The sequence below is a fragment of the Ambystoma mexicanum genome, chromosome 2p, assembly GCF_040938575.1.
Source record: "Ambystoma mexicanum isolate Mex_15411 chromosome 2p, UKY_AmexF1_1, whole genome shotgun sequence".
Lineage (NCBI taxonomy): Eukaryota > Metazoa > Chordata > Amphibia > Caudata > Ambystomatidae > Ambystoma > Ambystoma mexicanum.
In genome coordinates this window covers 887,337,183-887,480,710 of record NC_090923.1, presented here as the reverse complement: position 1 = coordinate 887,480,710, position 143,528 = coordinate 887,337,183, and positions in this window count along the sequence as shown.

Below are 143,528 nucleotides of genomic sequence, written 5' to 3'. Positions count from 1 at the left end.
TGTGCAGGAAGTTTTACATGTGATTGGCCCTGTGCGAGCGGGGTACGTGTATTTCGGGGGTGTGCGGGAAGATACACACGTGATTGGCCCTGTGCGAGCGGGATACGTGTATTTCTGGGGTGCGCGGGAAGTTTTACACGCGATTGGCCCTGTGCGAGCGGGGTACATGTATTTCGGGGGTGCGCGGGAAGTCTCACACGCGATTGGCCCTGTGCGAGAGGGGTATGTGTATTTCGGGGGTGCGCAGGAAGTTTCACACGCGATTGGCCCTGTGTGAGCGGGATACGTGTATTACGGGGATGTGCAGGAAGTTACACATGCGATTGGCCCTGTGCGAGCGGGGTACGTGTATTTCTGGCGTGCCGGGAAGTTTTACACGCAATTTGCCCTGTGCGAGCGGGGTGTGTGTATTTCGGGGGCGCGCGGGAAGTTACACATGCGATTGGCCCTGTGCGAGCGGGGTACGTGTATTTCTGGGGTGCACGGGTAGTTTTACACGCGATTGGCCCTGTGCAAGCGGGGTACATGTATTTCGGGGGTGCGCGGGAAGTTTCACACGCGATTGGCCCTGTGCGAGCGAGGTATGTGTATTTCGGGGGTGCGTGGGAAGTTTCACACGCCATTGGCCCTGTGCGAGAGGGGTACGTGTATTACAGGGGTGCACCGGAAGTTACACACGCGATTGTCCCTGTGCGAGCGGGGTATGTGTATTTCTGGGGTGCGCGGGAAGTTTTATACATGATTGGCCTTGTGCGAGCGGGGTACGTGTATTTCGGGGGTGTGCGGTAAGTTTCACACGCGATTGGCCCTGTGCGAGCGGGGTACGTGTATTTCGGGGGTGCGCGGGAAGTAAGACACGCGATTGGCCCTGTGCGAGCGGGCTACGTGTATTTCGGGGGTGTGCAGGAAGTTTTACACGCGATTGGCCCTGTGCAAGCGGGGTACGTGTTTTTCGGGGATACGCGGGAAGTTTCACACTCGATTGGCCCTGTGCGAGCGGGGTACGTGTATTTTGGGGGTGCGCCAGAAGTTAAATACGCGATTGGCCCTTTGCGAGCGGGGTACGTGTATTTCTGGGGTGCGCTGGAAGTTTTACACGTGATTGGCCTTGTGCGAACGGGGTATGTGTATTTCGGGGGTGCGCGGGAAGTTGCAAACGCGATTGGCCCTGTGCGAGCGGGGTACATGTATTTCTGGGGTGCGCGGGACGTTTTACACGCGATTGGCCCTGTGCGAGCGGGGTACGTGTATTTCGAGTGTGTGCGGGAAGATACACATGCGATTGGCCCTGTGCGAGCGGGGTACGTGTATTTCTGGGGTGCGCGGGAGTTTTTACACGCGATTGGCCCTGTGCGAGCGGGGTACATGTATTTCGGGGGCGCGCGGGAAGTTTCACACGCGATTGGCCCTGTGCGAGCGGGGTATGTGTATTTCGGGGGTGCGTGGGAAGTTTCAAACGCGATTGGCCCTGTGCGAGCGGGGTATGTGTATTTCGGGGGTGCGCGGGAAGTTTCACATGCGATTGGCCCTGTGCGAGCGGGATACGTGTATTACGGGGGTGCGTGGGAAGTTACACATGGGATTGGCCCTGTGCGAGCAGGGTACGTGTATTTCTGGGGTGCGCGGGAGGTTTTACACGCGATTGGCCTTGTGCGAGCGGGGTACATGTATTTCGGGGGTGCGCAGGAAGTTTCACACGCGATTGGCCCTGTGCGAGCGAGGTATTTGTATTTCGGGGGTGCGTGGGAAGTTTCACATGCGATTGGCCCTGTGCGAGAGGGGTACGTGTATTTCTGGGGTGCGCGGGAAGTTTTATACGTGATTGGCCTTGTGCGAGCGGGGTACGTGTATTTCGGGGTGTGCGGTAAGTTTCACATGCGATTGGCCCTGTGCGAGCGGGGTACATGTATTTTAGGGGTGCACGGGAAGTAAGAGACGTGATTGGCCTTGTGCGAGCGGGGTACGTATATTTCGGGGGTGTGCGGGAAGTTTTACACGCGATTGGCCCTGTGCAATCGGGGTACGTGTATTTCGGGGATACACGGGAAGTTTCACACGCGATTGCCCTGTGCGAGCTGGGTACGTGTACTTCAGGGGTGCGTGGGAAGTTTCACAAGCAAATTGGCCCTGTGCGAGCAGGGTACGTGTATTTTGGGGGTGCGCGGGAAGTCACATATGCGATTGGCCCTGTGCGAGCGGGGTACGTGTATTTCTGGGGTGCGCGGGAAGTTTTACACGTGATTGGCCTTGTGCGAGCAGGGTACGTGTATTTCTGGGGTGCGCGGGAAGTTTTACACGTGATTGGCCCTGTGCGAGCGGGGTACGTGTATTTCTGGGGTGCGCGGGAAGTTTTACAGGTGATTGGCCCTGTGCGAGCGGGGTACATGTATTTCGGGGGTGCGTGGGAAGTTTCACACGCGATTGGCCCTGTGCGAGCGGGGTATGTGTATTTCGGTGGTGCGTGGGAAGTTTCACACGCGATTGGCCCTGTGTGAGCGGGGTACGTGTATTACGGGGGTGCGTGAGAAGTTACACACGCGATTGGCCCTGTGCTTGCGGGGTACGTGTATTTCTGGGGTGCGCGAAAATTTTATACGCGATTGGCATTGTGCAAGCGGGTTACGTGTATTTCGGGGGTGTGCGGGAAATTTCACACACAATTGGCCTTGTGCGAGCGGGGGATGTGTATTTCGGGGGTGCGCGGGAAGTTTCACACGCGATTGGCCCTGTGCGAGCGGAATACGTGTATTACGGGGGTGCGCGGGAAGTTACACACGCGATTGGCCCTGTGCGAGCAGGGTACATGTATTTCTGGGGTGCGCGGGAAGTTTTACATGCGATTGGCCCTGTGCGAGCGGGGTACGTGTATTTCGGGGGTGTGCGGGAAGATACACACGCGATTGGCCCTGTGTGAGCGGGATACGTGTATTTCTGGGGTGCGCAGGAAGTTTTACACGCGATTGGCCCTGTGCGAGCGGGGTACATGTATTTCTGGGGTGCGCGGGAAGTTTTACATGCGATTGCCCCTGTGCGAGCGGGGTATGTGTATTTCAGAGGTGCGTGGGAAGTTTCACACGCGATTGGCCCTGTGCGAGCGGGATATGTGTATTTCAGGGGTGCGCAGGAAGTTTCACACGCGATTGGCCCTATGTGAGCGGGATACGTGTATTACAGGGATGCGCAGGAAGTTACACACGCGATTGGCCTTGTGCGAGCGGGGTACGTGTATTTCTGGGGTGCGCGGGAAGTTTTAACACGCAATTGGCCCTGTGCGAGCGGGGTGTGTGTATTTCGGGGGCGCGCGGGAAGTTACACATGCGATTGGCCCTGTGCGAGCGGGGTACGTGTATTTCTGGGGTGCACGGGAAGTTTCACACGCGATTGGCCCTGTGTGAGCGGGGTACGTGTATTACGGGGGTGCGCGAGAAGTTACACACGCGATTGGCCCTGTGCTGGCGGGGTATGTGTATTTCTGGGGTGCGCGTGAATTTTATACGCGATTAGCCTTGTGCGAGCGGGTTACGTGTATTTCGGGGGTGTGCGGGAAATTTCACACGCGATTGGCCTTGTGCGAGCGGAATACGTGTGTTACGGGGGTGCGCGGGAAGTTTCACACACGATTGGCCCTGTGCGAGCGGAATACGTGTGTTACGGGGGTGCGCGGGAAGTTACACACGCGATTGGCCCTGTGCGAGCGGGGTACATGTATTTCTGGGGTGCGCGGGAAGTTTTACATGCGATTGGCCCTGTGCGAGCGGGGTACGTGTATTTCGGGGGTGTGCGGGAAGATACACACGCGATTGGCCCTGTGTGAGCGGGATACGTGTATTTCTGGGGTGCGCGGGAAGTTTTACACGCGATTGGCCCTGTGCGAGCGGGCTACAAGTATTTCGGCGGTGCGCAGGAAGTTTCACACGCGATTGGCCCTGTGCGAGCGGGATACGTGTATTACGGGGATGCGCAGGAAGTTACACACGCGATTGGCCTTGTGCGAGCGGGGTACGTGTATTTCTGGGGTGCGCGGGAAGTTTTAACACGCAATTGGCCCTGTGCGAGCAGGGTGTGTGTATTTCGGGGGCGCGCGGGAAGTTACACATGCGATTGGCCCTGTGCGAGCGGGGTACGTGTATTTCGGGGGTGTGCGGGAAGTTTCACACGCGATTGGCCCTGTGCGAGCGAGGTATGTGTATTCCGGGGGTGCGTGGGAAGTTTCACATGCCATTGGCCCTGTGCGAGAGGGGTACGTGTATTACAGGGGTGCACAGGAAGTTACACACGCGATGGGCCCTGTGCGAGCGGGGTACGTGTATTTCAGGGGTGCGCGGGAAGTTTTATACGTGATTGGCCTTATGCGAGCGGGGTACGTGTATTTCGGGGGGGGGTGCGGTAAGTTTCACACACGATTGGCCCTGTGCGAGCGGGGTATGTGTATTTCGGGGGTGCGCGGGAAGTAAGACACGCGATTGGCCCTGTGCGAGCGGGGTATGTGTATTTCGGGGGTGTGCGGGAAGTTTTACAAGCGATTGGCCCTGTGCAAGCGGGGTATGTGTATTTCGGGGATACGCGGGAAGTTTCACACGCGATTGGCCCTGTGCGAGCGGGGTACATGTATTTCGGGGGTGCATGGGAAGTTTCACAAGCAAATTGGCCCTGTGCGAGCGTGGTACGTGTATTTTGGGGGTGCGCGGGAAGTTACATACACGATTGGCCCTTTGCGAGCGGGGTACGTGTATTTCTGGGGTGCGCTGGAAGTTTTACACGTGATTGGCCTTGTGCGAGCGGGGTACGTGCATTTGGGGGGTGCGCGGGAAGTTACACACGCGATTGGCCCTGTGCGAGCGGGGTACATGTATTTCTGGGGTGCGCGGGAAGATACACACGCGATTGGCCCTGTGCGAGTGGAGTACGTGTATTTATGGGGTGCGCGGGAAGTTTTACACGCGATTGGCCCTGTGCGAGCGGGGTACATGTATTTCGGGGGTGCGCAGGAAGTTTCACACGCGATTGGCCCTATGCGAGCGGGGTATGTGTATTTCGGGGATCGTGGGAAGTTTCACACGCGATTGGCCCTGTGCGAGCGGGGTATGTGTATTTCGGGGGTGCGCGGGAAGTTTCACACGCGATTGGCCCTGTGCGAGCGGGATACGTGTATTACCGGGGTGCGCGGGAAGTTACACACGCGATTGGCCCTGTGCGAGCGGGGTACATGTATTTCTGGGGTGCGTGGGAGGTTTTACACGCAATTGGCCCTGTGCGAGCGGGGTACGAGTATTTCTGGGGTGCGCGGGAAGTTTTACACGCAATTGGCCCTGTGCGAGCGGGGTACATGTATTTCGGGGGTGCGCAGGAAGTTTCACACTCGATTGGCCCTGTGCGAGCGAGGTATGTGTATTTCGGGGGTGCGTGGGAACTTTCACACGCGATTGGCCCTGTGCGAGAGGGGTACGTGTATTACAGGGGTGCACAGGAAGTTACACACACGATTGGCCCTGTGCGAGCGGGGTTTGTGTTTTTCTGGGGTGCGCGGGAAGTTTTTTACGTGATTGGCCTTGTGCGTGCGGGGTACGTGTATTTCGGGGGTGTGCGGTAAGTTTCACACGCGATTGGCCTTGTGCGAGCGGGGTACGTGTATTTTGGGGGTGCACAGGAAGTAAGACACGCGATTGGCCCTGTGCGAGCGGGGTACGTGTATTTTGGGGGTGCACAGGAAGTAAGACACGCGATTGGCCCTGTTCAAGCGGGATACGTGTATTTCGGGGATACGCGGGAAGTTTCACACTTGATTGGCCCTGTGCGAGCGGGGTACGTGTATTTTGGGGGTGCGCCGGAAGTTAAATACGCGATTGGCCCTTTGCGAGCGGGGTACGTGTTTTTCTGGGGTGCGCTGGAAGTTTTACACGTGATTGGCCTTGTGCGAACGGGGTACGTGTATTTCGGGGGTGCGCGGGAAGTTTCACACGCGATTGGCCCTGTGCGAGCGGGGTACATGTATTACGGGGCTGCGCGGGAAATTACACACACGATTGGCCCTGTGCGAGCTGGGTACATGTATTTCTGGGGTGTGAAGGAAGTTTTACATGTGATTGGCCCTGTGCGAGGGGGGTACGTGTATTTCGGGGGTGTGCGGGAAGATACACACGCGATTGGCCCTGTGCGAGCGGGATACGTGTATTTCGGGTGTTCGTGGGAAGTTTTACACGCGATCCGCCATGTGCGAGCGGGTACGTGTTTTTCAGGGTGCGCGGGAAGTTTCACACGCGATTGGCCCTGTGCGAGCGGGGTACGTGTATTACGGGGGTGGGCGAGAAGTTACACACGCGATTGGTCCTGTGCGAGCGGGGTATGTGTATTTCGGGGGTGTGCGGGAAATTTCACACACAATTGGCCTTGTGCGAGCGGGGGATGTGTATTTCCGGGGTGCGCGGGAAGTTTCACACGCGATTGGCCCTGTGCGAGCGGAATACGTGTATTACGGGGGTGCGCGGGAAGTTACACACGCGATTGGCCCTGTGCGAGCAGGGTACATGTATTTCTGGGGTGCGCGGGAAGTTTTACATGCGATTGGCCCTGTGCGAGCGGGGTACGTGTATTTCGGGGGTGTGCGGGAAGATACACACGCGATTGGCCCTGTGTGAGCGGGATACGTGTATTTCTGGGGTGCGCAGGAAGTTTTACACGCGATTGGCCCTGTGCGAGCGGGGTACATGTATTTCTGGGGTGCGCGGGAAGTTTTACATGCGATTGCCCCTGTGCGAGCGGGGTATGTGTATTTCAGAGGTGCGTGGGAAGTTTCACACGCGATTGGCCCTGTGCGAGCGGGGTATGTGTATTTCAGGGGTGCGCAGGAAGTTTCACACGCGATTGGCCCTATGTGAGCGGGATACGTGTATTACAGGGATGCGCAGGAAGTTACACACGCGATTGGCCTTGTGCGAGCGGGGTACGTGTATTTCTGGGGTGCGCGGGAAGTTTTAACACGCAATTGGCCCTGTGCGAGCGGGGTGTGTGTATTTCGGGGGCGCGCGGGAAGTTACACATGCGATTGGCCCTGTGCGAGCGGGGTACGTGTATTTCTGGGGTGCACGGGAAGTTTCACACGCGATTGGCCCTGTGTGAGCGGGGTACGTGTATTACGGGGGTGCGCGAGAAGTTACACACGCGATTGGCCCTGTGCTGGCGGGGTATGTGTATTTCTGGGGTGCGCGTGAATTTTATATGCGATTAGCCTTGTGCGAGCGGGTTACGTGTATTTCGGGGGTGTGCGGGAAATTTCACACGCGATTGACCTTGTGCGAGCGGGGGATGTGTATTTCGGGGGTGCGCGGGTAGTTTCACACACGATTGGCCCTGTGCGAGCGGAATACGTGTGTTACGGGGGTGCGCGGGAAGTTACACACGCGATTGGCCCTGTGCGAGCGGGGTACATGTATTTCTGGGGTGCGCGGGAAGTTTTACATGCGATTGGCCCTGTGCGAGCGGGGTACGTGTATTTCGGGGGTGTGCGGGAAGATACACACGCGATTGGCCCTGTGTGAGCGGGATACGTGTATTTCTGGGGTGCGCGGGAAGTTTTACACGCGATTGGCCCTGTGCGAGCGGGCTACAAGTATTTCGGCGGTGCGCAGGAAGTTTCACACGCGATTGGCCCTGTGCGAGCGGGATACGTGTATTACGGGGATGCGCAGGAAGTTACACACGCGATTGGCCTTGTGCGAGCGGGGTACGTGTATTTCTGGGGTGCGCGGGAAGTTTTAACACGCAATTGGCCCTGTGCGAGCAGGGTGTGTGTATTTCGGGGGCGCGCGGGAAGTTACACATGCGATTGGCCCTGTGCGAGCGGGGTACGTGTATTTCGGGGGTGTGCGGGAAGTTTTCACACGCGATTGGCCCTGTGCGAGCGAGGTATGTGTATTCCGGGGGTGCGTGGGATGTTTCACATGCCATTGGCCCTGTGCGAGAGGGGTACGTGTATTACAGGGGTGCACAGGAAGTTACACACGCGATGGGCCCTGTGCGAGCGGGGTACGTGTATTTCAGGGGTGCGCGGGAAGTTTTATACGTGATTGGCCTTATGCGAGCGGGGTACGTGTATTTCGGGGGGGGGTGCGGTAAGTTTCACACACGATTGGCCCTGTGCGAGCGGGGTATGTGTATTTCGGGGGTGCGCGGGAAGTAAGACACGCGATTGGCCCTGTGCGAGCGGGGTATGTGTATTTCGGGGGTGTGCGGGAAGTTTTACAAGCGATTGGCCCTGTGCAAGCGGGGTATGTGTATTTCGGGGATACGCGGGAAGTTTCACACGCGATTGGCCCTGTGCGAGCGGGGTACATGTATTTCGGGGGTGCATGGGAAGTTTCACAAGCAAATTGGCCCTGTGCGAGCGTGGTACGTGTATTTTGGGGGTGCGCGGGAAGTTACATACACGATTGGCCCTTTGCGAGCGGGGTACGTGTATTTCTGGGGTGCGCTTGAAGTTTTACACGTGATTGGCCTTGTGCGAGCGGGGTACGTGCATTTGGGGGGTGCGCGGGAAGTTACACACGCGATTGGCCCTGTGCGAGCGGGGTACATGTATTTCTGGGGTGCGCGGGAAGATACACACGCGATTGGCCCTGTGCGAGTGGAGTACGTGTATTTATGGGGTGCGCGGGAAGTTTTACACGTGATTGGCCCTGTGCGAGCGGGGTACATGTATTTCGGGGGTGCGCAGGAAGTTTCACACGCGATTGGCCCTATGCGAGCGGGGTATGTGTATTTCGGGGGTGCGTGGGAAGTTTCACACGCGATTGGCCCTGTGCGAGCGGGGTATGTGTATTTCGGGGGTGCGCGGGAAGTTTCACACGCGATTGGCCCTGTGCGAGCGGGATACGTGTATTACCGGGGTGCGCGGGAAGTTACACACGCGATTGGCCCTGTGCGAGCGGGGTACATGTATTTCTGGGGTGCGTGGGAGGTTTTACACGCAATTGGCCCTGTGCGAGCGGGGTACGAGTATTTCTGGGGTGCGCGGGAAGTTTTACACGCAATTGGCCCTGTGCGAGCGGGGTACATGTATTTCGGGGGTGCGCAGGAAGTTTCACACTCGATTGGCCCTGTGCGAGCGAGGTATGTGTATTTCGGGGGTGCGTGGGAACTTTCACACGCGATTGGCCCTGTGCGAGAGGGGTACGTGTATTACAGGGGTGCACAGGAAGTTACACACACGATTGGCCCTGTGCGAGCGGGGTTTGTGTTTTACTGGGGTGCGCGGGAAGTTTTTTACGTGATTGGCCTTGTGCGTGCGGGGTACGTGTATTTCGGGGGTGTGCGGTAAGTTTCACACGCGATTGGCCTTGTGCGAGCGGGGTACGTGTATTTTGGGGGTGCACAGGAAGTAAGACACGCGATTGGCCCTGTGCGAGCGGGGTACGTGTATTTTGGGGGTGCACAGGAAGTAAGACACGCGATTGGCCCTGTTCAAGCGGGATACGTGTATTTCGGGGATACGCGGGAAGTTTCACACTTCATTGGCCCTGTGCGAGCGGGGTACGTGTATTTTGGGGGTGCGCCGGAAGTTAAATACGCGATTGGCCCTTTGCGAGCGGGGTACGTGTTTTTCTGGGGTGCGCTGGAAGTTTTACACGTGATTGGCCTTGTGCGAACGGGGTACGTGTATTTCGGGGGTGCGCGGGAAGTTTCACACGCGATTGGCCCTGTGCGAGCGGGGTACATGTATTACGGGGCTGCGCGGGAAATTACACACACGATTGGCCCTGTGCGAGCTGGGTACATGTATTTCTGGGGTGTGAAGGAAGTTTTACATGTGATTGGCCCTGTGCGAGGGGGGTACGTGTATTTCGGGGGTGTGCGGGAAGATACACACGCGATTGGCCCTGTGCGAGCGGGATACGTGTATTTCGGGTGTTCGTGGGAAGTTTTACACGCGATCCGCCATGTGCGAGCGGGTACGTGTTTTTCAGGGTGCGCGGGAAGTTTCACACGCGATTGGCCCTGTGCGAGCGGGGTACGTGTATTACGGGGGTGGGCGAGAAGTTACACACGCGATTGGTCCTGTGCGAGCGGGGTATGTGTATTTCTGGGGTGCCGGGAAGTTTTAAACGCAATTGGCCCTGTGCGAGCGGGGTGTGTGTATTTCGGGGGCGCACGGGAAGTTACACATGCGAGTGGCCCTGTGCGAGCGGGGTACGTGTATTTCTGGGGTGCACGGGAAGTTTATACGCGATTGGCCTTGTGCAAGCGGGGTACGTGTATTTCGGGGGTGTGCAGGAAATTTCACACGCAATTGGCCTTGTGCGAGCGGGGGATGAGTATTTCGGGGGTGCGCGGGAAGTTTCACACGCGATTGGCCCTGTGCGAGCCTAAAACGTGTATTACGGCGGTGCGCAGGAAGTTACACACGCAATTGGCCCTGTGCGAGCGGAGTACGTGTATTTCGGGGGTGTGCGGGAAGTTTCACACGCGATTGGCCTTGTGCGAGCGGGGTATGTGTATTTCGGGGGTGCGCGGGAAGTTTCACACGCGATTGGCCCTGTGCGAGCGGGGTACGTGTATTACGGGGGTGCGCGGGAAATTACACACGCGATTGGCCCTGTGCGAGCGGGGTACATGTATTTCTGGGGTGTGCAGGAAGTTTTACATGTGATTGGCCCTGTGCGAGCGGGGTACGTGTATTTCGGGGGTGTGCGGGAAGATACACACGTGATTGGCCCTGTGCGAGCGGGATACGTGTATTTCTGGGGTGCGCGGGAAGTTTTACACGCGATTGGCCCTGTGCGAGCGGGGTACATGTATTTCGGGGGTGCGCGGGAAGTCTCACACGCGATTGGCCCTGTGCGAGAGGGGTATGTGTATTTCGGGGGTGCGCAGGAAGTTTCACACGCGATTGGCCCTGTGTGAGCGGGCTACAAGTATTTCGGCGGTGCGCAGGAAGTTTCACACGCGATTGGCCCTGTGCGAGCGGGATACGTGTATTACGGGGATGCGCAGGAAGTTACACACGCGATTGGCCTTGTGCGAGCGGGGTACGTGTATTTCTGGGGTGCGCGGGAAGTCTCACACGCGATTGGCCCTGTGCGAGAGGGGTATGTGTATTTCGGGGGTGCGCAGGAAGTTTCACACGCGATTGGCCCTGTGCGAGCGGGCTACAAGTATTTCGGCGGTGCGCAGGAAGTTTCACACGCGATTGGCCCTGTGCGAGCGGGATACGTGTATTACGGGGATGCGCAGGAAGTTACACACGCGATTGGCCTTGTGCGAGCGGTTGTACGTGTATTTCTGGGGTGCGCGGGAAGTTTTAACACGCAATTGGCCCTGTGCGAGCAGGGTGTGTGTATTTCGGGGGCGCGCGGGAAGTTACACATGCGATTGGCCCTGTGCGAGCGGGGTACGTGTATTTCGGGGGTGTGCGGGAAGTTTCACACGCGATTGGCCCTGTGCGAGCGAGGTATGTGTATTCCGGGGGTGCGTGGGAAGTTTCACATGCCATTGGCCCTGTGCGAGAGGGGTACGTGTATTACAGGGGTGCACAGGAAGTTACACACGCGATGGGCCCTGTGCGAGCGGGGTACGTGTATTTCAGGGGTGCGCGGGAAGTTTTATACGTGATTGGCCTTATGCGAGCGGGGTACGTGTATTTCGGGGGGGGGTGCGGTAAGTTTCACACACGATTGGCCCTGTGCGAGCGGGGTATGTGTATTTCGGGGGTGCGCGGGAAGTAAGACACGCGATTGGCCCTGTGCGAGCGGGGTATGTGTATTTCGGGGGTGTGCGGGAAGTTTTACAAGCGATTGGCCCTGTGCAAGCGGGGTATGTGTATTTCGGGGATACGCGGGAAGTTTCACACGCGATTGGCCCTGTGCGAGCGGGGTACATGTATTTCGGGGGTGCATGGGAAGTTTCACAAGCAAATTGGCCCTGTGCGAGCGTGGTACGTGTATTTTGGGGGTGCGCGGGAAGTTACATACACGATTGGCCCTTTGCGAGCGGGGTACGTGTATTTCTGGGGTGCGCTGGAAGTTTTACACGTGATTGGCCTTGTGCGAGCGGGGTACGTGCATTTGGGGGGTGCGCGGGAAGTTACACACGCGATTGGCCCTGTGCGAGCGGGGTACATGTATTTCTGGGGTGCGCGGGAAGATACACACGCGATTGGCCCTGTGCGAGTGGAGTACGTGTATTTATGGGGTGCGCGGGAAGTTTTACACGTGATTGGCCCTGTGCGAGCGGGGTACATGTATTTCGGGGGTGCGCAGGAAGTTTCACACGCGATTGGCCCTATGCGAGCGGGGTATGTGTATTTCGGGGGTGCGTGGGAAGTTTCACACGCGATTGGCCCTGTGCGAGCGGGGTATGTGTATTTCGGGGGTGCGCGGGAAGTTTCACACGCGATTGGCCCTGTGCGAGCGGGATACGTGTATTACCGGGGTGCGCGGGAAGTTACACACGCGATTGGCCCTGTGCGAGCGGGGTACATGTATTTCTGGGGTGCGTGGGAGGTTTTACACGCAATTGGCCCTGTGCGAGCGGGGTACGAGTATTTCTGGGGTGCGCGGGAAGTTTTACACGCAATTGGCCCTGTGCGAGCGGGGTACATGTATTTCGGGGGTGCGCAGGAAGTTTCACACTCGATTGGCCCTGTGCGAGCGAGGTATGTGTATTTCGGGGGTGCGTGGGAACTTTCACACGCGATTGGCCCTGTGCGAGAGGGGTACGTGTATTACAGGGGTGCACAGGAAGTTACACACACGATTGGCCCTGTGCGAGCGGGGTTTGTGTTTTTCTGGGGTGCGCGGGAAGTTTTTTACGTGATTGGCCTTGTGCGTGCGGGGTACGTGTATTTCGGGGGTGTGCGGTAAGTTTCACACGCGATTGGCCTTGTGCGAGCGGGGTACGTGTATTTTGGGGGTGCACAGGAAGTAAGACACGCGATTGGCCCTGTGCGAGCGGGGTACGTGTATTTTGGGGGTGCACAGGAAGTAAGACACGCGATTGGCCCTGTTCAAGCGGGATACGTGTATTTCGGGGATACGCGGGAAGTTTCACACTTCATTGGCCCTGTGCGAGCGGGGTACGTGTATTTTGGGGGTGCGCCGGAAGTTAAATACGCGATTGGCCCTTTGCGAGCGGGGTACGTGTTTTTCTGGGGTGCGCTGGAAGTTTTACACGTGATTGGCCTTGTGCGAACGGGGTACGTGTATTTCGGGGGTGCGCGGGAAGTTTCACACGCGATTGGCCCTGTGCGAGCGGGGTACATGTATTACGGGGCTGCGCGGGAAATTACACACACGATTGGCCCTGTGCGAGCTGGGTACATGTATTTCTGGGGTGTGAAGGAAGTTTTACATGTGATTGGCCCTGTGCGAGGGGGGTACGTGTATTTCGGGGGTGTGCGGGAAGATACACACGCGATTGGCCCTGTGCGAGCGGGATACGTGTATTTCGGGTGTTCGTGGGAAGTTTTACACGCGATCCGCCATGTGCGAGCGGGTACGTGTTTTTCAGGGTGCGCGGGAAGTTTCACACGCGATTGGCCCTGTGCGAGCGGGGTACGTGTATTACGGGGGTGGGCGAGAAGTTACACACGCGATTGGTCCTGTGCGAGCGGGGTATGTGTATTTCTGGGGTGCCGGGAAGTTTTAAACGCAATTGGCCCTGTGCGAGCGGGGTGTGTGTATTTCGGGGGCGCGCGGGAAGTTACACATGCGAGTGGCCCTGTGCGAGCGGGGTACGTGTATTTCTGGGGTGCACGGGAAGTTTATACGCGATTGGCCTTGTGCAAGCGGGGTACGTGTATTTCGGGGGTGTGCAGGAAATTTCACACGCAATTGGCCTTGTGCGAGCGGGGGATGAGTATTTCGGGGGTGCGCGGGAAGTTTCACACGCGATTGGCCCTGTGCGAGCCTAAAACGTGTATTACGGCGGTGCGCAGGAAGTTACACACGCAATTGGCCCTGTGCGAGCGGAGTACGTGTATTTCGGGGGTGTGCGGGAAGTTTCACACGCGATTGGCCTTGTGCGAGCGGGGTATGTGTATTTCGGGGGTGCGCGGGAAGTTTCACACGCGATTGGCCCTGTGCGAGCGGGGTACGTGTATTACGGGGGTGCGCGGGAAATTACACACGCGATTGGCCCTGTGCGAGCGGGGTACATGTATTTCTGGGGTGTGCAGGAAGTTTTACATGTGATTGGCCCTGTGCGAGCGGGGTACGTGTATTTCGGGGGTGTGCGGGAAGATACACACGTGATTGGCCCTGTGCGAGCGGGATACGTGTATTTCTGGGGTGCGCGGGAAGTTTTACACGCGATTGGCCCTGTGCGAGCGGGGTACATGTATTTCGGGGGTGCGCGGGAAGTCTCACACGCGATTGGCCCTGTGCGAGAGGGGTATGTGTATTTCGGGGGTGCGCAGGAAGTTTCACACGCGATTGGCCCTGTGTGAGCGGGATACGTGTATTACGGGGGTGTGCAGGAAGTTACACATGCGATTGGCCCTGTGCGAGCGGGGTACGTGTATTTCTGGCGTGCCGGGAAGTTTTACACGCAATTTGCCCTGTGCGAGCGGGGTGTGTGTATTTCGGGGGCGCGCGGGAAGTTACACATGCGATTGGCCCTGTGCAAGCGGGGTACGTGTATTTCTGTGGTGCACGGGTAGTTTTACACGCGATTGGCCCTGTGCAAGCGGGGTACATGTATTTCGGGGGTGCGCGGGAAGTTTCACACGCGATTGGCCCTGTGCGAGCGAGGTATGTGTATTTCGGGGGTGCGTGGGAAGTTTCACACGCCATTGGCCCTGTGCGAGAGGGGTACGTGTATTACAGGGGTGCACCGGAAGTTACACACGCGATTGTCCCTGTGCGAGCGGGGTATGTGTATTTCTGGGGTGCGCGGGAAGTTTTATACATGATTGGCCTTGTGCGAGCGGGGTACGTGTATTTCGGGGGTGTGCGGTAAGTTTCACACGCGATTGGCCCTGTGCGAGCGGGGTACGTGTATTTCGGGGGTGCGCGGGAAGTAAGACACACGATTGGCCCTGTGCGAGCGGGCTACGTGTATTTCGGGGGTGTGCAGGAAGTTTTACACGCGATTGGCCCTGTGCAAGCGGGGTACGTGTTTTTCGGGGATACGCGGGAAGTTTCACACTCGATTGGCCCTGTGCGAGCGGGGTACGTGTATTTTGGGGGTGCGCCAGAAGTTAAATACGCGATTGGCCCTTTGCGAGCGGGGTACGTGTATTTCTGTGGTGCGCTGGAAGTTTTACACGTGATTGGCCTTGTGCGAACGGGGTATGTGTATTTCGGGGGTGCGCGGGAAGTTGCAAACGCGATTGGCCCTGTGCGAGCGGGGTACATGTATTTCTGGGGTGCGCGGGACGTTTTACACGCGATTGGCCCTGTGCGAGCGGGGTACGTGTATTTCGAGTGTGTGCGGGAAGATACACATGCGATTGGCCCTGTGCGAGCGGGGTACGTGTATTTCTGGGGTGCGCGGGAGGTTTTACACGCGATTGGCCCTGTGCGAGCGGGGTACATGTATTTCGGGGGCGCGCGGGAAGTTTCACACGCGATTGGCCCTGTGCGAGCGGGGTATGTGTATTTCGGGGGGGCGTGGGAAGTTTCAAACGCGATTGGCCCTGTGCGAGCGGGGTATGTGTATTTCGGGGGTGCGCGGGAAGTTTCACACGCGATTGGCCCTGTGCGAGCGGGATACGTGTATTACGGGGGTGCGTGGGAAGTTACACATGCGATTGGCCCTGTGCGAGCAGGGTACGTGTATTTCTGGGGTGCGCGGGAGGTTTTACACGCGATTGGCCTTGTGCGAGCGGGGTACATGTATTTCGGGGGTGCGCAGGAAGTTTCACGCGCGATTGGCCCTGTGCGAGCGAGGTATTTGTATTTCGGGGGTGCGTGGGAAGTTTCACATGCGATTGGCCCTGTGCGAGAGGGGTACGTGTATTTCTGGGGTGCGCGGGAAGTTTTATACGTGATTGGCCTTGTGCGAGCGGGGTACGTATATTTCGGGGGTGTGCGGGAAGTTTTACACGCGATTGGCCCTGTGCAATCGGGGTACGTGTATTTCGGGGATACACGGGAAGTTTCACACGCGATTGCCCTGTGCGAGCTGGGTACGTGTACTTCAGGGGTGCGTGGGAAGTTTCACAAGCAAATTGGCCCTGTGCGAGCAGGGTACGTGTATTTTGGGGGTGCGCGGGAAGTCACATATGCGATTGGCCCTGTGCGAGCGGGGTACGTGTATTTCTAGGGTGCGCGGGAAGTTTTACACGTGATTGGCCTTGTGTGAGCAGGGTACTTGTATTTCTGGGGTGCGCGGGAAGTTTTACACGTGATTGGCCCTGTGCGAGCGGGGTACGTGTATTTCTGGGGTGCGCGGGAAGTTTTACAGGTGATTGGCCCTGTGCGAGCGGGGTACATGTATTTCGGGGGTGCGTGGGAAGTTTCACACGCGATTGGCCCTGTGCGAGCGGGGTATGTGTATTTCGGTGGTGCGTGGGAAGTTTCACACGCGATTGGCCCTGTGTGAGTGGGGTACGTGTATTACGGGGGTGCGTGAGAAGTTACACACGCGATTGGCCCTGTGCTTGCGGGGTACGTGTATTTCTGGGGTGCGCGGGAATTTTATACGCGATTGGCCTTGTGCGAGCGGGTTACGTGTATTTCGGGGGTGTGCGGGAAATTTCACACACGATTGGCCCTGTGCGAGCGGAATACGTGTATTACGGGGGTGCGCGGGAAGTTACACATGCGATTGGCCCTGTGCGAGCGGGGTACATGTATTTCTGGGGTGCGTGGGAGGTTTTACACGCGATTGGCCCTGTGCGAGAGGGGTACGTGTATTACAGGGGTGCACAGGAAGTTACACACACGATTGGCCCTGTGCGAGCGGGGTACGTGTATTTCTGGGGTGCGCTGGAAGTTTTACACGTGATTGGCCTTGTGCGAGCGGGGTACGTGCATTTGGGGGGTGCGCGGGAAGTTACACACGCGATTGGCCCTGTGCGAGCGGGGTACATGTATTTCTGTGGTGCGCGGGAAGATACACACGCGATTGGCCCTGTGCGAGTGGAGTACGTGTATTTATGGGGTGCGCGGGAAGTTTTACACGCGATTGGCCCTGTGCGAGCGGGGTACATGTATTTCGGGGGTGCGCGGGAAGTTTCACACGCGATTGGCCCTATGCGAGCGGGGTATGTGTATTTCGGGGGTGCGTGGGAAGTTTCACACGCGATTGGCCCTGTGCGAGCGGGGTATGTGTATTTCGGGGGTGCGCGGGAAGTTTCACACGCGATTGGCCCTGTGCGAGCGGGATACGTGTATTACCGGGGTGCGCGGGAAGTTACACACGCGATTGGCCCTGTGCGAGCGGGGTACATGTATTTCTGGGGTGCGTGGGAGGTTTTACACGCAATTGGCCCTGTGCGAGCGGGGTACGAGTATTTCTGGGGTGCGCGGGAAGTTTTACACGCAATTGGCCCTGTGCGAGCGGGGTACATGTATTTCGGGGGTGCGCAGGAAGTTTCACACTCGATTGGCCCTGTGCGAGCGAGGTATGTGTATTTCGGGGGTGCGTGGGAACTTTCACACGCGATTGGCCCTGTGCGAGAGGGGTACGTGTATTACAGGGGTGCACAGGAAGTTACACACACGATTGGCCCTGTGCGAGCGGGGTTCGTGTTTTTCTGGGGTGCGCGGGAAGTTTTTTACGTGATTGGCCTTGTGCGTGCGGGGTACGTGTATTTCGGGGGTGTGCGGTAAGTTTCACACGCGATTGGCCTTGTGCGAGCGGGGTACGTGTATTTTGGGGGTGCACAGGAAGTAAGACACGCGATTGGCCCTGTGCGAGCGGGGTACGTGTATTTTGGGGGAGCACAGGAAGTAAGACACGCGATTGGCCCTGTTCAAGCGGGATACGTGTATTTCGGGGATACGCGGGAAGTTTCACACTTGATTGGCCCTGTGCGAGCGGGGTACGTGTATTTTGGGGGTGCGCCGGAAGTTAAATACGCGATTGGCCCTTTGCGAGCGGGGTACGTGTTTTTCTGGGGTGCGCTGGAAGTTTTACACGTGATTGGCCTTGTGCGAACGGGGTACGTGTATTTCGGGGGTGCGCGGGAAGTTTCACACGCGATTGGTCCTGTGCGAGCGGGGTACATGTATTACGGGGCTGCGCGGGAAATTACACACACGATTGGCCCTGTGCGAGCTGGGTACATGTATTTCTGGGGTGTGAAGGAAATTTTACATGTGATTGGCCCTGTGCGAGGGGGGTACGTGTATTTCGGGGGTGTGCGGGAAGATACACACGCGATTGGCCCTGTGCGAGCGGGATACGTGTATTTCGGGTGTTCGTGGGAAGTTTTACACGCGATCCGCCATGTGCGAGCGGGTACGTGTTTTTCAGGGTGCGCGGGAAGTTTCACACGCGATTGGCCCTGTGCGAGCGGGGTACGTGTATTACGGGGGTGGGCGAGAAGTTACACACGCGATTGGTCCTGTGCGAGCGGGGTATGTGTATTTCTGGGGTGCCGGGAAGTTTTAAACGCAATTGGCCCTGTGCGAGCGGGGTGTGTGTATTTCGGGGGCGCGCGGGAAGTTACACATGCGAGTGGCCCTGTGCGAGCGGGGTACGTGTATTTCTGGGGTGCACGGGAAGTTTATACGCGATTGGCCTTGTGCAAGCGGGGTACGTGTATTTCGGGGGTGTGCAGGAAATTTCACACGCAATTGGCCTTGTGCGAGCGGGGGATGAGTATTTCGGGGGTGCGCGGGAAGTTTCACACGCGATTGGCCCTGTGCGAGCCTAAAACGTGTATTACGGCGGTGCGCAGGAAGTTACACACGCAATTGGCCCTGTGCGAGCGGAGTACGTGTATTTCGGGGGTGTGCGGGAAGTTTCACACGCGATTGGCCTTGTGCGAGCGGGGTATGTGTATTTCGGGGGTGCGCGGGAAGTTCCACACGCGATTGGCCCTGTGCGAGCGGGGTACGTGTATTACGGGGGTGCGCGGGAAATTACACACGCGATTGGCCCTGTGCGAGCGGGGTACATGTATTTCTGGGGTGTGCAGGAAGTTTTACATGTGATTGGCCCTGTGCGAGCGGGGTACGTGTATTTCGGGGGTGTGCGGGAAGATACACACGTGATTGGCCCTGTGCGAGCGGGATACGTGTATTTCTGGGGTGCGCGGGAAGTTTTACATGCGATTGGCCCTGTGCGAGCGGGGTACATGTATTTCGGGGGTGCGCGGGAAGTCTCACACGCGATTGGCCCTGTGCGAGCGGGGTATGTGTATTTCGGGGGTGCGCAGGAAGTTTCACACGCGATTGGCCCTGTGTGAGCGGGATACGTGTATTACGGGGGTGCGCAGGAAGTTACACACGCGATTGGCCCTGTGCGAGCGGGGTACGTGTATTTCTGAGGTGGCGGGAAGTTTTACACGCAATTGGCCCTCTGCGAGCGGGGTGTGTGTATTTCGGTGGGCGCGCGGGAAGTTACACATGCGATTGGCCCTGTGCAAGCGGGGTACGTGTATTTCTGGGGTGCACGGGAAGTTTATACGTGAATGGCCTTGTGCGAGCGGGGTACGTGTATTTCGGGGGTGTGCGGGAAATTTCATACGCGATTGGCCTTGTGCGAGCGGGGGATGTGTATTTCGGGGGTGCGCGGGAAGTTTCACACGCGATTGGCCCTGTACGAGTGGAGTACATGTATTTCGGGGGTGTGCAGGAAGTTTCACACGCGATTGGTCTTGTGCGAGCGGGGTATGTGTTTTTCAGGGTGCGCGGGAAGTTTCACACGCGATTGGTCCTGTGCGAGCGTGGTACGTGTATTACGGGGGTGCGCGAGAAGTTACACACGCTTGGCCCTGTGCGAGCGGGGTATGTGTATTTCTGGGGTGCCGGGAAGTTTTACACGCAATTGGCCCGAGCGGGGTGTGTGTATTTCGGGGGCGCGCAGGAAGTTACACATACGATTGGCCCTGTGCGAGCGGGGTACGTGTATTTCTGGGGTGCGCGGGAAGTTTTACACGGGATTGGCCCTGTGCGAGCGGGGTACATGTATTTCGAGGGTGCGCGGGAAGTCTCACACGCGATTGGCCCTGTGCGAGCGGGGTACATGTATTTCGGGGGTGCGCGGGAAGTCTCACACGCGATTGGCCCTGTGCGAGCGGGGTATGTATATTTCGGGGGTGCGCAGGAAGTTTCACACGCGATTGGCCCTGTGTGAGCGGGATACATGTATTTCGGGGTGCGCGGGAAGTTACACAGGCGATTGGCCCTGTGCGAGCGGGGTACGTGTATTTCTGGCGTGCCGGGAAGTTTTACACGCAATTGGCCCTGTGCGAGTGGGGTGTGTGTATTTCGGGGGTGCGCGGGAAGTTAAACATGTGATTGGCCCTGTGCGAGCGGGGTACGTGTATTTCTGGGGTGCACGGGAAGTTTTACACGCGATTGGCCCTGTGCAAGCGGGGTACATGTATTTCGGGGGTGCGCGGGAAGTTTCACACGCGATTGGCCCTGTGCGAGCGAGGTATGTGTATTTCGGGGGTGCGTGGGAAGTTTCACACGCCATTGGCCCTGTGCGAGAGGGGTACGTGTATTACAGGGGTGCACCGGAAGTTACACACGCGATTGTCCCTGTGCGAGCGGGGTACGTGTATTTCTGGGGTGCGTGGGAAGTTTTATACATGATTGGCCTTGTGCGAGCGGGGTACGTGTATTTCGGGGGTGTGCGGTAAGTTTCACACGCGATTGGCCCTGTGCGAGCGGGGTACGTGTATTTCGGGGGTGTGCGGGAAGTTTTATACGCGATTGGCCCTGTGCAAGCGGGGTATGTGTATTTCGGGGATACGCGGGAAGTTTCACACTCGATTGGCCCTGTGCGAGCGGGGTACGTGTATTTTGGGGGTGCGCCGTAAGTTAAATACGCGATTGGCCCTTTGCGAGCGGGGTACGTGTATTTCTGGGGTGCGCTGGAAGTTTTACACGTGATTGGCCTTGTGCGAGCGGGGTATGTGTATTTCGGGGGTGCGCAGGAAGTTTCACACGCGATTGGCCCTGTGTGAGCGGGATACGTGTATTACGGGGGTGCGCAGGAAGTTACACACGCGATTGGCCCTGTGCGAGCGGGGTACGTGTATTTCTGAGGTGGCGGGAAGTTTTACACGCAATTGGCCCTGTGCGAGCGGGGTGTGTGTATTTCGGGGGCGCGCGGGAAGTTACACATGCGATTGGCCCTGTGCGAGCGGGGTACGTGTATTTCTGCGGTGCACGGGAAGTTTATACGTGATTGGCCTTGTGCAAGCGGGGTACGTGTATTTCGGGGGTGTGCGGGAAATTTCACACGCGATTGGCCTTGTGCGAGCGGGGGATGTGTATTTCGGGGGTGCGCAGGAAGTTTCACACGCGATTGGCCCTGTGCGAGTGGAATACGTGTATTACGGGGGTGCGCGGGAAGTTACACATGCAATTGGCCCTGTGCGAGCGGAGTACATGTATTTCGGGGGTGTGCAGGAAGTTTCACACGCGATTGGTCTTGTGCGAGCGGGGTATGTGTATTTCGGGGGTGCGCGGGAAGTTTCACACGCGATTGGTCCTGTGCGAGCGGGGTACGTGTATTACGGGGGTGCGCGGGAAATTACACACGCGATTGGCCCTGTGCGAGCGGGGTACATGTATTTCTGGGGTGTGCAGGAAGTTTTACATGTGATTGGCCCTGTGCGAGCGGGGTACGTATATTTCGGGGGTGTGCGGGAAGATACACACGCGATTGGCACTGTGCGAGCGGGATACGTGTATTTCGGGTGTGCGTGGGAAGTTTTACACGCGAACCGCCAGGTGCGAGCGGGTACGTGTTTTTCAGGGTGCGCGGGAAGTTTCACACGCGATTGGCCCTGTGCGAGCGGGGCACGTGTATTACGGGGGTGCGCGAGAAGTTACACACGCGATTGGCCCTGTGCGAGCGGGGTATGTGTATTTCTGGGGTGCCGGGAAGTTTTACACGCAATTGGCCCTGTGCGAGCGGGGTGTGTGTATTTCGGGGGCGCGCAGGAAGTTACACATACGATTGGCCCTGTGCGAGCGGGGTACGTGTATTTCTGGGGTGCGCGGGAAGTTTTACACGGGATTGGCCCTGTGCGAGCGGGGTACATGTATTTCGGGGGTGCACGGGAAGTCTCACACGCGATTGGCCCTGTGCGAGCGGGGTACATGTATTTCGGGGGTGCGCGGGAAGTCTCACACGCGATTGGCCCTGTGCGAGCGGGGTATGTGTATTTCGGGGGTGCGCAGGAAGTTTCACACGCGATTGGCCCTGTGTGAGCGGGATACATGTATTTCAGGGTGCGCGGGAAGTTATACAGGCGATTGGCCCTGTGCGAGTGGGGTACGTGTATTTCTGGCGTGCCGGGAAGTTTTACACGCAATTGGCCCTGTGCGAGTGGGGTGTGTGTATTTCGGGGGTGCGCGGGAAGTTAAACATGCGATTGGCCCTGTGCGAGCGGGGTACGTGTATTTCTGGGGTGCACGGGAAGTTTTACACGCGATTGGCCCTGTGCAAGCGGGGTACATGTATTTCGGGGGTGCGCGGGAAGTTTCACACGCGATTGGCCCTGTGCGAGCGAGGTATGTGTATTTCGGGGGTGCGTGGGAAGTTTCACACGCCATTGGCCCTGTGCGAGAGGGGTACGTGTATTACAGGGGTGCACCGGAAGTTACACACGCGATTGTCCCTGTGCGAGCGGGGTACGTGTATTTCTGGGGTACGCGGGAAGTTTTATACATGATTGGCCTTGTGCGAGCGGGGTACGTGTATTTCGGGGGTGTGCGGTAAGTTTCACACGCGATTGGCCCTGTGCGAGCGGGGTACGTGTATTTCGGGGGTGCGCGGGAAGTAAGACACGCGATTGGCCCTGTGCGAGCGGGCTACGTGTATTTCGGTGGTGTGCGGGAAGTTTTACACGCGATTGGCCCTGTGCAAGCGGGGTACGTGTATTTCGGGGATACGCGGGAAGTTTCACACTCGATTGGCCCTGTGCGAGCGGGGTACGTGTATTTTGGGGGTGCGCCGTAAGTTAAATACGCGATTGGCCCTTTGCTAGCGGGGTACGTGTATTTCTGGGGTGCGCTGGAAGTTTTACACGTGATTGGCCTTGTGCGAACGGGGTACGTGTATTTCGTGGGTGTGCGGGAAGATACACACGCGATTGGCCCTGTGCGAGCGGGATACGTGTATTTCTGGGGTGCGCGGGAAGTTTTACACGCGATTGGCCCTGTGTGAGCGGGGTATATGTATTTCGGGGGTGCACGGGAAGTTTCACACGCGATTGGCCCTGTGTGAGCGGGATACGTGTATTACGGGGGTGCGCAGGAAGTTACACACGCGATTGGCCCTGTGCGAGCGGGGTACGTGTATTTCTGCGGTGGCGGGAAGTTTTACACGCAATTGGCCCTGTGCGAGCGGGGTGTGTGTATTTCAGAGGCGCGCGGGAAGTTACACATGCGATTGGCCCTGTGCGAGCGGGGTACGTGTATTTCTGCGGTGGCGGGAAGTTTTACACGCAATTGGCCCTGTGCGAGTGGGGTACGTGTATTTTAGGGGTGCGCTGGAAGATACAAACGCGATTGGCCCTGTGCGAGTGGGGTACATGTATTTCTGGGGTGCGCGGGAAGTTTTACAGGCGATTGGCCCTTTGCGAGCGGGGTACATGTATTTCGGGGGTGCGTGGGAAGTTTCACACGCGATTGGCCCTGTGCGAGCGGGGTATGTGTATTTCGGGGGTGCGCGGGAAGTTACACACGCGATTGGCCCTGTGTGAGCGGGGTACGTGGATTACGGGGGTGCGCGGGAAGTTACACACGCGATTGGCCCTGTGCGAGCGGGGTACGTGTATTTCTGGGGTGTGCGGGAATTTTATACGCGATTGGCCTTGTGCGAGCGGGGTACGTGTATTTCGGGGGTGTGCGGGAAATTTCACACACGATTGGCCTTGTGCGAGCGGGGAATGTATATTTCGGGGGTGCGCAGGAAGTTTCACACGCGATTGGCCCTGTGCGAGCGGAATACGTGTATTACGGAGGTGCGCGGGAAGTTACACACGCAATTGGCCCTGTACGAGCGGAGTACATGTATTTCGGGGGTGTGCGGGAAGTTTCACACGCGATTGGCCTTGTGCGAGCGGGGTATGTGTATTTCGGGGGTGCGTGGGAAATTACACACGCAATTGGCCCTGCGCGAGCGGGGTACATGTATTTCTGGGGTGTGCAGGAAGTTTTACATGTGATTAGCCCTGTGCGAGCGGGGTACGTGTATTTCGGGGGTGTGCGGGAAGGTACACACGCGATTGGCCCTGTGCGAGCGGGATACGTGTATTTCTGGGGTGCGCGGGAAGTTTTACACGCGATTGGCCCTGTGCGAGCGGGGTACATGTATTTCGGGGGTGTGCGGGAAGTCTCACACGCGATTGGCCCTGTGCGAGCGGGGTATGTGTATTTCGGGGGTGCGCAGGAAGTTTCACACGCGATTGGCCCTGTGTGAGCGGGATATGTGTATTACGGGGGTGCGCAGGAAGTTACACACGCGATTGGCCCTGTGCGAGCGGGTTATGTGTATTTCGGGGGTGCGCAGGAAGTTTCACACGCGATTTTGGTATGTGTATTTCTGAGGTGGCGGGAAGTTTTACACGCAATTGGCCCTGTGCGAGCGGGGTGTGTGTATTTCGGGTGCGCGCGGGAAGTTACACATGCGATTGGCCCTGTGCGAGCGGGGTACGTGTATTTCTGGGGTGCACGGGAAGTTTATACGTGATTGGCCTTGTGCGAGCGGGGTACGTGTATTTCGGGGGTGTGCGGGAAGTTTCACACGCGATTGGCCTTGTGCGAGCGGGGGATGTGTATTTCGGGGGTGCGCGGGAAGTTTCACACGCGATTGGCCCTGTGCGAGTGGAATACGTGTATTATGGGGGTGCGCGGGAAGTTACACATGCAATTGGCCCTGTGCGAGCGGAGTACATGTATTTCGGGGGTGTGCAGGAAGTTTCACATGCGATTGGCCTTGTGCGATCGGGGTATGTGTATTTCGGGGGTGCGCGGGAAGTTTCACACGCGATTGGTCCTGTGCGAGCGGGGTACGTGTATTACGGGGGTGCGCGGGAAATTACACACGCGATTGGCCCTGTGCGAGCGGGGTACATGTATTTCTGGGGTGTGCAGGAAGTTTTACATGTGATTGGCCCTGTGCGAGCGGGGTACGTATATTTCGGGGGTGTGCGGGAAGATACACACGCGATTGGCCCTGTGCGAGTGGGATACGTGTATTTCGGGTGTGCGTGGGAAGTTTTACACGCGAACCGCCATGTGCGAGCGGGTACGTGTTTTTCAGGGTGCGCGGGAAGTTTCACACGCGATTGGCCGTGTGCGAGCGGGGTACGTGTATTACGGGGGTGCGCGAGAAGTTACACACGCAATTGGCCCTGTGCGAGCGGGGTGTGTGTATTTCGGGGGCACGCAGGAAGTTACACATACGATTGGCCCTGTGCGAGCGGGGTACGTGTATTTCTGGGGTGCACGGGAAGTTTTACACGGGATTGGCCCTGTGCGAGCGGGGTACATGTATTTCGGGGTGCGTGGGAAGTCTCACACGCGATTGGCCCTGTGCGAGCGGGGTACATGTATTTCGGGGGTGCGCGGGAAGTCTCACACGCGATTGGCCCTGTGCGAGCGGGGTATGTGTATTTCGGGGGTGCGCAGGAAGTTTCACACGCGATTGGCCCTGTGTGAGCGGGATACATGTATTTCGGGGTGCGCGGGAAGTTACACAGGCGATTGGCCCTGTGCGAGCGGGGTACGTGTATTTCTGGCGTGCCGGAAAGTTTTACACGCAATTGGCCCTGTGCGAGTGGGGTGTGTGTATTTCGGGGGTGCGCGGGAAGTTACACATGCGATTGGCCCTGTGCGAGCAGGGTACGTGTATTTCTGGGGTGCACGGGAAGTTTTACACGCGATTGGCCCTGTGCGAGCGGGCTACGTGTATTTCGGGGGTGTGCGGGAAGTTTTACACGCGATTGGCCCTGTGCAAGCGGGGTACGTGTATTTCGGGGATACGCGGGAAGTTTCACACTTGATTGGCCCTGTGCGAGCGGGGTACGTGTATTTTGGGGGTGCGCCGGAAGTTAAATACGGGATTGGCCCTTTGCGAGCGGGGTACGTGTTTTTCTGGGGTGCGCTGGAAGTTTTACACGTGATTGGCCTTGTGCGAACGGGGTACGTGTATTTCGGGGGTGCGCGGGAAGTTTCACACGCGATTGGCCCTGTGCGAGGGGGGTACGTGTATTTCGGGGGTGTGCGGGAAGATACACACGCGATTGGCCCTGTGCGAGCGGGATACGTGTATTTCGGGTGTTCGTGGGAAGTTTTACACGCGATCCGCCATGTGCGAGCGGGTACGTGTTTTTCAGGGTGCGCGGGAAGTTTCACACGCGATTGGCCCTGTGCGAGCGGGGTACGTGTATTACGGGGGTGGGCGAGAAGTTACACACGCGATTGGTCCTGTGCGAGCGGGGTATGTGTATTTCTGGGGTGCCGGGAAGTTTTAAACGCAATTGGCCCTGTGCGAGCGGGGTGTGTGTATTTCGGGGGCGCGCGGGAAGTTACACATGCGAGTGGCCCTGTGCGAGCGGGGTACGTGTATTTCTGGGGTGCACGGGAAGTTTATACGCGATTGGCCTTGTGCAAGCGGGGTACGTGTATTTCGGGGGTGTGCAGGAAATTTCACACGCAATTGGCCTTGTGCGAGCGGGGGATGAGTATTTCGGGGGTGCGCGGGAAGTTTCACACGCGATTGGCCCTGTGCGAGCCTAAAACGTGTATTACGGCGGTGCGCAGGAAGTTACACACGCAATTGGCCCTGTGCGAGCGGAGTACGTGTATTTCGGGGGTGTGCGGGAAGTTTCACACGCGATTGGCCTTGTGCGAGCGGGGTATGTGTATTTCGGGGGTGCGCGGGAAGTTTCACACGCGATTTGCCCTGTGCGAGCGGGGTACGTGTATTACGGGGGTGCGCGGGAAATTACACACGCGATTGGCCCTGTGCGAGCGGGGTACATGTATTTCTGGGGTGTGCAGGAAGTTTTACATGTGATTGGCCCTGTGCGAGCGGGGTACGTGTATTTCGGGGGTGTGCGGGAAGATACACACGTGATTGGCCCTGTGCGAGCGGGATACGTGTATTTCTGGGGTGCGCGGGAAGTTTTACACGCGATTGGCCCTGTGCGAGCGGGGTACATGTATTTCGGGGGTGCGCGGGAAGTCTCACACGCGATTGGCCCTGTGCGAGAGGGGTATGTGTATTTCGGGGGTGCGCAGGAAGTTTCACACGCGATTGGCCCTGTGTGAGCGGGATACGTGTATTACGGGGATGTGCAGGAAGTTACACATGCGATTGGCCCTGTGCGAGCGGGGTACGTGTATTTCTGGCGTGCCGGGAAGTTTTACACGCAATTTGCCCTGTGCGAGCGGGGTGTGTGTATTTCGGGGGCGCGCGGGAAGTTACACATGCGATTGGCCCTGTGCGAGCGGGGTACGTGTATTTCTGGGGTGCACGGGTAGTTTTACACGCGATTGGCCCTGTGCAAGCGGGGTACATGTATTTCGGGGGTGCGCGGGAAGTTTCACACGCGATTGGCCCTGTGCGAGCGAGGTATGTGTATTTCGGGGGTGCGTGGGAAGTTTCACACGCCATTGGCCCTGTGCGAGAGGGGTACGTGTATTACAGGGGTGCACCGGAAGTTACACACGCGATTGTCCCTGTGCGAGCGGGGTATGTGTATTTCTGGGGTGCGCGGGAAGTTTTATACATGATTGGCCTTGTGCGAGCGGGGTACGTGTATTTCGGGGGTGTGCGGTAAGTTTCACACGCGATTGGCCCTGTGCGAGCGGGGTACGTGTATTTCGGGGGTGCGCGGGAAGTAAGACACGCGATTGGCCCTGTGCGAGCGGGCTACGTGTATTTCGGGGGTGTGCAGGAAGTTTTACACGCGATTGGCCCTGTGCAAGCGGGGTACGTGTTTTTCGGGGATACGCGGGAAGTTTCACACTCGATTGGCCCTGTGCGAGCGGGGTACGTGTATTTTGGGGGTGCGCCAGAAGTTAAATACGCGATTGGCCCTTTGCGAGCGGGGTACGTGTATTTCTGGGGTGCGCTGGAAGTTTTACACGTGATTGGCCTTGTGCGAACGGGGTATGTGTATTTCGGGGGTGCGCGGGAAGTTGCAAACGCGATTGGCCCTGTGCGAGCGGGGTACATGTATTTCTGGGGTGCGCGGGACGTTTTACACGCGATTGGCCCTGTGCGAGCGGGGTACGTGTATTTCGAGTGTGTGCGGGAAGATACACATGCGATTGGCCCTGTGCGAGCGGGGTACGTGTATTTCTGGGGTGCGCGGGAGTTTTTACACGCGATTGGCCCTGTGCGAGCGGGGTACATGTATTTCGGGGGCGCGCGGGAAGTTTCACACGCGATTGGCCCTGTGCGAGCGGGGTATGTGTATTTCGGGGGTGCGTGGGAAGTTTCAAACGCGATTGGCCCTGTGCGAGCGGGGTATGTGTATTTCGGGGGTGCGCGGGAAGTTTCACATGCGATTGGCCCTGTGCGAGTGGGATACGTGTATTACGGGGGTGCGTGGGAAGTTACACATGCGATTGGCCCTGTGCGAGCAGGGTACGTGTATTTCTGGGGTGCGCGGGAGGTTTTACACGCGATTGGCCTTGTGCGAGCGGGGTACATGTATTTCGGGGGTGCGCAGGAAGTTTCACACGCGATTGGCCCTGTGCGAGCGAGGTATTTGTATTTCGGGGGTGCGTGGGAAGTTTCACATGCGATTGGCCCTGTGCGAGAGGGGTACGTGTATTTCTGGGGTGCGCGGGAAGTTTTATACGTGATTGGCCTTGTGCGAGCGGGGTACGTGTATTTCGGGGTGTGCGGTAAGTTTCACATGCGATTGGCCCTGTGCGAGCGGGGTACATGTATTTTAGGGGTGCACGGGAAGTAAGAGACGTGATTGGCCTTGTGCGAGCGGGGTACGTATATTTCGGGGGTGTGCGGGAAGTTTTACACGCGATTGGCCCTGTGCAATCGGGGTACGTGTATTTCGGGGATACACGGGAAGTTTCACACGCGATTGCCCTGTGCGAGCTGGGTACGTGTACTTCAGGGGTGCGTGGGAAGTTTCACAAGCAAATTGGCCCTGTGCGAGCAGGGTACGTGTATTTTGGGGGTGCGCGGGAAGTCACATATGCGATTGGCCCTGTGCGAGCGGGGTACGTGTATTTCTGGGGTGCGCGGGAAGTTTTACACGTGATTGGCCTTGTGCGAGCAGGGTACGTGTATTTCTGGGGTGCGCGGGAAGTTTTACACGTGATTGGCCCTGTGCGAGCGGGGTACGTGTATTTCTGGGGTGCGCGGGAAGTTTTACAGGTGATTGGCCCTGTGCGAGCGGGGTACATGTATTTCGGGGGTGCGTGGGAAGTTTCACACGCGATTGGCCCTGTGCGAGCGGGGTATGTGTATTTCGGTGGTGCGTGGGAAGTTTCACACGCGATTGGCCCTGTGTGAGCGGGGTACGTGTATTACGGGGGTGCGTGAGAAGTTACACACGCGATTGGCCCTGTGCTTGCGGGGTACGTGTATTTCTGGGGTGCGCGAAAATTTTATACGCGATTGGCATTGTGCAAGCGGGTTACGTGTATTTCGGGGGTGTGCGGGAAATTTCACACACAATTGGCCTTGTGCGAGCGGGGGATGTGTATTTCGGGGGTGCGCGGGAAGTTTCACACGCGATTGGCCCTGTGCGAGCGGAATACGTGTATTACGGGGGTGCGCGGGAAGTTACACACGCGATTGGCCCTGTGCGAGCAGGGTACATGTATTTCTGGGGTGCGCGGGAAGTTTTACATGCGATTGGCCCTGTGCGAGCGGGGTACGTGTATTTCGGGGGTGTGCGGGAAGATACACACGCGATTGGCCCTGTGTGAGCGGGATACGTGTATTTCTGGGGTGCGCAGGAAGTTTTACACGCGATTGGCCCTGTGCGAGCGGGGTACATGTATTTCTGGGGTGCGCGGGAAGTTTTACATGCGATTGCCCCTGTGCGAGCGGGGTATGTGTATTTCAGAGGTGCGTGGGAAGTTTCACACGCGATTGGCCCTGTGCGAGCGGGATATGTGTATTTCAGGGGTGCGCAGGAAGTTTCACACGCGATTGGCCCTATGTGAGCGGGATACGTGTATTACAGGGATGCGCAGGAAGTTACACACGCGATTGGCCTTGTGCGAGCGGGGTACGTGTATTTCTGGGGTGCGCGGGAAGTTTTAACACGCAATTGGCCCTGTGCGAGCGGGGTGTGTGTATTTCGGGGGCGCGCGGGAAGTTACACATGCGATTGGCCCTGTGCGAGCGGGGTACGTGTATTTCTGGGGTGCACGGGAAGTTTCACACGCGATTGGCCCTGTGTGAGCGGGGTACGTGTATTACGGGGGTGCGCGAGAAGTTACACACGCGATTGGCCCTGTGCTGGCGGGGTATGTGTATTTCTGGGGTGCGCGTGAATTTTATACGCGATTAGCCTTGTGCGAGCGGGTTACGTGTATTTCGGGGGTGTGCGGGAAATTTCACACGCGATTGGCCTTGTGCGAGCGGAATACGTGTGTTACGGGGGTGCGCGGGAAGTTTCACACACGATTGGCCCTGTGCGAGCGGAATACGTGTGTTACGGGGGTGCGCGGGAAGTTACACACGCGATTGGCCCTGTGCGAGCGGGGTACATGTATTTCTGGGGTGCGCGGGAAGTTTTACATGCGATTGGCCCTGTGCGAGCGGGGTACGTGTATTTCGGGGGTGTGCGGGAAGATACACACGCGATTGGCCCTGTGTGAGCGGGATACGTGTATTTCTGGGGTGCGCGGGAAGTTTTACACGCGATTGGCCCTGTGCGAGCGGGCTACAAGTATTTCGGCGGTGCGCAGGAAGTTTCACACGCGATTGGCCCTGTGCGAGCGGGATACGTGTATTACGGGGATGCGCAGGAAGTTACACACGCGATTGGCCTTGTGCGAGCGGGGTACGTGTATTTCTGGGGTGCGCGGGAAGTTTTAACACGCAATTGGCCCTGTGCGAGCAGGGTGTGTGTATTTCGGGGGCGCGCGGGAAGTTACACATGCGATTGGCCCTGTGCGAGCGGGGTACGTGTATTTCGGGGGTGTGCGGGAAGTTTCACACGCGATTGGCCCTGTGCGAGCGAGGTATGTGTATTCCGGGGGTGCGTGGGAAGTTTCACATGCCATTGGCCCTGTGCGAGAGGGGTACGTGTATTACAGGGGTGCACAGGAAGTTACACACGCGATGGGCCCTGTGCGAGCGGGGTACGTGTATTTCAGGGGTGCGCGGGAAGTTTTATACGTGATTGGCCTTATGCGAGCGGGGTACGTGTATTTCGGGGGGGGGTGCGGTAAGTTTCACACACGATTGGCCCTGTGCGAGCGGGGTATGTGTATTTCGGGGGTGCGCGGGAAGTAAGACACGCGATTGGCCCTGTGCGAGCGGGGTATGTGTATTTCGGGGGTGTGCGGGAAGTTTTACAAGCGATTGGCCCTGTGCAAGCGGGGTATGTGTATTTCGGGGATACGCGGGAAGTTTCACACGCGATTGGCCCTGTGCGAGCGGGGTACATGTATTTCGGGGGTGCATGGGAAGTTTCACAAGCAAATTGGCCCTGTGCGAGCGTGGTACGTGTATTTTGGGGGTGCGCGGGAAGTTACATACACGATTGGCCCTTTGCGAGCGGGGTACGTGTATTTCTGGGGTGCGCTGGAAGTTTTACACGTGATTGGCCTTGTGCGAGCGGGGTACGTGCATTTGGGGGGTGCGCGGGAAGTTACACACGCGATTGGCCCTGTGCGAGCGGGGTACATGTATTTCTGGGGTGCGCGGGAAGATACACACGCGATTGGCCCTGTGCGAGTGGAGTACGTGTATTTATGGGGTGCGCGGGAAGTTTTACACGCGATTGGCCCTGTGCGAGCGGGGTACATGTATTTCGGGGGTGCGCAGGAAGTTTCACACGCGATTGGCCCTATGCGAGCGGGGTATGTGTATTTCGGGGATCGTGGGAAGTTTCACACGCGATTGGCCCTGTGCGAGCGGGGTATGTGTATTTCGGGGGTGCGCGGGAAGTTTCACACGCGATTGGCCCTGTGCGAGCGGGATACGTGTATTACCGGGGTGCGCGGGAAGTTACACACGCGATTGGCCCTGTGCGAGCGGGGTACATGTATTTCTGGGGTGCGTGGGAGGTTTTACACGCAATTGGCCCTGTGCGAGCGGGGTACGAGTATTTCTGGGGTGCGCGGGAAGTTTTACACGCAATTGGCCCTGTGCGAGCGGGGTACATGTATTTCGGGGGTGCGCAGGAAGTTTCACACTCGATTGGCCCTGTGCGAGCGAGGTATGTGTATTTCGGGGGTGCGTGGGAACTTTCACACGCGATTGGCCCTGTGCGAGAGGGGTACGTGTATTACAGGGGTGCACAGGAAGTTACACACACGATTGGCCCTGTGCGAGCGGGGTTTGTGTTTTTCTGGGGTGCGCGGGAAGTTTTTTACGTGATTGGCCTTGTGCGTGCGGGGTACGTGTATTTCGGGGGTGTGCGGTAAGTTTCACACGCGATTGGCCTTGTGCGAGCGGGGTACGTGTATTTTGGGGGTGCACAGGAAGTAAGACACGCGATTGGCCCTGTGCGAGCGGGGTACGTGTATTTTGGGGGTGCACAGGAAGTAAGACACGCGATTGGCCCTGTTCAAGCGGGATACGTGTATTTCGGGGATACGCGGGAAGTTTCACACTTGATTGGCCCTGTGCGAGCGGGGTACGTGTATTTTGGGGGTGCGCCGGAAGTTAAATACGCGATTGGCCCTTTGCGAGCGGGGTACGTGTTTTTCTGGGGTGCGCTGGAAGTTTTACACGTGATTGGCCTTGTGCGAACGGGGTACGTGTATTTCGGGGGTGCGCGGGAAGTTTCACACGCGATTGGCCCTGTGCGAGCGGGGTACATGTATTACGGGGCTGCGCGGGAAATTACACACACGATTGGCCCTGTGCGAGCTGGGTACATGTATTTCTGGGGTGTGAAGGAAGTTTTACATGTGATTGGCCCTGTGCGAGGGGGGTACGTGTATTTCGGGGGTGTGCGGGAAGATACACACGCGATTGGCCCTGTGCGAGCGGGATACGTGTATTTCGGGTGTTCGTGGGAAGTTTTACACGCGATCCGCCATGTGCGAGCGGGTACGTGTTTTTCAGGGTGCGCGGGAAGTTTCACACGCGATTGGCCCTGTGCGAGCGGGGTACGTGTATTACGGGGGTGGGCGAGAAGTTACACACGCGATTGGTCCTGTGCGAGTGGGGTATGTGTATTTCGGGGGTGTGCGGGAAATTTCACACACAATTGGCCTTGTGCGAGCGGGGGATGTGTATTTCCGGGGTGCGCGGGAAGTTTCACACGCGATTGGCCCTGTGCGAGCGGAATACGTGTATTACGGGGGTGCGCGGGAAGTTACACACGCGATTGGCCCTGTGCGAGCAGGGTACATGTATTTCTGGGGTGCGCGGGAAGTTTTACATGCGATTGGCCCTGTGCGAGCGGGGTACGTGTATTTCGGGGGTGTGCGGGAAGATACACACGCGATTGGCCCTGTGTGAGCGGGATACGTGTATTTCTGGGGTGCGCAGGAAGTTTTACACGCGATTGGCCCTGTGCGAGCGGGGTACATGTATTTCTGGGGTGCGCTGGAAGTTTTACATGCGATTGCCCCTGTGCGAGCGGGGTATGTGTATTTCAGAGGTGCGTGGGAAGTTTCACACGCGATTGGCCCTGTGCGAGCGGGGTATGTGTATTTCAGGGGTGCGCAGGAAGTTTCACACGCGATTGGCCCTATGTGAGCGGGATACGTGTATTACAGGGATGCGCAGGAAGTTACACACGCGATTGGCCTTGTGCGAGCGGGGTACGTGTATTTCTGGGGTGCGCGGGAAGTTTTAACACGCAATTGGCCCTGTGCGAGCGGGGTGTGTGTATTTCGGGGGCGCGCGGGAAGTTACACATGCGATTGGCCCTGTGCGAGCGGGGTACGTGTATTTCTGGGGTGCACGGGAAGTTTCACACGCGATTGGCCCTGTGTGAGCGGGGTACGTGTATTACGGGGGTGCGCGAGAAGTTACACACGCGATTGGCCCTGTGCTGGCGGGGTATGTGTATTTCTGGGGTGCGCGTGAATTTTATATGCGATTAGCCTTGTGCGAGCGGGTTACGTGTATTTCGGGGGTGTGCGGGAAATTTCACACGCGATTGACCTTGTGCGAGCGGGGGATGTGTATTTCGGGGGTGCGCGGGTAGTTTCACACACGATTGGCCCTGTGCGAGCGGAATACGTGTGTTACGGGGGTGCGCGGGAAGTTACACACGCGATTGGCCCTGTGCGAGCGGGGTACATGTATTTCTGGGGTGCGCGGGAAGTTTTACATGCGATTGGCCCTGTGCGAGCGGGGTACGTGTATTTCGGGGGTGTGCGGGAAGATACACACGCGATTGGCCCTGTGTGAGCGGGATACGTGTATTTCTGGGGTGCGCGGGAAGTTTTACACGCGATTGGCCCTGTGCGAGCGGGCTACAAGTATTTCGGCGGTGCGCAGGAAGTTTCACACGCGATTGGCCCTGTGCGAGCGGGATACGTGTATTACGGGGATGCGCAGGAAGTTACACACGCGATTGGCCTTGTGCGAGCGGGGTACGTGTATTTCTGGGGTGCGCGGGAAGTTTTAACACGCAATTGGCCCTGTGCGAGCAGGGTGTGTGTATTTCGGGGGCGCGCGGGAAGTTACACATGCGATTGGCCCTGTGCGAGCGGGGTACGTGTATTTCGGGGGTGTGCGGGAAGTTTTCACACGCGATTGGCCCTGTGCGAGCGAGGTATGTGTATTCCGGGGGTGCGTGGGATGTTTCACATGCCATTGGCCCTGTGCGAGAGGGGTACGTGTATTACAGGGGTGCACAGGAAGTTACACACGCGATGGGCCCTGTGCGAGCGGGGTACGTGTATTTCAGGGGTGCGCGGGAAGTTTTATACGTGATTGGCCTTATGCGAGCGGGGTACGTGTATTTCGGGGGGGGGTGCGGTAAGTTTCACACACGATTGGCCCTGTGCGAGCGGGGTATGTGTATTTCGGGGGTGCGCGGGAAGTAAGACACGCGATTGGCCCTGTGCGAGCGGGGTATGTGTATTTCGGGGGTGTGCGGGAAGTTTTACAAGCGATTGGCCCTGTGCAAGCGGGGTATGTGTATTTCGGGGATACGCGGGAAGTTTCACACGCGATTGGCCCTGTGCGAGCGGGGTACATGTATTTCGGGGGTGCATGGGAAGTTTCACAAGCAAATTGGCCCTGTGCGAGCGTGGTACGTGTATTTTGGGGGTGCGCGGGAAGTTACATACACGATTGGCCCTTTGCGAGCGGGGTACGTGTATTTCTGGGGTGCGCTTGAAGTTTTACACGTGATTGGCCTTGTGCGAGCGGGGTACGTGCATTTGGGGGGTGCGCGGGAAGTTACACACGCGATTGGCCCTGTGCGAGCGGGGTACATGTATTTCTGGGGTGCGCGGGAAGATACACACGCGATTGGCCCTGTGCGAGTGGAGTACGTGTATTTATGGGGTGCGTGGGAAGTTTTACACGTGATTGGCCCTGTGCGAGCGGGGTACATGTATTTCGGGGGTGCGCAGGAAGTTTCACACGCGATTGGCCCTATGCGAGCGGGGTATGTGTATTTCGGGGGTGCGTGGGAAGTTTCACACGCGATTGGCCCTGTGCGAGCGGGGTATGTGTATTTCGGGGGTGCGCGGGAAGTTTCACACGCGATTGGCCCTGTGCGAGCGGGATACGTGTATTACCGGGGTGCGCGGGAAGTTACACACGCGATTGGCCCTGTGCGAGCGGGGTACATGTATTTCTGGGGTGCGTGGGAGGTTTTACACGCAATTGGCCCTGTGCGAGCGGGGTACGAGTATTTCTGGGGTGCGCGGGAAGTTTTACACGCAATTGGCCCTGTGCGAGCGGGGTACATGTATTTCGGGGGTGCGCAGGAAGTTTCACACTCGATTGGCCCTGTGCGAGCGAGGTATGTGTATTTCGGGGGTGCGTGGGAACTTTCACACGCGATTGGCCCTGTGCGAGAGGGGTACGTGTATTACAGGGGTGCACAGGAAGTTACACACACGATTGGCCCTGTGCGAGCGGGGTTTGTGTTTTACTGGGGTGCGCGGGAAGTTTTTTACGTGATTGGCCTTGTGCGTGCGGGGTACGTGTATTTCGGGGGTGTGCGGTAAGTTTCACACGCGATTGGCCTTGTGCGAGCGGGGTACGTGTATTTTGGGGGTGCACAGGAAGTAAGACACGCGATTGGCCCTGTGCGAGCGGGGTACGTGTATTTTGGGGGTGCACAGGAAGTAAGACACGCGATTGGCCCTGTTCAAGCGGGATACGTGTATTTCGGGGATACGCGGGAAGTTTCACACTTCATTGGCCCTGTGCGAGCGGGGTACGTGTATTTTGGGGGTGCGCCGGAAGTTAAATACGCGATTGGCCCTTTGCGAGCGGGGTACGTGTTTTTCTGGGGTGCGCTGGAAGTTTTACACGTGATTGGCCTTGTGCGAACGGGGTACGTGTATTTCGGGGGTGCGCGGGAAGTTTCACACGCGATTGGCCCTGTGCGAGCGGGGTACATGTATTACGGGGCTGCGCGGGAAATTACACACACGATTGGCCCTGTGCGAGCTGGGTACATGTATTTCTGGGGTGTGAAGGAAGTTTTACATGTGATTGGCCCTGTGCGAGGGGGGTACGTGTATTTCGGGGGTGTGCGGGAAGATACACACGCGATTGGCCCTGTGCGAGCGGGATACGTGTATTTCGGGTGTTCGTGGGAAGTTTTACACGCGATCCGCCATGTGCGAGCGGGTACGTGTTTTTCAGGGTGCGCGGGAAGTTTCACACGCGATTGGCCCTGTGCGAGCGGGGTACGTGTATTACGGGGGTGGGCGAGAAGTTACACACGCGATTGGTCCTGTGCGAGCGGGGTATGTGTATTTCTGGGGTGCCGGGAAGTTTTAAACGCAATTGGCCCTGTGCGAGCGGGGTGTGTGTATTTCGGGGGCGCGCGGGAAGTTACACATGCGAGTGGCCCTGTGCGAGCGGGGTACGTGTATTTCTGGGGTGCACGGGAAGTTTATACGCGATTGGCCTTGTGCAAGCGGGGTACGTGTATTTCGGGGGTGTGCAGGAAATTTCACACGCAATTGGCCTTGTGCGAGCGGGGGATGAGTATTTCGGGGGTGCGCGGGAAGTTTCACACGCGATTGGCCCTGTGCGAGCCTAAAACGTGTATTACGGCGGTGCGCAGGAAGTTACACACGCAATTGGCCCTGTGCGAGCGGAGTACGTGTATTTCGGGGGTGTGCGGGAAGTTTCACACGCGATTGGCCTTGTGCGAGCGGGGTATGTGTATTTCGGGGGTGCGCGGGAAGTTTCACACGCGATTGGCCCTGTGCGAGCGGGGTACGTGTATTACGGGGGTGCGCGGGAAATTACACACGCGATTGGCCCTGTGCGAGCGGGGTACATGTATTTCTGGGGTGTGCAGGAAGTTTTACATGTGATTGGCCCTGTGCGAGCGGGGTACGTGTATTTCGGGGGTGTGCGGGAAGATACACACGTGATTGGCCCTGTGCGAGCGGGATACGTGTATTTCTGGGGTGCGCGGGAAGTTTTACACGCGATTGGCCCTGTGCGAGCGGGGTACATGTATTTCGGGGGTGCGCGGGAAGTCTCACACGCGATTGGCCCTGTGCGAGAGGGGTATGTGTATTTCGGGGGTGCGCAGGAAGTTTCACACGCGATTGGCCCTGTGTGAGCGGGCTACAAGTATTTCGGCGGTGCGCAGGAAGTTTCACACGCGATTGGCCCTGTGCGAGCGGGATACGTGTATTACGGGGATGCGCAGGAAGTTACACACGCGATTGGCCTTGTGCGAGCGGGGTACGTGTATTTCTGGGGTGCGCGGGAAGTCTCACACGCGATTGGCCCTGTGCGAGAGGGGTATGTGTATTTCGGGGGTGCGCAGGAAGTTTCACACGCGATTGGCCCTGTGCGAGCGGGCTACAAGTATTTCGGCGGTGCGCAGGAAGTTTCACACGCGATTGGCCCTGTGCGAGCGGGATACGTGTATTACGGGGATGCGCAGGAAGTTACACACGCGATTGGCCTTGTGCGAGCGGGGTACGTGTATTTCTGGGGTGCGCGGGAAGTTTTAACACGCAATTGGCCCTGTGCGAGCAGGGTGTGTGTATTTCGGGGGCGCGCGGGAAGTTACACATGCGATTGGCCCTGTGCGAGCGGGGTACGTGTATTTCGGGGGTGTGCGGGAAGTTTCACACGCGATTGGCCCTGTGCGAGCGAGGTATGTGTATTCCGGGGGTGCGTGGGAAGTTTCACATGCCATTGGCCCTGTGCGAGAGGGGTACGTGTATTACAGGGGTGCACAGGAAGTTACACACGCGATGGGCCCTGTGCGAGCGGGGTACGTGTATTTCAGGGGTGCGCGGGAAGTTTTATACGTGATTGGCCTTATGCGAGCGGGGTACGTGTATTTCGGGGGGGGGTGCGGTAAGTTTCACACACGATTGGCCCTGTGCGAGCGGGGTATGTGTATTTCGGGGGTGCGCGGGAAGTAAGACACGCGATTGGCCCTGTGCGAGCGGGGTATGTGTATTTCGGGGGTGTGCGGGAAGTTTTACAAGCGATTGGCCCTGTGCAAGCGGGGTATGTGTATTTCGGGGATACGCGGGAAGTTTCACACGCGATTGGCCCTGTGCGAGCGGGGTACATGTATTTCGGGGGTGCATGGGAAGTTTCACAAGCAAATTGGCCCTGTGCGAGCGTGGTACGTGTATTTTGGGGGTGCGCGGGAAGTTACATACACGATTGGCCCTTTGCGAGCGGGGTACGTGTATTTCTGGGGTGCGCTGGAAGTTTTACACGTGATTGGCCTTGTGCGAGCGGGGTACGTGCATTTGGGGGGTGCGCGGGAAGTTACACACGCGATTGGCCCTGTGCGAGCGGGGTACATGTATTTCTGGGGTGCGCGGGAAGATACACACGCGATTGGCCCTGTGCGAGTGGAGTACGTGTATTTATGGGGTGCGCGGGAAGTTTTACACGTGATTGGCCCTGTGCGAGCGGGGTACATGTATTTCGGGGGTGCGCAGGAAGTTTCACACGCGATTGGCCCTATGCGAGCGGGGTATGTGTATTTCGGGGGTGCGTGGGAAGTTTCACACGCGATTGGCCCTGTGCGAGCGGGGTATGTGTATTTCGGGGGTGCGCGGGAAGTTTCACACGCGATTGGCCCTGTGCGAGCGGGATACGTGTATTACCGGGGTGCGCGGGAAGTTACACACGCGATTGGCCCTGTGCGAGCGGGGTACATGTATTTCTGGGGTGCGTGGGAGGTTTTACACGCAATTGGCCCTGTGCGAGCGGGGTACGAGTATTTCTGGGGTGCGCGGGAAGTTTTACACGCAATTGGCCCTGTGCGAGCGGGGTACATGTATTTCGGGGGTGCGCAGGAAGTTTCACACTCGATTGGCCCTGTGCGAGCGAGGTATGTGTATTTCGGGGGTGCGTGGGAACTTTCACACGCGATTGGCCCTGTGCGAGAGGGGTACGTGTATTACAGGGGTGCACAGGAAGTTACACACACGATTGGCCCTGTGCGAGCGGGGTTTGTGTTTTTCTGGGGTGCGCGGGAAGTTTTTTACGTGATTGGCCTTGTGCGTGCGGGGTACGTGTATTTCGGGGGTGTGCGGTAAGTTTCACACGCGATTGGCCTTGTGCGAGCGGGGTACGTGTATTTTGGGGGTGCACAGGAAGTAAGACACGCGATTGGCCCTGTGCGAGCGGGGTACGTGTATTTTGGGGGTGCACAGGAAGTAAGACACGCGATTGGCCCTGTTCAAGCGGGATACGTGTATTTCGGGGATACGCGGGAAGTTTCACACTTCATTGGCCCTGTGCGAGCGGGGTACGTGTATTTTGGGGGTGCGCCGGAAGTTAAATACGCGATTGGCCCTTTGCGAGCGGGGTACGTGTTTTTCTGGGGTGCGCTGGAAGTTTTACACGTGATTGGCCTTGTGCGAACGGGGTACGTGTATTTCGGGGGTGCGCGGGAAGTTTCACACGCGATTGGCCCTGTGCGAGCGGGGTACATGTATTACGGGGCTGCGCGGGAAATTACACACACGATTGGCCCTGTGCGAGCTGGGTACATGTATTTCTGGGGTGTGAAGGAAGTTTTACATGTGATTGGCCCTGTGCGAGGGGGGTACGTGTATTTCGGGGGTGTGCGGGAAGATACACACGCGATTGGCCCTGTGCGAGCGGGATACGTGTATTTCGGGTGTTCGTGGGAAGTTTTACACGCGATCCGCCATGTGCGAGCGGGTACGTGTTTTTCAGGGTGCGCGGGAAGTTTCACACGCGATTGGCCCTGTGCGAGCGGGGTACGTGTATTACGGGGGTGGGCGAGAAGTTACACACGCGATTGGTCCTGTGCGAGCGGGGTATGTGTATTTCTGGGGTGCCGGGAAGTTTTAAACGCAATTGGCCCTGTGCGAGCGGGGTGTGTGTATTTCGGGGGCGCGCGGGAAGTTACACATGCGAGTGGCCCTGTGCGAGCGGGGTACGTGTATTTCTGGGGTGCACGGGAAGTTTATACGCGATTGGCCTTGTGCAAGCGGGGTACGTGTATTTCGGGGGTGTGCAGGAAATTTCACACGCAATTGGCCTTGTGCGAGCGGGGGATGAGTATTTCGGGGGTGCGCGGGAAGTTTCACACGCGATTGGCCCTGTGCGAGCCTAAAACGTGTATTACGGCGGTGCGCAGGAAGTTACACACGCAATTGGCCCTGTGCGAGCGGAGTACGTGTATTTCGGGGGTGTGCGGGAAGTTTCACACGCGATTGGCCTTGTGCGAGCGGGGTATGTGTATTTCGGGGGTGCGCGGGAAGTTTCACACGCGATTGGCCCTGTGCGAGCGGGGTACGTGTATTACGGGGGTGCGCGGGAAATTACACACGCGATTGGCCCTGTGCGAGCGGGGTACATGTATTTCTGGGGTGTGCAGGAAGTTTTACATGTGATTGGCCCTGTGCGAGCGGGGTACGTGTATTTCGGGGGTGTGCGGGAAGATACACACGTGATTGGCCCTGTGCGAGCGGGATACGTGTATTTCTGGGGTGCGCGGGAAGTTTTACACGCGATTGGCCCTGTGCGAGCGGGGTACATGTATTTCGGGGGTGCGCGGGAAGTCTCACACGCGATTGGCCCTGTGCGAGAGGGGTATGTGTATTTCGGGGGTGCGCAGGAAGTTTCACACGCGATTGGCCCTGTGTGAGCGGGATACGTGTATTACGGGGGTGTGCAGGAAGTTACACATGCGATTGGCCCTGTGCGAGCGGGGTACGTGTATTTCTGGCGTGCCGGGAAGTTTTACACGCAATTTGCCCTGTGCGAGCGGGGTGTGTGTATTTCGGGGGCGCGCGGGAAGTTACACATGCGATTGGCCCTGTGCAAGCGGGGTACGTGTATTTCTGTGGTGCACGGGTAGTTTTACACGCGATTGGCCCTGTGCAAGCGGGGTACATGTATTTCGGGGGTGCGCGGGAAGTTTCACACGCGATTGGCCCTGTGCGAGCGAGGTATGTGTATTTCGGGGGTGCGTGGGAAGTTTCACACGCCATTGGCCCTGTGCGAGAGGGGTACGTGTATTACAGGGGTGCACCGGAAGTTACACACGCGATTGTCCCTGTGCGAGCGGGGTATGTGTATTTCTGGGGTGCGCGGGAAGTTTTATACATGATTGGCCTTGTGCGAGCGGGGTACGTGTATTTCGGGGGTGTGCGGTAAGTTTCACACGCGATTGGCCCTGTGCGAGCGGGGTACGTGTATTTCGGGGGTGCGCGGGAAGTAAGACACACGATTGGCCCTGTGCGAGCGGGCTACGTGTATTTCGGGGGTGTGCAGGAAGTTTTACACGCGATTGGCCCTGTGCAAGCGGGGTACGTGTTTTTCGGGGATACGCGGGAAGTTTCACACTCGATTGGCCCTGTGCGAGCGGGGTACGTGTATTTTGGGGGTGCGCCAGAAGTTAAATACGCGATTGGCCCTTTGCGAGCGGGGTACGTGTATTTCTGTGGTGCGCTGGAAGTTTTACACGTGATTGGCCTTGTGCGAACGGGGTATGTGTATTTCGGGGGTGCGCGGGAAGTTGCAAACGCGATTGGCCCTGTGCGAGCGGGGTACATGTATTTCTGGGGTGCGCGGGACGTTTTACACGCGATTGGCCCTGTGCGAGCGGGGTACGTGTATTTCGAGTGTGTGCGGGAAGATACACATGCGATTGGCCCTGTGCGAGCGGGGTACGTGTATTTCTGGGGTGCGCGGGAGGTTTTACACGCGATTGGCCCTGTGCGAGCGGGGTACATGTATTTCGGGGGCGCGCGGGAAGTTTCACACGCGATTGGCCCTGTGCGAGCGGGGTATGTGTATTTCGGGGGGGCGTGGGAAGTTTCAAACGCGATTGGCCCTGTGCGAGCGGGGTATGTGTATTTCGGGGGTGCGCGGGAAGTTTCACACGCGATTGGCCCTGTGCGAGCGGGATACGTGTATTACGGGGGTGCGTGGGAAGTTACACATGCGATTGGCCCTGTGCGAGCAGGGTACGTGTATTTCTGGGGTGCGCGGGAGGTTTTACACGCGATTGGCCTTGTGCGAGCGGGGTACATGTATTTCGGGGGTGCGCAGGAAGTTTCACACGCGATTGGCCCTGTGCGAGCGAGGTATTTGTATTTCGGGGGTGCGTGGGAAGTTTCACATGCGATTGGCCCTGTGCGAGAGGGGTACGTGTATTTCTGGGGTGCGCGGGAAGTTTTATACGTGATTGGCCTTGTGCGAGCGGGGTACGTATATTTCGGGGGTGTGCGGGAAGTTTTACACGCGATTGGCCCTGTGCAATCGGGGTACGTGTATTTCGGGGATACACGGGAAGTTTCACACGCGATTGCCCTGTGCGAGCTGGGTACGTGTACTTCAGGGGTGCGTGGGAAGTTTCACAAGCAAATTGGCCCTGTGCGAGCAGGGTACGTGTATTTTGGGGGTGCGCGGGAAGTCACATATGCGATTGGCCCTGTGCGAGCGGGGTACGTGTATTTCTAGGGTGCGCGGGAAGTTTTACACGTGATTGGCCTTGTGCGAGCAGGGTACTTGTATTTCTGGGGTGCGCGGGAAGTTTTACACGTGATTGGCCCTGTGCGAGCGGGGTACGTGTATTTCTGGGGTGCGCGGGAAGTTTTACAGGTGATTGGCCCTGTGCGAGCGGGGTACATGTATTTCGGGGGTGCGTGGGAAGTTTCACACGCGATTGGCCCTGTGCGAGCGGGGTATGTGTATTTCGGTGGTGCGTGGGAAGTTTCACACGCGATTGGCCCTGTGTGAGTGGGGTACGTGTATTACGGGGGTGCGTGAGAAGTTACACACGCGATTGGCCCTGTGCTTGCGGGGTACGTGTATTTCTGGGGTGCGCGGGAATTTTATACGCGATTGGCCTTGTGCGAGCGGGTTACGTGTATTTCGGGGGTGTGCGGGAAATTTCACACACGATTGGCCCTGTGCGAGCGGAATACGTGTATTACGGGGGTGCGCGGGAAGTTACACACGCGATTGGCCCTGTGCGAGCGGGGTACATGTATTTCTGGGGTGCGTGGGAGGTTTTACACGCGATTGGCCCTGTGCGAGAGGGGTACGTGTATTACAGGGGTGCACAGGAAGTTACACACACGATTGGCCCTGTGCGAGCGGGGTACGTGTATTTCTGGGGTGCGCTGGAAGTTTTACACGTGATTGGCCTTGTGCGAGCGGGGTACGTGCATTTGGGGGGTGCGCGGGAAGTTACACACGCGATTGGCCCTGTGCGAGCGGGGTACATGTATTTCTGTGGTGCGCGGGAAGATACACACGCGATTGGCCCTGTGCGAGTGGAGTACGTGTATTTATGGGGTGCGCGGGAAGTTTTACACGCGATTGGCCCTGTGCGAGCGGGGTACATGTATTTCGGGGGTGCGCGGGAAGTTTCACACGCGATTGGCCCTATGCGAGCGGGGTATGTGTATTTCGGGGGTGCGTGGGAAGTTTCACACGCGATTGGCCCTGTGCGAGCGGGGTATGTGTATTTCGGGGGTGCGCGGGAAGTTTCACACGCGATTGGCCCTGTGCGAGCGGGATACGTGTATTACCGGGGTGCGCGGGAAGTTACACACGCGATTGGCCCTGTGCGAGCGGGGTACATGTATTTCTGGGGTGCGTGGGAGGTTTTACACGCAATTGGCCCTGTGCGAGCGGGGTACGAGTATTTCTGGGGTGCGCGGGAAGTTTTACACGCAATTGGCCCTGTGCGAGCGGGGTACATGTATTTCGGGGGTGCGCAGGAAGTTTCACACTCGATTGGCCCTGTGCGAGCGAGGTATGTGTATTTCGGGGGTGCGTGGGAACTTTCACACGCGATTGGCCCTGTGCGAGAGGGGTACGTGTATTACAGGGGTGCACAGGAAGTTACACACACGATTGGCCCTGTGCGAGCGGGGTTCGTGTTTTTCTGGGGTGCGCGGGAAGTTTTTTACGTGATTGGCCTTGTGCGTGCGGGGTACGTGTATTTCGGGGGTGTGCGGTAAGTTTCACACGCGATTGGCCTTGTGCGAGCGGGGTACGTGTATTTTGGGGGTGCACAGGAAGTAAGACACGCGATTGGCCCTGTGCGAGCGGGGTACGTGTATTTTGGGGGAGCACAGGAAGTAAGACACGCGATTGGCCCTGTTCAAGCGGGATACGTGTATTTCGGGGATACGCGGGAAGTTTCACACTTGATTGGCCCTGTGCGAGCGGGGTACGTGTATTTTGGGGGTGCGCCGGAAGTTAAATACGCGATTGGCCCTTTGCGAGCGGGGTACGTGTTTTTCTGGGGTGCGCTGGAAGTTTTACACGTGATTGGCCTTGTGCGAACGGGGTACGTGTATTTCGGGGGTGCGCGGGAAGTTTCACACGCGATTGGTCCTGTGCGAGCGGGGTACATGTATTACGGGGCTGCGCGGGAAATTACACACACGATTGGCCCTGTGCGAGCTGGGTACATGTATTTCTGGGGTGTGAAGGAAATTTTACATGTGATTGGCCCTGTGCGAGGGGGGTACGTGTATTTCGGGGGTGTGCGGGAAGATACACACGCGATTGGCCCTGTGCGAGCGGGATACGTGTATTTCGGGTGTTCGTGGGAAGTTTTACACGCGATCCGCCATGTGCGAGCGGGTACGTGTTTTTCAGGGTGCGCGGGAAGTTTCACACGCGATTGGCCCTGTGCGAGCGGGGTACGTGTATTACGGGGGTGGGCGAGAAGTTACACACGCGATTGGTCCTGTGCGAGCGGGGTATGTGTATTTCTGGGGTGCCGGGAAGTTTTAAACGCAATTGGCCCTGTGCGAGCGGGGTGTGTGTATTTCGGGGGCGCGCGGGAAGTTACACATGCGAGTGGCCCTGTGCGAGCGGGGTACGTGTATTTCTGGGGTGCACGGGAAGTTTATACGCGATTGGCCTTGTGCAAGCGGGGTACGTGTATTTCGGGGGTGTGCAGGAAATTTCACACGCAATTGGCCTTGTGCGAGCGGGGGATGAGTATTTCGGGGGTGCGCGGGAAGTTTCACACGCGATTGGCCCTGTGCGAGCCTAAAACGTGTATTACGGCGGTGCGCAGGAAGTTACACACGCAATTGGCCCTGTGCGAGCGGAGTACGTGTATTTCGGGGGTGTGCGGGAAGTTTCACACGCGATTGGCCTTGTGCGAGCGGGGTATGTGTATTTCGGGGGTGCGCGGGAAGTTCCACACGCGATTGGCCCTGTGCGAGCGGGGTACGTGTATTACGGGGGTGCGCGGGAAATTACACACGCGATTGGCCCTGTGCGAGCGGGGTACATGTATTTCTGGGGTGTGCAGGAAGTTTTACATGTGATTGGCCCTGTGCGAGCGGGGTACGTGTATTTCGGGGGTGTGCGGGAAGATACACACGTGATTGGCCCTGTGCGAGCGGGATACGTGTATTTCTGGGGTGCGCGGGAAGTTTTACACGCGATTGGCCCTGTGCGAGCGGGGTACATGTATTTCGGGGGTGCGCGGGAAGTCTCACACGCGATTGGCCCTGTGCGAGAGGGGTATGTGTATTTCGGGGGTGCGCAGGAAGTTTCACACGCGATTGGCCCTGTGTGAGCGGGATACGTGTATTACGGGGGTGTGCAGGAAGTTACACATGCGATTGGCCCTGTGCGAGCGGGGTACGTGTATTTCTGGCGTGCCGGGAAGTTTTACACGCAATTTGCCCTGTGCGAGCGGGGTGTGTGTATTTCGGGGGCGCGCGGGAAGTTACACATGCGATTGGCCCTGTGCGAGCGGGGTACGTGTATTTCTGTGGTGCACGGGTAGTTTTACACGCGATTGGCACTGTGCAAGCGGGGTACATGTATTTCGGGGGTGCGCGGGAAGTTTCACACGCGATTGGCCCTGTGCGAGCGAGGTATGTGTATTTCGGGGGTGCGTGGGAAGTTTCACACGCCATTGGCCCTGTGCGAGAGGGGTACGTGTATTACAGGGGTGCACCGGAAGTTACACACGCGATTGTCCCTGTGCGAGCGGGGTATGTGTATTTCTGGGGTGCGCGGGAAGTTTTATACATGATTGGCCTTGTGCGAGCGGGGTACGTGTATTTCGGGGGTGTGCGGTAAGTTTCACACGCGATTGGCCCTGTGCGAGCGGGGTACGTGTATTTCGGGGGTGCGCGGGAAGTAAGACACGCGATTGGCCCTGTGCGAGCGGGCTACGTGTATTTCGGGGGTGTGCAGGAAGTTTTACACGCGATTGGCCCTGTGCAAGCGGGGTACGTGTTTTTCGGGGATACGCGGGAAGTTTCACACTCGATTGGCCCTGTGCGAGCGGGGTACGTGTATTTTGGGGGTGCGCCAGAAGTTAAATACGCGATTGGCCCTTTGCGAGCGGGGTACGTGTATTTCTGGGGTGCGCTGGAAGTTTTACACGTGATTGGCCTTGTGCGAACGGGGTATGTGTATTTCGGGGGTGCGCGGGAAGTTGCAAACGCGATTGGCCCTGTGCGAGCGGGGTACATGTATTTCTGGGGTGCGCGGGACGTTTTTTACACGCGATTGGCCCTGTGCGAGCGGGGTACGTGTATTTCGAGTGTGTGCGGGAAGATACACATGCGATTGGCCCTGTGCGAGCGGGGTACGTGTATTTCTGGGGTGCGCGGGAGGTTTTACACGCGATTGGCCCTGTGCGAGCGGGGTACATGTATTTCGGGGGCGCGCGGGAAGTTTCACACGCGATTGGCCCTGTGCGAGCGGGGTATGTGTATTTCGGGGGTGCGTGGGAAGTTTCAAACGCGATTGGCCCTGTGCGAGCGGGGTATGTGTATTTCGGGGGTGCGCGGGAAGTTTCACACGCGATTGGCCCTGTGCGAGCGGGATACGTGTATTACGGGGGTGCGTGGGAAGTTACACATGCGATTGGCCCTGTGCGAGCAGGGTACGTGTATTTCTGGGGTGCGCGGGAGGTTTTACACGCGATTGGCCTTGTGCGAGCGGGGTACATGTATTTCGGGGGTGCGCAGGAAGTTTCACACGCGATTGGCCCTGTGCGAGCGAGGTATTTGTATTTCGGGGGTGCGTGGGAAGTTTCACATGCGATTGGCCCTGTGCGAGAGGGGTACGTGTATTTCTGGGGTGCGCGGGAAGTTTTATACGTGATTGGCCTTGTGCGAGCGGGGTACGTGTATTTCGGGGTGTGCGGTAAGTTTCACATGCGATTGGCCCTGTGCGAGCGGGGTACATGTATTTTAGGGGTGCACGGGAAGTAAGAGACGTGATTGGCCTTGTGCGAGCGGGGTACGTATATTTCGGGGGTGTGCGGGAAGTTTTACACGCGATTGGCCCTGTGCAATCGGGGTACGTGTATTTCGGGGATACACGGGAAGTTTCACACGCGATTGCCCTGTGCGAGCTGGGTACGTGTACTTCAGGGGTGCGTGGGAAGTTTCACAAGCAAATTGGCCCTGTGCGAGCAGGGTACGTGTATTTTGGGGGTGCGCGGGAAGTCACATATGCGATTGGCCCTGTGCGAGCGGGGTACGTGTATTTCTAGGGTGCGCGGGAAGTTTTACACGTGATTGGCCTTGTGCGAGCAGGGTACGTGTATTTCTGGGGTGCGCGGGAAGTTTTACACGTGATTGGCCCTGTGCGAGCGGGGTACGTGTATTTCTGGGGTGCGCGGGAAGTTTTACAGGTGATTGGCCCTGTGCGAGCGGGGTACATGTATTTCGGGGGTGCGTGGGAAGTTTCACACGCGATTGGCCCTGTGCCAGCGGGGTATGTGTATTTCGGTGGTGCGTGGGAAGTTTCACACGCGATTGGCCCTGTGTGAGTGGGGTACGTGTATTACGGGGGTGCGTGAGAAGTTACACACGCGATTGGCCCTGTGCTTGCGGGGTACGTGTATTTCGGGGGTGTGCGGGAAGATACACACGCGATTGGCCCTGTGTGAGCGGGATACGTGTATTTCTGGGGTGCGCGGGAAGTTTTACACGCGATTGGCCCTGTGCGAGCGGGCTACATGTATTTCGGGGGTGCGCAGGAAGTTTCACACGCGATTGGCCCTGTGCGAGCGGGGTATGTGTATTTCGGAGGTGCGTGGGAAGTTTCACACGCGATTGGCCCTGTGCGAGCGGGGTATGTGTATTTCAGGGGTGCGCAGGAAGTTTCACAAGCGATTGGCCCTATGTGAGCGGGATACGTGTATTACGGGGATGCGCAGGAAGTTACACACGCGATTGGCCTTGTGCGAGCGGGGTACGTGTATTTCTAGGGTGCGCGGGAAGTTTTAACACGCAATTGGCCCTGTGCGAGCAGGGTGTGTGTATTTCGGGGGCGTGCGGGAAGTTACACATGCGATTGGCCCTGTGCGAGCGGGGTACGTGTATTTCGGGGGTGTGCGGGAAGTTTCACACGCGATTGGCCCTGTGCGAGCGAGGTATGTGTATTCCGGGGGTGCGTGGGAAGTTTCACATGCCATTGGCCCTGTGCGAGAGGGGTACGTGTATTACAGGGGTGCACAGGAAGTTACACACGCGATGGGCCCTGTGCGAGCGGGGTACGTGTATTTCAGGGGTGCGCGGGAAGTTTTATACGTGATTGGCCTTATGCGAGCGGGGTACGTGTATTTCGGGGGGGTGCGGTAAGTTTCACACACGATTGGCCCTGTGCGAGCGGGGTATGTGTATTTCGGGGGTGCGCGGGAAGTAAGACACGCGATTGGCCCTGTGCGAGCGGGGTATGTGTATTTCGGGGGTGTGCGGGAAGTTTTACAGGCGATTGGCCCTGTGCAAGCGGGGTATGTGTATTTCGGGGATACGCGGGAAGTTTCACACGCGATTGGCCCTGTGCGAGCGGGGTACATGTATTTCGGGGGTGCATGGGAAGTTTCACAAGCAAATTGGCCCTGTGCGAGCGTGGTACGTGTATTTTGGGGGTGCGCGGGAAGTTACATACGCGATTGGCCCTTTGCGAGCGGGGTACGTGTATTTCTGGGGTGCGCTGGAAGTTTTACACGTGATTGGCCTTGTGCGAGCGGGGTACGTGCATTTGGGGGGTGCGCGGGAAGTTACACACGCGATTGGCCCTGTGCGAGCGGGGTACATGTATTTCTGGGGTGCGCGGGAAGATACACACGCGATTGGCCCTGTGCGAGTGGAGTACGTGTATTTATGGGGTGCGCGGGAAGTTTTACACGCGATTGGCCCTGTGCGAGCGGGGTACATGTATTTCGGGGGTGCGCGGGAAGTTTCACACGCGATTGGCCCTATGCGAGCGGGGTACGTGTATTACCGGGGTGCGCGGGAAGTTACACACACGATTGGCCCTGTGCGAGCGGGGTACATGTATTTCTGGGGTGCGTGGGAGGTTTTACACGCAATTGGCCCTGTGCGAGCGGGGTATGAGTATTTCTGGGGTGCGCGGGAAGTTTTACACGCAATTGGCCCTGTGCGAGCGGGGTACATGTATTTCAGGGGTGCGCAGGAAGTTTCACACTCGATTGGCCCTGTGCGAGCGAGGTATGTGTATTTCGGGGGTGCGTGGGAACTTTCACACGCGATTGGCCCGGTGCGAGAGGGGTACGTGTATTACAGGGGTGCACAGGAAGTTACACACACGATTGGCCCTGTGCGAGCGGGGTACGTGTTTTTCTGGGGTGCGCGGGAAGTTTTTTACGTGATTGGCCTTGTGCGTGCGGGGTACGTGTATTTCGGGGGTGTGCGGTAAGTTTCACACGCGATTGGCCCTGTGCGAGCGGGGTACGTGTATTTTGGGGGTGCACAGGAAGTAAGACACGCGATTGGCCCTGTGCGAGCGGGGTACGTGTATTTCGGGGGTGTGCGGGAAGTTTTACACATGCGATTGGCCCTCTGCGAGCGGGGTACGTGCATTTCTGGGGTGCTCAGGAAGTTTTACACGCGATTGGCCCTGTGCGAGCGGGGTACAAGTATTTCGGGGGTGCGCGGGAAGTTTCACACACGATTGGCCCTGTGCGAGCAGGGTATGTGTATTTCGGGGGTGCGTGGGAAGTTTCACACGCGATTGGCCCTGTGCGAGCGGGGTACGTGTATTACGGGGTGCGCGGGAATTTTATACACGATTGGCCTTGTGCGAGCGGGGTACTTGTATTTCGGGGGTGTGCGGAAAATTTCACACGCGATTGGCCTTGTGCGAGCGGGGATGTGTATTTCGGGGGTGCGCGGGAAGTTTTACAGGCGATTGGCCCTGTGCGAGCGGGGTACATGTATTTCGGGGGTGCGTGGGAAGTTTCACACGCGATTAGCCCTGTGCGAGCGGGGTATGTGTATTTCGGTGGTGCGTGGGAAGTTTCACACGCGATTGGCCCTGTGTGAGCGGGGTACGTGTATTACGGGGGTGCGCGAGAAGTTACACACGCGATTGGCCCTGTGCGCGCGGGGTACGTGTATTTCTGGGGTGCGCGGGAATTTTATACGCGATTGGCCTTGTGCGAGCTGGGTACGTGTATTTTGGGGGTGTGCGGGAAATTTCACACGCGATTGGCCTTGTGCGAGCGGGGGATGTGTATTTCGGGGGTGCGCGGGAAGTTTCACACGCGTTTGGCCCTGTGCGAGCGGAATACGTGTATTACGGGGGTGCGCGGGAAGTTACACACGCGATTGGCCCTGTGCGAGCGGGGTACATGTATTTCTGGGGTGCGCGGGAAGTTTCACACGCGATTGGCCCTGTGTGAGCGGGGTACGTGTATTACGGGGGTGCGCGAGAAGTTACACACGCGATTGGCCCTGTGCTGGCGGGGTATGTGTATTTCTGGGGTGCGCGTGAATTTTATACGCGATTAGCCTTGTGCGAGCGGGTTACGTGTATTTCGGGGGTGTGCCGGAAATTTCACACGCGATTGGCCTTGTGCGAGCGGGGGATGTGTATTTCGGGGGTGCGCGGGAAGTTTCACACACGATTGGCCCTGTGCGAGCGGAATACGTGTGTTACGGGGGTGCGCGGGAAGTTACACACGCGATTGGCCCTGTGCGAGCGGGGTACATGTATTTCTGGGGTGCGCGGGAAGTTTTACATGCGATTGGCCCTGTGCGAGCGGGGTACGTGTATTTCGGGGGTGTGCGGGAAGATACACACGCGATTGGCCCTGTGTGAGCGGGATACGTGTATTTCTGGGGTGCGCGGGAAGTTTTACACGCGATTGGCCCTGTGCGAGCGGGCTACATGTATTTCGGGGGTGCGCAGGAAGTTTCACACGCGATTGGCCCTGTGCGAGCGGGGTATGTGTATTTCGGAGGTGTGTGGGAAGTTTCACACGCGATTGGCCCTGTGCGAGCCGGGTATGTGTATTTCAGGGGTGCGCAGGAAGTTTCACAAGCGATTGGCCCTATGTGAGCGGGATACGTGTATTACGGGGATGCGCAGGAAGTTACACACGCGATTGGCCTTGTGCGAGCGGGGTACGTGTATTTCTAGGGTGCGCGGGAAGTTTTAACACGCAATTGGCCCTGTGCGAGCAGGGTGTGTGTATTTCGGGGGCGCGCGGGAAGTTACACATGCGATTGGCCCTGTGCGAGCGGGGTACGTGTATTTCGGGGGTGTGCGGGAAGTTTCACACGCGATTGGCCCTGTGCGAGCGAGGTATGTGTATTCCGGGGGTGCGTGGGAAGTTTCACATGCCATTGGCCCTGTGCGAGAGGGGTACGTGTATTACAGGGGTGCACAGGAAGTTACACACGCGATGGGCCCTGTGCGAGCGGGGTACGTGTATTTCAGGGGTGCGCGGGAAGTTTTATACGTGATTGGCCTTATGCGAGCGGGGTACGTGTATTTCGGGGGGGTGCGGTAAGTTTCACACACGATTGGCCCTGTGCGAGCGGGGTATGTGTATTTCGGGGGTGCGCGGGAAGTAAGACACGCGATTGGCCCTGTGCGAGCGGGGTATGTGTATTTCGGGGGTGTGCGGGAAGTTTTACAGGCGATTGGCCCTGTGCAAGCGGGGTATGTGTATTTCGGGGATACGCGGGAAGTTTCACACGCGATTGGCCCTGTGCGAGCGGGGTACATGTATTTCGGGGGTGCATGGGAAGTTTCACAAGCAAATTGGCCCTGTGCGAGCGTGGTACGTGTATTTTGGGGGTGCGCGGGAAGTTACATACGCGATTGGCCCTTTGCGAGCGGGGTACGTGTATTTCTGGGGTGCGCTGGAAGTTTTACACGTGATTGGCCTTGTGCGAGCGGGGTACGTGCATTTGGGGGGTGCGCGGGAAGTTACACACGCGATTGGCCCTGTGCGAGCGGGGTACATGTATTTCTGGGGTGCGCGGGAAGATACACACGCGATTGGCCCTGTGCGAGTGGAGTACGTGTATTTATGGGGTGCGCGGGAAGTTTTACACGCGATTGGCCCTGTGCGAGCGGGGTACATGTATTTCGGGGGTGCGCGGGAAGTTTCACACGCGATTGGCCCTATGCGAGCGGGGTATGTGTATTTCTGGGGTGCGTGGGAAGTTTCACACGCGATTGGCCCTGTGCGAGCGGGGTATGTGTATTTCGGGGGTGCGCGGGAAGTTTCACACGCGATTGGCCTTGTGCGAGCGGGATACGTGTATTACCGGGGTGCGCGGGTAGTTACACACACGATTGGCCCTGTGCGAGCGGGGTACATGTATTTCTGGGGTGCGTGGGAGGTTTTACACGCAATTGGCCCTGTGCGAGCGGGGTATGAGTATTTCTGGGGTGCGCGGGAAGTTTTACACGCAATTGGCCCTGTGCGAGCGGGGTACATGTATTTCAGGGGTGCGCAGGAAGTTTCACACTCGATTGGCCCTGTGCGAGCGAGGTATGTGTATTTCGGGGGTGCGTGGGAACTTTCACACGCGATTGGCCCTGTGCGAGAGGGGTACGTGTATTACAGGGGTGCACAGGAAGTTACACACACGATTGGCCCTGTGCGAGCGGGGTACGTGTTTTTCTGGGGTGCGCGGGAAGTTTTTTACGTGATTGGCCTTCTGCGTGCGGGGTACGTGTATTTCGGGGGTGTGCGGTAAGTTTCACACGCGATTGGCCCTGTGCGAGCGGGGTACGTGTATTTTGGGGGTGCACAGGAAGTAAGACACGCGATTGGCCCTGTGCGAGCGGGGTACGTGTATTTCGGGGGTGTGCGGGAAGTTTTACACGCGATTGGCCCTGTTCAAGCGGGATACGTGTATTTCGGGGATACACGGGAAGTTTCACACACTATTGACCCTGTGCGAGCGGGGTACGTGTATTTCGGGGGTGTGTGGGAAGTTTCACAAGCAAATTGGCCCTGTGCGAGCGGGGTACGTGTATTTTGGGCGTGCGCGGGAAGTTACATACGCGATTGGCCCTTTGCGAGCGGGGTACGTGTATTTCTGGGGTGCGCGGGAAGTTTTACACGTGATTGGCCTTGTGCGAGCAGGGTACGTGTATTTTGCGGGTGCGCAGGAAGTTTCACACGCGATTGGCCCTGTGCGAGCGGGGTATGTGTATTTCGGGGGTGCGTGGGAAGTTACACACGCGAATGGCCCTGTGCTAGCGGGGTACATGTATTTCGGGTGTGCGTGGGAAGTTTTACATGCGATCCGCCATGTGCGAGCGGGTACGTGTTTTTCGGTGTGCGCGGGAAGTTTCACACGCGATTGGCCCTGTGCGAGCGGGTACGTGTATTACGGGGGTGCGCGAGAAGTTACACACGCGATTGGCCCTCTGCGAGCGGGGTACATGTATTTCTGGGGTGCGCAGGAAGTTTTACACGCGATTGGCCCTGTGCGAGCGGGGTACCAGTATTTCGGGGGTGCACGTGAAGATACACACGCGATTGGCCCTGTGCGAGCGGGGTACGTGCATTTCTGGGGTGCTCAGGAAGTTTTACACGCGATTGGCCCTGTGCGAGCGGGGTACAAGTATTTCGGGGGTGCGCGGGAAGTTTCACACACGATTGGCCCTGTGCGAGCAGGGTATGTGTATTTCGGGGGTGCGTGGGAAGTTTCACACGCGATTGGCCCTGTGCGAGCGGGGTACGTGTATTACGGGGTGCGCGGGAATTTTATACACGATTGGCCTTGTGCGAGCGGGGTACTTGTATTTCGGGGGTGTGCGGAAAATTTCACACGCGATTGGCCTTGTGCGAGCGGGGATGTGTATTTCGGGGGTGCGCGGGAAGTTTTACAGGCGATTGGCCCTGTGCAAGCGGGGTACATGTATTTCGGGGGTGCGTGGGAAGTTTCACACGCGATTAGCCCTGTGCGAGCGGGGTATGTGTATTTCGGTGGTGCGTGGGAAGTTTCACACGCGATTGGCCCTGTGTGAGCGGGGTACGTGTATTACGGGGGTGCGCGAGAAGTTACACACGCGATTGGCCCTGTGCGAGCGGGGTACGTGTATTTCTGGGGTGCGCGGGAATTTTATACGCGATTGGCCTTGTGCGAGCTGGGTACGTGTATTTTGGGGGTGTGCGGGAAATTTCACACGCGATTGGCCTTGTGCGAGCGGGGGATGTGTATTTCGGGGGTGCGCGGGAAGTTTCACACGCGTTTGGCCCTGTGCGAGCGGAATACGTGTAATACGGGGGTGCGCGGGAAGTTACACACGCGATTGGCCCCGTGTGAGCGGGGTAGATGTATTTCTGGGGTGCGCAGGAAGCTTTACATGCGATTGGCCCTGTGCGAGCGGGGTACGTGTATTTCGGGGGTGCGTGGGAAGATACGCACGCGATTGGCCCTGTGCGAGCGGGATACGTGTATTTCTGGGGTGCGTGGGAAGTTTTACACGCGATTGGCCCTGTGCGAGCGGGGTACATGTATTTCGGGGGTGCGCAGGAAGTTTCACACGCGATTGGCCCTGTGCGAGCGGGGTATGTGTATTTCGGGGGTGCGCAGGAAGTTTCACACGCGATTGGCCCTGTGTGAGCGGGATACGTGTATTACGTGGATGCGCAGGAAGTTACACACGCGATTGGCCTTGTGCGAGCGGGGTACGTCTATTTCTGGGGTGCGCGGGAAGTTTTAACACGCAATTGGCCCTGTGCGAGCGGGGTGTGTGTATTTCGGGGGCGCGCGGGAAGTTACACATGCGATTGGCCCTGTGCGAGCGGGGTACGTGTATTTCTGGGGTGCACGGGAAGTTTTGCACACGATTGGCCCTGTTCGAGCGGGGTACATGTATTTCGGGGGTGCGCGGGAAGTTTCACACGCGATTGGCCCTGTGCGAGCGAGGTATGTGTATTTTTGGGGTGCGTGGGAAGTTTCACACGCCATTGGCCCTGTGCAAGAGGGGTACGTGTATTACAGGGGTGCGCAGGAAGTTTTATACGTGATTGGCCTTGTGCGAGCGGGGTACGTGTATTTCAGGGGTGTGCGGTAAGTTTCACACGTGATTGGCCCTGTGCGAGCGGAGTACGTGTATTTCGGGGGTGCGCGGGATGTAAGACACGCGATTGGCCCTGTGCGAGCGGGGTACGTGTATTTCGGGGGTGTGCGGGAAGTTTTACACGCGATTGGCCCTGTGCAAGCGGGGTACGTGTATTTTGGGGGTGCGTGGGAAGTTACACACGCGATTGGCCCTGTGCGAGCGGGGTACATGTATTTCTGGTGTGCGCGGGAAGTTTTATACGTGATTGGCCTTGTGCGAGCGGGGTACGTGTATTTCAGGGGTGTGCAGTAAGTTTCACACGCGATTGGCCCTGTGCGAGCGGAGTACGTGTATTTCGGGGGTGCACGGGAAGTAAGACACGCGATTGGCCCTGTGCAAGCGGGGTACGTGTATTTCGGGGGTGTGCAGGAAGTTTTACACGCGATTGGCCCTGTGCAAGCGGGGTACGTGTATTTCGGGGATACGTGGGAAGTTTCACACGCGATTGGCCCTGTGCGAGCGGGGTACGTGTATTTCGGGGGTGCGTGGGAAGTTTCACAAGCAAATTGGCCCTGTGCGAGCGGGGTATGTGTATTTTGGGGGTGCGCAGGAAGTTACATACGCGATTGGCCCTTTGCGAGCGGGGTACGTGTATTTCTGGGGTGCACTGGAAGTTTTACACGTGATTGGCCTTGTGAAAGCGGGGTATGTGTATTTCGGGGATGCGCGGGAAGTTACACACGCGATTGGCCCTGTGCGAGCGGGGTACATGTATTTCTGGGGTGCGCGGGAAGTTTTACACGCGATTGGCCCTGTGCGAGCGGGGTACTTGTATTTTGGGGGTGCGCGGGAAGATACACAGGCGATTGGCCCTGTGCGAGCGGAGTACGTGTATTTCTGGGGTACGCGGGAAGTTTTACACGCGATTGGCCCTGTGCGAGCGGGGTACATGTATTTCGGGGGTGCGCGGGAAGTTTGACACACGATTGGCCCTGTGCAAGAGGGGTATGTGTATTTCGGGGGTGCGTGGGAAGTTTCACACGCGATTGGCCCTGTGCGAGCGGGGTATGTGTATTTCGGGGGTGCGCAGGAAGTTTCACACGCAATTGGCCCTTTGCGAGCGGGATACGTGTATTACGGGGGTGCGCGGGAAGTTACACACGCGATTGGCCCTGTGCGAGCGGGGTACGTGTATTTCTGGGGTGCGTGGGAGGTTTTACACGCGATTGGCCCTGTGCGAGCGGGGTACAAGTATTTCGGGGGTGCGCAGGAAGTTTCACACGCGATTGGCCCTGTGCGAGCGAGGTTTGTGTATTTCCGGGGTGCGTGGGAACTTTCACACGCGATTGGCCCTGTGCGAGAGGGGTACGTGTATTACAGGGGTGCACAGGAATTTACACACACGATTGGCCCTGTGCGAGCGGGGTACGTGTATTTCTGGGGTGCGCGGGAAGTTTTATACGTGATTGGCCTTGTGCGAGCGGGGTATGTGTATTTCGGGGGTGTGCAGTAAGTTTCACACGCGATTGGCCCTGTGCGAGCGGGGTACATGTATTTTGGGGGTGCACAGGAAGTAAGACACGCGATTGGCCCTGTGCGAGTGGGGTACGTGTATTTCTGGGGTGCGCGGGAAGTTTTACACGCGATTGGCCCTGTGCGAGCGGGCTACATGTATTTCGGCGGTGCGCAGGAAGTTTCACACGCGATTGGCCCTGTGCGAGCGGGGTATGTGTATTTCGGAGGTGCGTGGGAAGTTTCACACGCGATTGGCCCTGTGCGAGCGGGGTATGTGTATTTCAGGGGTGCGCAGGAAGTTTCACAAGCGATTGGCCCTATGTGAGCGGGATACCTGTATTACGGGGATGCGCAGGAAGTTACACACGCGATTGGCCTTGTGCGAGCGGGGTACGTGTATTTCTGGGGTGCGCGGGAAGTTTTAACACGCAATTGGCCCTGTGCGAGCAGGGTGTGTGTATTTCGGGGGCGCGCGGGAAGTTACACATGCGATTGGCCCTGTGCGAGCGGGGTACGTGTATTTCGGGGGTGTGCGGGAAGTTTCACACGCGATTGGCCCTGTGCGAGCGAGGTATGTGTATTCCGGGGGTGCGTGGGAAGTTTCACATGCCATTGGCCCTGTGCGAGAGGGGTACGTGTATTACAGGGGTGCACAGGAAGTTACACACGCGATGGGCCCTGTGCGAGCGGGGTACGTGTATTTCAGGGGTGCGCGGGAAGTTTTATACGTGATTGGCCTTATGCGAGCGGGGTACGTGTATTTCGGGGGGGGTGCGGTAAGTTTCACACACGATTGGCCCTGTGCGAGCGGGGTATGTGTATTTCGGGGGTGCGCGGGAAGTAAGACACGCGATTGGCCCTGTGCGAGCGGGGTATGTGTATTTCGGGGGTGTGCGGGAAGTTTTACAAGCGATTGGCCCTGTGCAAGCGGGGTATGTGTATTTCGGGGATACGCGGGAAGTTTCACACGCGATTGGCCCTGTGCGAGCGGGGTACATGTATTTCGGGGGTGCATGGGAAGTTTCACAACCAATTGGCCCTGTGCGAGCGTGGTACGTGTATTTTGGGGGTGCGCGGGAAGTTACATACGCGATTGGCCCTTTGCGAGCGGGGTACGTGTATTTCTGGGGTGCGCTGGAAGTTTTACACGTGATTGGCCTTGTGCGAGCGGGGTACGTGCATTTGGGGGGTGCGCGGGAAGTTACACACGCGATTGGCCCTGTGCGAGCGGGGTACATGTATTTCTGGGGTGCGCGGGAAGATACACACGCGATTGGCCCTGTGCGAGTGGAGTACGTGTATTTATGGGGTGCGCGGGAAGTTTTACACGCGATTGGCCCTGTGCGAGCGGGGTACATGTATTTCGGGGGTGCGCGGGAAGTTTCACACGCGATTGGCCCTATGCGAGCGGGGTATGTGTATTTCGGGGGTGCGTGGGAAGTTTCACACGCGATTGGCCCTGTGCGAGTGGGGTATGTGTATTTCGGGGGTGCGCGGGAAGTTTCACACGCGATTGGCCCTGTGCGAGCGGGATACGTGTATTACCGGGGTGCGCGGGAAGTTACACACGCGATTGGCCCTGTGCGAGCGGGGTACATGTATTTCTGGGGTGCGTGGGAGGTTTTACACGCAATTGGCCCTGTGCGAACGGGGTACGAGTATTTCTGGGGTGCGCGGGAAGTTTTACACGCAATTGGCCCTGTGCGAGCGGGATACATGTATTTCGGGGGTGCGCAGGAAGTTTCACACTCGATTGGCCCTGTGCGAGCGAGGTATGTGTATTTCGGGGGTGCGTGGGAACTTTCACACGCGATTGGCCCTGTGCGAGAGGGGTACGTGTATTACAGGGGTGCACAGGAAGTTACACACACGATTGGCCCTGTGCGAGCGGGGTTTGTGTTTTTCTGGGGTGCGCAGGAAGTTTTTTACGTGATTGGCCTTGTGCGTGCGGGGTACGTGTATTTCGGGGGTGTGCGGTAAGTTTCACACGCGATTGGCCTTGTGCGAGCGGGGTACGTGTATTTTGGGGGTGCACAGGAAGTAAGACACGCGATTGGCCCTGTGCGAGCGGGGTACGTGTATTTTGGGGGTGCACAGGAAGTAAGACACGCGATTGGCCCTGTTCAAGCGGGATACGTGTATTTCGGGGATACGCGGGAAGTTTCACACTTGATTGGCCCTGTGCGAGCGGGGTACGTGTATTTTGGGGGTGCGCCGGAAGTTAAATACGCGATTGGCCCTTTGCGAGCGGGGTACGTGTTTTTCTGGGGTGCGCTGGAAGTTTTACACGTGATTGGCCTTGTGCGAACGGGTACGTGTATTTCGGGGGTGCGCGGGAAGTTTCACACGCGATTGGCCCTGTGCGAGCGGGGTACGTGTATTACGGGGCTGCGCGGGAAATTACACACACGATTGGCCCTGTGCGAGCTGGGTACATGTATTTCTGGGGTGTGAAGGAAGTTTTACATGTGATTGGCCCTGTGCGAGGGGGGTACGTGTATTTCGGGGGTGTGCGGGAAGATACACACGCGATTGGCCCTGTGCGAGCGGGATACGTGTATTTCGGGTGTTCGTGGGAAGTTTTACACGCGATCCGCCATGTGCGGGCGGGTACGTGTTTTTCAGGGTGCGCGGGAAGTTTCACACGCGATTGGCCCTGTGCGAGCGGGGTACGTGTATTACGGGGGTGGGCGAGAAGTTACACACGCGATTGGTCCTGTGCGAGCGGGGTATGTGTATTTCTGGGGTGCCGGGAAGTTTTAAACGCAATTGGCCCTGTGCGAGCGGGGTGTGTGTATTTCGGGGGCGCGCGGGAAGTTACACATGCGAGTGGCCCTGTGCGAGCGGGGTACGTGTATTTCTGGGGTGCACGGGAAGTTTATACGCGATTGGCCTTGTGCAAGCGGGGTACGTGTATTTCGGGGGTGTGCAGGAAATTTCACACGCAATTGGCCTTGTGCGAGCGGGGGATGAGTATTTCGGGGGTGCGCGGGAAGTTTCACACGCGATTGGCCCTGTGCGAGCCTAAAACGTGTATTACGGCGGTGCGCAGGAAGTTACACACGCAATTGGCCCTGTGCGAGCGGAGTACGTGTATTTCGGGGGTGTGCGGGAAGTTTCACACGCGATTGGCCTTGTGCGAGCGGGGTATGTGTATTTCGGGGGTGCGCGGGAAGTTCCACACGCGATTGGCCCTGTGCGAGCGGGGTACGTGTATTACGGGGGTGCGCGGGAAATTACACACGCGATTGGCCCTGTGCGAGCGGGGTACATGTATTTCTGGGGTGTGCAGGAAGTTTTACATGTGATTGGCCCTGTGCGAGCGGGGTACGTGTATTTCGGGGGTGTGCGGGAAGATACACACGTGATTGGCCCTGTGCGAGCGGGATACGTGTATTTCTGGGGTGCGCGGGAAGTTTTACACGCGATTGGCCCTGTGCGAGCGGGGTACATGTATTTCGGGGGTGCGCGGGAAGTCTCACACGCGATTGGCCCTGTGCGAGAGGGGTATGTGTATTTCGGGGGTGCGCAGGAAGTTTCACACGCGATTGGCCCTGTGTGAGCGGGATACGTGTATTACGGGGGTGTGCAGGAAGTTACACATGCGATTGGCCCTGTGCGAGCGGGGTACGTGTATTTCTGGCGTGCCGGGAAGTTTTACACGCAATTTGCCCTGTGCGAGCGGGGTGTGTGTATTTCGGGGGCGCGCGGGAAGTTACACATGCGATTGGCCCTGTGCGAGCGGGGTACGTGTATTTCTGTGGTGCACGGGTAGTTTTACACGCGATTGGCCCTGTGCAAGCGGGGTACATGTATTTCGGGGGTGCGCGGGAAGTTTCACACGCGATTGGCCCTGTGCGAGCGAGGTATGTGTATTTCGGGGGTGCGTGGGAAGTTTCACACGCCATTGGCCCTGTGCGAGAGGGGTACGTGTATTACAGGGGTGCACCGGAAGTTACACACGCGATTGTCCCTGTGCGAGCGGGGTATGTGTATTTCTGGGGTGCGCGGGAAGTTTTATACATGATTGGCCTTGTGCGAGCGGGGTACGTGTATTTCGGGGGTGTGCGGTAAGTTTCACACGCGATTGGCCCTGTGCAAGCGGGGTACGTGTTTTTCGGGGATACGCGGGAAGTTTCACACTCGATTGGCCCTGTGCGAGCGGGGTACGTGTATTTTGGGGGTGCGCCAGAAGTTAAATACGCGATTGGCCCTTTGCGAGCGGGGTACGTGTATTTCTGGGGTGCGCTGGAAGTTTTACACGTGATTGGCCTTGTGCGAACGGGGTATGTGTATTTCGGGGGTGCGCGGGAAGTTGCAAACGCGATTGGCCCTGTGCGAGCGGGGTACATGTATTTCTGGGGTGCGCGGGACGTTTTACACGCGATTGGCCCTGTGCGAGCGGGGTACGTGTATTTCGAGTGTGTGCGGGAAGATACACATGCGATTGGCCCTGTGCGAGCGGGGTACGTGTATTTCTGGGGTGCGCGGGAGGTTTTACACGCGATTGGCCCTGTGCGAGCGGGGTACATGTATTTCGGGGGCGCGCGGGAAGTTTCACACGCGATTGGCCCTGTGCGAGCGGGGTATGTGTATTTCGGGGGTGCGTGGGAAGTTTCAAACGCGATTGGCCCTGTGCGAGCGGGGTATGTGTATTTCGGGGGTGCGCGGGAAGTTTCACACGCGATTGGCCCTGTGCGAGCGGGATACGTGTATTACGGGGGTGCGTGGGAAGTTACACATGCGATTGGCCCTGTGCGAGCAGGGTACGTGTATTTCTGGGGTGCGCGGGAGGTTTTACACGCGATTGGCCTTGTGCGAGCGGGGTACATGTATTTCGGGGGTGCGCAGGAAGTTTCACACGCGATTGGCCCTGTGCGAGCGAGGTATTTGTATTTCGGGGGTGCGTGGGAAGTTTCACATGCGATTGGCCCTGTGCGAGAGGGGTACGTGTATTTCTGGGGTGCGCGGGAAGTTTTATATGTGATTGGCCTTGTGCGAGCGGGGTACGTGTATTTCGGGGTGTGCGGTAAGTTTCACATGCGATTGGCCCTGTGCGAGCGGGGTACATGTATTTTAGGGGTGCACGGGAAGTAAGAGACGTGATTGGCCTTGTGCGAGCGGGGTACGTATATTTCGGGGGTGTGCGGGAAGTTTTACACGCGATTGGCCCTGTGCAATCGGGGTACGTGTATTTCGGGGATACACGGGAAGTTTCACACGCGATTGCCCTGTGCGAGCTGGGTACGTGTACTTCAGGGGTGCGTGGGAAGTTTCACAAGCAAATTGGCCCTGTGCGAGCAGGGTACGTGTATTTTGGGGGTGCGCGGGAAGTCACATATGCGATTGGCCCTGTGCGAGCGGGGTACGTGTATTTCTAGGGTGCGCGGGAAGTTTTACACGTGATTGGCCTTGTGCGAGCAGGGTACGTGTATTTCTGGGGTGCGCGGGAAGTTTTACACGTGATTGGCCCTGTGCGAGCGGGGTACGTGTATTTCTGGGGTGCGCGGGAAGTTTTACAGGTGATTGGCCCTGTGCGAGCGGGGTACATGTATTTCGGGGGTGCGTGGGAAGTTTCACACGCGATTGGCCCTGTGCCAGCGGGGTATGTGTATTTCGGTGGTGCGTGGGAAGTTTCACACGCGATTGGCCCTGTGTGAGTGGGGTACGTGTATTACGGGGGTGCGTGAGAAGTTACACACGCGATTGGCCCTGTGCTTGCGGGGTACGTGTATTTCTGGGGTGCGCGGGAATTTTATACGCGATTGGCCTTGTGCGAGCGGGTTACGTGTATTTCGGGGGTGTGCGGGAAATTTCACACACGATTGGCCCTGTGCGAGCGGAATACGTGTATTACGGGGGTGCGCGGGAAGTTACACACGCGATTGGCCCTGTGCGAGCGGGGTACATGTATTTCTGGGGTGCGTGGGAGGTTTTACACGCAATTGGCCCTGTGCGAGCGGGGTACGAGTATTTCTGGGGTGCGCGGGAAGTTTTACACGCAATTGGCCCTGTGCGAGCGGGGTACATGTATTTCGGGGGTGCGCAGGAAGTTTCACACTCGATTGGCCCTGTGCGAGCGAGGTATGTGTATTTCGGGGGTGCGTGGGAACTTTCACACACGATTGGCCCTGTGCGAGAGGGGTACGTGTATTACAGGGGTGCACAGGAAGTTACACACACGATTGGCCCTGTGCGAGCGGGGTACGTGTTTTTCTTGGGTGCGCGGGAAGTTTTTTACGTGATTGGCCTTGTGCGTGCGGGGTACGTGTATTTCGGGGGTGTGCGGTAAGTTTCACACGCGATTGGCCCTGTGCGAGCGGGGTACGTGTATTTTGGGGGTGCACAGGAAGTAAGACACGCGATTGGCCCTGTGCGAGCGGGGTACGTGTATTTCGGGGGTGTGCGGGAAGTTTTACACGCGATTGGCCCTGTTCAAGCGGGATACGTGTATTTCGGGGATACACGGGAAGTTTCACACACTATTGACCCTGTGCGAGCGGGGTACGTGTATTTCGGGGGTGTGTGGGAAGTTTCACAAGCAAATTGGCCCTGTGCGAGCGAGGTATTTGTATTTCGGGGGTGCGTGGGAAGTTTCACATGCGATTGGCCCTGTGCGAGAGGGGTACGTGTATTTCTGGGGTGCGCGGGAAGTTTTATACGTGATTGGCCTTGTGCGAGCGGGGTACGTGTATTTCGGGGTGTGCGGTAAGTTTCACATGCGTTTGGCCCTGTGCGAGCGGGGTACATGTATTTTAGGGGTGCACGGGAAGTAAGAGACGTGATTGGCCTTGTGCGAGCGGGGTACGTATATTTCGGGGGTGTGCGGGAAGTTTTACACGCGATTGGCCCTGTGCAATCGGGGTACGTGTATTTCGGGGATACACGGGAAGTTTCACACGCGATTGCCCTGTGCGAGCTGGGTACGTGTACTTCAGGGGTGCGTGGGAAGTTTCACAAGCAAATTGGCCCTGTGCGAGCAGGGTACGTGTATTTTGGGGGTGCGCGGGAAGTCACATATGCGATTGGCCCTGTGCGAGCGGGGTACGTGTATTTCTGGGGTGCGCGGGAAGTTTTACACGTGATTGGCCTTGTGCGAGCAGGGTACGTGTATTTCTGGGGTGCGCGGGAAGTTTTACAAGCGATTGGCCCTGTGCGAGCGGGGTACGTGTATTTCGGGGGTGCGCGGGAAAATATACACGCGATTGGCCCTGTGCGAGCGGGGTACGTGTATTTCTGGGGTGCGCGGGAAGTTTTACAGGTGATTGGCCCTGTGCGAGCGGGGTACATGTATTTCGGGGGTGCGTGGGAAGTTTCACACGCGATTGGCCCTGTGCGAGCGGGGTATGTGTATTTCGGTGGTGCGTGGGAAGTTTCACACGCGATTGGCCCTGTGTGAGCGAGGTACGTGTATTACGGGGGTGCGTGAGAAGTTACACACGCGATTGGCCCTGTGCTTGCGGGGTACGTGTATTTCTGGGGTGCGCGGGAATTTTATACGCGATTGGCCTTGTGCGAGCGGGTTACGTGTATTTCGGGGGTGTGCGGGAAATTTCACACACGATTGGCCTTGTGCGAGCGGGGGATGTGTATTTCGGGGGTGCGCGGGAAGTTTCACACGCGATTGGCCCTGTGCGAGCGGAATACGTGTATTACGGGGGTGCGTGGGAGGTTACACACGCGATTGGCCCTGTGCGAGCGGGGTACATGTATTTCTGGGGTGCGCGGGAAGTTTTACATGCGATTGGCCCTGTGCGAGCGGGGTACGTGTATTTCGGGGGTGTGCGGGAAGATACACACGCGATTGGCCCTGTGTGAGCGGGATACGTGTATTTCTGGGGTGCGCAGGAAGTTTTACACGCGATTGGCCCTGTGCGAGCGGGGTACATGTATTTCTGGGGTGCGCGGGAAGTTTTACATGCGATTGGCCCTGTGCGAGCGGGGTATGTGTATTTCAGAGGTGCGTGGGAAGTTTCACACGCGATTGGCCCTGTGCGAGCGGGGTATGTGTATTTCAGGGGTGCGCAGGAAGTTTCACACGCGATTGGCCCTATGTGAGCGGGATACGTGTATTACAGGGATGCGCAGGAAGTTACACACGCGATTGGCCTTGTGCGAGCGGGGTACGTGTATTTCTGGGGTGCGCGGGAAGTTTTAACACGCAATTGGCCCTGTGCGAGCGGGGTGTGTGTATTTCGGGGGCGCGCGGGAAGTTACACATGCGATTGGCCCTGTGCGAGCGGGGTACGTGTATTTCTGGGGTGCACGGGAAGTTTCACACGCGATTGGCCCTGTGTGAGCGGGGTACGTGTATTACGGGGGTGCGCGAGAAGTTACACACGCGATTGGCCCTGTGCTGGCGGGGTATGTGTATTTCTGGGGTGCGCGTGAATTTTATACGCGATTAGCCTTGTGCGAGCGGGTTACGTGTATTTCGGGGGTGTGCGGGAAATTTCACACGCGATTGGCCTTGTGCGAGCGGGGGATGTGTATTTCGGGGGTGCGCGGGAAGTTTCACACACGATTGGCCCTGTGCGAGCGGAATACGTGTGTTACGGGGGTGCGCGGGAAGTTACACACGCGATTGGCCCTGTGCGAGCGGGGTACATGTATTTCTGGGGTGCGCGGGAAGTTTTACATGCGATTGGCCCTGTGCGAGCGGGGTACGTGTATTTCGGGGGTGTGCGGGAAGATACACACGCGATTGGCCCTGTGTGAGCGGGATACGTGTATTTCTGGGGTGCGCGGGAAGTTTTACACGCGATTGGCCCTGTGCGAGCGGGCTACATGTATTTCGGGGGTGCGCAGGAAGTTTCACACGCGATTGGCCCTGTGCGAGCGGGGTATGTGTATTTCGGAGGTGCGTGGGAAGTTTCACACGCGATTGGCCCTGTGCGAGCGGGGTATGTGTATTTCAGGGGTGCGCAGGAAGTTTCACAAGCGATTGGCCCTATGTGAGCGGGATACGTGTATTACGGGGATGCGCAGGAAGTTACACACGCGATTGGCCTTGTGCGAGCGGGGTACGTGTATTTCTAGGGTGCGCGGGAAGTTTTAACACGCAATTGGCCCTGTGCGAGCAGGGTGTGTGTATTTCGGGGGCGCGCGGGAAGTTACACATGCGATTGGCCCTGTGCGAGCGGGGTACGTGTATTTCGGGGGTGTGCGGGAAGTTTCACACGCGATTGGCCCTGTGCGAGCGAGGTATGTGTATTCCGGGGGTGCGTGGGAAGTTTCACATGCCATTGGCCCTGTGCGAGAGGGGTACGTGTATTACAGGGGTGCACAGGAAGTTACACACGCGATGGGCCCTGTGCGAGCGGGGTACGTGTATTTCAGGGGTGCGCGGGAAGTTTTATACGTGATTGGCCTTATGCGAGCGGGGTACGTGTATTTCGGGGGGGTGCGGTAAGTTTCACACACGATTGGCCCTGTGCGAGCGGGGTATGTGTATTTCGGGGGTGCGCGGGAAGTAAGACACGCGATTGGCCCTGTGCGAGCGGGGTATGTGTATTTCGGGGGTGTGCGGGAAGTTTTACAGGCGATTGGCCCTGTGCAAGCGGGGTATGTGTATTTCGGGGATACGCGGGAAGTTTCACACGCGATTGGCCCTGTGCGAGCGGGGTACATGTATTTCGGGGGTGCATGGGAAGTTTTACACGTGATTGGCCTTGTGCGAGCGGGGTACGTGCATTTGGGGGGTGCGCGGGAAGTTACACACGCGATTGGCCCTGTGCGAGCGGGGTACATGTATTTCTGGGGTGCGCGGGAAGATACACACGCGATTGGCCCTGTGCGAGTGGAGTACGTGTATTTATGGGGTGCGCGGGAAGTTTTACACGCGATTGGCCCTGTGCGAGCGGGGTACATGTATTTCGGGGGTGCGCGGGAAGTTTCACACGCGATTGGCCCTATGCGAGCGGGGTACGTGTATTACCGGGGTGCGCGGGAAGTTACACACACGATTGGCCCTGTGCGAGCGGGGTACATGTATTTCTGGGGTGCGTGGGAGGTTTTACACGCAATTGGCCCTGTGCGAGCGGGGTATGAGTATTTCTGGGGTGCGCGGGAAGTTTTACACGCAATTGGCCCTGTGCGAGCGGGGTACATGTATTTCAGGGGTGCGCAGGAAGTTTCACACTCGATTGGCCCTGTGCGAGCGAGGTATGTGTATTTCGGGGGTGCGTGGGAACTTTCACACGCGATTGGCCCTGTGCGAGAGGGGTACGTGTATTACAGGGGTGCACAGGAAGTTACACACACGATTGGCCCTGTGCGAGCGGGGTACGTGTTTTTCTGGGGTGCGCGGGAAGTTTTTTACGTGATTGGCCTTGTGCGTGCGGGGTACGTGTATTTCGGGGGTGTGCGGTAAGTTTCACACGCGATTGGCCCTGTGCGAGCGGGGTACGTGTATTTTGGGGGTGCACAGGAAGTAAGACACGCGATTGGCCCTGTGCGAGCGGGGTACGTGTATTTCGGGGGTGTGCGGGAAGTTTTACACATGCGATTGGCCCTCTGCGAGCGGGGTACGTGCATTTCTGGGGTGCTCAGGAAGTTTTACACGCGATTGGCCCTGTGCGAGCGGGGTACAAGTATTTCGGGGGTGCGCGGGAAGTTTCACACACGATTGGCCCTGTGCGAGCAGGGTATGTGTATTTCGGGGGTGCGTGGGAAGTTTCACACGCGATTGGCCCTGTGCGAGCGGGGTACGTGTATTACGGGGTGCGCGGGAATTTTATACACGATTGGCCTTGTGCGAGCGGGGTACTTGTATTTCGGGGGTGTGCGGAAAATTTCACACGCGATTGGCCTTGTGCGAGCGGGGATGTGTATTTCGGGGGTGCGCGGGAAGTTTTACAGGCGATTGGCCCTATGCGAGCGGGGTACATGTATTTCGGGGGTGCGTGGGAAGTTTCACACGCGATTAGCCCTGTGCGAGCGGGGTATGTGTATTTCGGTGGTGCGTGGGAAGTTTCACACGCGATTGGCCCTGTGTGAGCGGGGTACGTGTATTACGGGGGTGCGCGAGAAGTTACACACGCGATTGGCCCTGTGCGCGCGGGGTACGTGTATTTCTGGGGTGCGCGGGAATTTTATACGCGATTGGCCTTGTGCGAGCTGGGTACGTGTATTTTGGGGGTGTGCGGGAAATTTCACACGCGATTGGCCTTGTGCGAGCGGGGGATGTGTATTTCGGGGGTGCGCGGGAAGTTTCACACGCGTTTGGCCCTGTGCGAGCGGAATACGTGTATTACGGGGGTGCGCGGGAAGTTTCACACGCGATTGGCCCTGTGCGAGCGAGGTATGTGTATTTTTGGGGTGCGTGGGAAGTTTCACACGCCATTGGCCCTGTGCAAGAGGGGTACGTGTATTACAGGGGTGCGCAGGAAGTTTTATACGTGATTGGCCTTGTGCGAGCGGGGTACGTGTATTTCAGGGGTGTGCGGTAAGTTTCACACGTGATTGGCCCTGTGCGAGCGGAGTACGTGTATTTCGGGGGTGCGCGGGATGTAAGACACGCGATTGGCCCTGTGCGAGCGGGGTACGTGTATTTCGGGGGTGTGCGGGAAGTTTTACACGCGATTGGCCCTGTGCAAGCGGGGTACGTGTATTTTGGGGGTGCGTGGGAAGTTACACACGCGATTGGCCCTGTGCGAGCGGGGTACATGTATTTCTGGTGTGCGCGGGAAGTTTTATACGTGATTGGCCTTGTGCGAGCGGGGTACGTGTATTTCAGGGGTGTGCAGTAAGTTTCACACGCGATTGGCCCTGTGCGAGCGGAGTACGTGTATTTCTGGGGTGTGCAGGAAGTTTTACACGCGATTGGCCCTGTGCAAGCGGGGTACGTGTATTTCGGGGATACGTGGGAAGTTTCACACGCGATTGGCCCTGTGCGAGCGGGGTACGTGTATTTCGGGGGTGCGTGGGAAGTTTCACAAGCAAATTGGCCCTGTGCGAGCGGGGTATGTGTATTTTGGGGGTGCGCAGGAAGTTACATACGCGATTGGCCCTTTGCGAGCGGGGTACGTGTATTTCTGGGGTGCACTGGAAGTTTTACACGTGATTGGCCTTGTGAAAGCGGGGTATGTGTATTTCGGGGATGCGCGGGAAGTTACACACGCGATTGGCCCTGTGCGAGCGGGGTACATGTATTTCTGGGGTGCGCGGGAAGTTTTACACGCGATTGGCCCTGTGCGAGCGGGGTACTTGTATTTCGGGGGTGCGCGGGAAGATACACAGGCGATTGGCCCTGTGCGAGCGGAGTACGTGTATTTCTGGGGTACGCGGGAAGTTTTACACGCGATTGGCCCTGTGCGAGCGGGGTACATGTATTTCGGGGGTGCGCGGGAAGTTTGACACACGATTGGCCCTGTGCAAGAGGGGTATGTGTATTTCGGGGGTGCGTGGGAAGTTTCACACGCGATTGGCCCTGTGCGAGCGGGGTATGTGTATTTCGGGGGTGCGCAGGAAGTTTCACACGCAATTGGCCCTTTGCGAGCGGGATACGTGTATTACGGGGGTGCGCGGGAAGTTACACACGCGATTGGCCCTGTGCGAGCGGGGTACGTGTATTTCTGGGGTGCGTGGGAGGTTTTACACGCGATTGGCCCTGTGCGAGCGGGGTACAAGTATTTCGGGGGTGCGCAGGAAGTTTCACACGCGATTGGCCCTGTGCGAGCGAGGTTTGTGTATTTCCGGGGTGCGTGGGAACTTTCACACGCGATTGGCCCTGTGCGAGAGGGGTACGTGTATTACAGGGGTGCACAGGAATTTACACACACGATTGGCCCTGTGCGAGCGGGGTACGTGTATTTCTGGGGTGCGCGGGAAGTTTTATACGTGATTGGCCTTGTGCGAGCGGGGTATGTGTATTTCGGGGGTGTGCAGTAAGTTTCACACGCGATTGGCCCTGTGCGAGCAGGGTACATGTATTTTGGGGGTGCACAGGAAGTAAGACACGCGATTGGCCCTGTGCGAGTGGGGTACGTGTATTTCTGGGGTGCGCGGGAAGTTTTACACGCGATTGGCCCTGTGCGAGCGGGCTACATGTATTTCGGCGGTGCGCAGGAAGTTTCACACGCGATTGGCCCTGTGCGAGCGGGGTATGTGTATTTCGGAGGTGCGTGGGAAGTTTCACACGCGATTGGCCCTGTGCGAGCGGGGTATGTGTATTTCAGGGGTGCGCAGGAAGTTTCACAAGCGATTGGCCCTATGTGAGCGGGATACCTGTATTACGGGGATGCGCAGGAAGTTACACACGCGATTGGCCTTGTGCGAGCGGGGTACGTGTATTTCTGGGGTGCGCGGGAAGTTTTAACACGCAATTGGCCCTGTGCGAGCAGGGTGTGTGTATTTCGGGGGCGCGCGGGAAGTTACACATGCGATTGGCCCTGTGCGAGCGGGGTACGTGTATTTCGGGGGTGTGCGGGAAGTTTCACACGCGATTGGCCCTGTGCGAGCGAGGTATGTGTATTCCGGGGGTGCGTGGGAAGTTTCACATGCCATTGGCCCTGTGCGAGAGGGGTACGTGTATTACAGGGGTGCACAGGAAGTTACACACGCGATGGGCCCTGTGCGAGCGGGGTACGTGTATTTCAGGGGTGCGCGGGAAGTTTTATACGTGATTGGCCTTATGCGAGCGGGGTACGTGTATTTCGGGGGGGGTGCGGTAAGTTTCACACACGATTGGCCCTGTGCGAGCGGGGTATGTGTATTTCGGGGGTGCGCGGGAAGTAAGACACGCGATTGGCCCTGTGCGAGCGGGGTATGTGTATTTCGGGGGTGTGCGGGAAGTTTTACAAGCGATTGGCCCTGTGCAAGCGGGGTATGTGTATTTCGGGGATACGCGGGAAGTTTCACACGCGATTGGCCCTGTGCGAGCGGGGTACATGTATTTCGGGGGTGCATGGGAAGTTTCACAACCAATTGGCCCTGTGCGAGCGTGGTACGTGTATTTTGGGGGTGCGCGGGAAGTTACATACGCGATTGGCCCTTTGCGAGCGGGGTACGTGTATTTCTGGGGTGCGCTGGAAGTTTTACACGTGATTGGCCTTGTGCGAGCGGGGTACGTGCATTTGGGGGGTGCGCGGGAAGTTACACACGCGATTGGCCCTGTGCGAGCGGGATACATGTATTTCTGGGGTGCGCGGGAAGATACACACGCGATTGGCCCTGTGCGAGTGGAGTACGTGTATTTATGGGGTGCGCGGGAAGTTTTACACGCGATTGGCCCTGTGCGAGCGGGGTACATGTATTTCGGGGGTGCGCGGGAAGTTTCACACGCGATTGGCCCTATGCGAGCGGGGTATGTGTATTTCGGGGGTGCGTGGGAAGTTTCACACGCGATTGGCCCTGTGCGAGTGGGGTATGTGTATTTCGGGGGTGCGCGGGAAGTTTCACACGCGATTGGCCCTGTGCGAGCGGGATACGTGTATTACCGGGGTGCGCGGGAAGTTACACACGCGATTGGCCCTGTGCGAGCGGGGTACATGTATTTCTGGGGTGCGTGGGAGGTTTTACACGCAATTGGCCCTGTGCGAGCGGGGTACGAGTATTTCTGGGGTGCGCGGGAAGTTTTACACGCAATTGGCCCTGTGCGAGCGGGATACATGTATTTCGGGGGTGCGCAGGAAGTTTCACACTCGATTGGCCCTGTGCGAGCGAGGTATGTGTATTTCGGGGGTGCGTGGGAACTTTCACACGCGATTGGCCCTGTGCGAGAGGGGTACGTGTATTACAGGGGTGCACAGGAAGTTACACACACGATTGGCCCTGTGCGAGCGGGGTTTGTGTTTTTCTGGGGTGCGCGGGAAGTTTTTTACGTGATTGGCCTTGTGCGTGCGGGGTACGTGTATTTCGGGGGTGTGCGGTAAGTTTCACACGCGATTGGCCTTGTGCGAGCGGGGTACGTGTATTTTGGGGGTGCACAGGAAGTAAGACACGCGATTGGCCCTGTGCGAGCGGGGTACGTGTATTTTGGGGGTGCACAGGAAGTAAGACACGCGATTGGCCCTGTTCAAGCGGGATACGTGTATTTCGGGGATACGCGGGAAGTTTCACACTTGATTGGCCCTGTGCGAGCGGGGTACGTGTATTTTGGGGGTGCGCCGGAAGTTAAATACGCGATTGGCCCTTTGCGAGCGGGGTACGTGTTTTTCTGGGGTGCGCTGGAAGTTTTACACGTGATTGGCCTTGTGCGAACGGGTACGTGTATTTCGGGGGTGCGCGGGAAGTTTCACACGCGATTGGCCCTGTGCGAGCGGGGTACGTGTATTACGGGGCTGCGCGGGAAATTACACACACGATTGGCCCTGTGCGAGCTGGGTACATGTATTTCTGGGGTGTGAAGGAAGTTTTACATGTGATTGGCCCTGTGCGAGGGGGGTACGTGTATTTCGGGGGTGTGCGGGAAGATACACACGCGATTGGCCCTGTGCGAGCGGGATACGTGTATTTCGGGTGTTCGTGGGAAGTTTTACACGCGATCCGCCATGTGCGGGCGGGTACGTGTTTTTCAGGGTGCGCGGGAAGTTTCACACGCGATTGGCCCTGTGCGAGCGGGGTACGTGTATTACGGGGGTGGGCGAGAAGTTACACACGCGATTGGTCCTGTGCGAGCGGGGTATGTGTATTTCTGGGGTGCCGGGAAGTTTTAAACGCAATTGGCCCTGTGCGAGCGGGGTGTGTGTATTTCGGGGGCGCGCGGGAAGTTACACATGCGAGTGGCCCTGTGCGAGCGGGGTACGTGTATTTCTGGGGTGCACGGGAAGTTTATACGCGATTGGCCTTGTGCAAGCGGGGTACGTGTATTTCGGGGGTGTGCAGGAAATTTCACACGCAATTGGCCTTGTGCGAGCGGGGGATGAGTATTTCGGGGGTGCGCGGGAAGTTTCACACGCGATTGGCCCTGTGCGAGCCTAAAACGTGTATTACGGCGGTGCGCAGGAAGTTACACACGCAATTGGCCCTGTGCGAGCGGAGTACGTGTATTTCGGGGGTGTGCGGGAAGTTTCACACGCGATTGGCCTTGTGCGAGCGGGGTATGTGTATTTCGGGGGTGCGTGGGAAGTTCCACACGCGATTGGCCCTGTGCGAGCGGGGTACGTGTATTACGGGGGTGCGCGGGAAATTACACACGCGATTGGCCCTGTGCGAGCGGGGTACATGTATTTCTGGGGTGTGCAGGAAGTTTTACATGTGATTGGCCCTGTGCGAGCGGGGTACGTGTATTTCGGGGGTGTGCGGGAAGATACACACGTGATTGGCCCTGTGCGAGCGGGATACGTGTATTTCTGGGGTGCGCGGGAAGTTTTACACGCGATTGGCCCTGTGCGAGCGGGGTACATGTATTTCGGGGGTGCGCGGGAAGTCTCACACGCGATTGGCCCTGTGCGAGAGGGGTATGTGTATTTCGGGGGTGCGCAGGAAGTTTCACACGCGATTGGCCCTGTGTGAGCGGGATACGTGTATTACGGGGGTGTGCAGGAAGTTACACATGCGATTGGCCCTGTGCGAGCGGGGTACGTGTATTTCTGGCGTGCCGGGAAGTTTTACACGCAATTTGCCCTGTGCGAGCGGGGTGTGTGTATTTCGGGGGCGCGCGGGAAGTTACACATGCGATTGGCCCTGTGCGAGCGGGGTACGTGTATTTCTGTGGTGCACGGGTAGTTTTACACGCGATTGGCACTGTGCAAGCGGGGTACATGTATTTCGGGGGTGCGCGGGAAGTTTCACACGCGATTGGCCCTGTGCGAGCGAGGTATGTGTATTTCGGGGGTGCGTGGGAAGTTTCACACGCCATTGGCCCTGTGCGAGAGGGGTACGTGTATTACAGGGGTGCACCGGAAGTTACACACGCGATTGTCCCTGTGCGAGCGGGGTATGTGTATTTCTGGGGTGCGCGGGAAGTTTTATACATGATTGGCCTTGTGCGAGCGGGGTACGTGTATTTCGGGGGTGTGCGGTAAGTTTCACACGCGATTGGCCCTGTGCGAGCGGGGTACGTGTATTTCGGGGGTGCGCGGGAAGTAAGACACGCGATTGGCCCTGTGCGAGCGGGCTACGTGTATTTCGGGGGTGTGCAGGAAGTTTTACACGCGATTGGCCCTGTGCAAGCGGGGTACGTGTTTTTCGGGGATACGCGGGAAGTTTCACACTCGATTGGCCCTGTGCGAGCGGGGTACGTGTATTTTGGGGGTGCGCCAGAAGTTAAATACGCGATTGGCCCTTTGCGAGCGGGGTACGTGTATTTCTGGGGTGCGCTGGAAGTTTTACACGTGATTGGCCTTGTGCGAACGGGGTATGTGTATTTCGGGGGTGCGCGGGAAGTTGCAAACGCGATTGGCCCTGTGCGAGCGGGGTACATGTATTTCTGGGGTGCGTGGGACGTTTTACACGCGATTGGCCCTGTGCGAGCGGGGTACGTGTATTTCGAGTGTGTGCGGGAAGATACACATGCGATTGGCCCTGTGCGAGCGGGGTACGTGTATTTCTGGGGTGCGCGGGAGGTTTTACACGCGATTGGCCCTGTGCGAGCGGGGTACATGTATTTCGGGGGCGCGCGGGAAGTTTCACACGCGATTGGCCCTGTGCGAGCGGGGTATGTGTATTTCGGGGGTGCGTGGGAAGTTTCAAACGCGATTGGCCCTGTGCGAGCGGGGTATGTGTATTTCGGGGGTGCGCGGGAAGTGTCACACGCGATTGGCCCTGTGCGAGCGGGATACGTGTATTACGGGGGTGCGTGGGAAGTTACACATGCGATTGGCCCTGTGCGAGCAGGGTACGTGTATTTCTGGGGTGCGCGGGAGGTTTTACACGCGATTGGCCTTGTGCGAGCGGGGTACATGTATTTCGGGGGTGCGCAGGAAGTTTCACACGCGATTGGCCCTGTGCGAGCGAGGTATTTGTATTTCGGGGGTGCGTGGGAAGTTTCACATGCGATTGGCCCTGTGCGAGAGGGGTACGTGTATTTCTGGGGTGCGCGGGAAGTTTTATACGTGATTGGCCTTGTGCGAGCGGGGTACGTGTATTTCGGGGTGTGCGGTAAGTTTCACATGCGATTGGCCCTGTGCGAGCGGGGTACATGTATTTTAGGGGTGCACGGGAAGTAAGAGACGTGATTGGCCTTGTGCGAGCGGGGTACGTATATTTCGGGGGTGTGCGGGAAGTTTTACACGCGATTGGCCCTGTGCGAGCGGGGTACATGTATTTCGGGGGTGCGCGGGAAGTTTGACACACGATTGGCCCTGTGCAAGAGGGGTATGTGTATTTCGGGGGTGCGTGGGAAGTTTCACACGCGATTGGCCCTGTGCGAGCGGGGTATGTGTATTTCGGGGGTGCGCAGGAAGTTTCACACGCAATTGGCCCTTTGCGAGCGGGATACGTGTATTACGGGGGTGCGCGGGAAGTTACACACGCGATTGGCCCTGTGCGAGCGGGGTACGTGTATTTCTGGGGTGCGTGGGAGGTTTTACACGCGATTGGCCCTGTGCGAGCGGGGTACAAGTATTTCGGGGGTGCGCAGGAAGTTTCACACGCGATTGGCCCTGTGCGAGCGAGGTTTGTGTATTTCCGGGGTGCGTGGGAACTTTCACACGCGATTGGCCCTGTGCGAGAGGGGTACGTGTATTACAGGGGTGCACAGGAATTTACACACACGATTGGCCCTGTGCGAGCGGGGTACGTGTATTTCTGGGGTGCGCGGGAAGTTTTATACGTGATTGGCCTTGTGCGAGCGGGGTATGTGTATTTCGGGGGTGTGCAGTAAGTTTCACACGCGATTGGCCCTGTGCGAGCGGGGTACATGTATTTTGGGGGTGCACAGGAAGTAAGACACGCGATTGGCCCTGTGCGAGTGGGGTACGTGTATTTCTGGGGTGCGCGGGAAGTTTTACACGCGATTGGCCCTGTGCGAGCGGGCTACATGTATTTCGGCGGTGCGCAGGAAGTTTCACACGCGATTGGCCCTGTGCGAGCGGGGTATGTGTATTTCGGAGGTGCGTGGGAAGTTTCACACGCGATTGGCCCTGTGCGAGCGGGGTATGTGTATTTCAGGGGTGCGCAGGAAGTTTCACAAGCGATTGGCCCTATGTGAGCGGGATACCTGTATTACGGGGATGCGCAGGAAGTTACACACGCGATTGGCCTTGTGCGAGCGGGGTACGTGTATTTCTGGGGTGCGCGGGAAGTTTTAACACGCAATTGGCCCTGTGCGAGCAGGGTGTGTGTATTTCGGGGGCGCGCGGGAAGTTACACATGCGATTGGCCCTGTGCGAGCGGGGTACGTGTATTTCGGGGGTGTGCGGGAAGTTTCACACGCGATTGGCCCTGTGCGAGCGAGGTATGTGTATTCCGGGGGTGCGTGGGAAGTTTCACATGCCATTGGCCCTGTGCGAGAGGGGTACGTGTATTACAGGGGTGCACAGGAAGTTACACACGCGATGGGCCCTGTGCGAGCGGGGTACGTGTATTTCAGGGGTGCGCGGGAAGTTTTATACGTGATTGGCCTTATGCGAGCGGGGTACGTGTATTTCGGGGGGGGTGCGGTAAGTTTCACACACGATTGGCCCTGTGCGAGCGGGGTATGTGTATTTCGGGGGTGCGCGGGAAGTAAGACACGCGATTGGCCCTGTGCGAGCGGGGTATGTGTATTTCGGGGGTGTGCGGGAAGTTTTACAAGCGATTGGCCCTGTGCAAGCGGGGTATGTGTATTTCGGGGATACGCGGGAAGTTTCACACGCGATTGGCCCTGTGCGAGCGGGGTACATGTATTTCGGGGGTGCATGGGAAGTTTCACAACCAATTGGCCCTGTGCGAGCGTGGTACGTGTATTTTGGGGGTGCGCGGGAAGTTACATACGCGATTGGCCCTTTGCGAGCGGGGTACGTGTATTTCTGGGGTGCGCTGGAAGTTTTACACGTGATTGGCCTTGTGCGAGCGGGGTACGTGCATTTGGGGGGTGCGCGGGAAGTTACACACGCGATTGGCCCTGTGCGAGCGGGATACATGTATTTCTGGGGTGCGCGGGAAGATACACACGCGATTGGCCCTGTGCGAGTGGAGTACGTGTATTTATGGGGTGCGCGGGAAGTTTTACACGCGATTGGCCCTGTGCGAGCGGGGTACATGTATTTCGGGGGTGCGCGGGAAGTTTCACACGCGATTGGCCCTATGCGAGCGGGGTATGTGTATTTCGGGGGTGCGTGGGAAGTTTCACACGCGATTGGCCCTGTGCGAGTGGGGTATGTGTATTTCGGGGGTGCGCGGGAAGTTTCACACGCGATTGGCCCTGTGCGAGCGGGATACGTGTATTACCGGGGTGCGCGGGAAGTTACACACGCGATTGGCCCTGTGCGAGCGGGGTACATGTATTTCTGGGGTGCGTGGGAGGTTTTACACGCAATTGGCCCTGTGCGAGCGGGGTACGAGTATTTCTGGGGTGCGCGGGAAGTTTTACACGCAATTGGCCCTGTGCGAGCGGGATACATGTATTTCGGGGGTGCGCAGGAAGTTTCACACTCGATTGGCCCTGTGCGAGCGAGGTATGTGTATTTCGGGGGTGCGTGGGAACTTTCACACGCGATTGGCCCTGTGCGAGAGGGGTACGTGTATTACAGGGGTGCACAGGAAGTTACACACACGATTGGCCCTGTGCGAGCGGGGTTTGTGTTTTTCTGGGGTGCGCGGGAAGTTTTTTACGTGATTGGCCTTGTGCGTGCGGGGTACGTGTATTTCGGGGGTGTGCGGTAAGTTTCACACGCGATTGGCCTTGTGCGAGCGGGGTACGTGTATTTTGGGGGTGCACAGGAAGTAAGACACGCGATTGGCCCTGTGCGAGCGGGGTACGTGTATTTTGGGGGTGCACAGGAAGTAAGACACGCGATTGGCCCTGTTCAAGCGGGATACGTGTATTTCGGGGATACGCGGGAAGTTTCACACTTGATTGGCCCTGTGCGAGCGGGGTACGTGTATTTTGGGGGTGCGCCGGAAGTTAAATACGCGATTGGCCCTTTGCGAGCGGGGTACGTGTTTTTCTGGGGTGCGCTGGAAGTTTTACACGTGATTGGCCTTGTGCGAACGGGTACGTGTATTTCGGGGGTGCGCGGGAAGTTTCACACGCGATTGGCCCTGTGCGAGCGGGGTACGTGTATTACGGGGCTGCGCGGGAAATTACACACACGATTGGCCCTGTGCGAGCTGGGTACATGTATTTCTGGGGTGTGAAGGAAGTTTTACATGTGATTGGCCCTGTGCGAGGGGGGTACGTGTATTTCGGGGGTGTGCGGGAAGATACACACGCGATTGGCCCTGTGCGAGCGGGATACGTGTATTTCGGGTGTTCGTGGGAAGTTTTACACGCGATCCGCCATGTGCGGGCGGGTACGTGTTTTTCAGGGTGCGCGGGAAGTTTCACACGCGATTGGCCCTGTGCGAGCGGGGTACGTGTATTACGGGGGTGGGCGAGAAGTTACACACGCGATTGGTCCTGTGCGAGCGGGGTATGTGTATTTCTGGGGTGCCGGGAAGTTTTAAACGCAATTGGCCCTGTGCGAGCGGGGTGTGTGTATTTCGGGGGCGCGCGGGAAGTTACACATGCGAGTGGCCCTGTGCGAGCGGGGTACGTGTATTTCTGGGGTGCACGGGAAGTTTATACGCGATTGGCCTTGTGCAAGCGGGGTACGTGTATTTCGGGGGTGTGCAGGAAATTTCACACGCAATTGGCCTTGTGCGAGCGGGGGATGAGTATTTCGGGGGTGCGCGGGAAGTTTCACACGCGATTGGCCCTGTGCGAGCCTAAAACGTGTATTACGGCGGTGCGCAGGAAGTTACACACGCAATTGGCCCTGTGCGAGCGGAGTACGTGTATTTCGGGGGTGTGCGGGAAGTTTCACACGCGATTGGCCTTGTGCGAGCGGGGTATGTGTATTTCGGGGGTGCGTGGGAAGTTCCACACGCGATTGGCCCTGTGCGAGCGGGGTACGTGTATTACGGGGGTGCGCGGGAAATTACACACGCGATTGGCCCTGTGCGAGCGGGGTACATGTATTTCTGGGGTGTGCAGGAAGTTTTACATGTGATTGGCCCTGTGCGAGCGGGGTACGTGTATTTCGGGGGTGTGCGGGAAGATACACACGTGATTGGCCCTGTGCGAGCGGGATACGTGTATTTCTGGGGTGCGCGGGAAGTTTTACACGCGATTGGCCCTGTGCGAGCGGGGTACATGTATTTCGGGGGTGCGCGGGAAGTCTCACACGCGATTGGCCCTGTGCGAGAGGGGTATGTGTATTTCGGGGGTGCGCAGGAAGTTTCACACGCGATTGGCCCTGTGTGAGCGGGATACGTGTATTACGGGGGTGTGCAGGAAGTTACACATGCGATTGGCCCTGTGCGAGCGGGGTACGTGTATTTCTGGCGTGCCGGGAAGTTTTACACGCAATTTGCCCTGTGCGAGCGGGGTGTGTGTATTTCGGGGGCGCGCGGGAAGTTACACATGCGATTGGCCCTGTGCGAGCGGGGTACGTGTATTTCTGTGGTGCACGGGTAGTTTTACACGCGATTGGCACTGTGCAAGCGGGGTACATGTATTTCGGGGGTGCGCGGGAAGTTTCACACGCGATTGGCCCTGTGCGAGCGAGGTATGTGTATTTCGGGGGTGCGTGGGAAGTTTCACACGCCATTGGCCCTGTGCGAGAGGGGTACGTGTATTACAGGGGTGCACCGGAAGTTACACACGCGATTGTCCCTGTGCGAGCGGGGTATGTGTATTTCTGGGGTGCGCGGGAAGTTTTATACATGATTGGCCTTGTGCGAGCGGGGTACGTGTATTTCGGGGGTGTGCGGTAAGTTTCACACGCGATTGGCCCTGTGCGAGCGGGGTACGTGTATTTCGGGGGTGCGCGGGAAGTAAGACACGCGATTGGCCCTGTGCGAGCGGGCTACGTGTATTTCGGGGGTGTGCAGGAAGTTTTACACGCGATTGGCCCTGTGCAAGCGGGGTACGTGTTTTTCGGGGATACGCGGGAAGTTTCACACTCGATTGGCCCTGTGCGAGCGGGGTACGTGTATTTTGGGGGTGCGCCAGAAGTTAAATACGCGATTGGCCCTTTGCGAGCGGGGTACGTGTATTTCTGGGGTGCGCTGGAAGTTTTACACGTGATTGGCCTTGTGCGAACGGGGTATGTGTATTTCGGGGGTGCGCGGGAAGTTGCAAACGCGATTGGCCCTGTGCGAGCGGGGTACATGTATTTCTGGGGTGCGTGGGACGTTTTACACGCGATTGGCCCTGTGCGAGCGGGGTACGTGTATTTCGAGTGTGTGCGGGAAGATACACATGCGATTGGCCCTGTGCGAGCGGGGTACGTGTATTTCTGGGGTGCGCGGGAGGTTTTACACGCGATTGGCCCTGTGCGAGCGGGGTACATGTATTTCGGGGGCGCGCGGGAAGTTTCACACGCGATTGGCCCTGTGCGAGCGGGGTATGTGTATTTCGGGGGTGCGTGGGAAGTTTCAAACGCGATTGGCCCTGTGCGAGCGGGGTATGTGTATTTCGGGGGTGCGCGGGAAGTGTCACACGCGATTGGCCCTGTGCGAGCGGGATACGTGTATTACGGGGGTGCGTGGGAAGTTACACATGCGATTGGCCCTGTGCGAGCAGGGTACGTGTATTTCTGGGGTGCGCGGGAGGTTTTACACGCGATTGGCCTTGTGCGAGCGGGGTACATGTATTTCGGGGGTGCGCAGGAAGTTTCACACGCGATTGGCCCTGTGCGAGCGAGGTATTTGTATTTCGGGGGTGCGTGGGAAGTTTCACATGCGATTGGCCCTGTGCGAGAGGGGTACGTGTATTTCTGGGGTGCGCGGGAAGTTTTATACGTGATTGGCCTTGTGCGAGCGGGGTACGTGTATTTCGGGGTGTGCGGTAAGTTTCACATGCGATTGGCCCTGTGCGAGCGGGGTACATGTATTTTAGGGGTGCACGGGAAGTAAGAGACGTGATTGGCCTTGTGCGAGCGGGGTACGTATATTTCGGGGGTGTGCGGGAAGTTTTACACGCGATTGGCCCTGTGCAATCGGGGTACGTGTATTTCGGGGATACACGGGAAGTTTCACACGCGATTGCCCTGTGCGAGCTGGGTACGTGTACTTCAGGGGTGCGTGGGAAGTTTCACAAGCAAATTGGCCCTGTGCGAGCAGGGTACGTGTATTTTGGGGGTGCGCGGGAAGTCACATATGCGATTGGCCCTGTGCGAGCGGGGTACGTGTATTTCTAGGGTGCGCGGGAAGTTTTACACGTGATTGGCCTTGTGCGAGCAGGGTACGTGTATTTCTGGGGTGCGCGGGAAGTTTTACACGTGATTGGCCCTGTGCGAGCGGGGTACGTGTATTTCTGGGGTGCGCGGGAAGTTTTACAGGTGATTGGCCCTGTGCGAGCGGGGTACATGTATTTCGGGGGTGCGTGGGAAGTTTCACACGCGATTGGCCCTGTGCCAGCGGGGTATGTGTATTTCGGTGGTGCGTGGGAAGTTTCACACGCGATTGGCCCTGTGTGAGTGGGGTACGTGTATTACGGGGGTGCGTGAGAAGTTACACACGCGATTGGCCCTGTGCTTGCGGGGTACGTGTATTTCTGGGGTGCGCGGGAATTTTATACGCGATTGGCCTTGTGCGAGCGGGTTACGTGTATTTCGGGGGGGTGCGGGAAATTTCACACACGATTGGCCCTGTGCGAGCGGAATACGTGTATTACGGGGGTGCGCGGGAAGTTACACACGCGATTGGCCCTGTGCGAGCGGGGTACATGTATTTCTGGGGTGCGTGGGAGGTTTTACACGCAATTGGCCCTGTGCGAGCGGGGTACGAGTATTTCTGGGGTGCGCGGGAAGTTTTACACGCAATTGGCCCTGTGCGAGCGGGGTACATGTATTTCGGGGGTGCGCAGGAAGTTTCACACTCGATTGGCCCTGTGCGAGCGAGGTATGTGTATTTCGGGGGTGCGTGGGAACTTTCACACGCGATTGGCCCTGTGCGAGAGGGGTACGTGTATTACAGGGGTGCACAGGAAGTTACACACACGATTGGCCCTGTGCGAGCGGGGTACGTGTTTTTCTGGGGTGCGCGGGAAGTTTTTTACGTGATTGGCCTTGTGCGTGCGGGGTACGTGTATTTCGGGGGTGTGCGGTAAGTTTCACACGCGATTGGCCCTGTGCGAGCGGGGTACGTGTATTTTGGGGGTGCACAGGAAGTAAGACACGCGATTGGCCCTGTGCGAGCGGGGTACGTGTATTTCGGGGGTGTGCGGGAAGTTTTACACGCGATTGGCCCTGTTCAAGCGGGATACGTGTATTTCGGGGATACACGGGAAGTTTCACACACTATTGACCCTGTGCGAGCGGGGTACGTGTATTTCGGGGGTGTGTGGGAAGTTTCACAAGCAAATTGGCCCTGTGCGAGCGAGGTATTTGTATTTCGGGGGTGCGTGGGAAGTTTCACATGCGATTGGCCCTGTGCGAGAGGGGTACGTGTATTTCTGGGGTGCGCGGGAAGTTTTATACGTGATTGGCCTTGTGCGAGCGGGGTACGTGTATTTCGGGGTGTGCGGTAAGTTTCACATGCGTTTGGCCCTGTGCGAGCGGGGTACATGTATTTTAGGGGTGCACGGGAAGTAAGAGACGTGATTGGCCTTGTGCGAGCGGGGTACGTATATTTCGGGGGTGTGCGGGAAGTTTTACACGCGATTGGCCCTGTGCAATCGGGGTACGTGTATTTCGGGGATACACGGGAAGTTTCACACGCGATTGCCCTGTGCGAGCTGGGTACGTGTACTTCAGGGGTGCGTGGGAAGTTTCACAAGCAAATTGGCCCTGTGCGAGCAGGGTACGTGTATTTTGGGGGTGCGCGGGAAGTCACATATGCGATTGGCCCTGTGCGAGCGGGGTACGTGTATTTCTGGGGTGCGCGGGAAGTTTTACACGTGATTGGCCTTGTGCGAGCAGGGTACGTGTATTTCTGGGGTGCGCGGGAAGTTTTACAAGCGATTGGCCCTGTGCGAGCGGGGTACGTGTATTTCGGGGGTGCGCGGGAAAATATACACGCGATTGGCCCTGTGCGAGCGGGGTACGTGTATTTCTGGGGTGCGCGGGAAGTTTTACAGGTGATTGGCCCTGTGCGAGCGGGGTACATGTATTTCGGGGGTGCGTGGGAAGTTTCACACGCGATTGGCCCTGTGCGAGCGGGGTATGTGTATTTCGGTGGTGCGTGGGAAGTTTCACACGCGATTGGCCCTGTGTGAGCGAGGTACGTGTATTACGGGGGTGCGTGAGAAGTTACACACGCGATTGGCCCTGTGCTTGCGGGGTACGTGTATTTCTGGGGTGCGCGGGAATTTTATACGCGATTGGCCTTGTGCGAGCGGGTTACGTGTATTTCGGGGGTGTGCGGGAAATTTCACACACGATTGGCCTTGTGCGAGCGGGGGATGTGTATTTCGGGGGTGCGCGGGAAGTTTCACACGCGATTGGCCCTGTGCGAGCGGAATACGTGTATTACGGGGGTGCGTGGAAGGTTACACACGCGATTGGCCCTGTGCGAGCGGGGTACATGTATTTCTGGGGTGCGCGGGAAGTTTTACATGCGATTGGCCCTGTGCGAGCGGGGTACGTGTATTACGGGGGTGTGCGGGAAGATACACACGCGATTGGCCCTGTGTGAGCGGGATACGTGTATTTCTGGGGTGCGCAGGAAGTTTTACACGCGATTGGCCCTGTGCGAGCGGGGTACATGTATTTCTGGGGTGCGCGGGAAGTTTTACATGCGATTGGCCCTGTGCGAGCGGGGTATGTGTATTTCAGAGGTGCGTGGGAAGTTTCACACGCGATTGGCCCTGTGCGAGCGGGGTATGTGTATTTCAGGGGTGCGCAGGAAGTTTCACACGCGATTGGCCCTATGTGAGCGGGATACGTGTATTACAGGGATGCGCAGGAAGTTACACACGCGATTGGCCTTGTGCGAGCGGGGTACGTGTATTTCTGGGGTGCGCGGGAAGTTTTAACACGCAATTGGCCCTGTGCGAGCGGGGTGTGTGTATTTCGGGGGCGCGCGGGAAGTTACACATGCGATTGGCCCTGTGCGAGCGGGGTACGTGTATTTCTGGGGTGCACGGGAAGTTTCACACGCGATTGGCCCTGTGTGAGCGGGGTACGTGTATTACGGGGGTGCGCGAGAAGTTACACACGCGATTGGCCCTGTGCTGGCGGGGTATGTGTATTTCTGGGGTGCGCGTGAATTTTATACGCGATTAGCCTTGTGCGAGCGGGTTACGTGTATTTCGGGGGTGTGCGGGAAATTTCACACGCGATTGGCCTTGTGCGAGCGGGGGATGTGTATTTCGGGGGTGCGCGGGAAGTTTCACACACGATTGGCCCTGTGCGAGCGGAATACGTGTGTTACGGGGGTGCGCGGGAAGTTACACACGCGATTGGCCCTGTGCGAGCGGGGTACATGTATTTCTGGGGTGCGCGGGAAGTTTTACATGCGATTGGCCCTGTGCGAGCGGGGTACGTGTATTTCGGGGGTGTGCGGGAAGATACACACGCGATTGGCCCTGTGTGAGCGGGATACGTGTATTTCTGGGGTGCGCGGGAAGTTTTACACGCGATTGGCCCTGTGCGAGCGGGCTACATGTATTTCGGGGGTGCGCAGGAAGTTTCACACGCGATTGGCCCTGTGCGAGCGGGGTATGTGTATTTCGGAGGTGCGTGGGAAGTTTCACACGCGATTGGCCCTGTGCGAGCGGGGTATGTGTATTTCAGGGGTGCGCAGGAAGTTTCACAAGCGATTGGCCCTATGTGAGCGGGATACGTGTATTACGGGGATGCGCAGGAAGTTACACACGCGATTGGCCTTGTGCGAGCGGGGTACGTGTATTTCTAGGGTGCGCGGGAAGTTTTAACACGCAATTGGCCCTGTGCGAGCAGGGTGTGTGTATTTCGGGGGCGCGCGGGAAGTTACACATGCGATTGGCCCTGTGCGAGCGGGGTACGTGTATTTCGGGGGTGTGCGGGAAGTTTCACACGCGATTGGCCCTGTGCGAGCGAGGTATGTGTATTCCGGGGGTGCGTGGGAAGTTTCACATGCCATTGGCCCTGTGCGAGAGGGGTACGTGTATTACAGGGGTGCACAGGAAGTTACACACGCGATGGGCCCTGTGCGAGCGGGGTACGTGTATTTCAGGGGTGCGCGGGAAGTTTTATACGTGATTGGCCTTATGCGAGCGGGGTACGTGTATTTCGGGGGGGTGCGGTAAGTTTCACACACGATTGGCCCTGTGCGAGCGGGGTATGTGTATTTCGGGGGTGCGCGGGAAGTAAGACACGCGATTGGCCCTGTGCGAGCGGGGTATGTGTATTTCGGGGGTGTGCGGGAAGTTTTACAGGCGATTGGCCCTGTGCAAGCGGGGTATGTGTATTTCGGGGATACGCGGGAAGTTTCACACGCGATTGGCCCTGTGCGAGCGGGGTACATGTATTTCGGGGGTGCATGGGAAGTTTCACAAGCAAATTGGCCCTGTGCGAGCGTGGTACGTGTATTTTGGGGGTGCGCGGGAAGTTACATACGCGATTGGCCCTTTGCGAGCGGGGTACGTGTATTTCTGGGGTGCGCTGGAAGTTTTACACGTGATTGGCCTTGTGCGAGCGGGGTACGTGCATTTGGGGGGTGCGCGGGAAGTTACACACGCGATTGGCCCTGTGCGAGCGGGGTACATGTATTTCTGGGGTGCGCGGGAAGATACACACGCGATTGGCCCTGTGCGAGTGGAGTACGTGTATTTATGGGGTGCGCGGGAAGTTTTACACGCGATTGGCCCTGTGCGAGCGGGGTACATGTATTTCGGGGGTGCGCGGGAAGTTTCACACGCGATTGGCCCTATGCGAGCGGGGTATGTGTATTTCTGGGGTGCGTGGGAAGTTTCACACGCGATTGGCCCTGTGCGAGCGGGGTATGTGTATTTCGGGGGTGCGCGGGAAGTTTCACACGCGATTGGCCGTGTGCGAGCAGGATACGTGTATTACCGGGGTGCGCGGGAAGTTACACACACGATTGGCCCTGTGCGAGCGGGGTACATGTATTTCTGGGGTGCGTGGGAGGTTTTACACGCAATTGGCCCTGTGCGAGCGGGGTATGAGTATTTCTGGGGTGCGCGGGAAGTTTTACACGCAATTGGCCCTGTGCGAGCGGGGTACATGTATTTCAGGGGTGCGCAGGAAGTTTCACACTCGATTGGCCCTGTGCGAGCGAGGTATGTGTATTTCGGGGGTGCGTGGGAACTTTCACACGCGATTGGCCCTGTGCGAGAGGGGTACGTGTATTACAGGGGTGCACAGGAAGTTACACACACGATTGGCCCTGTGCGAGCGGGGTACGTGTTTTTCTGGGGTGCGCGGGAAGTTTTTTACGTGATTGGCCTTGTGCGTGCGGGGTACGTGTATTTCGGGGGTGTGAGGTAAGTTTCACACGCGATTGGCCCTGTGCGAGCGGGGTACGTGTATTTTGGGGGTGCACAGGAAGTAAGACACGCGATTGGCCCTGTGCAAGCGGGGTACGTGTATTTCGGGGGTGTGCGGGAAGTTTTACACGCGATTGGCCCTGTTCAAGCGGGATACGTGTATTTCGGGGATACACGGGAAGTTTAACACACTATTGACCCTGTGCGAGCGGGGTACGTGTATTTCGGGGGTGTGTGGGAAGTTTCACAAGCAAATTGGCCCTGTGCGAGCGAGGTATTTGTATTTCGGGGGTGCGTGGGAAGTTTCACATGCGATTGGCCCTGTGCGAGAGGGGTACGTGTATTTCTGGGGTGCGCGGGAAGTTTTATACGTGATTGGCCTTGTGCGAGCGGGGTACGTGTATTTCGGGGTGTGCGGTAAGTTTCACATGCGTTTGGCCCTGTGCGAGCGGGGTACATGTATTTTAGGGGTGCACGGGAAGTAAGAGACGTGATTGGCCTTGTGCGAGCGGGGTACGTATATTTCGGGGGTGTGCGGGAAGTTTTACACGCGATTGGCCCTGTGCAATCGGGGTACGTGTATTTCGGGGATACACGGGAAGTTTCACACGCGATTGCCCTGTGCGAGCTGGGTACGTGTACTTCAGGGGTGCGTGGGAAGTTTCACAAGCAAATTGGCCCTGTGCGAGCAGGGTACGTGTATTTTGGGGGTGCGCGGGAAGTCACATATGCGATTGGCCCTGTGCGAGCGGGGTACGTGTATTTCTGGGGTGCGCGGGAAGTTTTACACGTGATTGGCCTTGTGCGAGCAGGGTACGTGTATTTCTGGGGTGCGCGGGAAGTTTTACAAGCGATTGGCCCTGTGCGAGCGGGGTACGTGTATTTCGGGGGTGCGCGGGAAAATATACACGCGATTGGCCCTGTGCGAGCGGGGTACGTGTATTTCTGGGGTGCGCGGGAAGTTTTACAGGTGATTGGCCCTGTGCGAGCGGGGTACATGTATTTCGGGGGTGCGTGGGAAGTTTCACACGCGATTGGCCCTGTGCGAGCGGGGTATGTGTATTTCGGTGGTGCGTGGGAAGTTTCACACGCGATTGGCCCTGTGTGAGCGAGGTACGTGTATTACGGGGGTGCGTGAGAAGTTACACACGCGATTGGCCCTGTGCTTGCGGGGTACGTGTATTTCTGGGGTGCGCGGGAATTTTATACGCAATTGGCCTTGTGCGAGCGGGTTACGTGTATTTCGGGGGTGTGCGGGAAATTTCACACACGATTGGCCTTGTGCGAGCGGGGGATGTGTATTTCGGGGGTGCGCGGGAAGTTTCACACGCGATTGGCCCTGTGCGAGCGGAATACGTGTATTACGGGGGTGCGTGGGAAGTTTCACACGCGATTGGCCCTGTGCGAGCGGGGTACATGTATTTCTGGGGTGCGCGGGAAGTTTTACATGCGATTGGCCCTGTGCGAGCGGGGTACGTGTATTTCGGGGGTGTGCGGGAAGATACACACGCGATTGGCCCTGTGTGAGCGGGATACGTGTATTTCTGGGGTGCGCAGGAAGTTTTACACGCGATTGGCCCTGTGCGAGCGGGGTACATGTATTTCTGGGGTGCGCGGGAAGTTTTACATGCGATTGGCCCTGTGCGAGCGGGGTATGTGTATTTCAGAGGTGCGTGGGAAGTTTCACACGCGATTGGCCCTGTGCGAGCGGGGTATGTGTATTTCAGGGGTGCGCAGGAAGTTTCACACGCAATTGGCCCTATGTGAGCGGGATACGTGTATTACAGGGATGCGCAGGAAGTTACACACGCGATTGGCCTTGTGCGAGCGGGGTACGTGTATTTCTGGGGTGCGCGGGAAGTTTTAACACGCAATTGGCCCTGTGCGAGCGGGGTGTGTGTATTTCGGGGGCGCGTGGGAAGTTACACATGCGATTGGCCCTGTGCGAGCGGGGTACGTGTATTTCTGGGGTGCACGGGAAGTTTCACACGCGATTGGCCCTGTGTGAGCGGGGTACGTGTATTACGGGGGTGCGCGAGAAGTTACACACGCGATTGGCCCTGTGCTGGCGGGGTATGTGTATTTCTGGGGTGCGCGTGAATTTTATACGCGATTAGCCTTGTGCGAGCGGGTTACGTGTATTTCGGGGGTGTGCGGGAAATTTCACACGCGATTGGCCTTGTGCGAGCGGGGGATGTGTATTTCGGGGGTGCGCGGGAAGTTTCACACACGATTGGCCCTGTGCGAGCGGAATACGTGTGTTACGGGGGTGCGCGGGATTTTACACACGCGATTGGCCCTGTGCGAGCGGGGTACATGTATTTCTGGGGTGCGCGGGAAGTTTTACATGCGATTGGCCCTGTGCGAGCGGGGTACGTGTATTTCGGGGGTGTGCGGGAAGATACACACGCGATTGGCCCTGTGTGAGCGGGATACGTGTATTTCTGGGGTGCGCGGGAAGTTTTACACGCGATTGGCCCTGTGCGAGCGGGCTACATGTATTTCGGGGGTGCGCAGGAAGTTTCACACGCGATTGGCCCTGTGCGAGCGGGGTATGTGTATTTCAGGGGTGCGCAGGAAGTTTCACAAGCGATTGGCCCTATGTGAGCGGGATACGTGTATTACGGGGATGCGCAGGAAGTTACACACGCGATTGGCCTTGTGCGAGCGGGGTACGTGTATTTCTAGGGTGCGCGGGAAGTTTTAACACGCAATTGGCCCTGTGCGAGCAGGGTGTGTGTATTTCGGGGGCGCGCGGGAAGTTACACATGCGATTGGCCCTGTGCGAGCGGGGTACGTGTATTTCGGGGGTGTGCGGGAAGTTTCACACGCGATTGGCCCTGTGCGAGCGAGGTATGTGTATTCCGGGGGTGCGTGGGAAGTTTCACATGCCATTGGCCCTGTGCGAGAGGGGTACGTGTATTACAGGGGTGCACAGGAAGTTACACACGCGATGGGCCCTGTGCGAGCGGGGTACGTGTATTTCAGGGGTGCGCGGGAAGTTTTATACGTGATTGGCCTTATGCGAGCGGGGTACGTGTATTTCGGGGGGGTGCGGTAAGTTTCACACACGATTGGCCCTGTGCGAGCGGGGTATGTGTATTTCGGGGGTGCGCGGGAAGTAAGACACGCGATTGGCCCTGTGCGAGCGGGGTATGTGTATTTCGGGGGTGTGCGGGAAGTTTTACAGGCGATTGGCCCTGTGCAAGCGGGGTATGTGTATTTCGGGGATACGCGGGAAGTTTCACACGCGATTGGCCCTGTGCGAGCGGGGTACATGTATTTCGGGGGTGCATGGGAAGTTTCACAAGCAAATTGGCCCTGTGCGAGCGTGGTACGTGTATTTTGGGGGTGCGCGGGAAGTTACATACGCGATTGGCCCTTTGCGAGCGGGGTACGTGTATTTCTGGGGTGCGCTGGAAGTTTTACACGTGATTGGCCTTGTGCGAGCGGGGTACGTGCATTTGGGGGGTGCGCGGGAAGTTACACACGCGATTGGCCCTGTGCGAGCGGGGTACATGTATTTCTGGGGTGCGCGGGAAGATACACACGCGATTGGCCCTGTGCGAGTGGAGTACGTGTATTTATGGGGTGCGCGGGAAGTTTTACACGCGATTGGCCCTGTGCGAGCGGGGTACATGTATTTCGGGGGTGCGCGGGAAGTTTCACACGCGATTGGCCCTATGCGAGCGGGGTATGTGTATTTCTGGGGTGCGTGGGAAGTTTCACACGCGATTGGCCCTGTGCGAGCGGGGTATGTGTATTTCGGGGGTGCGCGGGAAGTTTCACACGCGATTGGCCGTGTGCGAGCGGGATACGTGTATTACCGGGGTGCGCGGGAAGTTACACACACGATTGGCCCTGTGCGAGCGGGGTACATGTATTTCTGGGGTGCGTGGGAGGTTTTACACGCAATTGGCCCTGTGCGAGCGGGGTATGAGTATTTCTGGGGTGCGCGGGAAGTTTTACACGCAATTGGCCCTGTGCGAGCGGGGTACATGTATTTCAGGGGTGCGCAGGAAGTTTCACACTCGATTGGCCCTGTGCGAGCGAGGTATGTGTATTTCGGGGGTGCGTGGGAACTTTCACACGCGATTGGCCCTGTGCGAGAGGGGTACGTGTATTACAGGGGTGCACAGGAAGTTACACACACGATTGGCCCTGTGCGAGCGGGGTACGTGTTTTTCTGGGGTGCGCGGGAAGTTTTTTACGTGATTGGCCTTGTGCGTGCGGGGTACGTGTATTTCGGGGGTGTGCGGTAAGTTTCACACGCGATTGGCCCTGTGCGAGCGGGGTACGTGTATTTTGGGGGTGCACAGGAAGTAAGACACGCGATTGGCCCTGTGCGAGCGGGGTACGTGTATTTCGGGGGTGTGCGGGAAGTTTTACACGCGATTGGCCCTGTTCAAGCGGGATACGTGTATTTCGGGGATACACGGGAAGTTTCACACACTATTGACCCTGTGCGAGCGGGGTACGTGTATTTCGGGGGTGTGTGGGAAGTTTCACAAGCAAATTGGCCCTGTGCGAGCGGGGTACGTGTATTTTGGGCGTGCGCGGGAAGTTACATACGCGATTGGCCCTTTGCGAGCGGGGTACGTGTATTTCTGGGGTGCGCGGGAAGTTTTACACGTGATTGGCCTTGTGCGAGCAGGGTACGTGTATTTTGCGGGTGCGCAGGAAGTTTCACACGCGATTGGCCCTGTGCGAGCGGGTTATGTGTATTTCGGGGGTGCGTGGGAAGTTACACACGCGAATGGCCCTGTGCTAGCGGGGTACATGTATTTCAGGTGTGCGTGGGAAGTTTTACATGCGATCCGCCATGTGCGAGCGGGTACGTGTTTTTCGGTGTGCGCGGGAAGTTTTACATGCGATCCGCCATGTGCGAGCGGGTACGTGTTTTTCGGTGTGCGCAGGAAGTTTTACACGCGATTGGCCCTGTGCGAGCGGGGTACCAGTATTTCGGGGGTGCACGGGAAGATACACACGCGATTGGCCCTGTGCGAACGGGGTACGTGCATTTCTGGGGTGCTCAGGAAGTTTTACACGCGATTGGCCCTGTGCGAGCGGGGTACAAGTATTTCGGGGGTGCGCAGGAAGTTTCACACCCGATTGGCCCTGTGCGAGCAGGGTATGTGTATTTCGGGGGTGCGTGGGAAGTTTCACACGCGATTGGCCCTGTGCGAGCGGGGTACGTGTATTACGGGGTGCGCGGGAATTTTATACACGATTGGCCTTGTGCGAGCGGGGTACTTGTATTTCGGGGGTGTGCGGAAAATTTCACACGCGATTGGCCTTGTGCGAGCGGGGATGTGTATTTCGGGGGTGCGCGGGAAGTTTTACAGGCGATTGGCCCTGTGCGAGCGGGGTACATGTATTTCGGGGGTGCGTGGGAAGTTTCACACGCGATTAGCCCTGTGCGAGCGGGGTATGTGTATTTCGGTGGTGCGTGGGAAGTTTCACACGCGATTGGCCCTGTGTGAGCGGGGTACGTGTATTACGGGGGTGCGCGAGAAGTTACACACACGATTGGCCCTGTGCGAGCGGGGTACGTGTATTTCTGGGGTGCGCGGGAATTTTATACGCGATTGGCCTTGTGCGAGCTGGGTACGTGTATTTTGGGGGTGTGCGGGAAATTTCACACGCGATTGGCCTTGTGCGAGCGGGGGATGTGTATTTCGGGGGTGCGCGGGAAGTTTCACACGCGTTTGGCCCTGTGCGAGCGGAATACGTGTATTACGGGGGTGCGCGGGAAGTTACACACGCGATTGGCCCCGTGTGAGCGGGGTAGATGTATTTCTGGGGTGCGCAGGAAGCTTTACATGCGATTGGCCCTGTGCGAGCGGGGTACGTGTATTTCGGGGGTGCGTGGGAAGATACGCACGCGATTGGCCCTGTGCGAGCGGGATACGTGTATTTCTGGGGTGCGTGGGAAGTTTTACACGCGATTGGCCCTGTGCGAGCGGGGTACATGTATTTCGGGGGTGCGCAGGAAGTTTCACACGCGATTGGCCCTGTGCGAGCGGGGTATGTGTATTTCGGGGGTGCGCAGGAAGTTTCACACGCGATTGGCCCTGTGTGAGCGGGATACGTGTATTACGTGGATGCGCAGGAAGTTACACACGCGATTGGCCTTGTGCGAGCGGGGTACGTCTATTTCTGGGGTGCGCGGGAAGTTTTAACACGCAATTGGCCCTGTGCGAGCAGGGTGTGTGTATTTCGGGGGCGCGCGGGAAGTTACACATGCGATTGGCCCTGTGCGAGCGGGGTACGTGTATTTCTGGGGTGCACGGGAAGTTTTGCACACGATTGGCCCTGTTCGAGCGGGGTACATGTATTTCGGGGGTGCGCGGGAAGTTTCACACGCGATTGGCCCTGTGCGAGCGAGGTATGTGTATTTTTGGGGTGCGTGGGAAGTTTCACACGCCATTGGCCCTGTGCAAGAGGGGTACGTGTATTACAGGGGTGCGCAGGAAGTTTTATACGTGATTGGCCTTGTGCGAGCGGGGTACGTGTATTTCAGGGGTGTGCGGTAAGTTTCACACGTGATTGGCCCTGTGCGAGCGGAGTACGTGTATTTCGGGGGTGCGCGGGATGTAAGACACGCGATTGGCCCTGTGCGAGTGGGGTACGTGTATTTCGGGGGTGTGCGGGAAGTTTTACACGCGATTGGCCCTGTGCAAGCGGGGTACGTGTATTTTGGGGGTGCGTGGGAAGTTACACACGCGATTGGCCCTGTGCGAGCGGGGTACATGTATTTCTGGTGTGCGCGGGAAGTTTTATACGTGATTGGCCTTGTGCGAGCGGGGTACGTGTATTTCAGGGGTGTGCAGTAAGTTTCACACGCGATTGGCCCTGTGCGAGCGGAGTACGTGTATTTCGGGGGTGCACGGGAAGTAAGACACGCGATTGGCCCTGTGCAAGCGGGGTACGTGTATTTCGGGGGTGTGCAGGAAGTTTTACACGCGATTGGCCCTGTGCAAGCGGGGTACGTGTATTTCGGGGATACGTGGGAAGTTTCACACGCGATTGGCCCTGTGCGAGCGGGGTACGTGTATTTCGGGGGTGCGTGGGAAGTTTCACAAGCAAATTGGCCCTGTGCGAGCGGGGTATGTGTATTTTGGGGGTGCGCAGGAAGTTACATACGCGATTGGCCCTTTGCGAGCGGGGTACGTGTATTTCTGGGGTGCACTGGAAGTTTTACACGTGATTGGCCTTGTGAAAGCGGGCTATGTGTATTTCGGGGATGCGCGGGAAGTTACACACGCGATTGGCCCTGTGCGAGCGGGGTACATGTATTTCTGGGGTGCGCGGGAAGTTTTACACGCGATTGGCCCTGTGCGAGCGGGGTACTTGTATTTCGGGGGTGCGCGGGAAGATACACAGGCGATTGGCCCTGTGCGAGCGGAGTACGTGTATTTCTGGGGTACGCGGGAAGTTTTACACGCGATTGGCCCTGTGCGAGCGGGGTACATGTATTTCGGGGGTGCGTGGGAAGTTTGACACACGATTGGCCCTGTGCAAGAGGGGTATGTGTATTTCGGGGGTGCGTGGGAAGTTTCACACGCGATAGGCCCTGTGCGAGCGGGGTATGTGTATTTCGGGGGTGCGCAGGAAGTTTCACACGCAATTGGCCCTTTGCGAGCGGGATACGTGTATTACGGGGGTGCGCGGGAAGTTACACACGCGATTGGCCCTGTGCGAACGGGGTACGTGTATTTCTGGGGTGCGTGGGAGGTTTTACACGCGATTGGCCCTGTGCGAGCGGGGTACAAGTATTTCGGGGGTGCGCAGGAAGTTTCACACGCGATTGGCCCTGTGCGAGCGAGGTTTGTGTATTTCCGGGGTGCGTGGGAACTTTCACATGCGATTGGCCCTGTGCGAGAGGGGTACGTGTATTACAGGGGTGCACAGGAATTTACACACACGATTGGCCCTGTGCGAGCGGGGTACGTGTATTTCTGGGGTGCGCGGGAAGTTTTATACGTGATTGGCCTTGTGCGAGCGGGGTATGTGTATTTCGGGGGTGTGCGGTAAGTTTCACACGCGATTGGCCCTGTGCGAGCGGGGTACATGTATTTTGGGGGTGCACAGGAAGTAAGACACGCGATTGGCCCTGTGCGAGTGGGGTACGTGTATTTCGGGGGTGTGCGGGAAGTTTTACACGCGATTGGCCCTGTGCAAGCGGGGTACGTGTATTCCGGGGATACACGGGAAGTTTCACACGCTATTGACCCTGTGCGAGCGGGGTACATGTATTTCGGGGGTGCGTGGGAAGTTTCACAAGCAAATTGGCACTGTGCGAGCGCGGTACGTGTATTTTGGGGGTGCGCAGGAAGTTACATACGCGATTGGCCCTGTGCGAGCGGGGTACGTGTATTTCTGGGGTGCGCGGGAAGTTTTACACGTGATTGGCCTTGTGCGAGCGGGGTACGTGTATTTTGTGGGTGCGCAGGAAGTTTCACACGCGATTGGCCCTGTGCGAGTGGGGTATGTGTATTTCGGGGGTGCGTGGGAAGTTACACACGCGAATGGCCCTGTGCGAGCGGGGTACATGTATTTCGGGTGTGCGTGAGAAGTTACACATGCGATTGGCCCTGTGCGAGCGGGGTACATGTATTTCTGGGGTGCGTGGGAGGTTTCACAAGCAAATTGGCACTGTGCGAGCGGGGTACGTGTATTTTGGGGGTGCGCGGGAAGATACACACGCGATTGGCCCTGTGCGAGCGGGGTACGTGCATTTCTGGGGTGCTCAGGAAGTTTTACACGCGATTGGCCCTGTGTGAGCGGGGTACAAGTATTTCGGGGGTGCGCGAGAAGTTTCACACGCGATTGGCCCTGTGCGAGCAGGGTATGTGTATTTCGGGGGTGCGTGGGAAGTTTCACACGCGATTGGCCCTGTGAGAGCGTGGTATGTGTATATCTGGGGTGCGCAGGAGGTTTTACACGCAATTGGCCCTGCGCGAGCGGGGTGCGTGTATTTTGGGGGTGCGCGGGAAGTTACACATGCGATTGGCCCTGTGCGAGCGGAGTACGTGTATTTCTGGGGTGCGCGGGAAGTTTCACACGAGATTGGCCCTGTGCGAGCGAGGTATGTGTATTTCGGGGGTGCGTGGAAGTTTCACACGCGATTGGCCCTGTGCGAGCTGGGTACGTGTATTACAGGGGTGCGCGGGAAGTTTTATATGTGCTTGGCCTTGTGCGAGCGGGGTACGTGTATTTCGGGGGTGTGCAGGAAGTTTCACACGCGATTGGCCCTGTGCGAGCGGGGTACGTGTATTTCGGGGGTGCGCGGAAATTACACACGCGATTGGCCCTGTGCGAGCGTGGTATGTGTATTTCTGGGGTGCGCTGGAAGTTTTACACGCAATTGGCCCTGTGCGAGCGGGGTATGTGTATTTCGGGGGTGCGCGGAAATTACACACGCGATTGGCCCTGTGCGAGCGGGGTACGTGTATTTCGGGGGTGTGCATGAAGTTTTACATGTGATTGGCCCTGTGCAAGCGGGGTATGTGTATTTCGGGGATGTGTGTGAAGTTTCACACGCGATTGGCCCTGTGCGAGCGGGGTACGTGTATTTCGGGGGTGCGTGGGTAGTTTCACACGCGATTGGCCCTGTGCGAGTGGGGGACGTGTATTCTGAGGGTGCGTGGGAAGTTACACATGCGATTGTCCCTGTGCGAGCGTGGTACGTGTATTTCTGGGGTGCGCAGGAAGTTTTACACGTGATTGGCATTGTGCGAGTGGAGTACATGTATTTCGGGGGTGCGCAGGAAGTTTCACACGCGATTGGCCCTGTGTGAGCGGGGTACGTGTATTTCGGGGGTGCGCGGGAAGTTACACATGCTATTGGCCCTGTGTGAGCGGGGTACATGTATTACGGGGGCGCGGGAAGTTACACACGCGGTTGGCCCTGTGCGAGCGGGGTACGTGTATTACGGGGGTGCGCGGGAAGTTACACACGCGGTTGGCCCTGTGCGAGCGGGGTACGTGTATTTCGGGGGTGCATGGGAAGTTGTATACGCGATTGGCCCTGTGCGTGTGGGGTACATGTATTTCGGGGGTGCGCGGGAAGGTTGACACGCGATTGGCCCTGTGCGAGCGGGGTACGTGTATTTCTGGGGTCTGCAGGAAGTTTCAAACGCGATTGGCCCTGTGCGAGCGGAGTACGTGTATTTCTGGGGTTCGCGGGAAGTTTTACATGCGATTGGCCCGGTGCGAGCGGGGTACATGTATTTCGGGGGTGCGCAGGAAGTTTGACACGCGATTGGCCCTGTGCAAGCGGGGTATGTGTATTTCGGGGGTGCGTGGGAAGTTTCACACGCGATTGGCCCTGTGCGAGCGGGGTACATGTATTTCTGGGGTGCTCAGGTAGTTTTACACGCGATTGGCCCTGTGCGAGCGGGGTACGTGTATTTCGGGGGTGCGTGGGAAGTTTCACAAGCAAATTGGCCCTGTGCGAGCGGGGTACGTGTATTTTGGGGGTGCGCAGGAAGTTTCACACGCGATTGGCCCTGTGCGAGTGGGGTATGTGTATTTCGGGGGTGCGTGGGAAGTTACACACGCGAATGGCCATGTGCGAGCGGGGTACATGTATTTCGGGTGTGCGTGGGAAGTTTTACACGCGATTGGCCCTGTGCAAGCGGGGTACGTGTATTCCGGGGATACACGGGAAGTTTCACACGCTATTGACCCTGTGCGAGCGGGGTACATGTATTTCGGGGGTGCGTGGGAAGTTTCACAAGCAAATTGGCACTGTGCGAGCGCGGTACGTGTATTTTGGGGGTGCGCAGGAAGTTACATACGCGATTGGCCCTGTGCGAGCGGGGTACGTGTATTTCTGGGGTGCGCGGGAAGTTTTACACGTGATTGGCCTTGTGCGAGCGGGGTACGTGTATTTTGTGGGTGCGCAGGAAGTTTCACACGCGATTGGCCCTGTGCGAGTGGGGTATGTGTATTTCGGGGGTGCGTGGGAAGTTACACACGCGAATGGCCCTGTGCGAGCGGGGTACATGTATTTCGGGTGTGCGTGAGAAGTTACACATGCGATTGGCCCTGTGCGAGCGGGGTACATGTATTTCTGGGGTGCGTGGGAGGTTTCACAAGCAAATTGGCACTGTGCGAGCGGGGTACGTGTATTTTGGGGGTGCGCGGGAAGATACACACGCGATTGGCCCTGTGCGAGCGGGGTACGTGCATTTCTGGGGTGCTCAGGAAGTTTTACACGCGATTGGCCCTGTGTGAGCGGGGTACAAGTATTTCGGGGGTGCGCGAGAAGTTTCACACGCGATTGGCCCTGTGCGAGCAGGGTATGTGTATTTCGGGGGTGCGTGGGAAGTTTCACACGCGATTGGCCCTGTGAGAGCGTGGTATGTGTATATCTGGGGTGCGCAGGAGGTTTTACACGCAATTGGCCCTGCGCGAGCGGGGTGCGTGTATTTTGGGGGTGCGCGGGAAGTTACACATGCGATTGGCCCTGTGCGAGCGGAGTACGTGTATTTCTGGGGTGCGCGGGAAGTTTCACACGAGATTGGCCCTGTGCGAGCGAGGTATGTGTATTTCGGGGGTGCGTGGAAGTTTCACACGCGATTGGCCCTGTGCGAGCTGGGTACGTGTATTACAGGGGTGCGCGGGAAGTTTTATATGTGCTTGGCCTTGTGCGAGCGGGGTACGTGTATTTCGGGGGTGTGCAGGAAGTTTCACACGCGATTGGCCCTGTGCGAGCGGGGTACGTGTATTTCGGGGGTGCGCGGAAATTACACACGCGATTGGCCCTGTGCGAGCGTGGTATGTGTATTTCTGGGGTGCGCTGGAAGTTTTACACGCAATTGGCCCTGTGCGAGCGGGGTATGTGTATTTCGGGGGTGCGCGGAAATTACACACGCGATTGGCCCTGTGCGAGCGGGGTACGTGTATTTCGGGGGTGTGCATGAAGTTTTACATGTGATTGGCCCTGTGCAAGCGGGGTATGTGTATTTCGGGGATGTGTGTGAAGTTTCACACGCGATTGGCCCTGTGCGAGCGGGGTACGTGTATTTCGGGGGTGCGTGGGTAGTTTCACACGCGATTGGCCCTGTGCGAGTGGGGGACGTGTATTCTGAGGGTGCGTGGGAAGTTACACATGCGATTGTCCCTGTGCGAGCGTGGTACGTGTATTTCTGGGGTGCGCAGGAAGTTTTACACGTGATTGGCATTGTGCGAGTGGAGTACATGTATTTCGGGGGTGCGCAGGAAGTTTCACACGCGATTGGCCCTGTGTGAGCGGGGTACGTGTATTTCGGGGGTGCGCGGGAAGTTACACATGCTATTGGCCCTGTGTGAGCGGGGTACATGTATTACGGGGGCGCGGGAAGTTACACACGCGGTTGGCCCTGTGCGAGCGGGGTACGTGTATTACGGGGGTGCGCGGGAAGTTACACACGCGGTTGGCCCTGTGCGAGCGGGGTACGTGTATTTCGGGGGTGCATGGGAAGTTGTATACGCGATTGGCCCTGTGCGTGTGGGGTACATGTATTTCGGGGGTGCGCGGGAAGGTTGACACGCGATTGGCCCTGTGCGAGCGGGGTACGTGTATTTCTGGGGTCTGCAGGAAGTTTCAAACGCGATTGGCCCTGTGCGAGCGGAGTACGTGTATTTCTGGGGTTCGCGGGAAGTTTTACATGCGATTGGCCCGGTGCGAGCGGGGTACATGTATTTCGGGGGTGCGCAGGAAGTTTGACACGCGATTGGCCCTGTGCAAGCGGGGTATGTGTATTTCGGGGGTGCGTGGGAAGTTTCACACGCGATTGGCCCTGTGCGAGCGGGGTACATGTATTTCTGGGGTGCTCAGGTAGTTTTACACGCGATTGGCCCTGTGCGAGCGGGGTACGTGTATTTCGGGGGTGCGTGGGAAGTTTCACAAGCAAATTGGCCCTGTGCGAGCGGGGTACGTGTATTTTGGGGGTGCGCAGGAAGTTTCACACGCGATTGGCCCTGTGCGAGTGGGGTATGTGTATTTCGGGGGTGCGTGGGAAGTTACACACGCGAATGGCCATGTGCGAGCGGGGTACATGTATTTCGGGTGTGCGTGGGAAGTTTTACACGCGATCCGCCATGTGCGAGCGGGTACGTGTTTTTCGGGGTGCGCAGGAAGTTTCACACGCGATTGGCCCTGTGCGAGCGGGGTACGTGTATTACGAGGGTACGCGAGAAGTTACACATGCGATTGGCCCTGTGCGAGCGGGGTACATGTATTTCTGGGGTGCGTGGGAAGTTTTACACGAGATTGGCCCTGTGCGAGCGGGGTACGTGTATTTCGGGGGTGCGTGGGAAGAAACACACGCGATTGGCCCTGTGCGAGCGGGGTACGTGCATTTCTGGGGTGCTCAGGAAGTTTTACACGCGATTGGCCCTGTGCGAGCGGGGTACAAGTATTTCGGGGGTGCGCGGGAAGTTTCACACGCGATTGGCCCTGTGCGAGCAGGGTATGTGTATTTCGGGGGTGCGTGGGAAGTTTCACACGCGATTGGCCCTGTGCGAGCGGGGTACGTGTATTACGGGGGTGCGCGAGAAGTTACACACACGATTGGACCTGTGCAAGCGGGGTATGTGTATTTTGGGGTTGCGTGGGAAGTTCCACACGTGATTGGCCCTGTGCGAGCTGGGTACGTGTATTTCGGAAGTACGCGGGAAGTTTCACACGCGATTGGCCCTGTGCAAGCGGGGTACGTGTATTTCGGGGGTGCACGGGAAGTTTTACACACTATTGGCACTGTGCGAGCGGGGTACATGTATTTCGGGGGTGTGCAGGAAGTTTCACACGGGATTGGCCCTGTGTGAGCGGGGTACATGTATTTCGGGTGTGCGCGGGAAGTTTTACACGCGATCCGCCATGTGCGAGCGGGTACGTGTTTTTGGGGTGTGCGGGAAGTTTCACACGTGATTGGCCCTGTGCGAGTGGGGTACGTGTATTTCGGGGGTGCACGGGAAGATGCATACGCGATTGGCCCTGTTCGAGCGGGGTACATGCATTTCTGGGGTGCGCAGGAAGTTTTGCACGCGATTGGCCCTGTGCGAGCGGGGTACAAGTATTTCGGGGGTGCACGGGAAGTTTCACACGCAATTGGCCCTGTGCGAGCGGGGTATGTGTATTTCGGGGGTGCGTGAGAAGTTTCACATGCGATTGGCCCTGTGCGAGCGGGGTACGTGTATTTCGGGGGTACGCGGGAAGTTTCACACGCAATTGGCCCTATGTGAGCGGGATACGTGTATTACAGGGATGCGCAGGAAGTTACACACGCGATTGGCCTTGTGCGAGCGGGGTACGTGTATTTCTGGGGTGCGCGGGAAGTTTTAACACGCAATTGGCCCTGTGCGAGCGGGGTGTGTGTATTTCGGGGGCGCGTGGGAAGTTACACATGCGATTGGCCCTGTGCGAGCGGGGTACGTGTATTTCTGGGGTGCACGGGAAGTTTCACACGCGATTGGCCCTGTGTGAGCGGGGTACGTGTATTACGGGGGTGCGCGAGAAGTTACACACGCGATTGGCCCTGTGCTGGCGGGGTATGTGTATTTCTGGGGTGCGCGTGAATTTTATACGCGATTAGCCTTGTGCGAGCGGGTTACGTGTATTTCGGGGGTGTGCGGGAAATTTCACACGCGATTGGCCTTGTGCGAGCGGGGGATGTGTATTTCGGGGGTGCGCGGGAAGTTTCACACACGATTGGCCCTGTGCGAGCGGAATACGTGTGTTACGGGGGTGCGCGGGATTTTACACACGCGATTGGCCCTGTGCGAGCGGGGTACATGTATTTCTGGGGTGCGCGGGAAGTTTTACATGCGATTGGCCCTGTGCGAGCGGGGTACGTGTATTTCGGGGGTGTGCGGGAAGATACACACGCGATTGGCCCTGTGTGAGCGGGATACGTGTATTTCTGGGGTGCGCGGGAAGTTTTACACGCGATTGGCCCTGTGCGAGCGGGCTACATGTATTTCGGGGGTGCGCAGGAAGTTTCACACGCGATTGGCCCTGTGCGAGCGGGGTATGTGTATTTCAGGGGTGCGCAGGAAGTTTCACAAGCGATTGGCCCTATGTGAGCGGGATACGTGTATTACGGGGATGCGCAGGAAGTTACACACGCGATTGGCCTTGTGCGAGCGGGGTACGTGTATTTCTAGGGTGCGCGGGAAGTTTTAACACGCAATTGGCCCTGTGCGAGCAGGGTGTGTGTATTTCGGGGGCGCGCGGGAAGTTACACATGCGATTGGCCCTGTGCGAGCGGGGTACGTGTATTTCGGGGGTGTGCGGGAAGTTTCACACGCGATTGGCCCTGTGCGAGCGAGGTATGTGTATTCCGGGGGTGCGTGGGAAGTTTCACATGCCATTGGCCCTGTGCGAGAGGGGTACGTGTATTACAGGGGTGCACAGGAAGTTACACACGCGATGGGCCCTGTGCGAGCGGGGTACGTGTATTTCAGGGGTGCGCGGGAAGTTTTATACGTGATTGGCCTTATGCGAGCGGGGTACGTGTATTTCGGGGGGGTGCGGTAAGTTTCACACACGATTGGCCCTGTGCGAGCGGGGTATGTGTATTTCGGGGGTGCGCGGGAAGTAAGACACGCGATTGGCCCTGTGCGAGCGGGGTATGTGTATTTCGGGGGTGTGCGGGAAGTTTTACAGGCGATTGGCCCTGTGCAAGCGGGGTATGTGTATTTCGGGGATACGCGGGAAGTTTCACACGCGATTGGCCCTGTGCGAGCGGGGTACATGTATTTCGGGGGTGCATGGGAAGTTTCACAAGCAAATTGGCCCTGTGCGAGCGTGGTACGTGTATTTTGGGGGTGCGCGGGAAGTTACATACGCGATTGGCCCTTTGCGAGCGGGGTACGTGTATTTCTGGGGTGCGCTGGAAGTTTTACACGTGATTGGCCTTGTGCGAGCGGGGTACGTGCATTTGGGGGGTGCGCGGGAAGTTACACACGCGATTGGCCCTGTGCGAGCGGGGTACATGTATTTCTGGGGTGCGCGGGAAGATACACACGCGATTGGCCCTGTGCGAGTGGAGTACGTGTATTTATGGGGTGCGCGGGAAGTTTTACACGCGATTGGCCCTGTGCGAGCGGGGTACATGTATTTCGGGGGTGCGCGGGAAGTTTCACACGCGATTGGCCCTATGCGAGCGGGGTATGTGTATTTCTGGGGTGCGTGGGAAGTTTCACACGCGATTGGCCCTGTGCGAGCGGGGTATGTGTATTTCGGGGGTGCGCGGGAAGTTTCACACGCGATTGGCCGTGTGCGAGCGGGATACGTGTATTACCGGGGTGCGCGGGAAGTTACACACACGATTGGCCCTGTGCGAGCGGGGTACATGTATTTCTGGGGTGCGTGGGAGGTTTTACACGCAATTGGCCCTGTGCGAGCGGGGTATGAGTATTTCTGGGGTGCGCGGGAAGTTTTACACGCAATTGGCCCTGTGCGAGCGGGGTACATGTATTTCAGGGGTGCGCAGGAAGTTTCACACTCGATTGGCCCTGTGCGAGCGAGGTATGTGTATTTCGGGGGTGCGTGGGAACTTTCACACGCGATTGGCCCTGTGCGAGAGGGGTACGTGTATTACAGGGGTGCACAGGAAGTTACACACACGATTGGCCCTGTGCGAGCGGGGTACGTGTTTTTCTGGGGTGCGCGGGAAGTTTTTTACGTGATTGGCCTTGTGCGTGCGGGGTACGTGTATTTCGGGGGTGTGCGGTAAGTTTCACACGCGATTGGCCCTGTGCGAGCGGGGTACGTGTATTTTGGGGGTGCACAGGAAGTAAGACACGCGATTGGCCCTGTGCGAGCGGGGTACGTGTATTTCGGGGGTGTGCGGGAAGTTTTACACGCGATTGGCCCTGTTCAAGCGGGATACGTGTATTTCGGGGATACATGGGAAGTTTCACACACTATTGACCCTGTGCGAGCGGGGTACGTGTATTTCGGGGGTGTGTGGGAAGTTTCACAAGCAAATTGGCCCTGTGCGAGCGGGGTACGTGTATTTTGGGCGTGCGCGGGAAGTTACATACGCGATTGGCCCTTTGCGAGCGGGGTACGTGTATTTCTGGGGTGCGCGGGAAGTTTTACACGTGATTGGCCTTGTGCGAGCAGGGTACGTGTATTTTGCGGGTGCGCAGGAAGTTTCACACGCGATTGGCCCTGTGCGAGCGGGTTATGTGTATTTCGGGGGTGCGTGGGAAGTTACACACGCGAATGGCCCTGTGCTAGCGGGGTACATGTATTTCAGGTGTGCGTGGGAAGTTTTACATGCGATCCGCCATGTGCGAGCGGGTACGTGTTTTTCGGTGTGCGCGGGAAGTTTTACATGCGATCCGCCATGTGCGAGCGGGTACGTGTTTTTCGGTGTGCGCAGGAAGTTTTACACGCGATTGGCCCTGTGCGAGCGGGGTACCAGTATTTCGGGGGTGCACGGGAAGATACACACGCGATTGGCCCTGTGCGAACGGGGTACGTGCATTTCTGGGGTGCTCAGGAAGTTTTACACGCGATTGGCCCTGTGCGAGCGGGGTACAAGTATTTCGGGGGTGCGCAGGAAGTTTCACACCCGATTGGCCCTGTGCGAGCAGGGTATGTGTATTTCGGGGGTGCGTGGGAAGTTTCACACGCGATTGGCCCTGTGCGAGCGGGGTACGTGTATTACGGGGTGCGCGGGAATTTTATACACGATTGGCCTTGTGCGAGCGGGGTACTTGTATTTCGGGGGTGTGCGGAAAATTTCACACGCGATTGGCCTTGTGCGAGCGGGGATGTGTATTTCGGGGGTGCGCGGGAAGTTTTACAGGCGATTGGCCCTGTGCGAGCGGGGTACATGTATTTCGGGGGTGCGTGGGAAGTTTCACACGCGATTAGCCCTGTGCGAGCGGGGTATGTGTATTTCGGTGGTGCGTGGGAAGTTTCACACGCGATTGGCCCTGTGTGAGCGGGGTACGTGTATTACGGGGGTGCGCGAGAAGTTACACACACGATTGGCCCTGTGCGAGCGGGGTACGTGTATTTCTGGGGTGCGCGGGAATTTTATACGCGATTGGCCTTGTGCGAGCTGGGTACGTGTATTTTGGGGGTGTGCGGGAAATTTCACACGCGATTGGCCTTGTGCGAGCGGGGGATGTGTATTTCGGGGGTGCGCGGGAAGTTTCACACGCGTTTGGCCCTGTGCGAGCGGAATACGTGTATTACGGGGGTGCGCGGGAAGTTACACACGCGATTGGCCCCGTGTGAGCGGGGTAGATGTATTTCTGGGGTGCGCAGGAAGCTTTACATGCGATTGGCCCTGTGCGAGCGGGGTACGTGTATTTCGGGGGTGCGTGGGAAGATACGCACGCGATTGGCCCTGTGCGAGCGGGATACGTGTATTTCTGGGGTGCGTGGGAAGTTTTACACGCGATTGGCCCTGTGCGAGCGGGGTACATGTATTTCGGGGGTGCGCAGGAAGTTTCACACGCGATTGGCCCTGTGCGAGCAGGGTATGTGTATTTCGGGGGTGCGCAGGAAGTTTCACACGCGATTGGCCCTGTGTGAGCGGGATACGTGTATTACGTGGATGCGCAGGAAGTTACACACGCGATTGGCCTTGTGCGAGCGGGGTACGTCTATTTCTGGGGTGCGCGGGAAGTTTTAACACGCAATTGGCCCTGTGCGAGCAGGGTGTGTGTATTTCGGGGGCGCGCGGGAAGTTACACATGCGATTGGCCCTGTGCGAGCGGGGTACGTGTATTTCTGGGGTGCACGGGAAGTTTTGCACACGATTGGCCCTGTTCGAGCGGGGTACATGTATTTCGGGGGTGCGCGGGAAGTTTCACACGCGATTGGCCCTGTGCGAGCGAGGTATGTGTATTTTTGGGGTGCGTGGGAAGTTTCACACGCCATTGGCCCTGTGCAAGAGGGGTACGTGTATTACAGGGGTGCGCAGGAAGTTTTATACGTGATTGGCCTTGTGCGAGCGGGGTACGTGTATTTCAGGGGTGTGCGGTAAGTTTCACACGTGATTGGCCCTGTGCGAGCGGAGTACGTGTATTTCGGGGGTGCGCGGGATGTAAGACACGCGATTGGCCCTGTGCGAGTGGGGTACGTGTATTTCGGGGGTGTGCGGGAAGTTTTACACGCGATTGGCCCTGTGCAAGCGGGGTACGTGTATTTTGGGGGTGCGTGGGAAGTTACACACGCGATTGGCCCTGTGCGAGCGGGGTACATGTATTTCTGGTGTGCGCGGGAAGTTTTATACGTGATTGGCCTTGTGCGAGCGGGGTACGTGTATTTCAGGGGTGTGCAGTAAGTTTCACACGCGATTGGCCCTGTGCGAGCGGAGTACGTGTATTTCGGGGGTGCACGGGAAGTAAGACACGCGATTGGCCCTGTGCAAGCGGGGTACGTGTATTTCGGGGGTGTGCAGGAAGTTTTACACGCGATTGGCCCTGTGCAAGCGGGGTACGTGTATTTCGGGGATACGTGGGAAGTTTCACACGCGATTGGCCCTGTGCGAGCGGGGTACGTGTATTTCGGGGGTGCGTGGGAAGTTTCACAAGCAAATTGGCCCTGTGCGAGCGGGGTATGTGTATTTTGGGGGTGCGCAGGAAGTTACATACGCGATTGGCCCTTTGCGAGCGGGGTACGTGTATTTCTGGGGTGCACTGGAAGTTTTACACGTGATTGGCCTTGTGAAAGCGGGCTATGTGTATTTCGGGGATGCGCGGGAAGTTACACACGCGATTGGCCCTGTGCGAGCGGGGTACATGTATTTCTGGGGTGCGCGGGAAGTTTTACACGCGATTGGCCCTGTGCGAGCGGGGTACTTGTATTTCGGGGGTGCGCGGGAAGATACACAGGCGATTGGCCCTGTGCGAGCGGAGTACGTGTATTTCTGGGGTACGCGGGAAGTTTTACACGCGATTGGCCCTGTGCGAGCGGGGTACATGTATTTCGGGGGTGCGTGGGAAGTTTGACACACGATTGGCCCTGTGCAAGAGGGGTATGTGTATTTCGGGGGTGCGTGGGAAGTTTCACACGCGATTGGCCCTGTGCGAGCGGGGTATGTGTATTTCGGGGGTGCGCAGGAAGTTTCACACGCAATTGGCCCTTTGCGAGCGGGATACATGTATTACGGGGGTGCGCGGGAAGTTACACACGCGATTGGCCCTGTGCGAACGGGGTACGTGTATTTCTGGGGTGCGTGGGAGGTTTTACACGCGATTGGCCCTGTGCGAGCGGGGTACAAGTATTTCGGGGGTGCGCAGGAAGTTTCACACGCGATTGGCCCTGTGCGAGCGAGGTTTGTGTATTTCCGGGGTGCGTGGGAACTTTCACATGCGATTGGCCCTGTGCGAGAGGGGTACGTGTATTACAGGGGTGCACAGGAATTTACACACACGATTGGCCCTGTGCGAGCGGGGTACGTGTATTTCTGGGGTGCGCGGGAAGTTTTATACGTGATTGGCCTTGTGCGAGCGGGGTATGTGTATTTCGGGGGTGTGCGGTAAGTTTCACACGCGATTGGCCCTGTGCGAGCGGGGTACATGTATTTTGGGGGTGCACAGGAAGTAAGACACGCGATTGGCCCTGTGCGAGTGGGGTACGTGTATTTCGGGGGTGTGCGGGAAGTTTTACACGCGATTGGCCCTGTGCAAGCGGGGTACGTGTATTCCGGGGATACACGGGAAGTTTCACACGCTATTGACCCTGTGCGAGCGGGGTACATGTATTTCGGGGGTGCGTGGGAAGTTTCACAAGCAAATTGGCACTGTGCGAGCGCGGTACGTGTATTTTGGGGGTGCGCAGGAAGTTACATACGCGATTGGCCCTGTGCGAGCGGGGTACGTGTATTTCTGGGGTGCGCGGGAAGTTTTACACGTGATTGGCCTTGTGCGAGCGGGGTACGTGTATTTTGTGGGTGCGCAGGAAGTTTCACACGCGATTGGCCCTGTGCGAGTGGGGTATGTGTATTTCGGGGGTGCGTGGGAAGTTACACACGCGAATGGCCCTGTGCGAGCGGGGTACATGTATTTCGGGTGTGCGTGAGAAGTTACACATGCGATTGGCCCTGTGCGAGCGGGGTACATGTATTTCTGGGGTGCGTGGGAGGTTTCACAAGCAAATTGGCACTGTGCGAGCGGGGTACGTGTATTTTGGGGGTGCGCGGGAAGATACACACGCGATTGGCCCTGTGCGAGCGGGGTACGTGCATTTCTGGGGTGCTCAGGAAGTTTTACACGCGATTGGCCCTGTGTGAGCGGGGTACAAGTATTTCGGGGGTGCGCGAGAAGTTTCACACGCGATTGGCCCTGTGCGAGCAGGGTATGTGTATTTCGGGGGTGCGTGGGAAGTTTCACACGCGATTGGCCCTGTGAGAGCGTGGTATGTGTATATCTGGGGTGCGCAGGAGGTTTTACACGCAATTGGCCCTGCGCGAGCGGGGTGCGTGTATTTTGGGGGTGCGCGGGAAGTTACACATGCGATTGGCCCTGTGCGAGCGGAGTACGTGTATTTCTGGGGTGCGCGGGAAGTTTCACACGAGATTGGCCCTGTGCGAGCGAGGTATGTGTATTTCGGGGGTGCGTGGAAGTTTCACACGCGATTGGCCCTGTGCGAGCTGGGTACGTGTATTACAGGGGTGCGCGGGAAGTTTTATATGTGCTTGGCCTTGTGCGAGCGGGGTACGTGTATTTCGGGGGTGTGCAGGAAGTTTCACACGCGATTGGCCCTGTGCGAGCGGGGTACGTGTATTTCGGGGGTGCGCGGAAATTACACACGCGATTGGCCCTGTGCGAGCGTGGTATGTGTATTTCTGGGGTGCGCTGGAAGTTTTACACGCAATTGGCCCTGTGCGAGCGGGGTATGTGTATTTCGGGGGTGCGCGGAAATTACACACGCGATTGGCCCTGTGCGAGCGGGGTACGTGTATTTCGGGGGTGTGCATGAAGTTTTACATGTGATTGGCCCTGTGCAAGCGGGGTATGTGTATTTCGGGGATGTGTGTGAAGTTTCACACGCGATTGGCCCTGTGCGAGCGGGGTACGTGTATTTCGGGGGTGCGTGGGTAGTTTCACACGCGATTGGCCCTGTGCGAGTGGGGGACGTGTATTCTGAGGGTGCGTGGGAAGTTACACATGCGATTGTCCCTGTGCGAGCGTGGTACGTGTATTTCTGGGGTGCGCAGGAAGTTTTACACGTGATTGGCATTGTGCGAGTGGAGTACATGTATTTCGGGGGTGCGCAGGAAGTTTCACACGCGATTGGCCCTGTGTGAGCGGGGTACGTGTATTTCGGGGGTGCGCGGGAAGTTACACATGCTATTGGCCCTGTGTGAGCGGGGTACATGTATTACGGGGGCGCGGGAAGTTACACACGCGGTTGGCCCTGTGCGAGCGGGGTACGTGTATTACGGGGGTGCGCGGGAAGTTACACACGCGGTTGGCCCTGTGCGAGCGGGGTACGTGTATTTCGGGGGTGCATGGGAAGTTGTATACGCGATTGGCCCTGTGCGTGTGGGGTACATGTATTTCGGGGGTGCGCGGGAAGGTTGACACGCGATTGGCCCTGTGCGAGCGGGGTACGTGTATTTCTGGGGTCTGCAGGAAGTTTCAAACGCGATTGGCCCTGTGCGAGCGGAGTACGTGTATTTCTGGGGTTCGCGGGAAGTTTTACATGCGATTGGCCCGGTGCGAGCGGGGTACATGTATTTCGGGGGTGCGCAGGAAGTTTGACACGCGATTGGCCCTGTGCAAGCGGGGTATGTGTATTTCGGGGGTGCGTGGGAAGTTTCACACGCGATTGGCCCTGTGCGAGCGGGGTACATGTATTTCTGGGGTGCTCAGGTAGTTTTACACGCGATTGGCCCTGTGCGAGCGGGGTACGTGTATTTCGGGGGTGCGTGGGAAGTTTCACAAGCAAATTGGCCCTGTGCGAGCGGGGTACGTGTATTTTGGGGGTGCGCAGGAAGTTTCACACGCGATTGGCCCTGTGCGAGTGGGGTATGTGTATTTCGGGGGTGCGTGGGAAGTTACACACGCGAATGGCCATGTGCGAGCGGGGTACATGTATTTCGGGTGTGCGTGGGAAGTTTTACACGCGATCCGCCATGTGCGAGCGGGTACGTGTTTTTCGGGGTGCGCAGGAAGTTTCACACGCGATTGGCCCTGTGCGAGCGGGGTACGTGTATTACGAGGGTACGCGAGAAGTTACACATGCGATTGGCCCTGTGCGAGCGGGGTACATGTATTTCTGGGGTGCGTGGGAAGTTTTACACGAGATTGGCCCTGTGCGAGCGGGGTACGTGTATTTCGGGGGTGCGTGGGAAGAAACACACGCGATTGGCCCTGTGCGAGCGGGGTACGTGCATTTCTGGGGTGCTCAGGAAGTTTTACACGCGATTGGCCCTGTGCGAGCGGGGTACAAGTATTTCGGGGGTGCGCGGGAAGTTTCACACGCGATTGGCCCTGTGCGAGCAGGGTATGTGTATTTCGGGGGTGCGTGGGAAGTTTCACACGCGATTGGCCCTGTGCGAGCGGGGTACGTGTATTACGGGGGTGCGCGAGAAGTTACACACACGATTGGACCTGTGCAAGCGGGGTATGTGTATTTTGGGGTTGCGTGGGAAGTTCCACACGTGATTGGCCCTGTGCGAGCTGGGTACGTGTATTTCGGAAGTACGCGGGAAGTTTCACACGCGATTGGCCCTGTGCAAGCGGGGTACGTGTATTTCGGGGGTGCACGGGAAGTTTTACACACTATTGGCACTGTGCGAGCGGGGTACATGTATTTCGGGGGTGTGCAGGAAGTTTCACACGGGATTGGCCCTGTGTGAGCGGGGTACATGTATTTCGGGTGTGCGCGGGAAGTTTTACACGCGATCCGCCATGTGCGAGCGGGTACGTGTTTTTGGGGTGTGCGGGAAGTTTCACACGTGATTGGCCCTGTGCGAGTGGGGTACGTGTATTTCGGGGGTGCACGGGAAGATGCATACGCGATTGGCCCTGTTCGAGCGGGGTACATGCATTTCTGGGGTGCGCAGGAAGTTTTGCACGCGATTGGCCCTGTGCGAGCGGGGTACAAGTATTTCGGGGGTGCACGGGAAGTTTCACACGCAATTGGCCCTGTGCGAGCGGGGTATGTGTATTTCGGGGGTGCGTGAGAAGTTTCACATGCGATTGGCCCTGTGCGAGCGGGGTACGTGTATTTCGGGGGTACGCGGGAAGTTTCACACGCGATTGGCCCTGTGCAAGCGGGGTACGTGTATTTCGGGGGTGCACGGGAAGTTTTACACACTATTGGCACTGTGCGAGCGGGGTACATGTATTTCGGGGGTGCGCAGGAAGTTTCACACGGGATTGGCCCTGTGCGAGCAGGGTATGTTTATGTCGGGGGTGAGTGGGAAGTTACACACGCGAATGGCCCTGTGTGAGCGGGGTACATGTATTTCGGGTGTACGCGGGAAGTTTTACACGCGATCCGCCATGTGCGAGCGGGTATGTGTTTTTGGGGTGTGCGGGAAGTTTCACACGCGATTGGCCCTGTGCGAGTGGGGTACGTGTATTTCGGGGGTGCACGGGACGATACACATGCGATTGGCCCTGTGCGAGCGGGGTACGTGCATTCCTGGGGTGCGCAGGAAGTTTTACACGCGATTGGCCCTGTGCGAGCGGGGTACAAGTATTTCGGGGGTGCGCGGGAAGTTTCACACGCAATTGGCCCTGTGCGAGCGGGGTATGTGTATTTCGGGGGTGCGTGAGAAGTTTCACACGCGATTGGCCCTGTGCGAGCGCGGTACGTGTATTACGGGGTGCACGGGAAGTTACACACGCGATTGGCCCTGTGCGAGCTTGGTATGTGTATTTCTGGGGTGCGCGGGAAGTTTTACACGCAATTGGCCCTGTGCGAGCGGGGTATGTGTATTTCGGGGGTGCGCGGAAATTACACACGCGTTTGGCCCTGTGCGAGCGGGTACGTGTTTATCGGGGTGCGCGGGAAGTTTCATACGTGATTGGCCCTGTGCGAGCGGGGTACGTGTATTACGGGGGTGCGCAGGAAGTTACACGCGCGGTTGGCCCTGTGCGAGAGGGGTACGTGTATTTCGGGGGTGCGCGGGAAGGTTCACACGCGATCCGCCATGTGCGAGCAGGTACGTGTTTTTCGGGGTGTGCGGGAAGTTTCACACGCGATTGGCCCTATGCAAGCGGGTTACGTGTATTACGGGGGTGCGCAAGAAGTTACACACGCGATTGGACCTGTGCAAGCGGGGTATGTGTATTTTGGGGGTGCGTGGGAAGTTTCACACGCGATTGGCCCTGTGCGAGCGGGGTACATGTATGATGGGGGTGCACGGGAAGTTACACACGCGATTGGCCCTATGCGAGCGGGGTACGTGTATTTCTGGGGTCTGCAGGAAGTTTCACACGCGATTGGCCCTGTGCGAGCGGGGTACGTGTATTTCGGGGGTACGCGGGAAGTTTCACACGCGATTGGCCCTGTGCAAGCGGGGTACGTGTATTTCGGGGGTGCACGGGAAGTTTTACACACTATTGGCACTGTGCGAGCGGGGTACATGTATTTCGGGGGTGCGCAGGAAGTTTCACACGGGATTGGCCCTGTGCGAGTGGGGTACGTGTATTTCGGGGGTGCACGGGAAGATACACACGCGATTGGCCCTGTGCGAGCGGGGTACGTGCATTTCTGGGGTGCGCAGGAAGTTTTACACGCGATTGGCCCTGTGCGAGCGGGGTACAAGTATTTCGGGGGTGCGCGGGAAGTTTCAAACGCAATTGGCCCTGTGCGAGCGGGGTATGTGTATTTCGGGGGTGCGTGGGAAGTTTCACACGCGATTGGCCCTGTGCGAGCGCGGTACGTGTATTACGGGGTGCACGGGAAGTTACACACGCGATTGGCCGTGTGCGAGCGTGGTATGTGTATTACTGGGGTGCGCGGGAAGTTTTACACGCAATTGGCCCTGTGCGAGCGGGGTATGTGTATTTCGAGGGTGCGCGGAAATTACACATGCGATTGGCCCTGTGCGAGCGGGGTACGTGTATTTCGGGGGTGTGCGGGAAGTTTTACATGTGATTGGCCCTGTGCAAGCGGGGTAAGTGTATTTCGGGGATGCGTGGGAAGTTTCACACGCGATTGGCCCTGTGCGAGCGGGGTACGTGTATTTCGGGGGTGCGTGGGAAGTTTCACACGCAATTGGCCCTGTGTGAGCGGGGTACGTGTATTTCGGGATTGCGCAGGAAGTTACACATGCTATTGGCCCTGTGCGAGCGGGGTACATGTATTACGGGGGTGCGCAGGAAGTTTCACACACGATTGGCCCTGTGCGAGCGGGGTACGTGTATTAAGGGGGTGCACGGGAAGTTACACACGCGGTTGGCCCTGTGCGAGCGGGGTACGTGTATTTCGGGGGTGCATGGGAAGTTGTACACGCGATTGGCCCTGTGCGAGCGGGGTACATGTATTTCGGGGGTGCGCGGAAGGTTCACACGCGATTGGCCCTGTACGTGCGGGGTACGTGTATTTCTGGGGTCTGCAGGAAGTTTCACATGCGATTGGCCCTGTGCGAGCGGGGTACGTGTATTTCGGGGGTACGCGGTAAGTTTCACACGCGATTGGTCCTGTGCGAGCGGGGTACATTTATTTCTGGGGTGCGCGGGAAGTTTTACACGCGATTGGCCCTGTGCGAGCGGGGTACGTGTATTTCGGGGGTGCGCGGGAAGATACACACGCGATTGGCCCTGTGCGAGCGGGGTACGTGCATTTCTGGGGTGCTCAGGTAGTTTTACACGCGATTGGCCCTGTGCGAGCGGGGTACAAGTATTTCGGGGGTGCGCGAGAAGTTACACACGTGATTGGCCCTGTGCGAGCAGGGTACATGTATTTCTGGGGTGTGCGGGAAGTTTTACACGCGATTGGCCCTGTGCGAGTGGGGTACGTGTATTTCAGGGGTGCGCGGGAAGATACACACGCGATTGGCCCTGTGCGAGCGGGGTATGTGCATTTCTGGGGTGCTCAGGTAGTTTTACACGCGATTGGCCCTGTGCGAGCGGGGTACAAGTATTTCGGGGGTGCGCGGGAAGTTTAACACGCGATTGGCCCTGTGCGAGCAGGGTATGTGTATTTCGGGGGTGCGTGGGAAGTTTCACACGCGATTGGCCCTGTGCGAGCGGGGTACGTGTATTACGGGGTGCGCGGGAAGTTACACACGCGATTGGCCCTGTGCGAGCATGGTACGTGTATTTCTGGGGTGCACAGGAATTTTATACGCGATTGGCCCTGTGCGAGCGGGGTACGTGTATTACGGGGGTGTGCGGGAAATTTCACACGCGATTGGCCTTGTGGGAGCGGGGATGTGTATTTCGGGGGTGCGCGGGAAGTTTTACAGGCGATTGGCCCTGTGCGAGCGGGGTACATGTATTTCAGGGGTGAATGGGAAGTTTCACACGCGATTAGCCCTGTGCGAGCGGGGTATGTGTATTTCGGTGGTGCGTGGGAAGTTTCACACGAGATTGGCCCTGTGTGAGCGGGGAACGTGTATTACGGCGGTGCGCGAGAAGTTACCACGCGATTGGCCCTGTGTGAGCGGGGTACGTGTATTTCTGGGGTGCATGGGAATTTTATACGCGATTGGCCTTGTGCGAGCGGGGTACGTGTATTTCGGGGGTGTGCGGGAAATTTCACACCAGATTGGCCTTGTGCGAGCGGGGGATGTGTATTTCGGCGGTGCGCGGGAAGGTTCACACGCGATTGGCCCTGTGCGAGCGGAATACGTGTATTACGGGGGTGCGCAGGAAGTTACACACGGGATTGGCCCCATGTGAGCGGGGTACATGTATTTCTGGGGTGCGTGGGAAGCTTTACATGCGATTGGCCCTGTGCGAGCGGGGTACGTGTATTTCGGCGGTGTGCGGGAAGATACACACGCGATTGGCCCTGTGCGAGCAGGATACGTGTATTTCTGGGGTGCGCGGGAAGTTTTACACGCAATTGGCCCTGTGCGAGCGGGGTATGTGTATTTCGAGGGTGCGCGGAAATTACACATGCGATTGGCCCTGTGCGAGCGGGGTACGTGTATTTCGGGGGTGTGCGGGAAGTTTTACATGTGATTGGCCCTGTGCAAGCGGGGTAAGTGTATTTCGGGGATGCGTGGGAAGTTTCACACGCGATTGGCCCTGTGCGAGCGGGGTACGTGTATTTCGGGGGTGCGTGGGAAGTTTCACACGCAATTGGCCCTGTGTGAGCGGGGTACGTGTATTTCGGGATTGCGCAGGAAGTTACACATGCTATTGGCCCTGTGCGAGCGGGGTACATGTATTACGGGGGTGCGCAGGAAGTTTCACACACGATTGGCCCTGTGCGAGCGGGGTACGTGTATTAAGGGGGTGCACGGGAAGTTACACACGCGGTTGGCCCTGTGCGAGCGGGGTACGTGTATTTCGGGGGTGCATGGGAAGTTGTACACGCGATTGGCCCTGTGCGAGCGGGGTACATGTATTTCGGGGGTGCGCGGGAAGGTTCACACGCGATTGGCCCTGTACGTGCGGGGTACGTGTATTTCTGGGGTCTGCAGGAAGTTTCACATGCGATTGGCCCTGTGCGAGCGGGGTACGTGTATTTCGGGGGTACGCGGTAAGTTTCACACGCGATTGGTCCTGTGCGAGCGGGGTACATTTATTTCTGGGGTGCGCGGAAGTTTTACACGCGATTGGCCCTGTGCGAGCGGGGTACGTGTATTTCGGGGGTGCGCGGGAAGATACACACGCGATTGGCCCTGTGCGAGCGGGGTACGTGCATTTCTGGGGTGCTCAGGTAGTTTTACACGCGATTGGCCCTGTGCGAGCGGGGTACAAGTATTTCGGGGGTGCGCGAGAAGTTACACACGTGATTGGCCCTGTGCGAGCAGGGTACATGTATTTCTGGGGTGTGCGGGAAGTTTTACACGCGATTGGCCCTGTGCGAGTGGGGTACGTGTATTTCAGGGGTGCGCGGGAAGATACACACGCGATTGGCCCTGTGCGAGCGGGGTATGTGCATTTCTGGGGTGCTCAGGTAGTTTTACACGCGATTGGCCCTGTGCGAGCGGGGTACAAGTATTTCGGGGGTGCGCGGGAAGTTTAACACGCGATTGGCCCTGTGCGAGCAGGGTATGTGTATTTCGGGGGTGCGTGGGAAGTTTCACACGCGATTGGCCCTGTGCGAGCGGGGTACGTGTATTACGGGGTGCGCGGGAAGTTACACACGCGATTGGCCCTGTGCGAGCATGGTACGTGTATTTCTGGGGTGCACAGGAATTTTATACGCGATTGGCCCTGTGCGAGCGGGGTACGTGTATTACGGGGGTGTGCGGGAAATTTCACACGCGATTGGCCTTGTGGGAGCGGGGATGTGTATTTCGGGGGTGCGCGGGAAGTTTTACAGGCGATTGGCCCTGTGCGAGCGGGGTACATGTATTTCAGGGGTGAATGGGAAGTTTCACACGCGATTAGCCCTGTGCGAGCGGGGTATGTGTATTTCGGTGGTGCGTGGGAAGTTTCACACGAGATTGGCCCTGTGTGAGCGGGGTACGTGTATTACGGCGGTGCGCGAGAAGTTACCACGCGATTGGCCCTGTGTGAGCGGGGTACGTGTATTTCTGGGGTGCATGGGAATTTTATACGCGATTGGCCTTGTGCGAGCGGGGTACGTGTATTTCGGGGGTGTGCGGGAAATTTCACACCAGATTGGCCTTGTGCGAGCGGGGGATGTGTATTTCGGCGGTGCGCGGGAAGGTTCACACGCGATTGGCCCTGTGCGAGCGGAATACGTGTATTACGGGGGTGCGCAGGAAGTTACACACGGGATTGGCCCCATGTGAGCGGGGTACATGTATTTCTGGGGTGCGTGGGAAGCTTTACATGCGATTGGCCCTGTGCGAGCGGGGTACGTGTATTTCGGCGGTGTGCGGGAAGATACACACGCGATTGGCCCTGTGCGAGCAGGATACGTGTATTTCTGGGGTGCGCGGGAAGTTTTACACGCGATTGGCCCTGTGCGAGCGGGGTACATGAATTTCGGGGGTGCGCAGGAAGTTTCACACGCAATTGGCCCTGTGCGAGCGGGGTATGTGTATTTCGGAGGTGCGTGGGAAGTTTCACACGCGATTGGCCCTGTGCGAGCGGGGTATGTGTATTTCGGGGGTGCGCAGGAAGTTTCACACGCGATTGGCCCTGTGTGAGCAGGATACGTGTATTACGGGGATGTGCAGGAAGTTACACACGAGATTGGCCTTGTGTGAGCGGGGTACATGTATTTCTGGGGTGCGCGGGAAGTTTTAACACGCAATTGGCCTTGTGTGAGCGGGGTACGTGTATTTCGGGGGCGCGCGGGAAGTTACACATGCGATTGGCCCTGTGCGAGCGGGGTACGTGTATTTCTGGGGTGCATGGGAAGTTTTACACACGATTGGTCCTGTGCGAGCGGGGTACATGTATTTCGGGGGGTGCGCGGGAAGTTTCACACGCGATTGGCCCTGTGCAAGCGAGGTATGTGTATTTCGGGGTGCGTGGGAAGTTTCACACGCCATTGGCCCTGTGCGAGAGGGGTTTGTGTATTATGGGGTGCACAGGAAGTTACACACGCGATTTGCCCTGTGCGAGCGGGGTACATGTATTTCTGGGGTGCGTGGGATGTTTTATACGTGATTGGCCTTGTGCGAGCGGGGTACGTGTATTTCGGGGGTGTGCGGTAAGTTTCACACGCGATTGGCCCTGTGCGAGCGGGGTATGTGTATTTCGGGGGTGCGCGGGAAGTAAGACACGCGATTGGCCCTGTGCGAGCGGGGTATGTGTATTTCGGGGGTGCGTGAGAAGTTTCACACGCGATTGGCCCTGTGCGAGCGCGGTACGTGTATTACGGGGTGCACGGGAAGTTACACACGCGATTGGCCCTGTGCGAGCTTGGTATGTGTATTTCTGGGGTGCGCGGGAAGTTTTACACGCAATTGGCCCTGTGCGAGCGGGGTATATGTATTTCGGGGGTGCGCGGAAATTACACACGCGGTTGGCCCTGTGCGAGCGGGTACGTGTTTATCGGGGTGCGCGGGAAGTTTCATATGTGATTGGCCCTGTGCGACAGGGTACGTGTATTACGGGGGTGCGCAGGAACTTACACGCGCGGTTGGCCCTGTGCGAGAGGGGTACGTGTATTTCGGGGGTGCGCGGGAAGGTTCACACGCGATCCGCCATGTGCGAGCAGGTACGTGTTTTTCGGGGTGTGCGGGAAGTTTCACACGCGATTGGCCCTGTGCGAGCGGGTTACGTGTATTACGGGGGTGCGCGAGAAGTTACACACGCGATTGGACCTGTGCAAGCGGGGTATGTGTATTTTGGGGGTGCATGGGAAGTTTCACACGCGATTGGCCCTGTGCGAGTGGGGTACATGTATGATGGGGGTGCACGGGAAGTTACACACGCGATTGGCCCTATGCGAGCGGGGTACGTGTATTTCTGGGGTCTGCAGGAAGTTTCACACGCGATTGGCCCTGTGCGAGCGGGGTACGTGTATTTCGGGGGTACGCGGGAAGTTTCACACGCGATTGGCCCTGTGCAAGCGGGGTACGTGTATTTCGGGGGTGCACGGGAAGTTTTACACACTATTGGCACTGTGCGAGCGGGGTACATGTATTTCGGGGGTGCGCAGCAAGTTTCATACGGGATTGGCCCTGTGCGAGTGGGGTACGTGTATTTCGGGGGTGCACGGGAAGATACACACGCGATTGGCCCTGTGCGAGCGGGGTACGTGCATTTCTGGGGTGCGCAGGAAGTTTTACACGCGATTGGCCCTGTGCGAGCGGGGTACAAGTATTTCGGGGGTGCGCGGGAAGTTTCACACGCAATTGGCCCTGTGCGAGCGGGGTATGTGTATTTCGGGGGTGCATGGGAAGTTTCACACGCGATTGGCCCTGTGCGAGCGCGGTACGTGTATTACGGGGTGCACGGGAAGTTACACACGCGATTGGCCCTGTGCGAGCGTGGTATGTGTATTTCTGGGGTGCGCGGGAAATTTTACACGCAATTGGCCCTGTGCGAGCGGGGTATGTGTATTTCGGGGGTGCGCGGAAATTACACATGCGATTGGCCCTGTGCGAGCGGGGTACGTGTATTTCGGGGGTGTGCAGGAAGTTTTACATGTGATTGGCCCTGTGCAAGCGGGGTAAGTGTATTTCGGGAATGCGTGGGAAGTTTCACACGCGATTGGCCCTGTGCGAGCGGGGTACGTGTATTTCGGGGGTGCGTGGGAAGTTTCACACGCGATTGGCCCTGTGTGAGCGGGGTACGTGTATTTCGGGATTGCGCGGGAAGTTACACATGCTATTGGCCCTGTGCGAGCGGGGTACATGTATTACGGGGGGGCGCAGGAAGTTTCACACACGATTGGCCCTGTGCGAGCGGGGTACGTGTATTAAGGGGGTGCACGGGAAGTTACACACGCGGTTGGCCCTGTGCGAGCGGGGTACGTGTATTTCGGGGGTGCATGGGAAGTTGTACACGCGATTGGCCCTGTGCGAGCGGGGTACATGTATTTCGGGGGTGCGCGGGAAGGTTCACACGCGATTGGCCCTGTGCGTGCGGGGTACGTGTATTTCTGGGGTCTGCAGGAAGTTTCACACGTGATTGGCCCTGTGCGAGCGGGGTACGTGTATTTCGGGGGTACGCGGTAAGTTTCACACGCGATTGGTCCTGTGCGAGCGGGGTACATTTATTTCTGGGGTGCGCGGGAAGTTTTACACGCGATTGGCCCTGTGCGAGCGGGGTACGTGTATTTCGGGGGTGCGCGGGAAGTTTTACACGCGATTGGCCCTGTGCGAGCGGGGTACGTGTTTTTCGGGGGTGCGCGGGAAGATACACACGCGATTGGCCCTGTGCGAGCGGGGTACGTGCATTTCTGGGGTGCTCAGGTAGTTTTACACGCGATTGGCCCTGTGCGAGCGGGGTACAAGTATTTCGGGGGTGCGCGAGAAGTTACACACGTGATTGGCCCTGTGCGAGCGGGGTATGTGTATTTCGGGGGTGCGTGGGAAGTTTCACACGCGATTGGCCCTGTGCGAGCGCGGTACGTGTATTACGGGGTGCACGGGAAGTTACACACGAGATTGGCCCTGTGCGAGCGTGGTATGTGTATTTCTGGGGTGCGCGGGAAGTTTTACACGCAATTGGCCCTGTGCGAGCGGGGTATGTGTATTTCGGGGGTGCGCGGAAATTACACATGCGATTGGCCCTGTGCGAGCGGGGTACGTGTATTTCGGGGGTGTGCAGGAAGTTTTACATGTGATTGGCCCTGTGCAAGCGGGGTAAGTGTATTTCGGGGATGCGTGGGAAGTTTCACACGCGATTGGCCCTGTGCGAGCGGGGTACGTGTATTTCGGGGGTGCGTGGGAAGTTTCACACGCGATTGGCCCTGTGTGAGCGGGGTACGTGTATTTCGGGATTGCGCGGGAAGTTACACATGCTATTGGCCCTGTGCGAGCGGGGTACATGTATTACGGGGGGGCGCAGGAAGTTTCACACACGATTGGCCCTGTGCGAGCGGGGTACGTGTATTAAGGGGGTGCACGGGAAGTTACACACGCGGTTGGCCCTGTGCGAGCGGGGTACGTGTATTTCGGGGGTGCATGGGAAGTTGTACACGCGATTGGCCCTGTGCGAGCGGGGTACATGTATTTCGGGGGTGCGCGGGAAGGTTCCCACGCGATTGGCCCTGTGCGTGCGGGGTACGTGTATTTCTGGGGTCTGCAGGAAGTTTCACACGTGATTGGCCCTGTGCGAGTGGGGTACGTGTATTTCGGGGGTACGCGGTAAGTTTCACACGTGATTGGTCCTGTGCGAGCGGGGTACATTTATTTCTGGGGTGCGCGGGAAGTTTTACACGCGATTGGCCCTGTGCGAGCGGGGTACGTGTATTTCGGGGGTGCGCGGGAAGTTTTACACGTGATTGGCCCTGTGCGAGCGGGGTACGTGTATTTCGGGGGTGCGCGGGAAGATACACACGCGATTGGCCCTTGGCGAGCGGGGTACGTGCATTTATGGGGTGCTCAGGTAGTTTTACACGCGATTGGCCCTGTGCGAGCGGGGTACAAGTATTTCGGGGGTGCGCGAGAAGTTACACACGTGATTGGCCCTGTGCGAGCGGGGTACATGTATTTCTGGGGTGCGCGGGAAGTTTTACACGCGATTGGCCCTGTGCGAGTGGGGTACGTGTATTTCAGGGGTGCGCGGGAAGATACACACGCGATTGGCCCTGTGCGAGCGGGGTATGTGCATTTCTGGGGTGCTCAGGTAGTTTTACACGCGATTGGCCCTGTGCGAGCGGGGTACAAGTATTTCGGGGGTGCGCTGGAAGTTTAACACGCGATTGGCCCTGTGCGAGCAGGGTATGTGTATTTCGGGGGTGCGTGGGAAGTTTCACACGCGATTGGCCCTGTGCGAGCGGGGTACGTGTATTACGGGGTGCGCGGGAAGTTACACACGCGATTGGCCCTGTGCGAGCATGGTACGTGTATTTCTGGGGTGCGCAGGAATTTTATACGCGATTGGCCTTGTGCGAGCGGGGTACGTGTATTTCGGGGGTGTGCGGGAAATTTCACACGCGATTGGCCTTGTGGGAGCAGGGATGTGTATTTCGGGGGTGCGCGGGAAGTTTTACAGGCGATTGGCCCTGTGCGAGCGGGGTACATGTATTTCGGGGGTGAATGGGAAGTTTCACACGCGATTAGCCCTGTGCGAGCGGGGTATGTGTATTTCGGTGGTGCGTGGGAAGTTTCACACGCGATTGGCCCTGTGCGAGCGGGGTACAAGTATTTCGGGGGTGCGCGAGAAGTTACACACGTGATTGGCCCTGTGCGAGCGGGGTACATGTATTTCTGGGGTGCGCGGGAAGTTTTACACGCGATTGGCCCTGTGCGAGTGGGGTACGTGTATTTCAGGGGTGCGCGGGAAGATACACACGCGATTGGCCCTGTGCGAGCGGGGTATGTGCATTTCTGGGGTGCTCAGGTAGTTTTACACGCGATCGGCCCTGTGCGAGCGGGGTACAAGTATTTCGGGGGTGCGCTGGAAGTTTAACACGCGATTGGCCCTGTGCGAGCAGGGTATGTGTATTTCGGGGGTGCGTGGGAAGTTTCACACGCGATTGGCCCTGTGCGAGCGGGGTACGTGTATTACGGGGTGCGCGGGAAGTTACACACGCGATTGGCCCTGTGCGAGCATGGTACGTGTATTTCTGGGGTGCGCAGGAATTTTATACGCGATTGGCCTTGTGCGAGCGGGGTACGTGTATTTCGGGGGTGTGCGGGAAATTTCACACGCGATTGGCCTTGTGGGAGCAGGGATGTGTATTTCGGGGGTGCGCGGGAAGTTTTACAGGCGATTGGCCCTGTGCGAGCGGGGTACATGTATTTCGGGGGTGAATGGGAAGTTTCACACGCGATTAGCCCTGTGCGAGCGGGGTATGTGTATTTCGGTGGTGCGTGGGAAGTTTCACACGAGATTGGCCCTGTGTGAGCGGGGTACGTGTATTACGGCGGTGCGCGAGAAGTTACCACGCGATTGGCCCTGTGTGAGCGGGGTACGTGTATTTCTGGGGTGCGCGGGAATTTTATACGCGATTGGCCTTGTGCGAGCGGGGTACGTGTATTTCGGGGGTGTGCGGGAAATTTCACACCAGATTGGCCTTGTGCGAGCGGGGATGTGTATTTCGGCGGTGCGCGGGAAGGTTCACACGCGATTGGCCCTGTGCGAGCGGAATACGTGTATTACGGGGGTGCGCAGGATGTTAAACACGGGATTGGCCCCATGTGAGCGGGGTACATGTATTTCTGGGGTGCGCGGAAGCTTTACATGCGATTGGCCCTGTGCGAGCGGGGTACGTGTATTTCGGGGTGTGCGGGAAGATACACACGCGATTGGCCCTGTGCGAGCAGGATACGTGTATTTCTGGGGTGTGCGGGAAGTTTTACACGCGATTGGCCCTGTGCGAGAGGGGTACATGTATTTCGGGGGTGCGCAGGAAGTTTCACACGCGATTGGCCCTGTGCGAGCGGGGTATGTGTATTTCGGGGGTGCGCGGGAAGTAAAACACGCGATTGGCCCTGTGCGAGCGGGGTACGTGTGTTTCGGGGGTGTGCGGGAAGTTTTACACGCGATTGGCCCTGTGCAAGCAGGGTACGTGTATTTCGCGGATACGCGGGAAGTTTCACACGCAATTGGCCCTGTGCGAGCGGGGTACGTGTATTTCGGGGGTGCGTGGGAAGTTTCACAAGCAAATTGGCCCTGTGCGAGCGGGGTACGTGTATTTTTGGGGTGCGCGGGAAGTTACATACGCGATTGGCCCTTTGCGAGCGGGGTACGTGTATTTCTGGGGTGCGCTGGAAATTGTACACGTGATTGGCCTTGTGCGAGCGGGGTATGTGTATTTCGGGGGTGCACGGGAAGTTACACACGCGATTGGCCCTGTGCGAGCGGGGTACATGTATTTCTGGGGTGCGCGGGAAGTTTTACACGCGATTGGCCCTGTGCGAGCGGGGTACGTGTATTTCGGGGGTGCGCGGGAAGATACACACGCGATTGGCCCTGTGCGAGCGGAGTACGTGTATTTCTGGGGTGTGCGGGAAGTTTTACATGCGATTGGCCCTGTGCGAGCGGGGTATGTGTATTTCGGGGGTGCTTGGGAAGTTTCACACGCGATTGGCCCTGTGCGAGCGGGGTATGTGTATTTCTGGGGTGCGCGGGAAGTTTCACACGCGATTGGCCCTGTGCGAGCGGGATACGTGTATTACGGGGGTGCGCGGGAAGTTACAGACGCGATTGGCCCTGTGCGAGCGGGGTACGTGTATTTTTGGGGTGCGTGGGAGGTTTTACACGCAATTGGCCCTGTGCGAGCGGGGTACGAGTATTTCTGGGGTGCGCGGGAAGTTTTACACGCGATTGGCCCTCTGCGAGCGGGGTACATGTATTTCGGGGGTGCGTGGGAAGTTTCACACGCGATTGGCCCTGTGCGAGCGGGGTATGTGTATTTCGGGGGTGCGCAGGAAGTTTCACACGCGATTGGCCCTGTGTGAGCGGGATACGTGTATTACGGGGATGTGCAGGAAGTTACACACGCGATTGGCCCTGTGCGAGCGGGGTACATGTATTTCTGGGGTGCGCGGGAAGTTTTACACGCGATTGGCCCTGTGCGAGCAGGGTACGTGTATTTCGGGGGTGCGCGGGAAGATACACACGCGATTGGCCCTGTGCGAGCGGAGTACGTGTATTTCTGGGGTGTGCGGGAAGTTTTACATGCGATTGGCCCTGTGCGAGCGGGGTATGTATATTTCGGGGGTGCGTGGGAAGTTTCACACGCGATTGGCCCTGTGCGAGCGGGGTATGTGTATTTCTGGGGTGCGCGGGAAGTTTTACACGCGATTGGCCCTGTGCGAGCGGGATACGTGTATTACGGGGGTGCGCGGGAAGTTACACACGCGATTGCTCCTGTGCGAGCGGGGTACGTGTATTTCTGGGATGCGTGGGAGGTTTTACACGCAATTGGGCCTGTGCGAGCGGGGTACGAGTATTTCTGGGGTGCGCGGGAAGTTTTACACGCGATTGGCCCTGTGCGAGCGGGGTACATGTATTTCGGGGGTGCGCAGGAAGTTTCACACGCGATTGACCGCATGCGAGCGAGGTATGTGTATTTCCGGGGTGCGTGGGAACTTTCACACGAGATTGGCCCTGTGCGAGAGGGGTACATGTATTACAGGGATGCACAGGAAGTTACACACACAATTGACCCTGTGCGAGCGGGGTACGTGTATTTCTGGGGTGCGCGGGAAGTTTTATACGTGATTGGCCTTGTGCGAGCAGGGTACGTGTATTTCGGGGGTGTGCGGTAAGTTTCACACGCGATTGGCCCTGTGCGAGCGGGGTACGTGTATTTCGGGGGTGTGCGGGAAGTTTTACACGCGATTGGCCCTGTGCAAGCGGGGTACGTGTATTTCGGGGATACACGGGAAGTTTCACACGCTATTGACCCTGTGCGAGCGGGGTACGTGTATTTCGGGGGTGCGTGGGAAGTTTCACAAGCAAATTGGCCCTGTGCGAGCAGGGTACGTGTATTTTGGGGGTGCGCGGGAAGTTACATACGCGATTGGCCCTGTGCGAGCGGGGTACATGTATTTCTGGGGTGCGCGGGAAGTTTTACACGTGATTGGCCTTGTGCGAGTGGGGTACGTGTATTTTGCGGGTGCGCAGGAAGTTTCACACGCGATTGGCCCTGTGCGAGTGGGGTATGTGTATTTCGGGGGTGCGTGGGAAGTTACACACGCGAATGACCCTGTGCGAGTGGGGTATGTGTATTACGGGGGTGCGCGAGAAGTTACACACGCGATTGGCCCTGTGCGAGCGGGGTACATGTATTTCTGGGGTGCGCGGGAAGTTTTACACGCAATTGGCCCTGTGCGAGCGGGGTATGTGTATTTCTGGGGTGCGCGGGAAGTTTCACACGCGATTGGCCCTGTGCGAGCGGGATACGTGTATTACGGGGGTGCGCGGGAAGTTACAGACGCGATTGGCCCTGTGCGAGCGGGGTACGTGTATTTCTGGGGTGCGTGGGAGGTTTTACACGCAATTGGCCCTGTGCGAGCGGGGTACGAGTATTTCTGGGGTGCGCGGGAAGTTTTACACGCGATTGGCCCTCTGCGAGCGGGGTACATGTATTTCGGGGGTGCGTGGGAAGTTTCACACGCGATTGGCCCTGTGCGAGCGGGGTATGTGTATTTCGGGGGTGCGCAGGAAGTTTCACACGCGATTGGCCCTGTGTGAGCGGGATACGTGTATTACGGGGATGTGCAGGAAGTTACACACGCGATTGGCCCTGTGCGAGCGGGGTACATGTATTTCTGGGGTGCGCGGGAAGTTTTACACGCGATTGGCCCTGTGCGAGCGGGGTACGTGTATTTCGGGGGTGCGCGGGAAGATACACACGCGATTGGCCCTGTGCGAGCGGAGTACGTGTATTTCTGGGGTGTGCGGGAAGTTTTACATGCGATTGGCCCTGTGCGAGCGGGGTATGTATATTTCGGGGATGCGTGGGAAGTTTCACACGCGATTGGCCCTGTGCGAGCGGGGTATGTGTATTTCTGGGGTGCGCGGGAAGTTTTACACGCGATTGGCCCTGTGCGAGCGGGATACGTGTATTACGGGGGTGCGCGGGAAGTTACACACGCGATTGCTCCTGTGCGAGCGGGGTACGTGTATTTCTGGAATGCGTGGGAGGTTTTACACGCAATTGGCCCTGTGCGAGCGGGGTACGAGTATTTCTGGGGTGCGCGGGAAGTTTTACACGCGATTGGCCCTGTGCGAGCGGGGTACATGTATTTCGGGGGTGCGCAGGAAGTTTCACACGCGATTGACCGCATGCGAGCGAGGTATGTGTATTTCCGGGGTGCGTGGGAACTTTCACACGAGATTGGCCCTGTGCGAGAGGGGTACATGTATTACAGGGATGCACAGGAAGTTACACACACGATTGACCCTGTGCGAGCGGGGTACGTGTATTTCTGGGGTGCGCGGGAAGTTTTATACGTGATTGGCCTTGTGCGAGCAGGCTACGTGTATTTCGGGGGTGTGCAGTAAGTTTCACACGCGATTGGCCCTGTGCGAGCGGGGTACGTGTATTTCGGGGGGGTGCGGGAAGTTTTACACGCGATTGGCCCTGTGCAAGCGGGGTACGTGTATTTCGGGGATACACGGGAAGTTTCACACGCTATTGACCCTGTGCGAGCGGGGTACGTGTATTTCGGGGGTGCGTGGGAAGTTTCACAAGCAAATTGGCCCTGTGCGAGCAGGGTACGTGTATTTTGGGGGTGCGCGGGAAGTTACATACGCGATTGGCCCTGTGCGAGCGGGGTACATGTATTTCTGGGGTGCGCGGGAAGTTTTACACGTGATTGGCCTTGTGCGAGTGGGGTACGTGTATTTTGCGGGTGCGCAGGAAGTTTCACACGCGATTGGCCCTGTGCGAGTGGGGTATGTGTATTTCGGGGGTGCGTGGGAAGTTACACACGCGAATGACCCTGTGCGAGTGGGGTATGTGTATTACGGGGGTGCGCGAGAAGTTACACACGCGATTGGCCCTGTGCGAGCGGGGTACATGTATTTCTGGGGTGCGCGGGAAGTTTTACATGCGATTGGCCCTGTGCGAGCGGGGTACGTGTATTTTGGGGGTGCGCGGGAAGATACACACGCGTTTGGCCCTGTGCGAGTGGGATACGTGCATTTCTGGGGTGCTCAGGAATTTTTACACGCGATTGGCCCTGTGCGAGCGGGGTACAAGTATTTCGGGGGTGCGTGGGAAGTTTCACACGGGATCCGCCATGTGCGAACGGGCATGTGTTTTTCGGGGTGCGCGGGAAGTTTCACACGTGATTGGCCCTGTGTGAGTGGGGTATGTGTATTACGGGGGTGCGCAAGAAGTTACACACGCGATTGGCCCTGTGCGAGCGGGGTACATGTATTTCTGGGGTGCGCGGGAAGTTTTACACGCGATTGGCCCTGTGCGAGCGGGGTACGTGTATTTCGGGGGTGCGCGGGAAGATACACACGCGATTGGCCCTGTGCGAGTGGGATACATGCATTTCTGGGGTGCTCAGGAAGTTTTACACGCGATTGGCCCTGTGCGAGCAGGGTATGTGTATTTCGGGGGTGCGTGGGAAGTTTCACACGCGATTGGCCCTGTGCGAGCGGGGTACGTGTATTACGGGGTGTGCGGGAAGTTACACACGCGATTGGCCCTGTGCGAGCGTGGTATGTGTATATCTGGGGTGCGCGGGAAGTTTTACACGCAATTGGCCCTGTGCGAGCGGGATGCGTGTATTTTGGGGGTGCGCGGGAAGTTACACATGCGATTGGCCCTGTGCGAGCGGAGTACGTGTATTTCTGGGGTGCGCGGGAAGTTTTACACGCGATTGGCCCTGTGCGAGCGGGGTACATGTATTTCGGGGGTGCGGAGGAAGTTTCACACGAGATTGGCCCTGTGCGAGCGAGGTCTGTGTATTTCGGGGGTGCGGGGGTGCATGGGAAGTTTCACACGCGATTGGTTCTGTGTGAGCTGGGTATGTGTATTTCTGGGGTGCGCGAGAAGTTTTATACGTGATTGGCCCTGTGCGAGCGGGGTACGTGTATTTCGGGGGTGCGCGGAAATTATACACGCGATTGGCCCTGTGCGAGCGGGGTCTGTGTATTTCTGGGGTGCGTGGGAGGTTTTACACGCAATTGGCCCTGTGCGAGCGGGGTACGAGTATTTCGGGGGTGCGCGGGAAGTAAGACACGCGATTGGCCCTGTGCGAGCGGGGTACGTGTATTTCGGGGGTGTGCGGGAAGTTTTACACGCGATTGGCCCTGTGCGAGCGGGGTACGTGTATTTCGGGGATACGCGGGAAGTTTCACACGCGATTGGCCCTGTGCGAGCAGGGTACGTGTATTTCGGGGGTGCGTGGGAAGTTTCACAAGCAAATTGGCCCTGTGCGAGCGGGGACGTGTATTTTTGGGGTGCGCGGGAAGTTACATACACGATTGGCCCTTTGCGAGCGGGGTACGTGTATTTCTGGGGTGCGCTGGAAATTTTACACGTGATTGGCCTTGTGCGAGCGGGGTACATGTGTATTTCGGGGGTGCACGGGAAGTTACACACGCGATTGGCCCTGTGCGAGCGGGGTACATGTATTTCTGGGGTGCGCGGGAAGTTTTACACGCGATTGGCCCTGTGCGAGCGGGGTACGTGTATTTCGGGGGTGCGCGGGAAGATACACACGCGATTGGCCCTGTGCGAGCGGAGTACGTGTATTTCTGGGGTGTGCGGGAAGTTTTACATGCGATTGGCCCTGTGCGAGCGTGGTATGTATATTTCGGGGGTGCGTGGGAAGTTTCACACGAGATTGGCCCTGTGCGAGGAGGGTATGTGTATTTCTGGGGTGCGCGGGAAGTTTTACACGCGATTGGCCCTGTGCGAGCGGGATACGTGTATTACGGGGGTGCGCGGGAAGTTACACACGCGATTGGCCCTGTGCGAGCGGGGTACATGTATTTCTGGGATGCGTGGGAGGTTTTACACGCAATTGGCCCTGTGCGAGCGGGATACGAGTATTTCTGGGGTGCGCGGGAAGTTTTACACACGATTGGCCCTGTGCGAGCGGGGTACATGTATTTCGGGGGTGCGCTGGAAGTTTCACACGCGATTGACCGCATGCGAGCGAGGTATGTGTATTTCCGGGGTGCGTGGGAACTTTCACACGCGATTGGCCCTGTGCGAGAGGGGTACATGTATTACAGGGATGCACAGGAAGTTACACACACGATTGGCCCTGTGCGAGCGGGGTACGTGTATTTCTGGGGTGCGCGGGAAGTTTTATACGTGACTGGCCTTGTGCGAGCGGGGTACGTGTATTTCGGGGGTGTGCGGTAAGTTTCACACGCGATTGGCCCTGTGCAAGCGGGGTACGTGTATTTTGGGGGTGCATGGGAAGTAAGACACGCGATTGGCCCTGTGCGAGCGGGGTACGTGTATTTCGGGGGTGTGCGGGAAGTTTTACACGCGATTGGCCCTGTGCAAGCGGGGTACGTGTATTTCGGGGATACCCGGGAAGTTTCACACGCTATTGACCCTGTGCGAGCGGGGTACGTGTATTTCGGGGGTGCGTGGGAAGTTTCACAAGCAAATTGGCCCTGTGCGAGCAGGGTACGTGTATTTTGGGGGTGCGCGGGAAGTTACATACGCGATTGGCCCTGTGCGAGCGGGGTACATGTATTTCTGGGGTGCGCGGGAAGTTTTACACGTGATTGGCCTTGTGCGAGTGGGGTACGTGTATTTTGCGGGTGCGCAGGAAGTTTCACACGCGATTGGCCCTGTGCGAGTGGGGTATGTGTATTTCGGGGGTGCGTGGGAAGTTACACACGCGAATGGCCCTGTGCGAGTGGGGTATGTGTATTACGGGGGTGCGCGAGAAGTTACACACGCGATTGGCCCTGTGCGAGCGGGGTACATGTATTTCTGGGGTGCGCGGGAAGTTTTACACGCGATTGGCCCTGTGCGAGCGGGGTACGTGTATTTTGGGGGTGCGCGGGAAGATACACACGCGATTGGCCCTGTGCGAGTGGGATACGTGCATTTCTGGGGTGCTCAGGAAGTTTTACACGCGATTGGCCCTGTGCGAGCGGGGTACAAGTATTTCGGGGGTGCGTGGGAAGTTTCACACGCGATCCGCCATGTGCGAACGGGCATGTGTTTTTCGGGGTGCGCAAGAAGTTACACACGCGATTGGCCCTGTGCGAGCGGGGTACATGTATTTCTGGGGTGCGCGGGAAGTTTTACACGCGATTGGCCCTGTGCGAGCGGGGTACGTGTATTTCGGGGGTGCGCGGGAAGATACACACGCGATTGGCCCTGTGCGAGTGGGATACATGCATTTCTGGGGTGCTCAGGAAGTTTTACATGCGATTGGCCCTGTGCGAGCGGGGTACAAGTATTTCGGGGGTGCGTGGGAAGTTTCACACGCGATTGGCCCTGTGCGAGCAGGGTATGTGTATTTCGGAGGTGCGTGGGAAGTTTCACATGCGATTGGCCCTGTGCGAGCGGGGTACGTCTATTACGGGGTGTGCGGGAAGTTACACACGCGATTGGCCCTGTGCGAGCGTGGTATGTGTATATCTGGGGTGCGCGGGAAGTTTTACACGCAATTGGCCCTGTGCGAGCGGGATGTGTGTATTTTGGGGGTGCGCGGGAAGTTACACATGCGATTGGCCCTGTGCGAGCGGAGTACGTGTATTTCTGGGGTGCGCGGGAAGTTTTACACGCGATTGGCCCTGTGCGAGCGGGGTACATGTATTTTGGGGGTGCGGAGGAAGGTTCACACGAGATTGGCCCTGTGCGAGCGAGGTCTGTGTATTTCGGGGGTGCGTGGGAAGTTTCACACGCGATTGGTTCTGTGCGAGCTGGGTATGTGTATTTCTGGGGTGCGCGAGAAGTTTTATACGTGATTTGCCCTGTGCGAGCGGGGTACGTGTTTTTCGGGGGTGCGCGGAAATTACACACGCGATTGGCCCTGTGCGAGCGGGGCCTGTGTATTTCTGGGGTGCGTGGGAGGTTTTACACGCAATTGGCCCTGTGCGAGCGGGGTACGAGTATTTCTGGGGTGCGCGGGAAGTTTCACACGCGATTGGCCCTGTGCGAGCGGGGTACGTGTATTTCGGGGGTGCGCGGAAATTACACACGCGATTGGCCCTGTGCGAGCGGGGTACGTGTATTTGGGGGGTGTGCGGGAAGTTTTACATGCGATTGGCCCTTTGCAAGCGGGGTACGTGTATTTCGGGGATGCGTGGGAAGTTTCACACGCGATTGGCCCTGTGCGAGCGGGGTACGTGTATTTCGGGGGCGCGTGGGAAGTTTCAGACACGATTGTCCCTGTGCGAGTGGGGTAAATGTATTTTGAAGGTGCGTGGGAAGTTACATACGCGATTGGCCCTGTGCGAGCAGCGTACGTGTATTTCGGGGATGCGCGGGAAGTTACACATGCTATTTGCCCTGTGCGAGCGGGGTAAATGTGTTACGGGGGTGCGCGGGAAGTTACACACGCGGTTGGCCCTGTGCGAGCGGGTATGTTTTTTTCGGGGTGCGCGGGAAGTTTCACACGTGATTGGCCCTGTGCGAGCGGCGTACGTGTATTACGGGGGTGCGCAGGAAGTTACACACGCGGTTGGCCCTGTGCGAGCGGGGTACGTGTATTTCGGGGGTGCGCGGGAAGGTTCACACGCGATCCGCCATGTGCGAGCGGGTACGTGTTTTCGGGTTGTGCGGGAAGTTTCACATGCGATTGGCCCTGTGCGAGCGGGGTATGTGTATTTCGGGGGTACGCGGGAAGTTGCACGCACGATTGGCCCTGTGCAAGCGGGGTACGTGTATTTCGGGGGTGCACGGGAAGTTTTACACACTATTGGCCCTGTGCGAGCGGGGTACATGTATTTCGGGGGTGCGCAGGAAGTTTCACACGGGATTGGCCCTGCGCGAGCAGGGTATGTGTATGTCGTGGGTGAGTGGGAAGTTACAAACGCGAATGGCCCTGTGTGAGCGGGGTACATGTATTTCGGGTGTGCGCGGGAAGTTTTACACGCGATCCGCCATGTGCGAGCGGCTACGTGTTTTTGGGGTGTGTGGGAAGTTTCACATGCGATTGGCCCTGTGCGAGTGGGATACGTGTATTTCGGGGGTGCACGGGAAGATACACACGCGATTGGCCCTGTGCGAGCGGGGTACGTGCATTTCTGGGGTGCGCAGGAAGTTTTACATGCGATTGGCCCTGTGCAAGCGGTTTACAAGTATTTCGGGGGTGCGCGGGAAGTTTCACGCGCGATTGGCCCTGTGCGAGCGGGGTATGTGTATTTCGGGGGTGCGTGGGAAGTTTCACATGCGGTTGGCACTGTGCGAGCGGGGTACGCGTATTACGGGGTGCGCGGGAAGTTACACACGCGATTGGCCCTGTGCGAGCGTGGTATGTGTATTTCTGGGGTGCGCAGGAAGTTTTACACGCAATTGGCCCTGTGCGAGCGGGGTATGTGTATTTCGGGGGTGCGCGGAAATTACACACGCGATTGGCCCTGTGCGAGAGGGGTACATGTATTTCGGGGGTGTGCGGGAAGTTTTACATGTGATTGGCCCTGTGCAAGCGGGGTACGTGTATTTCGGGGATGCGTGGGAAGTTTCACACGCGATTGGCCCTGTGCGAGCGGGGTACATGTATTTCGGGGGTGCGTGGGAAGTTTCACACGCGATTGGCCCTGTGCGAGTGGGGTACGTGTATTTTGAGGGTGCGTGGGAAGTTACACACGCGATTGGCCCTGTGCGAGCGGGGTATGTGTATTTCTGGGGTGCGCAGGAAGTTTTACACGTGATTGGCCTTGTGCGAGCGGAGTACAGGTATTTCGGGGGTGCGCGGGAAGTTTCACACGCGATTGGCCCTGTGTGAGCAGGGTATGTGTATTTCGGGCGTGCGCGGGAAGTTACACATGCTATTGGCCCTGTGTCAGCGGGGTACATGTATTACGGGGGTGCGCTGGAAGTTAAACACGAGGTTGGCCCTGTGCGAGCGGGTATGTGTTTTTCGGGGTGCGCAGGAAGTTTCACACACGATTGGCCCTGTGCGAGCGGGGTACGTGTATTACGGGGGTGCATGGGAAGTTTTACACGCAATTGGCCCTGTGCGAGCGGGGTACATGTATTTCGGGGGTGCGGGGGAAGGTTCACACGCGATTGGCCCTGTGCGAGCGGGGTACGTGTATTTCTGGGGTCTGCAGGAAGTTTCACACGCGATTGGCCCTGTGCGAGCGGAGTACGTGTATTTCGGGGGTACGCAGTAAGTTTCACACGCGATTGGTCCTGTGCGAGCGGGGTACGTGTATTTCGGGGGTGCACGGGAAGTTTTACACACTATTGGCCCTGTGCGAGCGGGGTACATGTATTTCGGGGGTGTGCAGGAAGTTTCACACGCGATTGGCCCTGTGCGAGCAGGGTATGTGTATATCTGGGGTGCGTGGGAAGTTTCACACGCGATTGGCCATGTGCGAGCGGGTTACATGTATTACGGGGGTGCGCGGGAAGTTCCACAGGCGATTGGCCCTGTGCGAGCGGGGTATGTGTATTACGGGGGTGCGCAAGAAGTTACACACGCGATTGGCCCTGTGCGAGCGGGGTACATGTATTTCTGGGGTGCGCGGGAAGTTTTACACGCGATTGGCCCTGTGCGAGCGGGGTACGTGTATTTCGGGGGTGCGCGGGAAGATACACACGCGATTGGCCCTGTGCGAGTGGGATACATGCATTTCTGGGGTGCTCAGGAAGTTTTACACGCGATTGGCCCTGTGCGAGCGGGGTACAAGTATTTCGGGGGTGCGTGGGAAGTTTCAGACGCGATTGGCCCTGTGCGAGCAGGGTATGTGTATTTCGGGGGTGCGTGGGAAGTTTCACACGCGATTGGCCCTGTGCGAGCGGGGTACGTGTATTACGGGGTGTGCGGGAAGTTACACACGCGATTGGCCCTGTGCGAGCGTGATATGTGTATATCTGGGGTGCGCGGGAAGTTTTACACGCAATTGGCCCTGTGCGAGCGGGATGCGTGTATTTTGGGGTTGCGCGGGAAGTTACACATGCGATTGGCCCTGTGCGAGCGGAGTACGTGTATTTCTGGGGTGCGCGGGAAGTTTTACACGCGATTGGCCCTGTGCGAGCGAGGTCTGTGTATTTCGGGGGTGCGTGGGAAGTTTCACACGCGATTGGTTCTGTGCGAGCTGGGTATGTGTATTTCTGGGGTGCGCGAGAAGTTTTATACGTGATTGGCCCTGTGCGAGCGGGGTACGTGTATTTCGGGGGTGCGCGGAAATTACACACGCGATTGGCCCTGTGCGAGCGGGGTCTGTGTATTTCTGGGGTGCGTGGGAGGTTTTACACGCAATTGGCCCTGTGCGAGCGGGGTACGAGTATTTCTGGGGTGCGCGGAAATTACACACGCGATTGGCCCTGTGGGAGCGGGGTACGTGTATTTGGGGGTGTGCAGGAAGTTTTACATGCGATTGGCCCTTTGCAAGCGGGGTACGTGTATTTCGGGGATGCGTGGGAAGTTTCACACGCGATTGGCCCTGTGTGAGCGGGGTACGTGTATTTTGGGGGCGCGTGGGAAGTTTCAGACGCGATTGGCCCTGTGCGAGTGGGGTAAATGTATTTTGAGGGTGCGTGGGAAGTTACATACGCGATTGGCCCTGTGCGAGCAGCGTACATGTATTTCGGGGATGCGCGGGAAGTTACACATGCTATTGGCCCTGTGCGAGCGGGGTACATGTGTTACGGGGGTGCGCGGGAAGTTACACACGCGGTTGGCCCTGTGCGAGCGGGTATGTTTTTTTCGGGGTGTGCGGGAAGTTTTACATGCGATTGGCCCTTTGCAAGCGGGGTACGTGTATTTCGGGGATGCGTGGGAAGTTTCACACGCGATTGGCCCTGTGCGAGCAGCGTACGTGTATTTCGGGGATGCGCGGGAAGTTACACATGCTATTGGCCCTGTGCGAGCGGGGTACATGTGTTACGGGGGTGCGCGGAAAATTACACACGCGATTGGCCCTGTGCGAGCGGGGTACGTGTATTTGGGGGTGTGCGGGAAGTTTTACATGCGATTGGCCCTTTGCAAGCGGGGTACGTGTATTTCGGGGATGCGTGGGAAGTTTCACACGCGATTGGCCCTGTGTGAGCGGGGTACGTGTATTTTGGGGGCGCGTGGGAATTTTCAGACGCGATTGGCCCTGTGCGAGTGGGGTAAATGTATTTTGAGGGTGCGTGGGAAGTTACATACGCGATTGGCCCTGTGCGAGCAGCGTACGTGTATTTCGGGGATGCGCGGGAATTTTCACACGTGATTGGCCCTGTGCGAGTGGCGTACGTGTATTACGGGGGTGCGCAGGAAGTTACACACGCGGTTGGCCCTGTGCGAGCGGGGTACGTGTATTTCGGGGGTGCGCGGGAAGGTTCACGCGCGATCCGCCATGTGCGAGCGGGGTACGTGTATTTCGGGGGTGCATGGGAAGTTTCACACGCAATTGGCCCTGTGCGAGTGGGGTACGTGTATTTTGAGGGTGCGTGGGAAGTTACACACGCGATTGGCCCTGTGCGAGCGGGGTATGTGTATTTCTGGGGTGCGCAGGAAGTTTTACACATGATTGGCCCTGTGCGAGCGGGGTACATGTATTTCGGGGGTGCGCAGGAAGTTTCACACGGGATTGGCCCTGTGCGAGCAGGGTATGTGTATGTCGGGGGTGAGTGGGAAGTTACAAACGCGAATGGCCCTGTGTGAGCGGGGTACATGTATTTCGGGTGTGCGCGGGAAGTTTTACACGCGATCCGCCATGTGCGAGCGGGTACGTGTTTTTGGGGTGTGTGGGAAGTTTCACATGCGATTGGCCCTGTGCGAGTGGGATACGTGTATTTCGGGGGTGCACGGGAAGATACACACGCGATTGGCCCTGTGCGAGCGGGGTACGTGCAATTCTGGGGTGCGCAGGAAGTTTTACACGCGATTGGCCCTGTGCAAGAGGGGTACAAGTATTTCGGGGGTGCGCGGGAAGTTTCACACGTGATTGGCCCTGTGCGAGCAGGGTATGTGTATTTCGGGGGTGCGTGGGAAGTTTCACATGCGGTTGGCACTGTGCGAGTGGGGTACGCGTATTACGGGGTGCGCGGGAAGTTACACACGCGATTGGCCCTGTGCGAGCATGGTGTGTGTATTTCTGGGGTGCGCAGGAAGTTTTACACGCAATTGGCCCTGTGCGAGCGGAGTATGTGTATTTCGGGGGTGCGCGGAAATTACACACGCGATTGGCCCTGTGCGAGAGGGGTACATGTATTTCGGGGGTGTGCGGGAAGTTTTACATGTGATTGGCCCTGTGCAAGCGGGGTACGTGTATTTCGGGGATGCGTGGGAAGTTTCACACGCGATTGGCCCTGTGCGAGCGGGGTACGTGTATTTCGGGGGTGCGTGGGAAGTTTCACACGCGATTGGCCCTGTGCGAGTGGGGTACGTGTATTTTGAGGGTGCGTGGGAAGTTACACACGCGATTGGCCCTGTGCGAGCGGGGTATGTGTATTTCTGGGGTCCGCAGGAAGTTTTACACGTGATTGGCCTTGTGCGAGCGGAGTACAGGTATTTCGGGGGTGCGCGGGAAGTTTCACACGCGATTGGCCCTGTGTGAGCAGGGTATGTGTATTTCGGGGGTGCGCGGGAAGTTACACATGCTATTGGCCCTGTGTGAGCGGGGTACATGTATTACGGGGGTGCGCGGGAAGTTAAACACGCGGTTGGCCCTGTGCGAGCGGGTATGTGTTTTTCGGGGTGCGCGGGAAGTTTCACACACGATTGGCCCTGTGCGAGCGGGGTACGTGTATTACGGGGGTGCGCGGGAAGTTACACACGCGGTTGGCCCTGTGCGAGCGGGGTTCGTGTATTTCGGGGGTGCATGGGAAGTTTTACACGCGATTGGCCCTGTGCGAGCGGGGTACATGTATTTCAGGGGTGCGGGGGAAGGTTCACACGTGATTGGCCCTGTGCGAGCGGGGTACGTGTATTTCTGGGGTCTGCAGGAAGTTTCACACGCGATTGGCCCTGTGCGAGCGGAGTACGTGTATTTCGGGGGTACGCGGTAAGTTTCACACGCGATTGGTCCTGTGCGAGCGGGGTACGTGTATTTCGGGGGTGCACGGGAAGTTTTACACACTATTGGCCCTGTGCGAGCGGGGTACATGTATTTCGGGGGGGTGCAGGAAGTTTCACACGCGATTGGCCCTGTGCGAGCAGGGTATGTGTATTTCTGGGGTGCGTGGGAAGTTTCACACGCGATTGGCCATGTGCGAGCGGGTTACATGTATTACGGGGGTGCGCGGGAAGTTCCACAGGCGATTGGCCCTGTGCGAGCGGGGTACGTGTATTTCTGGGGTGCGCGGGAAAATTTATACGCGATTGGCCTTGTGCGAGCGGGGTACATGTATTTCGGGGGTGTGCAAGAAGTTTCACACGCGATTGGCCCTGTGCGAACGGGGTACGTGTATTACCGGGGGGCGCAGGAAGTTACACACGCGATTGGCCCTGTGCCAGCGGGGTACGTGTATTTCGGGGGTGTGCGGGAAGTTTTACACGAGATTGGCCCTGTGCAAGTGGGGTACGTGTATTTCGGGGATGTGCGGGAAGTTTCACACTCAATTGGCCCATGTGCGAGTGGGGTACGTGTATTTTGGGGGTGCAGGGGAAGTTTCACATGCGATTGGCCCTGTGCGAGTGGGGTACGTGTATTTTGGTGGTGCGCGGGAAGTTACATACGCGATTGGCCTTGTGCGAGCGGCGTACGTGTATTTCTGGGGTGCACGGGAAGTTTTACACGCGATTGGCCTTGTGTGAGCTGGGTACGTGTATTTCGGGGGTGCGCGGGAAGTTTCACACGCGATTGGCCCTGTGCGAGCGGGGTACGTGTATTTCGGGGGTGTGCGGGAAGTTACACACGTGATTGGCCCTGTGCGAGCAGGGTACGTGTAATTCGGGGGTGCGCTGAAAGTTTCACACACGATTGGCCCTGTGCGAGCGGGGTACGTGTATTTCGGGGTGCTCAGGAATTTTCACACGTGATTGGTCCTGTGCGAGCGGGGTACGTGTATTACGGGGGTGCGCGGGAAGTTACACACGCGATTGGCCCTGTGCGACCGGGGTACATGTATTTCGGGGGTGCGCAGGAAGTTTTACACGTGATTGGCCCTGTGCGAGCGGGGTACGTGTATTTCGGGGGTGCGCGGGAAGGTTCACACGCGATTGGCCCTGTGCGAGCGGGGTACGTGTATTATGGGGGTGCGCGGGACATTACACACGCGATTGGCCCTGTGTGAGCGGGGTACGTGTATTTCTGGGGTGTGCAGGAAGTTTCACACGCGATTGGCCCTGTGCGAGCGGGGTACGTGTATTTCGGGGGTGCGCAGGAAGTTTCACACGCTATTGGCCATGTGCGAGCGGGATACGTGTATTTCGGGGGTGCGCGGGAAGGTTCACACGCGATTGGCCCTGTGCGTGCGGGGTACGTGTATTTCTGGGGTCTGCAGGAAGTTTCACACGTGATTGGCCCTGTGCGAGCGGGGTACGTGTATTTCGGGGGTACGCGGTAAGTTTCACACGCGATTGGTCCTGTGCGAGCGGGGTACATTTATTTCTGGGGTGCGCGGGAAGTTTTACACGCGATTGGCCCTGTGCGAGCGGGGTACGTGTATTTCGGGGGTGCGCGGGAAGTTTTACACGCGATTGGCCCTGTGCGAGCGGGGTACGTGTTTTTCGGGGGTGCGCGGGAAGATACACACGCGATTGGCCCTGTGCGAGCGGGGTACGTGCATTTCTGGGGTGCTCAGGTAGTTTTACACGCGATTGGCCCTGTGCGAGCGGGGTACAAGTATTTCGGGGGTGCGCGAGAAGTTACACACGTGATTGGCCCTGTGCGAGCGGGGTATGTGTATTTCGGGGGTGCGTGGGAAGTTTCACACGCGATTGGCCCTGTGCGAGCGCGGTACGTGTATTACGGGGTGCACGGGAAGTTACACACGAGATTGGCCCTGTGCGAGCGTGGTATGTGTATTTCTGGGGTGCGCGGGAAGTTTTACACGCAATTGGCCCTGTGCGAGCGGGGTATGTGTATTTCGGGGGTGCGCGGAAATTACACATACGATTGGCCCTGTGCGAGCGGGGTACGTGTATTTCGGGGGTGTGCAGGAAGTTTTACATGTGATTGGCCCTGTGCAAGCGTGGTAAGTGTATTTCGGGGATGCGTGGGAAGTTTCACACGCGATTGGCCCTGTGCGAGCGGGGTACGTGTATTTCGGGGGTGCGTGGGAAGTTTCACACGCGATTGGCCCTGTGTGAGCGGGGTACGTGTATTTCGGGATTGCGCGGGAAGTTACACATGCTATTGGCCCTGTGCGAGCGGGGTACATGTATTACGGGGGGGCGCAGGAAGTTTCACACACGATTGGCCCTGTGCGAGCGGGGTACGTGTATTAAGGGGGTGCACGGGAAGTTACACACGCGGTTGGCCCTGTGCGAGCGGGGTACGTGTAGTTCGGGGGTGCATGGGAAGTTGTACACGCGATTGGCCCTGTGCGAGCGGGGTACATGTATTTCGGGGGTGCGCGGGAAGGTTCCCACGCGATTGGTCCTGTGCGAGCGGGGTACATTTATTTCTGGGGTCTGCAGGAAGTTTCACACGTGATTGGCCCTGTGCGTGCGGGGTACGTGTATTTCTGGGGTCTGCAGGAAGTTTCACACGTGATTGGCCCTGTGCGAGCGGGGTACGTGTATTTCGGGGGTACGCGGTAAGTTTCACACGTGATTGGTCCTGTGCGAGAGGGGTACATTTATTTCTGGGGTGCGCGGGAAGTTTTACACGCGATTGGCCCTGTGCGAGCGGGGTACGTGTATTTCGGGGGTGCGCGGGAAGTTTTACACGTGATTGGCCCTGTGCGAGCGGGGTACGTGTATTTCGGGGGTGCGCGGGAAGATACACACGCGATTGGCCCTTGGCGAGCGGGGTACGTGCATTTATGGGGTGCTCAGGTAGTTTTACACGCGATTGGCCCTGTGCGAGCGGGGTACAAGTATTTCGGGGGTGCGCGAGAAGTTACACACGTGATTGGCCCTGTGCGAGCGGGGTACATGTATTTCTGGGGTGCGCGGGAAGTTTTACACGCGATTGGCCCTGTGCGAGTGGGGTACGTGTATTTCAGGGGTGCGCGGGAAGATACACACGCGATTGGCCCTGTGCGAGCGGGGTATGTGCATTTCTGGGGTGCTCAGGTAGTTTTACACGCGATTGGCCCTGTGCGAGCGGGGTACAAGTATTTCGGGGGTGCGCTGGAAGTTTAACACGCGATTGGCCCTGTGCGAGCAGGGTATGTGTATTTCGGGGGTGCGTGGGAAGTTTCACACGCGATTGGCCCTGTGCGAGCGGGGTACGTGTATTACGGGGTGCGCGGGAAGTTACACACGCGATTGGCCCTGTGCGAGCATGGTACGTGTATTTCTGGGGTGCGCAGGAATTTTATACGCGATTGGCCTTGTGCGAGCGGGGTACGTGTATTTCGGGGGTGTGCGGGAAATTTCACACGCGATTGGCCTTGTGGGAGCAGGGATGTGTATTTCGGGGGTGCGCGGGAAGTTTTACAGGCGATTGGCCCTGTGCGAGCGGGGTACATGTATTTCGGGGGTGAATGGGAAGTTTCACACGCGATTAGCCCTGTGCGAGCGGGGTATGTGTATTTCGGTGGTGCGTGGGAAGTTTCACACGCGATTGGCCCTGTGCGAGCGGGGTACAAGTATTTCGGGGGTGCGCGAGAAGTTACACACGTGATTGGCCCTGTGCGAGCGGGGTACATGTATTTCTGGGGTGCGCGGGAAGTTTTACACGCGATTGGCCCTGTGCGAGTGGGGTACGTGTATTTCAGGGGTGCGCGGGAAGATACACACGCGATTGGCCCTGTGCGAGCGGGGTATGTGCATTTCTGGGGTGCTCAGGTAGTTTTACACGCGATTGGCCCTGTGCGAGCGGGGTACAAGTATTTCGGGGGTGCGCTGGAAGTTTAACACGCGATTGGCCCTGTGCGAGCAGGGTATGTGTATTTCGGGGGTGCGTGGGAAGTTTCACACGCGATTGGCCCTGTGCGAGCGGGGTACGTGTATTACGGGGTGCGCGGGAAGTTACACACGCGATTGGCCCTGTGCGAGCATGGTACGTGTATTTCTGGGGTGCGCAGGAATTTTATACGCGATTGGCCTTGTGCGAGCGGGGTACGTGTATTTCGGGGGTGTGCGGGAAATTTCACACGCGATTGGCCTTGTGGGAGCAGGGATGTGTATTTCGGGGGTGCGCGGGAAGTTTTACAGGCGATTGGCCCTGTGCGAGCGGGGTACATGTATTTCGGGGGTGAATGGGAAGTTTCACACGCGATTAGCCCTGTGCGAGCGGGGTATGTGTATTTCGGTGGTGCGTGGGAAGTTTCACACGAGATTGGCCCTGTGTGAGCGGGGTACGTGTATTACGGCGGTGCGCGAGAAGTTACCACGCGATTGGCCCTGTGTGAGCGGGGTACGTGTATTTCTGGGGTGCGCGGGAATTTTATACGCGATTGGCCTTGTGCGAGCGGGGTACGTGTATTTCGGGGGTGTGCGGGAAATTTCACACCAGATTGGCCTTGTGCGAGCGGGGATGTGTATTTCGGCGGTGCGCGGGAAGGTTCACACGCGATTGGCCCTGTGCGAGCGGAATACGTGTATTACGGGGGTGCGCAGGATGTTAAACACGGGATTGGCCCCATGTGAGCGGGGTACATGTATTTCTGGGGTGCGCGGAAGCTTTACATGCGATTGGCCCTGTGCGAGCGGGGTACGTGTATTTCGGGGTGTGCGGGAAGATACACACGCGATTGGCCCTGTGCGAGCAGGATACGTGTATTTCTGGGGTGTGCGGGAAGTTTTACACGCGATTGGCCCTGTGCGAGAGGGGTACATGTATTTCGGGGGTGCGCAGGAAGTTTCACACGCGATTGGCCCTGTGCGAGCGGGGTATGTGTATTTCGGGGGTGCGCGGGAAGTAAAACACGCGATTGGCCCTGTGCGAGCGGGGTACGTGTGTTTCGGGGGTGTGCGGGAAGTTTTACACGCGATTGGCCCTGTGCAAGCAGGGTACGTGTATTTCGCGGATACGCGGGAAGTTTCACACGCAATTGGCCCTGTGCGAGCGGGGTACGTGTATTTCGGGGGTGCGTGGGAAGTTTCACAAGCAAATTGGCCCTGTGCGAGCGGGGTACGTGTATTTTTGGGGTGCGCGGGAAGTTACATACGCGATTGGCCCTTTGCGAGCGGGGTACGTGTATTTCTGGGGTGCGCTGGAAATTGTACACGTGATTGGCCTTGTGCGAGCGGGGTATGTGTATTTCGGGGGTGCACGGGAAGTTACACACGCGATTGGCCCTGTGCGAGCGGGGTACATGTATTTCTGGGGTGCGCGGGAAGTTTTACACGCGATTGGCCCTGTGCGAGCGGGGTATGTGTATTTCGGGGGTGCGCGGGAAGATACACGCGCGATTGGCCCTGTGCGAGCGGAGTACGTGTATTTCTGGGGTGTGCGGGAAGTTTTACATGCGATTGGCCCTGTGCGAGCGGGGTATGTGTATTTCGGGGGTGCATGGGAAGTTTCACACGCGATTGGCCCTGTGCGAGCGGGGTATGTGTATTTCTGGGGTGCGCGGGAAGTTTCACACGCGATTGGCCCTGTGCGAGCGGGATACGTGTATTACGGGGGTGCGCGGGAAGTTACAGACGCGATTGGCCCTGTGCGAGCGGGGTACGTGTATTTTTGGGGTGCGTGGGAGGTTTTACACGCAATTGGCCCTGTGCGAGCGGGGTACGAGTATTTCTGGGGTGCGCGGGAAGTTTTACACGCGATTGGCCCTCTGCGAGCGGGGTACATGTATTTCGGGGGTGCGTGGGAAGTTTCACACGCGATTGGCCCTGTGCGAGCGGGGTATGTGTATTTCGGGGGTGCGCAGGAAGTTTCACACGCGATTGGCCCTGTGTGAGCGGGATACGTGTATTACGGGGATGTGCAGGAAGTTACACACGCGATTGGCCCTGTGCGAGCGGGGTACATGTATTTCTGGGGTGCGCGGGAA